This window comes from Musca autumnalis, unplaced genomic scaffold (assembly GCF_047663935.1).
Source record: "Musca autumnalis isolate F117 unplaced genomic scaffold, ASM4766393v1 scaffold_4, whole genome shotgun sequence".
Lineage (NCBI taxonomy): Eukaryota > Metazoa > Arthropoda > Insecta > Diptera > Muscidae > Musca > Musca autumnalis.
In genome coordinates this window covers 250,026,039-250,170,217 of record NW_027411977.1, presented here as the reverse complement: position 1 = coordinate 250,170,217, position 144,179 = coordinate 250,026,039, and the positions used below count along the sequence as shown (strand labels likewise).

At 35.6% G+C, this 144,179-nt stretch overlaps 1 protein-coding gene and 1 long non-coding RNA gene across 2 annotated transcripts; one reads left to right on the top strand and one right to left on the bottom strand.

Moving 5' to 3' along the window:
- Positions 1-69,554: 69,554 nt before the first annotated feature.
- On the bottom strand, positions 69,555-72,845 carry LOC141401674 (uncharacterized). Its single transcript, XM_073982011.1, has 7 exons — positions 72,718-72,845; positions 72,470-72,643; positions 71,846-72,413; positions 71,542-71,786; positions 70,306-70,477; positions 69,846-70,246; positions 69,555-69,787 (listed from the first exon to the last, which is right to left on the bottom strand). The coding sequence occupies exons 1-7, from the start codon at positions 72,784-72,786 to the stop codon at positions 69,668-69,670; spliced, it is 1,749 nt and encodes a 582-aa protein (XP_073838112.1). The 5' UTR covers positions 72,787-72,845; the 3' UTR covers positions 69,555-69,667.
- Positions 72,846-72,954: 109 nt separating this feature from the next.
- LOC141404330 (uncharacterized) lies at positions 72,955-134,105 on the top strand. The gene is made up of 3 exons (XR_012412992.1): positions 72,955-73,119; positions 73,257-73,363; positions 133,683-134,105. It is a non-coding gene; the product is annotated as an uncharacterized lncRNA (long non-coding RNA).
- The last annotated feature ends 10,074 nt before the right edge of the window (positions 134,106-144,179 follow it).

The following is a 144,179-nucleotide window of genomic DNA, read 5'->3' as shown; positions in this document are numbered from 1 at the left end:
TTCCTCAGATAAAAGAGAGAAATGGAAAAATAGTAGTGTGAACAAATCGAGCTGTACATGAGCCAAAATGAAGTCCGAAAATTGTAGCAAAGTGTGAAACATCCAACTCATGTTTTTGGTACAGACACATCCTACTGTAGAGACGAATCTGGTTTTATCTGTAACCAGTTTCTTTGATAGATTGCTCGAAATATGGAAAGAGTATTTTTCCAAACTATCCTATGGTATCCAATACTAGCAAAGACAATTAAGATATACCACAGATACAATCCCAGAAGATAATATTGAGTACATAACACCCGGCTGAAGAATAATAAGGCCGTATTAACCGATGGCTTATCAGCCGATCTCTTCAAGACTAGAGACGACACGGCGATAAGGTGTATGCATCTGCTAGTTAGCACCATCTGGCAGAAGGAACGCGAACGCGATGATTTGAACGTGATCATCCTATATCCCATCCACAAGAAAAGAGATAGGATTATGTGCTCAAAGTAAAGGATCAAAAGTCTGCTCCCTTTTGCATATAAGATATTGTCTGGGATATTGTGTGAACGACTAAAGTCTATGTCGATTATAAAACAGTTTTCGACAGCCCTATACGTATTCCAAGCGATGTCTGTCTCTCCAAACAGTTAAGTACCAAAAGAGGTTTCAGACAAGGAAACACCACACCTTTCATGTGATATCTGCTGGAAAAGGTTATACGAGATTCAAATGCTAACAGAAATGACACAATATGCACAAATAGTCGCAATATACATAGGCTGACGACATGAAATCAGGGATAGATTAGTTAAAGAAATAAATTATACCTTTAAAAAATCGAAAATAATCTACTAAAGCTATATATATTTACATTAGGCCGGGGCGATTTGATAACCTTAATGGGCCCTTCGCGTTTCTGATTCCTGGGATTGAACTGAGTAAAAAAGTCTACTGGACCATATATCTACGATGAAAATCGAGCCTCCCGATTTTGACTTTAAGTTTTTTATCTACGTTATTTTGACTTCTTGGCATATAACAGCCAAACATTGAGATTTTCGAGCCAACACAAAGACAAAAATTGTAGCCAAGACAGTAATTAACAACTCTCTAATACATCGCAAAAGCATTGGAACGCTTTTTCAGGCAGTTTTGGTCTTGAGAAGGTGCAAACTTTTCGGAAAGTGTCGATAAATGACACTGTGCTACAAAAGTTGACCAGAAAAATATTCAAGCTTTCTGATGCAAAATTCCATCGTGTTGGGATCTATGGAGAACGAAAATGCCTTTAGTTCGTTTGGGTCGCTTCGTTTTATTTTTTTATAACGGTAAAAGTAGTGAAAATCTGGGTTTCTTATATTTTCAAATTAAAACGGGCATATCTTATTTTTTCCACAACGGATTTATTTCCTTCTTCCTTTTAAAGGGGTGAATAATATCTTTTGAATAAGCTATTATTGTTTTAAATCGGTTAACAAATGGCTAAGTTATAGTGGTTTAAGTCTGAAAAAGCCCAAAAAAAACCTATAACTGAATTTCTCACACTTTTCAAAATAAATAATGAACAAAACAAAAAAACATTATATTTTTGAAAAATTTTGACCCAAACGAACTAATGGCATTTTCGTTTTCCATGGATCCCAACACGATGGAATTTTGCATCAGAACGCTTGAATATTTTTCTGGTCAACTTTTGTAGCACAGTGCCATTTATCGACATTTTCCGAAAAGTTTGCACCTTCTCAAGACCTAAACTGCCTGAAAAAGCGTTCCAATGCTTTTGCGATGTATTACAGAGTTCTTAATTACTGTCTTGGCTACAATTTTTGTATGTGTATTGGCTCGAAAATCTCAATGGTTTGGCTGTTATATGCCAAGATGTCAAAAAAAACGTAGATAAAAAACTTAAAGTCAAAATCGGGAGGCTCGATTTTCATCGTAGATATATGGTCCAGTAGACTTTTTTGCTCAGTTTAATCCCAGGAATCAGAAACGCGAAGGGCCCATCAAGGTTTTCAAATCGCCCCGGACTAATATTTACATATGGCCTGTTCCCGTACTTTATAAAGTGTTAAAAGTCGTAAAAGGTGTAAAAGTCGTAAACGATTCTCATATAAATTTTGTGTACGGGAACGCAAAATGTGTAAAAGTTGTAAAAATTTTAAAAATTTTTTAGTTCTGGAACAGAGCTATATTTATTCCTTTAAACTCCTATAAGGAGCATAGGGCCAAAATCGACTTGCAATGCGTTCACTAAACTCGAATCAGCTACAATTTTGAGGTAGTTAACTACAATTTTGAGGTAGTTAAAGATTTCGACATCATCATAAACACAACCAAGTACATCACTTTTGAAATAAGAAAAGGATTCGTATTGGCCAGCAGATGCTACTTTGGGCTAAGTAAGCAATTTAAGAATAAAGCCACATCTCGTCAAAAAAACTAACACTCTACAAAACACTGATACTACCCGTGCTAATGTATGGTTCCGAAGCATTTTGTATTTGCGCATGCAGATAAGGCAGTGCTTTGTGTGTTTGAGAGGAAAATTCTTCGAAAGATCTATGGCCCAATCTACCACGAGCAGTATCGCCTATACAACGACATCGAATTTTAACGATTGCGTTGGCTAGGCCATGTCTTGAGAATGAGCGATGATGACCCCACTAAAAACGCGCATAAATACGAGTCGCATGGCACTACACGCAGAACTGAATGTCAGACTTTAGTCTCTGTTTAACCAAGACGGATTCTGATGCTACTTTGAGCTAAGTAAGCAATTTAAGAATAAAGCCACATCTCGTCAAACAAAACTAACACTCTACAAAACACTGATATTTCCCGTGCTAATGTATGGTTCCGAAGCATTTTGTAATTGAGCAAGCATTAAAAGGCAGTGCTTTGTGTGTTTGAGAGGAAATTTCTTCGAAAGATCTATGGCCCAATCTACCACGAGCTGTATCGCCTATGCAACGACATCAAATTGTTACGATTGCGTTAGCTAGGCTACGTCTTGAGAATGAGCGATGATGACCATACTAAAAATGCGCATAAATACGGGTTTGTTTCCTGACTCCTCAAACCTACTGTTTCCAGTCACGTGTGCGCTAAACTTTGCTAATATTCGTGCAATTTTTTCGGTTTTGTTACGCTTGTGCGCCAATTGTTTCGCACACCTATCTATAAATCTTAAGGTTTGAGAAATCTGGCTTGTGATAGACACATGACTGGAAATACACTCTGACATTTAATGTCGCTCAAGCTAGCTGGAGCTCAATAAAATTTTTTGTAGATCATAAATGTATCTTTCATTATCATATTATTTTGGGAATTTATACTTCCCTACCTTCCTCTTTTGCAATTTGAATTAATGTACTCTAGTTTCATAATATTATGCAGAATATATTAATTTATATTGCGTACTACCAGCACACCCACACACATACAGATGTTTCATCCATTTACATAATAACAATTCTAATGAATATTCTAATCAATTAAAAATAAACTCTCATTTCTTTGGGGCTGGGCCAAAGCAGACATTGTTTAGTGAGTAAATATTTGTTTACAGCGTTGTTAACAAAATCGAAAATTTCCTCCCAAAATATTGCATTTTTTCACATTGTCTTGTTTAGGTATTCAATGTCCATATTGGGGTCTGTGAAATATTTCAAAAATTATAAAATTTCTTCTAAAATATGAAGTAATGGGTGTGGGTGAGTGTGCCGCACAGTACTTGTACGGCAAATTGCTTTACATGTTGCTGTAGTCGTTCCTGTACTTGATGCCGTTTATGTAGAACAGCAATAACATTATTTTGCCTATTCACAAAGAACATGGTTGTTTTCCAATTTCGACATGCATACATTTGCATTTTAGTGATGCCGTTCTTACCTTACTTTCAACCAAAGAGAGTTTCAAGTTGAAAGTGTTAGTGTGTTAGTTCCACTTTTGAAATACAACGCAGTGAAATGATGATGATGCCATGTAACGCTTCTAGCAACACTCAACAAAATCGACAATATCTTTCGTTAACTGATCTATACCTTTAGCTGTTTAACCTCTGATACCTCAAAACGATTGATATGAAGAGTTGTAGGCCATCTTATCGGGAAAAAGTGGTCCATTCTTACTTCCTCCTCGTAGACACATACATATAAACGTACTTTCTACATTCATTTGGTCAATATCGGTCATCGTGTACAAATCATTATCAGCATCATCATCACAAACCATGTTAGATGGGTTGTTGTGACCCTGTGTCCGTGTATATGTGCAGGTTTGTTGTTTCGGTTTGTTTAGGCAAAACGTTGTGATGTTGCGGTATTGCATGTTCCGTGGTTGATGCTTGTGGCAAGGCCACTGCATGCATCCTGCAGGCTAGGGTCATTTGTTCATCCTCATCTTTGTTGTTACTGTTGTTGTTTCCATTTCAGTTTTTCAATCAAAAAATGATGCTCACATCTCACATGTATGAGCTACAGTGCTCGAAACTCAGTGTGTGTTTGGTTAACCCTTGTCAAATGAAAATTTGCATAAAATTTTGCATAGGCCTCTGCTGTCATAGTTGAACTTTCTCCTACATTAGGGTGTTCCAAAATATTTTCAGGTGACCATATATGCTCCATAAGTTTTGGTATCCACAATCTATTTTGAAAAATGGTTCCATTCTGCAACATGGGAGTGTAGAAAGTAGATTTTTTTGTACCTTGGACCAAGTCGATGATGGGAATAATGACAGTTCCCATCATCGATTAGAATCCACCTTAAGAAATATACCTGTTTTGCATTATTGCAGCATTTGACTCTAGTTGTTAGCTATTTTGCCCTGTGTGCGACAGCGTGAAGGCCTATGTGTCGACGTTGTATGTGTAAATAAAGTGACTGTAATGCCTGCTGCATCCATGCATTCATTCATTAAAACCCCACCCACACTTTCCTGATGTGTTTTGACTGATCGACTTGTATTTTTAGCAAAATATTTCGACAGAAAATTCTCTTTTAATTTTATGCCCCTACAACTCTCATTGCATCACATGTCTCTCCATGGGGTGTCTAACCAAGCTATCCGCATACTGACATACCCAAACTCAGAGCTCAAAGCATGTGCAACACGGAGGCAAGCAGACATACATACATAATATGTATGTATGGTAATTTTATGCAAGTATTGTAAGTGTGGAATCATCGTCCAGTTAGTTTAACAGCAGGCATGGATGATGGCAAATTGTTCCTAACTTGTTTGTGTTGTGTTTACATTGCTGTTTTTGAAAATGTTTACAAAAGTTGTGGCAATATTTTGTTCTTTTTTTTTGGTACACAGTCTCGTACAGCATTGAATATGAAAATAACATTGATTATGAAGTAAAATTGAGGGAGGTTTATAATGCGGTCTAAGGTAGTCAAAAACTTACCGCATAAATGAACGTTGGGACTGGAATGGGCAGATTGGTTAGTTTCAAATTCTACCCTCTCCAGCAAGTAGAGACATGCAATTGATTAACAAATTTCTATATGGCCAAGTGTAAAATCAACAGCAACAGATTGTTTAGCAGTACTTGTTTTGCTATTCACATAAAATTTTGTAGGACTATTGTTAAGCTGTTGGCACCAAAGTGAAACCCCCATGCCTTCATGTCTGCTCACTCGCCCCCATTCAATAGTAAGGCAGCAACAGAAATAGTTTGTTTACTAGGTTTGTGGCATGTTGTTGACATATAACAACAAACCAAGCAACCAATCGACCGACCGACAACAGCAGCAGCAACATTTAACCACCAGAATTCAGAACATCCACATGTACAAGCTGTACTTACATGAACGCATGTTGTCATGTGTGTATTTATATTGGTTTGTGTGTACACAAAATTGCATGTGTATTTGTAAATACATTTCTTTTAGCCAACTCTACCAATAACAACAAGGAAGATAACAATGTTTTTTCTGGTCAATAGTAACACGAGCAGCAGCAACTGTAATTTCCATCAACAACAACAAGAATTTCCTCATTCTGGATATTTGTAGTGTTGCTGTTGTCCCCACCTTCGTACCCCCTTGTCTGGTTCATATTCGACATTTTCGTTTCTCTTAACAATTGATTTTATCACAGACACACCACACTTTTAACACAGTGGTATTTTAATTGAACGGACATAACGGCCAAAGAGTCACTTCTGCTTAATTGAAAGCAATTAAGTGTAAAATTGCAAACTTTGATTGCAGCTGTTGCAAGTTGCAATTCAGAAATGACCGCCATGTGACGAAGCTCTTCTCATATCACCAATTTTTTTTCTTTTTCAGAGAGTCTGCTACCGATTTTGTAATAGTGACATTATAAACGATAACTGAATGGCTAGGTGGGAGATTTAATTGTTCCATTGCATTTGACTTTGAACGAACGAACGTAGCCAGCGTCTGAAGAATCAATCAGTGTCCGTAGATGTAATTTATTTGAAAGAAAAAATATTATTGGAATAGTATAGAAATGATATTAATTGTATGGGAAGCCTAATATACCAACTATGGATTTCAATTTCAACAATTTGAGAATAAAACTGAGGTCTGTCTATTACCTTAAAAATTTGAGCAGACGTTGCGAAAACAACCAGAAGTGCGATTCTGTAACTTGTTAACGACAGAATTACCGACAATCGTCGGTAAGTGGAAATATTTAAATGTCAATAACTTATAATATTACCGTCAGCAACAGTGATGTCAACTTTTATTTATAATTTTCGTTCATAATTAAACGATTGTTGTCGTTAACTAAAAAATGAGTTACAGAATCACACTAGTCGATGGTCAGACTAGCAAGGTTTCTTGAAACCAATTTCGTTAAAGTTTCTTTTCAAGTTTCGTTAGTGTCCACACACGTTAACGTGAAATTTAAGATTTTTTCGTGTCTCTTTATTTTACTATTCGCATTTGTTGTGTTTCTCATACCAAAAAACAAACCAAACATATATAAATAAACTAAACAACAACACAAAATAATTAACATTAATAATTAAATTAATAGTAATAGCTAAATCTTGTCTATTTCATTAATAAAATGTTTTTGTTAAATCTTTTTATGCTTGTTTCGTTGTTAACGTTGGCTTGAGAAAATCACAATGAAAGAAAATGGAAGAAAAAATCTTGCAACGAACAACAAGAAGAGGCAACACAACAAACACAGAAAACCGTGTACATGGGTTTCACTACTTCATACCCCTCGTCTATAAACTTGACGTCGCCATGTTGAAATCGTGCTAGTCTGACCATCGACCTACAGAACTGTTTCCCATGAACAACCAAGGAGTGTTCGTTCATATCAGAATGAGAAGAGTTTTTGTTGTAATTCGAATTAGAACTTCTGTGTTAAATGAATATCAGCCAAAGTTAATTCCACAACCATTCTTATTACAAATTGTATATCACAACCAATTAAAGGGTGTCTCATAATTCTGTGATCTTTTTTTAGTATGATAATCACTGCGAAATGATTACGCAAGGGCTGCTAGTCACTGAGAAAGAAACACGTGGCAAACTGGTTCACAACCTCAATAGGTAACTAAGGACGCCATCTAGGAGCAATTAAACAAATTTATTTTCCAATAGGATTAATAAGAGTAATTGAGATATCGTTTAGCTAACATTGATAGCTCGGGTGAACTAGGCTTTAGGAAATAATGTTACAACACTAATTCTATAAAACATACATACTACAATAATGTTACAACATTAATTTTATAAAACATACATATGTAAATATGGTCATAGCCATATGTACATATATGGCCAAGATAATATGTAGTTTTTGTTTGATGTAGTGCTTCGCCATCAGATTTTTCTCGAAAAAGATGTGAACTACGTTACATTTCTAAACTTCTATTTGTAATCAATAATGCAACAAGCAAAAAAAAAAAACAAAAAAATGGTTAAATTTTTTCTGTGTCATTTTTGTCTAAAAGTCCTAAATTTTACTGTCCAAATAAATATGTACATTTTTGACTTTTATTATTTACCTATAATCGAGTAAATTTTAATATAGATTGGTTAGTAATTTAACTGTGTTAATAATTTAAAATAAAAATAACATAAAAAATAATTGATGGGTCGAAATAAGCACTATTACCCTGAAGGGAGGAGATTGGCGTCAAAATTAAGAAATGAGGGGGGGAAATCTTTGATAATAGCCTATTAAATTCAACTTTGCAAGTGAAGTTGCTCGAGTTTAGGTAGTGCCAAAGAAATTCTCGATCAGAGTGTTTCTTTGCACACGTACATAACTATTTGAGCGGGCAATTGACACTAGGGTATAAAAAGTTTCTTGTTGAAAAACAAGAAACAAGGAAACTGATGAAGATATGTGGCGAGATCTGAAATTATAGTCTTCCCTGCTTTACCCCTTGGTAAACATCGCCAATTTTTTTCCACTAATAAATTAAAGTTGTTTTAATAAAATATTAAAACAACGACTATGGGATTAAGCCTGACTATTTTGAAAAACATAATAGATTTTCTTTATGTTTTTTAATAGGGTTTCGAAAAGATTTTCTTTATGTTTTTTTAATAGGGTCAGATCAAGGATGTAATTTTATGTAACAAACACTAAATTACTAATTCTAATGTACACTATTTAAGTACTTGGGTGCATTCATTGAGAATAACAAAACAGAAAAACGGAAATTGACGCTAGAGTATGATTTCGCTCATCCCTGGCGGAGAGGAAAGATTCCCTCTATAGTCTTTCCTCCCCGTTCTCACCCAAACTACCGCAAACTTTGGGCGTGTGACTACTGACCAATAGAGAAAATGACAATTTCGTTGGTTGTGTCGTTAAATTTGAAGTAACGGTACATACAAAAATTTTACCTGATATATTCAAATTCGGTTGATTTTAAATTTAAAACAAAATTAATTTAAATATAACGTTTTCTACGAGTAAGACATATCCTTGCCAAAAATGTCCGTATAGGTCACGTTTTCATATTTCATAGCTCTATCACTGGAAATACGTTTTGAGATAAAGATTTTTGACACAAAAACCCATTTTGCCACCGCGATCATCTATCATATTCATTCCATTCTACAATCCAATGTTGGCATACAAATCACCTAGAATAAATTTACTGTCAACATTGGGTCATTTGTCGTAATCTCATTCTAGGCGCTCGTAAAATATATCTTTGCATGGGTGCAGATAAGACCAATGTAGAAGAATTTAGCTTTTGCCAATAGTTTTCAAACCACAAACTAGCATCTGAAGAAACTATGTCTGCGCATTCTTTGCTAACAACAACATGCCATGCTTCACCCAGAGGTCGGAAATTCAAGATCGAATAGAATAATTCCCTTTATCAAACAGCGAAAAATATTCTCAGACAGTCCAATAGAAATCGGACTGAATGATGTCAGAAGTGTTTTAACAATCAATATTTTAGTTCTTTGAAATCTGTTTGTAAATATAACTAAAATTCAATATTTAAAATATATTTTTGTTTTAAGTGGTACATTAGAAATATTTCCCTGCCGAATTGTTTTTGTTTTCACGCATATGTATTGGGGATGAGTTGTTCTCAAAGAGTGCTTTGTGAAATTCCAACAATTCACCAGTGAATAAGAACAATTATACGCTCAATATAATAGCTTCTAATTGAAAATATTTACAATGAATGTTTTTTAAAAAACGTGAAAACCTATACACAAAAAAAACTAAATTAAAAAATTCACTGTATATTGTAGCTCTTAGTCGTTGGTCTGCCCTGCTTTTGACTTTCCGTGCAATCAGCCATTTATTTGCGTCGAAACCATTAGTGAGGGATTACATTATAAAGTGCAATGGAAAACCAAAAATTAAACAAACAATACCTCAGCCAGCATTCACAAATAGCATGCAATAAAAATGAAAGCAAAACAAGTCACCCATGGTCAAGTACAAATGGCGTATACAAATATTATAACAAGTGCCGAACTTCGAACAATAGCATTAAAGATCTACCAAAAACAAAAAATAAAACGAGTTAATGCAAAAATGTTAAAGCCTATTTTTTTCCTTTTTTGGCACCCACAAAAGGAAATGTGATAAAACGTTGGTATTTATTTCGAAAATATAAAAGGCTGTGTTTTTGTGTTACACACACAGTCCATCCATTGCTCTTTGGCCACAAACAAATATAGGGGGTATTGTTGGAATTAAGTAAATATTGGTTGGCAAGCAGGCGTATGCATACATATGTTCGTGGGCTGATTGGTAACAAAAGTAAATAAGTTCACATTTAGCCCCTTCATTAAATGGGGTTTAATAGACGCATAAATTACCCGTTGAATTTAAATGCACGTCCTCCATCCAATATGTTTTATGCTCATGTTTCAATAGCTGGGGGTCTCCAAATAAATATGCATGTGTGGGTAATGGAACATTTCACTGTTTATTAATTTATTTCTGTGCATAAATTCAATACCATTACACTAACACCAACAACGCCAGCAAAAATAATGGAAGCCATCGTCCATTATCGCAGTTCCATGGCTAGTAACTACAGCACAGTCCTGTAAATGTATGCACTTTAATATTCGTTCAAATATTCCCTTTATATGTACATATTTGGTATAACTTTGAATTTAAATGTATTTATAAAATTTATTTAATTTTAGAAATACTTTTTTATATAAACTGAGATTTCATATTATGTAAAAAATAGTTTCCAATTCTACAACATTTAGCAAAATAAACATATTTTAGTTTGGTTAGTACACGGTATATGTGCAACATGATGAACTGTTGTGCGAGATATACTTTGTGTCGTATAACTAATCTATAGTATCGCGATATTTCATATCCTGAAATCTTTGGGTATATATTTAAAAAGTGGAAAAATTGAACTCTGTATTTGTTCTACTAATAATGCATTGACATCATGCAAATCAGTACAATGGTCCCACTGACTTGTCGAAAAATTACAAGACTGCATTTTTGAAAGCTAATAGATGCACTCATAGAATTAAAAATTATTTTGAAATTTAAAATTAATATTGATAAATACTCATACACTACAATTTTATGAAATTGATGTAGTGGGGAACTCGATCTAAGTCCCGGTCCACACAAACAGTAATTTCATTGAAATTTTGACATGAAAGTAAAAGAAAATGTAAAACAAAACCTAATGTTGTTTCATACGAATATTGCAACAAAGCAAAAATGACGAGCTTCTTGAAATTATAAGTTTTTTTCCCAAAAAACGCAAAATTTCATGTAAAAATTTCATTGAAATTATTCTAGTGTGAACCGGGACTAAGAACGCCTAATTTCATCAAAGTATTTCACTGAAATCACTCTAGTGTTGACCAGGACATACTAACCCGACATTTCCAAGAGAATAGTTTGACATTCGTTCACTGGGCAACACATATGTAAATAAACATTCTGTAAATTTGCACACCCGGTTATCATGCTCGTTCATCCCTAAAATATGCTTCATGCTGGCCTTTGGCCTTCTTGTTATATCCATAAGTATTTTTATGTCGTAATCTTATTGGACCAAATATCAATATGTCGTTCATCCTAAAAGTATGCCGAATAGTTTGGTGTAACAGCAGTCTTTGTCACTAGATAGCGCACGACGCATTAGTGGATTTTGAAACCAATATTTCAACGGTTGTGAACCGAAATATATTTGTGTTTCAGTTTCGCGTTAATAGATGGCGTTATTATAAAAGTCCATATATAATTGTTCCACAAACAACCCAGATGGGACAATGGAGACTGCGATGCTTAGATGAGAGAAGTCTCCCCTATAAAAAGTCGTTATTTGGATATAAATAAGGAATTCGGGTTTACAACAGTCCCGCTCCAATACACCAATAATTTTTCTACTTTGTTGTATATCGGCCACTGTATGGTTAAACATATTTTCTTCAAGTGCATTTTCAGTATTTCTACCCCATGCTCTCTCGTTTTCGTTTTGGAAACCATTGTTTTAGACTATAGCTGAGCTCGTGTGTGTTCTAGCACACATGCAAATTGTGAAAACGAAAAAAAAGTGAGCATAAATTTCAGTGCATTATTTACACTCACTTGTTCTCAGTAAGCGCACACTGCTGGGCAGTGATGCCAGATTTGCCGATTTATCGGCATTTTGCCGATTTTTAGTCCAAAAAAGTAGAAATGCCGATTTGCCGATTTTTACCCCTAAAATGCCGATTTTAAGTTAAGGCAACTTGTTCACATAAAATTTCCGTTTTGTATGAAAATTGTGGTTGCTAGAACTAATTTGGTACAATAACAAAGACAACTATATCGTCAAGAGTAGTTTGATTAATGATAATAACATTTTTTTAATATTATAAAAACAGTTTGAATTTTCTTGATTACCAAAACATGTACTTCAGTATATACGCCAAGGAAATTGTTCAAAAAACGAAATTGTCGAAAAGTGGGTTAGTGGAAATAATTAAAAACTGCACAAACTTTTACATTGAACTTTGTTGTCAGATTTTGAAGCGGTTTAATTTAGAAAATAAATTTAAGTGCCTAGCTTCAATACATCAAAGTTTTATAATAAATGGCACAGAAGATTCATTTTTCGACATTATAAAGGAATACGAATGCTTTATAAACATAAACGAAAAGCAAGAATCACGCGAACTTTCACGTTTAAATTTCAGAAATTTGTTTAAAGATAAAAACGTACAGTTGCTAGAATTTTGGAAAACAGTGTGTGAATTAATATGTGCAAATTCTGAACCATTATTTCCTATTTTGTCCAAATTTATTAAACATATTTTAGTCTTGCCACATTCTTCACCAAATGTGGAAAGAGTTTCTAGCCAAGTAAAATTAAATAAAAACAAGTGCCGAAATCGATTAGTTAGTGACTGGATGGATGGAATTCTCTTTACTAAAGACTACTTAAAATTAAATAAGTCTAACTGTTATAATGTTGTGATTAAAAATGATTTTTTACAAATATTTATTACAAAATATTTATTACAGAAATTGAATTTAATTGTAACCCAACAAGGACAGATTGAATGTTTTTAAGGTTTTTTTCAGAATTTTGCGGCCATTTTTAGACATTTGAACTTGCCGAAAAATTTGGATTAAAATTTAAATTCAAAAGTGTTGTGGAGGTGGTACTTAAAGGAATGGACCGACATGAGAGTTATATCTTTTCGATAGATATCGCGCCCACTAGTCATTTCAGTGGGTCATCGTATAACTTTTGAATTGGTTGATCAGTTCGAGAATTATCGTGTTCTACAGCCACTACATTTGGTGCCATAGGGGTTGTTACACCTCTCGGGCTATATTCTCAAGAGGTATGGAAAAAGGTTTTACCGTCATAATGGAGGAGATTCGAGAGCAGGCCCCAAACTGAACTTATCCGAAATTTTGTGTGGAAGGTTCCCGAAGGAGTGGACCGATTGAGTGCGAATTGGAACCTCATCTAAGTCTGGTAGACATTTCACGATGTGCAAAGTATGGACCAAATAGGTTACTGTCTTCAAGAGTTATCGTACGCAAAAAATTTCCGAACTTTTGTGGGAGAGGTACCTAAAGGAGTGGACCGATATTGCCTATCTTCGAACTTAAACTAAGTTTGGACAAAATATTACGAAAGCCAAACTTTGGAAAAAATCGGCTCATCAGTTCGAGAGTTATCGTGCGCACCAGTCAGCTAGACAGACAGACGGGAGACTCCAAATTGTCTGAAACACATTTCGTCCAAACATACTTGGGGTCTAAAACCATTATTTCGATGAGGCACATTTTGCCCGTATGAAAGTTTATATACCCTCGTTAGCATAAATGCTGAGGGTATAAAAACAATCACCTTATTAATTAACCTCTTAAGACAATATTTGTATACGTTTTGTTTAGCTTGACTGAATTGAAAATATATTGATCTCATATATACACGTACTTATAAATATGTAGTATATATTATAACCATGCCATAACCATAACCTACATAACTATTTATTTTCATACATATTTTGAATTATTGCCTTGGTTTATGAATTTTGGTTTTTGAATTTTGAATTATTGCCTTGTTTTATGAATTGTTAATTGTTTTGTTGTACTTAAAATGTTATTTTTTAAACGTATGCTTCTTAAATAAAGCGATAATTTGAACTGAAATAAATGTTTTTTAATTTGCCGATTTTTTGCCGATTTTGAAAAATTTTTGCCGATTTTGCCGATTTTGGCACCCGAAAAGTGCCGATTTTCGACCAAACTTATCTGGCATCCCTGCTGCTGGGCTCTGGAGCAAATATTTGCCTAATGCCATCTTACCTTTAGCTTTTGTAAACCAAAAGCAATTCAATATTTATACAATTTTTTATTTATATTTTAAGTCATTTGCATTGTGAACTTTTAGACAACATTAATGTTTAAGGGGTGACCCCCAGTATTTTTTCATATAAAGGAGCACATCTTAATCTACTTTTTGAATTTTTCTTGTTGAAAAATATTACATAGATTTGTGGCAAATGTCCGTCTACCAAAAACTGTTTTTATTAAAACGTTTTGCAGTGCCAACTCTAGTTCACTAATGAACAGATCGTCATATATTTTAGTACTAGCAAAGTGCCCGCCACTTCGTATGCGGAAAGGAAATAAAAAAAACAACAATCAATATTTAATACCGAAATTGTGATCACTGACAATTTTGTTGCACCACTACCTATTTTAATTGATATGTAATTTCATTTAAGTACTGTTTGTAACATCAACCAACCGTTGTTTTCATTGCCAGTTCTATATGTTCCTCCCATCACATGTTAACCCAACACACCAATAGTGGCTCTAACTATAGAATTCGAGCTCTGCCTCTACACCAATATACCAACACTACACACCAACACTCACCTTGACTCCAAATAAAAATTGAGTACAATTCGGTACAATTGAGTACACTCGTTAATCCGGACAACGCGGTAATCCGGACACTAGAATTTTTTACATTGTAGACTCTCCGTGGTGTCACCTGGGGAACTGCCTTTAACACCCGTTAAAGGTAGTGAGCTAACATGTGCCGCGCGTTCACCCATAAGAACGTTAAAAACTTGGGTTTGGGCGTCGGGTTAGTAACCCTCCCCTAGAAAAAACCGCCTACTATGAAAAAACGAAAGAAAAGAAAAACAAACCCCTCTAAAGTTGACGAACCCCGCAAACGTTTTAAGGACCATGATCTGCGAATCTGCACCTGGAATGTTCGCACTCTTTATAGAGAAGGCGCAGTCTTCGCATTGGCAGACGTACTTGAAAAGTACAAGGCCGATATTACTGCCATACAGGAAATACGATGGATTGGGAAAGGCGTGCGTCACAACAACACCTAAAGGTGACGCACTGTATTATAGCTTCCATGACGTAAAGCATGAGTTTGGTTGCGGATTCGTAGTTAGTCGGAGACTAAAACATCTGGTATCCAGCTTCACCCCAGTGAATGAAAGACTTGCTGCAATTCGAATAAAAGCTAAATTCTTCAACATCAGCTTTATTTGCGCTCATGCTCCCACTGAAGAAAAGGACGAAGAGACCAAAGATATATTTTACGAGCGCTTAGAAGAAACATATGACCGTTGCCCTGCCCATAACATTAAAATCATTCTAGGCGATTTTAATGCCAAAATTGGAAAGGAGAATATCTTTGGCCCAACAGTCGGGAAATTCAGTATCCACAGTGAAACATCTGACAATGGTATGAGGCTGATAGACCTTGCAGCTGCAAAAAACATGGTAGTTAGCAGTACCAGATATAGTCATCTCGATATTCATAGGGGCACCTGGCTGTCTCCAGATCAGAAAACAAGAAATCAAATTGATCATGTTGTGATAGATGGAAGACATTCATCGAGCGTGTTGGATGTACGATCGTTCCGAGGCGCAAACATTGATTCGGACCACTACCTTGTTGCAGCAAAGGTACGTACCCGTCTAAACGTTGCAAATAAAGCACGAACAGACACAACGCGGAAGTTGGACATCGATAGGCTGCAAACACAACAGATAGCCACAGCATATTCCACTCAACTAGCCCAATTGCTTAACGCGAGCACTCCTTGTCCCGATAACATAACAACACAATGGCAAAATATTGCCCACTCCATGCAAACAGCCGCAAAATCCATACTTGGATACCAGAGACCTCCACCAAGGAATCCATGGTATGATCAGGAGTGTCGTGCTGCCACCGAAGAGAAAAATGCGGCATACAGGGCTACTTTACAATCCGTAGCAACGCGTAGCGCACGAGAGAGATACAGGGAGAAAAGGAGAGAGGAGAAACGTCTTTTCCGCAGGAAAAAGAGAGAGATAAAAAAGCGGGAGTGTGAAAAAATCGAGATGTACAGGAGCCAGAATGAAGTCCGAAAATTCTACCAAAGAGTCAAGCATCAAACTGATGGCTTTGGGACAGGCACATCCTCCTGTAGAGACCAGCAAGGTAATTTGGTAACTGATACAGATAGTGTACTCAGGATATGGAAAGAAGATTTTTCAAAACTGTTCGTATCCAATAGCAGCGAAGACGACGAAGATACCACAGTCCCAATCCCAGAAGATGGTATTGAATGTATACCGCCCAGCCAAGATGAGGTAAAGACAGCAATAAATTCGCTGAAGAATAATAAGGCAGCAGGAGCCGATGGTTTACCACCCGAGCTGTTCAAAACCGGAGGCGACACGCTGATAAGGTGTATTCATCAGCTAGTTAGCACCATCTGGCAGGAAGAACGAGTACCCGACGATTGGAACCTGATTATCCTGTGCCCCGTCCACAAGAAGGGAGATAAGACTGTATGCTCTAACTATAGGAGCATAAGTCTACTCCCTATTGCCTACAAGATCGTGACAGGGATATTGTGCGAACGACTAAAGCCTATGATCAACGAGATAATTGGACCATACCAATGCGGCTTTAGACCTGGCAAGTCCACCATTGACCAGATATTTACCCTGCGGCAAATCCTGGAGAAGACCCAAGATATGCAGATCGACACCTACCACCTTTTTGTCGATTATAAAGCAGCCTTCGACAGCCCGCTGCGTTCAAAGGTATTCAAAGCCAGGTCTGAATTTCCGTAAACACAACAAACGACATCAGTTGTGATATAAAAAGAAGAATTGTATTGGCCAACAGATGCTACTTTGGTTTAAGTAAGCAGTTTAAAAACAAAGCCACATCTCGTCAAACAAAAATAACGCTCTACAAAACACTGATACTACCCGTGCTGATGTATGGCTCCGAAGCCTGGGTACTTGAGCAAGCAGACATGGCAGTGTTTGGTGTGTTTGAGAGACAAATTCTTCGAAAGTTCTACGGGTCAATCTGCGTTGACGGTGAATATCGACGTCGCATGAACCACGAGTTGTATCTGCTATACAACGACATCAATATTGTTAAACGCATCGAGATGCAGCGATTGTGTTGGCTAGGCCATATCATAAGAATGAGCGATGATGAACCCACTAAAAAGGCGTATAAATACGGACCGCTTGGCGGTGCACGCAGAATTTGCAGGCCAAGGAATAGATGGCGCAAACAAATGGATGATGAGATAAAAAGGCGAGGTATTCCAGAGTGCGAAGCAACAAATAGAGAGAAATGGAGATCTTTTCTTAGTTCGGACTATGGAACAAATGTTCTGTAATGGGCCAGCTAAGTAAGTAAGTAAGTAAGTAAGTAAGTAAGTAGATTAAACCGTACACACAAATCTAAATTGTACCAAGTTTAGTAACATTTAGTACTTTTCGAACCAATTAGCACGAATTTCCAAAACTACCTCAATGCTATGTTCCAACAGCAATTTTAATTCCAAATTTCAAGTTTTCAGCTCTATCAGTTCACTCTAATCCAAATTTAACCAAATTTAGTACTTTTTGTACCCATGAGTACAAATTTTCAAAAATATTTCCATTCTCCACTCCAACAGTAACCTTAATTCAAAATTTCAAGATTCCATCTCTATCCGTTAGCCCAAATCCAAATTGTACCAAATTTAGTATAATTTAGTACTTTTCGTCCACATGTGTACACCTTTCCAAAACCACCCCCTTATGTCAACCCTAATTTTTAACATTTCTTTTTCTCATTTCAACCGTTAAGCTTTATCTTTTCACAAAACACGAATTTAGTACATTTTAGTACTTTTCGTACACTTATATTTCGAATATCCAAAAACCCTTTGGTACATCTATTCTGCACTCTATCAGTGATCATTCCAAATTCCAGAACTCTAGCTCTACCAGTTCGCCAAATACAAATGGTACCATATTTAGTACTTTTCGTACCGTTTCAGTTCGAATTTCCAAAAACCCAGCCTAACTGACACCTTCGGACCAAGGGTGACCATCACCCAAAATTTGAAGATTCTAGCTCTAGCTCAATCAGTCAGTCAGCGAGTCATCATTACTCAACTCTTTTATAAGTATAGATGATGATTTAGAACATAAAGATCTTGTCCCTCATCAATTGGTTTTTTTTAATATTAGGTTTAACGAAAATGGTAGAACCACATTTCAATTTTTGGATTAAAAAACTGAAGTTTTTTGTTCAAAAAACTGACAAAAAATTTAATATAATCGATCGATGAAGGACTAGTTTTCGATGTCCTTGATAAGCCTTCAAAATCGGTTATTACTTTTTAAGCTAGAGTTGGCACCGTTTTCAAAATGTCATTTCGAAAAAAACACGTTTTAAGTTTCTATGCTACATACAAATCACTATGATTTTTCCCTTCCAACACTCATATCTCAGTCAATTTTGTTCCGATCGACTTTAAAGTTTTTTCTTTTTAATTCAAATTTATTTATTTATTCTTTCTATATACCCCCCATACCATTGCTATCGCAAACGATCCGTTTTCGAATGTTTTTCGATAGTTTTGCGGATATTTTGTTCGAAAACGACACTCGAGAACGAATTAAAAACGATTCATTCGTCGCTCAGTTTGTGGCAGGAAAACCTTCGAATTTGAATGTCGTTAATAATATTATTAGCGAATGAAAGATGATAGTTTTTACGATAGTGCCGAAAAAGCATTTTTGGCAGAGTTTCGATTTTATGACATGTTTAACTTTATCTGACGTCTCTTGATTTTCCTGTTATGTACCTTTTCTTCTTTGTAATGTTTGCGATTCAATGCGTGTAACTGTTTATAAACATTGTTGTCTTGCATTTGTAACCAAGCTATGTATATGTTGTGTTTATCATCACTTCTTGTTAATATTATACGTAGCATTTATATCGAAAATATTTGAAAAAAGCAAATGGGAATTTTTCACGAACTACATAAAATTATTTTTTAAAACGTAAAAAAATTACGAAGTAAAAAAATGTTTCTCAAAACAATTTTTCTTATGAAGAAAAAACATTCGCAAAATGTTCGAAAATGATATAGTTTTTAAACTTTTGACGAACAAAAGAACAACGTGCTTGTGTACACCCGAAAAACATTTGCGAATCCCTCGATAGTGATATCGTTTTCGAAAGTTGCGCCGGACATTCGAATAATATCCGCACTTGGTATGGGGGGTATCAATGGCCTCTGCGCCATTAAGGCATTTTAGAGGCAACTTGGCAAAATGTATGAAACTATAATATGAATAAAGTACAGATTAAGTTTTCGTAATGTACATAATATAAAGAAATTTAAATTTAAGACTTATAACAGACTTATAACAGGAGCTCTTCAACATCACCTAATAAATAATTCTTTATTTCGGATTTATACTGTGAATATCAACCCTTGGACATCGTAATATTTCTGAGGGATGTTCGAGAAAAACTTTAATCTTTTAAACTTTATTTTAAAATTTTTCTAACTAAATTTGTTTGAATTGATTGTTATCTATGTTCTGGCTAGAAACATAAAAATAACATTACCACCATAATTCTGCTGCTTATTTTCTATTTCTATATAAATATTATCAACAAAATAATTAATTTATTTAAATAATAAAATAGTTATTCTAATTACTATTTAAATGACTGAAAATTATCTAATATTCACTAAAATCTACCTCCGGCTTATATATAATTTCAAAAAATTCACCAAAAGAAAGCCATTGACGTAGATGGGTCTCTTTGGGGACAGCTAAATCATATATATTTTAGACCACCGTAAATCAACAGATTACACTGCGAATTTTTTTGGTTTGTGTTATATGTACCCGTAGAAATGTTGTAGTCACCCTCAGGATAATACACAATTTACGATAATGCACCAACAACACACATCGTCCATCTGCCAGGCCTTTCTTTGATTTAGCTGGCATCAATTTCAAATTCAATAATTCTGGCAAATATTTATACTGCTGTCTGTCACTACACTCATTGATATGAGAGAAGTCTCCCTTGTCCCTATGGGATGTTGTGGAACAATTATTATATTATTGTCTGTCACTACCGCCATTGTTTGCGTAATTAAAAAGCGTAATTTTATAATTTTCTGATGTTGATTTTAAAACGATCAAATGATACTTGTATATTTAAATTGAATTAAAAATCAATGAATAAATACATACATCGCATTTGGAAATACATAATTCAGGCAACAAACAAATAAACAAACAAAAGTGATGCCAGGCAGGCGGGTAAACACATCTACCATTTTACAATCATTTCCAGTGTTGCAGTTTGATTGGTTTGGTCGGTTTATTTCTGTTTTTGGACATTTTTTCATAATGTGTTTGAATCCAAAAAGAGAGAACTTTTGGAAGGGTTAACTTTTGATATTTAAATAATTTTTAGTTTCTGGGCAATATAATTTAAGCCAAATGAAGATTCTATGTTCGAAAGCTAATAGTATTTGTCATTTTCCATAAATTTCAATCACCAAGGTCCTCGTATTTGTGCTCCTTCTGTTTAAGTGTCATTTTGTAATGGCAACACTCTCCACCCACACACCCCCTCAAAGTGAGAACAACAAATAGTATTGCGTTAAACCATTTACACATAGTTTTCTGAATCATTCATTGATTCATTTATCCATACTTTCAACACAAATAATTACGTTTTATTTTGTTTTTTTTTTTTTCAAATGATGATTTCGTATTGATTGTTATTGTTGGTGTTGTGGTATTGTATTGTTGCTGAACTGCTGTGGCACCCGTATCTCTAAAGTAAATATTATCACTACGTCTATGAATATTGTTAAATTGTACAATTTAAACTCATTACCTAAATAGATAATGATACTGATGAAGCTGACTGCCCGTCTGGATGGGCGGCAGCGTGGCTGACTAACTGACAGCCTAAATGGCGATGAGAAATAAAATCAATCGGAAGTGCTGCGGGACGAATAGTGAGGTGTGTTGAGAACGTGTCCATTATTGTGACTCGTATTTCAGTTTGTTTCTTTTTATTCGCGTTTGAGACATAATTTATGGCAATTTTTCAATTTCCCAGCATATAATTTAAAATCTATGGAGAGAACAAAACATAAATATATAAATTGCCAATCAATGACACACAACCACCCACCCAACCAACAGCGTTGCTGTCCCACAGCAGTGACCGTGTGGGAAGAAGGAATATGCGTTTGAGAGAGAAAGATATTGAATAAATGAATGGCGGCGGAATGGAATGGAAACGAGCAAACATCCAAACGAATGTCCTTTTCAAACGGAAATTGGTGATTCAATCACAGGAAGTGTCAACGGTTATGGCGGTTGTAAATGATGTTCATTCGAGTTCAGTACACAAATAGTAGCGAATGAGAGTTGTAGGTTTGTACTTGACTGTGGATGTGTGTCCATCTCTTGTTCCCTTCCGATTGTCATGTCCTTTCCGAGTGCACGGATGGGTGGGTGCGAATGTTTGTGTGATAAACAGATTTAACAGAGACACTTTTTAACGATAAATTATGCATAGAGATTGGCAATGGCGATGGCAATGACTATGCCGATGGAATTGACGATATCAGTGCGCTGATGTCGATGTTATTGATGCCAATACTGTTGATGATTAAATGATACACTTTCATCGAAAAAGAAGAAAAAACAAAATAAATAAAAAATGAATAAAAACGAAACATCCGTATAATTTAAATTGGAAAATTAAATGAATTTTTAACGAACTAAAGTTCTCACTGCCCTCGATCATCCGGTCTGAACTTAAGAACTTTCAGTTTTAAATTAAATGTTATGGACAATCAATTAATTATCGTTTTTAAGCGTGTGACTGATAACGCTGACAGACAAACAAACACACGTACCAGTGGCCGGCCCTTCTGGCTACTCCCTCTGTTTGTGTTGGCATATGACGTTGAAGTGACAACTGCTCCATTTCGAAAAGCAAAATAATGACTAAAGCGCGTGAATCTTATCACTCAATGAGTTTAATTAAACAAACACTTGAAGAGGCGCTTTGCTTCATTCATTGCTCCAGACATTGGGATTGCATTGCCAAGGCATGAACGACAACTGTGCATGCAGTGTATCAGCGACTTAAAGCTTCAAATTGAAGAAGCTTCATCCAGACAAGCTGGGCATGAGTGTCACATAAATTGGGAACTTTATGAAATTTACAACAATCTTCAAATTATTAAATAAAAATGCTTATTTATTTCGTTTAATCTTAAAACTATGTGCGGTACATGAACCGCAAACAGGAAGAGATGAGATGTTGTGTAAAATTTAGTGAATTTTGTTCTCTGTTTTAGAATTTCATTTCTACTGCAACAGACTGTGTCAAGCAATTCATTTTTTTTCTAAATGAACATTCCTTGCCGTAATATGGATATAAAACTGCACGAGTTAGCAATTGATGTGCGTATAAAATTGATTATTTTATGTGAGTTGATATAGAAGCAAGTCGAAACAAAGGAATATAAGGAGGCAACTATGTACACCAGGACAAACGGCAAACTCCGATTTGGTGCTCCATACCGTTTTTATTCATCGCACCATTGATCCATCCATCCATCTATCCATCCACACTTCATTGCAAAATAATATAATAATAAAGCCAATGAAGCGTGGTGCTCAGTCATAAAAATCTGAAATTTTATTGAAATGCAAAACATTGCAGAACGAGAATCAGAGAAACACAAGGCCCACCCGACTGGATGATGGGTGAGTTTTGAATACAAATATTTTCAAAATGTATTTGTATTTACAACAAATTATCCTCAAAACGAGCAAATTTATTGATAAGCAGCAGTGCAGAGCAATGAAATAAAATGTTTTGCTTGCTTTGTTTTTCTCAATGAGGGGTTAAGTTGGCAATAATACAGTAAAAAAATAAAATTATTACAATTCAGTGCCAATTTTCGGGTAATATCAAGAATTGCTTGTTAAAAATATAATTTAAAACGTGTCAAAACACTTTAAAATTTATAAACATCAAGGTAATTGTTGGGAGAATTCGGAAGTAAGTTGTAATTCTGCAGTTATAAACCCGATAAATTGGATACTTGATGTCTTTTGATAAATTTGTTGTTAAGGACTCAGTTCTAGGACCACCGAAATAGCCAAACCTCACCTTCTCACTAACTAAAAAGGGTTTTATATCAGAAACCAATTGGAATTTGCATTGCATTCTTCAGCATAATTGTAGTTCGAAAATAAAAGAAAACAAATGAAGAAAAAATCGATATTTAGTGTCCTAAAGTTGAAAGCACCGAAAATAATGTATAACACTGTGCGACAACCAACAAATTAAAATTAAAACTGAGTAGATATGAAAGTAGAGTTAAAAATATGTGACACGTGTATTGGCGTCATTTCATTTTTTACAAAATATTCTATTTTTACAAAATATTCAAGTTTTTACAAAATATTCTATTTAAGATATCTTGGAATCCTTGCATTTTACTGAGGAAAATGCGGGGAATATTTTTGTTAAAAGTTTTAAACCTCATGCGGTGCAACAAAGGGATCTTTTTAGTCCTTTTTTCGAAAATCGTTCAAAAACTCCATTAAAATGTGATCACATCAAATCCAAATACTCTACAAAATTGTATGTCAGAATACAGAAAATCTGTAAATCTTATCTAATCACCTACTTACTTACTTAGCTGGCCCATTACAGAACATTTGTTCTATAGGCCGAACTAAGAAGAGATCTCCATTCCTCTCTATTTGTTGCTTTGCACTCTGGAATACCGCGCCTTTTCATCTCATCATCCACTTGTTTGCGCCATCTATTCCTTGGCCTGCCAATTCTGCGTGCACCGCCATGTGGCATGTACTCATACGCCTTTTTAGCGGGTTCATCATCGCTCATTCTTATGATATGGCCTAGCCAACGCAATCGCTGCATCTCGATACGTTTAACAATATTGATGTCGTTGTATAGCAGATACAGCTCGTCGTTCATGCGACGTCGATATTCACCGTCAACGCAGATTGGTCCGTAGATCTTTCGAAGAATTTTTCTCTCAAACACACCAAGCACTGCCATGTCTGCTTGCGCAAGTACCCAGGCTTCGGAGCCATACATCAGCACGGGTAGTATCAGTGTTTTGTAGAGCGTTATTTTTGTTTGACGAGATGTGGCTTTGTTTTTAAACTGCTTACTTAATCCAAAGTAGCATCTGTTGGCCAATACAATTCTTCTTTTTATTTCACAACTGATGTCGTTTGTTGTGTTGACGGAGGTGCCGAGGTAGACGAAGTCTTTTACTACCTCAATATTATAGGAACCAACTTCCACAGTCGGTCCGAGCTCAATGGACGCATTGCGCGTCGACACCATCAACTTGGTCTTCTCACCGTTTACCGCCAGACCCACTTTAGCAGATTCTCCTTCGACCTTTATAAAGGTATCAGTTACTTCTTTTACTGATCGACCCATGATGTCTATATCATCAGCATAAGCAAGTAACATGTGACTATTGGTGTAGATTGTGCCACTTCTTTTGACGTTTGCCTCTCGTATAACCTTTTCTAGCAGGATGTTGAAGAGGTCACACGAAAGGCTGTCTCCTTGTCTGAAACCTCTTTTGGTACCAAACTCTTCGGAGAGGTTCTTTCCTATTTTAACTGAGGACCTCGTGTCAGTTAAAGTCATTTTACAAAGCCGGATGAGCTTTGCGGGAATACCAAATTCAGACATGGCTTGGAATACCTTTGAGCGCAGCGGACTGTCGAAGGCTGCTTTATAATCGACAAAAAGGTGGTAGGTGTCGATCTGCATCTCTTGGGTCTTCTCCAGGATTTGCCGCAGGGTAAATATCTGGTCAATGGTGGACTTGCCAGGTCTAAAGCCGCATTGGTATGGTCCAATAATCTCGTTGACCATTGGCTTTAGTCGTTCGCACAATATCCCTGACACGATCTTGTAGGCAATAGGGAGTAGACTTATGCCCCTATAGTTAGAGCATACAGTCTTATCTCCCTTCTTGTGGACGGGGCACAGGATACTCAGGTTCCAATCGTCGGGTACTCGTTCTTCCTGCCAGATGGTGCTAACTAGCTGATGAATACACCTTATCAGCGTGTCGCCTCCGGTTTTGAACAGCTCGGCTGGTAAGCCATCGGCCCCTGCTGCCTTATTATTCTTCAGCCGATTTATTGCTGTCTTTACCTCATCTTGGCTGGGCGGTATACATTCAATACCATCTTCTGGGATTGGGACTGTGGTATCTTCGTCGTCTTCGCTGCTATTGGATACCAACAGATTTGAAAAATGTTCTTTCCATATCCTGAGTACACTATCTGTATCAGTTACCAAATTACCTTGCTGGTCTCTACAGGAGGATGTGCCTGTACCAAAGCCATCAGTTTGATGCTTGACTCTTTGGTAGAATTTTCGGACTTCATTCTGGCTCCTGTACATCTCGATTTTTTCACACTCCCGCTTTTCCATCTCTCTCTTTTTCCTGCGAAAAAGACGTTTCTCCTCTCTCCTTTTCTCCCTGTATCTCTCTCGTGCGCTACGCGTTGCTACGGATTGTAAAGTAGCCTTATATGCCGCATTTTTCTCTTCGGTGGCAGCACGACACTCCTCATCATACCATGGATTCCTTGGTGGAGGTCTCTGGTATCCAAGTATGGATTTTGCGGCTGTTTGGATGGAGTGGGCAATGCTTTGCCATTGCGCTGATATGTTATCGGGATGAGGAGGGCTTTGATTAAGCAATTGGGCTAGTTGAGTGGAATATGCTGTGGCTATCTGTTGTGATTGCAGCTTACCGATGTCTAACTTTCGTGTTGTGTCTGTTCGTACTTTGTTTGCTACGTTTAAGCGGGTGCGTACCTTTGCTGCAACAAGGTAGTGGTCCGAATCAATGTTTGCGCCTCGGAACGATCGTACATCCAACACGCTCGATGAATGTCTTCCATCTATCACAACATGATCAATTTGGTTTATTGTTTTCTGATCTGGAGACAGCCAGGTGCCCTTATGAATATCGAGATGATTAAATCTGGTACTGCTAACTACCATGTTTTTTGCAGCTGCAAAGTCTATCAGTCTCATACCATTGTCAGATGTTTCACTGTGGAGACTGAATTTCCCGACTGTTGGGCCAAAGATATTCTCCTTTCCAATTTTGGCATTAAAATCGCCTAGAATGATTTTAATGTCATGGGCAGGGCAACGGTCATATGTTTCTTCTAAGCGCTCGTAAAATATATCTTTGGTCTGTTCGTCCTTTTCTTCAGTGGGAGCATGAGCGCAAATAAAGCTGATGTTGAAGAATTTAGCTTTTATTCGAATTGCAGCAAGTCTTTCATTCACTGGAGTGAAGCTGGATACAAGATGTTTTAGTCTCCGACTAACTACGAATCCACAACCAAACTCATGCTTTACGTCATGGCAGCTATAATACAGTGCGTCACCTTTAGGTGTTGTTGTGACGCCTTTCCCAATCCATCGTATTTCCTGTATGGCAGTAATATCGGTCTTGTACTTTTCAAGTACGTCTGCCAATGCGAAGACTGCACCTTCTCTATAAAGAGTGCGAACATTCCAGGTGCAGATTCGCAGATCATGGTCCTTAAAACGTTTGCGGGGTTCGTCAACTTTAGAGGGGTTTGTTTTTCTTTTCTTTCGTTTTTTCATAGTAGGCTGTTTTTTCTAGGGGAGGGTTACCAACCCGACGCCCAAACCCAAGTTTTTAACGTTCTTATGGGTGAACGCGCGGCACATGTTAGCTCACTACCTTTAACGGATGTTAAAGGCAGTTCCCCAGGTGACACCACGGGGAGGTCAGTGTCCACTTGGGATGAAAGAGGGACCAAGATAAATCCTGGGCTTTGCCATGTTAAAACCGGTCAGGACCGTTCCTTGGTATCTTCCATCCCCTACGTCACCCCTTATCTAATCACCAGGAATCTAAAAAAAAAAAACGCATTTTAGGGTTAAAGTCGGACCTTATCTGAGTTTATTCAAAACTGTCCCATAAAACATGAGACAAGAATATTCTTCGTCGAATTTCACTATAGGTTACCAAAGAAATGAAATGTCTATGTGCATTATATATTATGAAAATATCAATATCAATTTTGCTGAAAAAAAACATGAAAATATTTCTCAATTTTTTTGATGAAAATTGTTTCCTTCTTTTTTTGAGTTTATACATGAAAGTAATATGAAACTTGGTTATTGGTGGAAAGTGTCAAAAGAAGTACAATTCTACACAAAATTTCACTATGAGTTTCAGAATAAACCATATATCTACATATACTATTTCCTCAAAAAAATTTGATTACAAATGTGTATATTTTAGGTTGAAATTATTTGCTTTCATTTTGAACTGTTAATTTTACATAATTCCATGCTGGATCAAAATCTAACTAAATCCTTCACTTTTTGGGGATATTGTTAAAAAAGAAATGTTCCAAATCAAATTTCACTATGAGTCTCTGAATAAAAGAAATCTGTAACCATAACATATAACATTCTTATAAGCTCTTATTTATAACATAGGGTTTAGGGCCTTATTTTACATTTTTTATCCAGATTGTGGTTGTGATTGGACACTATAAGTATCTTTTTGATGGTTTTTCGTTATGAATTCATTCAGAATATGTTGTGCGCTCCATTTAAAAAGTTTTTTAAATATTTGTGGTGAATATATATTAGAAAAATTTAGAAAACCAGATCGGACTTTATAAAATTATGTATTTTTAGTACTTTTAACATGAATTATTGTATGTGAAAATATGTGAGAGGTATACGGCTATAGTCCAGTAAAAATATATATATGTAATCCTGGCGATTAGACAGATTACAGATTTGGTGTATTATGACGAAAATTTTTGTAGAATAATTGGATTTGGTATGATCACATTTTAATGGAGATTTTGAAAGATTTTCGAAAAAAAAAACAAAAAGACCCCTTTGATGCAACAAGTTTTCATAAGATCATAATGCTCTAGAATGTTTTCTTCGTGTTATTTCTGTATTAAACGTTGGACAACACTCTTGTCGACTCGTGCAATTTTAGTTTTCTCATATAATTTTCATAATTTATATACAATAGGGTGGGAGGATTTGAACACCTTATTGGGCCCTTAGCGTTTCTGATTACTGGGATTGTACTGAGAAAAAAAGTCCCCAACAAAAATTATTGAAACTTTTGTATATGTAAACGGGTTTCAAATTAGTGTAGACGGTGTCATTTCCGCTATAGACTTGTGTTTCAAAATGTTTTTTGTTTTCAATTTTGAATACCCCCAAGAAGCTAAAAACTTTTGGATTTTTATTGAAAATTTTTTTTTATAAATTACGTATTTCTAAAGTGAATACAAAAATATCTACTTTATGTTATGAACTGATAAACTAAATGAAAGGTTAGAACATTTAAAATTGTTCAACCACATAATCTGACCTGAATTATTCCTTTTTAAGTTTTTAAAACTATTAAACAAATTACTTTCTTATGAAGTGAACTAAATTTGTATCAACAAAAGATTCCTTTTTATTTTAAGGTATTTTTATTTATGTGATTTTAACCACAACATATTGATGTGACCTGAAATATTTTTTAGTTTTAATATGTTTAAAACAATTACAAATATGTACTCTTTATTAATTGAACTGAATTTGCATCAACAAATGATTTATTTTTCATTTTTATAAAATGGTTTTAATTATCTGTATTTCTAATATACATCATAAATTTCAATAGAAATTTACATTAATTTAAACTTTTTAATCACAATAAACATTACATTTTAAAAATCATTGTTTTATTTATTTTAATTTATTACATGGGTCGCAAAACTAATTTTTGCATAACATGTACACTTTTCACAAATAAAGGGAACCCGTTTTTGAAATTAATGGACAAAATTAATTTTATAGAAAAAATAACTTCATAAACAATACAAACAATGTTTTGAATATAAGTAATTTTTTCTTGCTATAAAAAAGGGGCGTTTTGAAATGAATGAATAGGTTCATATTTTGCAAAATCGAATAGACATGTATCCCATGAATATATTTCATTCAAAAAAGAAACCAGTATTTATTGCTTTATGAAGTAGGTTCATAAAATGCAAAAATCTGAACATTGGAAACACTTTATGAACACTATTCATACATTGTACGAATTTTTTTTTCTGTGTAGATCCCATGTCTACAATCCCAGGAATCAGAAACGCGAAGGGCTCAAAAAGGTGTTTTTTCCTTCCAAACAAATCGCCCCGGCATAATATATAATATATTTTTTTTTTAATTTTTCAAGCGCGCTCCTCACGTATAGATGAGAATTTGCTCAAAGAGCATAAAATGTTGCATAGTGTAATACTGAATTTACACCTCATGATTTCTTTGCAGCACACAGGGCATCTATAATATTGTTATATCCTGTTTTGTTATGACATGATTGTTCGAACCCAGGTTCCACTGTGGTACAATTGTTTGGATGCCAGTTTTAACCGTTTTGCAAACAAAAATAGTGAGCTCAAATCGCTGAATTACTACATATGCGCACCGTAGAGAACGACCGTCTATATTTTTAGCCGATATGATTTCACTTGGTCTTTGTAACGAATGTTTAATGTTTATCAAATGGTTTTGTTTTAACCCAATGTAGATACAGTCTATATTTAAAATGCCCATATTTACGACCAACCCATGTCTTATAGAAATAAAAAATGTTCTTCCTCCTCATCGATTCACGTTTTGGAACAGTACCTATTAAATCATACTTTTAAATTTGAAGATATTTCATCTCTCGTTCATATTTTATAATAAAACTAGCTGAACCCGGTGCGCTTCGCAACCCTGATTAAACTTTTTATATAAATTTTCTTATTGGGTATATTACAATGATGACGAATTTTAAGAATTCGAAACAAATTTGATTCAGTTTTGAGTCAAAAATAATGAATTTGATATCTTGGTCCTTTCTTTCCCTGAATCTTCAAATTTCTCAAACTTATATTGAGTCAGAAGTAAAATCATATTTAGTATTTGTATCTATTAGGGCAACTTCCCTATGTGAAAACCCGCTTACTCTGACTGGTAGGGACATTATAGGCTATTGTATGAATATTTTTAATCCGAAGATTTTTAATTCGATAATAAAGCATACCTCAACTTTTGATGCTATATCTCCGCATCTCCGTGGAATTAAACGGCAAGCGTTTTATTTGAGAGATTCCATCATGAAAAAATATTTTCTAGTTTTTAATGCATTTATAAATACAACACTGTAACTTGTTATACCCTACACCACTATGTGGGGAGGGTATTATAAGTTGGTTTGTTACGCATCGAAATAGACCCATACTTATATATACCAAAATGAATGTCTCGACGAGCTGAGTCGATCTGGCTATGTTTAATATTCAGGAGTCGGAATAAGCAAAAAGCTTATGTGGAGAAAAGTCAACGTTTTTTTCTTATGCGAATATCTCTGCTTCTAGTAAAGATCTCCTTTATATTGATGCAAAGTAAGTTGGTGTAAGTGGGCAAACAACCGAGATATCCCAAAAATCAGTTATATATCCAATTTTTTTATTTTTTGATCGGATAGTCACGAAATTTTGGGAGTTGATGGGCCCCACAGAGGAAGAAGCCTATTGATATTGGTGATAGTCGTATAATATTTAGGGGTCGGAACGGGGAAAAACTCATGTGGAGGCAAATTCAAAGTTTTATTCTTTGTGAATATATCGGTTTCTAGTAGGGGTATTTCAACGGCAAAGCCTGTTAATGGAAGAAGAAAATATCACCTTTAGATTGGTGTAAAGTAGGTTGGCTAAGGTGGTCAAACAAGGGAGATACCACAATAGTCGTTAATGTATCCAATTCTTCAATTTTTTCGGATTATATTCCCTAAAAGAAAAGTTTTACCATTGAAAAGCTTATGCACAGGGGTAGTGGAGTAGGGTATCACATGGTCGGCCCCGTCCCGAATATAGCCTTTGCTCACTTGTTTTTTTTTTAAATTATTTTTTATATATATATAGATTGCTAAGGGGTGGGCAGAAAACCTGCACTATATGAGAAAACTTTTTAGTATAGGTGTGCCTTCCGGATGACTTCACAGCTTTTTCTTCTCTAGACTGTAATTTTGCGACTCTTTTCACTGTGTAGAAAATATCCTTAAAGATTCGTGTCCAATGTTAATATTTCCCACATAAGGTACCCCTTGTTTAAGCGATTTTGCAACAATTTGATTGTTTCCAAACCCCTTTGGAATAAAAGAATATACCTGTGTTCTTTTACACAAGAGAAGTCTCTGCTTGTACATTCAGGGAGGTTCTAGGAGATATTTTTTCTTTCCTGATTGCTTGAATCCAAATATTTTTGATACAGTCAAGACTGATCTATAATCCATTTCTTCTTTTTTATTTTTCTTGGTATTTGTATATTCTACAAAATTTGGAGGACGAAAACACTGATTAAAGTTTTCATAAACTTAACAGACTTTTACACCTTCCACCATTAAATTTTCTTTGATAAGAATGTCGAATGTTACACAAACCTAGAAAAACAAAGCCATGAAACGCATTCCCACCCCAACAGAAAACCTTTTTGTTCATCCAGAATTCTCTTTAGTCATGCCTCATGGGAATTTTCTCGAAAACATAAAGTACATTTACTGTCATTTACTTTTCACAACAACAATACCCTTCTTCAATGTAAACATTGCACAATTACAACAACACACACATATTCTTTATATCATCAAATTTGCCAATGTTTTTATCCATACATATAAAATATTTTTAGCTTTCCATTGCCTTCGTCTAGCTAGCAGCATCATCGTCATTCAACATCATCAATTTAATGGTTTACCAATATTTACTTTGGTCAAAGTGTCGATTACCGTTCTTCGTTGGTCGGTCGGTAACTGTCGATCAATGAAATTTCCTTTTTGATCTGAACGCGGCTGTGCAGATGACAGACTCTAGACTCGCCACTGGAGGATGCTGTTCATGTAAAACGTGAACATGATGGAGTGTGCTAGCTGCAAAATGTTTTGGACTTACTTTTGCACTATGTTTGTCTAGCTGTCTGCTTTCTGTCTGCACTTCATGGTTAATGAATAACAAATAAACTCTCGGATGAGTACAAAAAATGTTCAGCCGTTAATTAAATTAATTTTAAATGAGTATCTTTTGCAGTGCACACTCAACAAAACATACAAATATATGTATATGAGTACGAGTATGTATGTAGGAATATTCACACGGCTGAATACACATTGATATTTCGACCATAATTGGTTGTTGTTTCCAGCATCATCCGGCATTTACCCATAACGAGGTGTATGGGGAAACCAAATCTGAGTATTGGCATGGAAAAGGGGTATGGGAGCGCTGAATAACAATAATAATCGCACAATCAATTGAATTGATTTCATCACCGTATCAGGCAAGGAGGCAGGCTGATAAGCAGACTGACTGGCTGGTTGGCAGAAGGGGAAGCTGGCCCGATTCGAGTGGTGGCAGTGCGTGAGATGTTTGCATTCGATATTTAATAAATGCTTAAACGATTGCTTATCTGCCACTTACGCACATCATGATGACAACGATGATGATGCCGATGCTACTGATGACGACGATGATAATTATGCTGGTGCGTAAGCTTATTCGTGTGCCTGCCTGCAAATGCGAATCAAAATCCAAATGTAGTAAAGTTCGAATTCGTTTGTTGCGACTGTCGATAATGGGTGCACAAAGTAGCATGTTTGTTTTGTATACGCTATGCCTGTCGCACTGTCATTCAGCGGCGTCATATCGTCGAGCATGAAAGGAATTGCGGCGGTGGCATCAATTGATTCGATACAGATGGCTCTTGACAATCAATACACTTTAAATTAAATGGTATTAATGGCATTTTAATATTTTGTTTCTTTCAAATTTTAAGCGCCAATCAATTGAGCGAGTATGTGTTTAATTAGCACTTAAGTGAGCTTTTTCACTGTGTGACGCAATCACGCTCGGAATGCTTGACAAAGGGCCAAATGAGACGAAAACATTTCACATTACTGTCGGAGTGTGTTATGGGCCTTTGAAAGCCTAGTTGAGAATGTTCTTTACATTTTTGTGTTTATGCTCGTCGTATGAGTGCTCTTCAAATAATTGTGAAAATTGTTTGATCTTAATGTGGGCAAAAATAAATACTCGTACACCGATGATGGAAGGCAAAACACCATCGTGTTCTGTCTGCTTGCCTCTATGTCAGCCTTGTTTGCTTCAATACTCGAGAGTGAACCCTTTAATTGTGCTTATAATTACTTCTCATGGCCCCTAGATTGGCTTCTGAAGCGACCATGACGCATATTTCACATTATAGTTTGTACATATACATATGGACATACAATGTATGTGTGTGTAACGTAATGCCTGTGACATTCATGATCCATAAAGCTTCTAGCGAATGTCATATTAAACATACGCCTTATTTTCAGTAAAATACACATATACCACAGCAGTGTATCCCCTTGTCCCACTACAGACTGCAACTGAGATGACTGGGAAACCATCAACCCCAACACTTTTACTTTTATCATGATGTCGAACATGTATATTAGATTGGGTCTAATATATGTATGCTGTTATTAATTTAGGAATAAACTTGAAGAAAATATCGTGGAAATGGATGCAATTTAAATGTGAGAAATGGATGACAACCGGTAGATCGTATCCTAATGCGATTAAAATTTATGGAATTGGAGTGCCTTTTTCACGACTGTTAAAATGTGAGAAAAGGATGTCATTCATTGGATCGCATCCGAATGCGGTTAAAATGTATGGAATTAAGTGCCTTTTTCACGACTTCATTTAAACTACATCAAAATATGCCGTGAATGAACTGGTCTACATTGCACTGCTTCCAATTTATTTTGCAGGGAATGTACATCAAAATTTTGTCTTTAAACGGGGGGATTCTTTCTAAACATTTTTTGATCCATTTTTTAGATCGAAATCTTGACTTTGGAAATCAAACAACCCTTTTTATACCATCAGCATTTATGCTAACGAGGGTATATACAATTCATACGGGCAAAATGTGCCTCATCGAAATAATGGTTTTAGACCCCAAGTATGTTTGGACGAAATGTGTTTCAGACAATTTGGAGTGATTGAGCAATGTCCGTCCGTCTGTCTGGCTGGCTGGAGCGCACGATAACTCTCGAGCGGATAAACAGATTCGGTTCAAATTTTGGCTTTCGTAATATTTTACCCAAACTTAGTTTAAGTTCGAAGATGGTCTATATCGGTCCACTCCTTCTGGTACCTCCCCCACAAAAGTTCGAAAATGTTCGGAAAATTTGTGCGCACGATAACTCTTGAAGGAAGTAACCGATTTGGTCCATACTTTGCCCATCGTAAGGTTTTAGTACGGACTCAATCGGTCCACTCCTTCGGGTACCTCCCACACAAAATTTCGGAAAAGTTCATTTTAGAGCCATCTCTCGAATAGCTTTGATTTTTGTTTTAGCAACTTGTATTCACTACCTTCCATACTACGGTACAAGTTTCATCAGGGGCAAGTCCATACTTCCTGAGAAAACAGCCTGAAAGTTGCAAAAAACCCCTATGACACCGTGTGAGGTGGTTGGAGCGCAAGATAACTCTCGACGGATCTGCCGATTCGGTCAAAAATTTGGCCTTAGTAATACTTTGTCCAAACATAGTTTAAGTGTGAAGATAAGCCATATCGGTCCACTCTTTCAGGTACCTCCCCCACAAAAGTTCAAAAATGTTCGGAAAAATTGTTCGTACGGTAATCCTTGAAGGGAGTGGCCGAAATGGTATATACTTTACACATCCTAACTATATACTATATATTTGTCCACTCCATCCGGTACCTCCCACACAAAATTTCGGATAAGTTCACTTTAAGATCTGATATCGAATCACTTTGATTTTTTTGAAGCTACTTGCATTCGCTGCCTCAATTACGATGGTAAAAGTTTTTTAGGGACAAGTCCATACTTCTTGAGCAAACAGCCCGAAGAGTGTAAAAACCCCCTATGGCACCATATGTTGTGGCTGGAGGTCCACTTCAATAACGGGTAATGTCGATCCATCCCTATTAGTATCTCCTCCGCAAAACTTTTGATCTTTAATCCTAATCAACATTTTTGTCGGTATTTTGAGAAAAAATCGTTTCAATACACACAGGCTGAGGGTATATCTCTGTCGGCAAAGCCGACTGATACTTTTTATACCCTCCACCATAGTACGGAGGGTATATTAAGTTTGTTTTTCCGTTTGTATGGCATTGAAATACTCATTTGCGACCCTATAAAGTATATATATTCTTGATCAGGGTAAAATTCTGAGTCGATCTGTGCATGTCCGTCCGTCTGTGGTAATCACTCTAGCAACCACAAAAATGGAGATAGGACGCTGACATTTTGGGAAAATGCGTCTTTTGTTTGCAGGCAGGTCAAATTCTATGATGGGCTATATCGGTCCACGTTTTGGTATAGCCCCCATATAACCGTACCCCCGATTTACGGTATTTTGACGTTTTTAGCTACATTTTCACACCGATTTAGCTATAATTTGACATTTAGGGTTTTCAAGTGTCAATAAACTTATATAACAAAACTTGTGGGCATAGGTCCACGTTTTGGTATAGCCCCCATATAACGGTACCCTCCGATTTACTGTATTTTGACGTTTTTAGCTACATTTTCAGACCGATTTAGCTATAATTTGACATTTAGGGTTCTTAAGTGTCAATAAACTTATCTAATAAAACTTGTGGACATAGGCCCACGTTTTGGTATAGCCCCCATATAACGGCACCCCCGATTTACGGTATTTTGACGTTTTTAGCTACATTTTCAGACCGATTTAGCTATAATTTTACATTTAGGGTTCTCAAGTGTCAATAAACATATATAACAAAACTAGTGGACATAGGTCCATATTTTGGTATAGCCCCCATATAACGTTACTGCCCGATTTCAGGTATTATGACGTTTTAAGTCACATTTCTAGACCGAATTAGCTATAATTTGATATATAGGGTTCTTAGTGACCAAAAAACTTATATTCGAAAAAAATATCAACATAGGTCCATGTTTTGGTATAGCCCTATATAACGGTACCCCCCGATTTTCGGTATTTTGAGAATTTTAACTACAAGTTTTAACCGAATTAGCTGTAATTTGAACATTTGACATTTGAAGTTCTTAGTGGTCACCACACCTCTCCACCAAAAATAGTCAAGAAAGGTCAATGTATGGATAAAGCCCCCATATAAAGCCCCCATATATACCTCCCGATTTTCAGTAATTTGATGATTTTAGCTACAATTTTTAACCGAACTAACTGTAATTTGACATTTGAGGTTTTTGGTAGTCACAACACCTCTCTATCAAAAATTGTCAACATAGGTCCATGTTTGGATATAGCTCCCATATAACGGTACCTCCCGATTTTCAGTAATTTGGCAATTTTAGCTACAATTTTTAACTGTAATTTGACATTTGAAGGTTGTAGTGGTCACCACACATCTGCATCAACAATTTTCAACATATCCTCAATATAACGATACCTCCCGATTTTCGGTACTTTCAGGATTTTACTTAAAATGTTTAACCGAACGTAGGTCCATGTTTTGGTATAGCCACAAAACAAACCTCCCGATTTCCGTACCTTAGCTTTATTTTTTGGACGAACTTTCTGTAATTAAGTTCATATTTTCGTACAGCCCACATATAGGGGTACCTCCGAACTAGCTGTTAATGACATTTGAAGTTCCCGCGTTATGTACCGATTTTCGGTATTTTGAGGATTTTAGCTAAAATTTTGAACCGAATTTGGAGTTATTTGACATTAAAGCTCCCATCAAAAACTGTCATCCCTATATAAAGGTACCTCCCCATTTCTATCGCACCAAAAATTGCCAACATACATAGTTAGATATAGGCACCATAAAAAAGGGCCTCCCGAATGAAGCATTTTATGTACATTATCTGACATTTTAACGTAGCCACTTAAAGTTGGGGACAGGAATAAAATCTAATTACTCCATTTTAGTTCAGAATATTTTATGGTGGATGGTATGAAAAGTTCGGCCCGGCCGAACTTAAGGCGAGAACACAATGGATTTTTGTTGCTTATTTTTTCCGCCTTGCTTCAAAGTGCAAAAGTAAAATTGTACTGTTTTCAATAGGACAGACCACAACGAAGCGAGGCTTCAGGCCACAAAGTAGAAAATTGTTTAACTTTTGAATTCTTTGCCTGGATTCATTTTTGACATTTCGTTTCGACATTCAACTTGATATAAACACGTGTTCAATCTGAGAAATTGAATATGGCTGTAATTTTTATGTTCGGTACTAGTTATTTACGAACAATTCATATTAAAAAATTGAATATTATTTAATAAATTGAAATAATTTTGTTTATAGTGCCCATGAATTTTACGCTTCGATATGTGATACCAAAAAATAAGCGGCCTGGTGAAGAAATAAGCTAAGCAGAAAAATTAAGCGAAGAGCTGACTGTGTTCTCACCTTTAACGCTTTTTTACTTGTTTACCTGTTTAAATGGATATTTTTATTAACAAGATTATTAGAAACTCAATAAGCCCACAAACATATATCGGTCCAATCGTGTTTGAGTTAGGCGGCCCACTATGTAATATTATTCGAACAAAAAATGACCGAAATTAGCTCAAGATGTGCCCTTTGAGATGAAAAAGATCCACAAATCTAGATTAGTAGTTTTCTGGAAAATCCTTTAATACCTTAAAAGGTTCAAAAGTTGTAGTGATTGTGATATACAGTTGGCTCTCTATTGATTGATAGTTCTTTATGGGTTCCTAATGAAAGTATACTGATATCCTGATACAGATTTCTATCTTCCGTAGTATTGAATATATATTAAGCCTGTTATTCTATTATAACGCCTTTAAAGCATTTACTTGTGTTATCAGCATAACATTTTAGTCGTAGAAGCACTTCAACCTCTCGATTATGAATTTTGAAGGTTGTTAAACTTTTCTACCAAATTGGCTGTAATTGAGACACACAATCCCCTTGCAAAAATTTTAAACATAGACCTAACTGATGGCATATTTCCATATGAAGGTACCTCTCAACTTCTACTTTTTAAGAAGATTTAGCTATATGTCTACACTACAGATCGAATATTAAATTGGCAAACAGTACTTCCCATTAAACGCATTTATCAATTTTTTTAATACTTATCTTGTTGGATCCCATCTAATACATTGTGAGAAGAAAGTAAAACAATTTTAAAAAAATCTACAATATGGTTTTTGTTATTGCATTGTTGCGTTGTACATGCGGCATGTCTGAGATAAATTCAAAGGATTTCTTGTCGAATTTGTCAAGCATGAAATACGTATGAGAAAAGAAACTTTTTGTTATCGTACTTTTATTTATTAAACATGACTTTCAAGACAAACATAATACCCAACAAAGTTTATATTAATCCTCATGGTGAGAGGGTACCCCCCAATAAAACTGATTTCGAAATTTTTATTATACCCTAAAACACTATATGGAGAGGGTGTTATGAGTTGGTTTTGATCCAAAAGTTTGTAACACATTGAAGTAGTAGTCGGAGATCTACACCAAAATGAATGTTTCGACGAGCTGAGTCGAGTTATGGGTAGTGCTGTAGGGTATCACAGCGTTGTCCTCGTCCCGACTTGTTTTTTATGCAATTTTATAATGTTAATTCCTTTGAAATAGATAGATTTAAGACTATCAATTATCAGTTATATAAAATTGTCATCCTTTATCGTTTCGCACAGCATCCAAATTATTTGCTGGGAATTGTTGTTAATATTCCCCAATTAAAGTCGGTGAAGGCACTCATTTGTCGTTTTAAGAATGCGTTTATTATTAAAAAATGTGAGGCGTGCATGAGTTTGGGTGTGCACCGAAAATAGTTCTTTTACGCGTTCTTGATTGTTGTTCGAAAAGTTGTGTCTTTCGAAAGAATGTGTTAATGTGATGCCGCTTTTATTTCATTGAAATTTACTCATTCAGTCACTAAAACTTGAGCATGCCGGCAGATTTGTGTTTCTCCCTTTCATTTGCCACTTGATTTATATACAAAATTGTCATCATGCACTCTAACATATGTTGATGTGAATAATGTATGTTCCTTCATGTATGCTATTCACTTTTATGCTCAAGGGTACAACGTCTAGCTTTCAAATAATTGAAAACAAATGACAAAAACTAAATAAATTCTTGCTTGTTCGTCATGCATGCCGTCGAAATTTAGTCAAGATTCATTATTGTCATTGCAATGATTCTCATTGCATAGTAATTGTCTATAGAGTGCAGCATTTACACAGCTTTACTTACGCTACTATTTTGCTCCACTGTTGGCAGTTTTCATCTAATTGGCCTTACAAAGGCAATATGAAAAAGTTTTAACTTTGCTCATTACTGTTCAAAATTTATAAGGCGACAAGTTTATTTTCTGTCTTTTCCTTATGTTCGGCAGAATCCAATTCCGCCAATACTTATTGAAATAACATTATATTCACATGCATACCACAAAATGTCACAATGATGTTCATAGAAATTCGTTACTAGTGCCAGAAAATTTATGATGAACATTTCATTGACTATTCCAACTCCAGTTTGTTGCCAATCTAAGACTGTTTCACATTTCTCCCCCCAATGCAGTGAGAAAGATGAAGGCATTTAAGGGCTAAATTTTGTGGCAACAACACGTGTAGCGTTAGTGTTTCCTTCTGCACATAGATTCCCTCTGCTTTGGTGCTGGTGATGTATGTCTTGCTCCACAAATATCTATTGCCTTTGATGATTATAATAAGTTTACTCAGATTGGGATGCCCTGGTATCATACACCCACCCACCCCGCTTAAACTTACACATTCACAGAAGAAAAACAAACATGAAAAGGGGATAATTTAAAAGTGAAGTGAAACATTTGTAATGCAGAACAGCATTTTACCGCCACATCACATTACGACAAACACTTTGTCACTGTTGCGCGGCATAATGTTTGGATACATCCCCAAAATACCGACAATCAAATCCCCCTCTAGTATTACTCTTTCTTCTGCTCCCCCCTTCGCATCTTCTCCCTGGCCCAACAAAGACATCGTCATTGACATCGAATTCGAATGCAGTTGCCATTTGCCAGCGTAGATGATTATTTATTTCTCAAGTTGTGTCACTGGAAATGGTAAAAATAGGAAAATTTATGCCGGATGTTTTCGGTTTGAAATTGGAGCTCATTAGTGGATGTTAAGTATATTTTCTCGGTGGAATGTCAGGAGATGTGTTGTTGTCGTCTTCATAACCGAATCGGGGCGAAATTAATGGTAAACAAATTGTTAAGCATGGCTGGCATTGAATTGGATTTAACATAATTCTCCTGTTTTTTATATTTCTATTCTGTTCATCTGTTGTTTAACTTGTCACTGGAGTTCTTTGTTGTTATTGTCGCTGCTGCTGTCGTTGTAAGGAATTTCGGGAGACACTATTTTGAAAACAAATTTGTTTAACATCCATTATAAATTACAAAAATAAAAAAGACAACAAATGAATATAACAAAATAAATCAATCAAATACCGAATTAAACTGGATTGGAGTGATTTCGAGAAGACAAACCAAAAAAAAACAACATTTATTTGAGGGGAGATTTTAGTATTTGTTTTATTTAGTATGTTTTATACATATATTAAGGTAATCATAGAAGAGTAACCGACAAATGGGAAATTATCTGTGAGAATGGTTTACAATGGTTGATCCTCTGCTATTTCGGTCCAAACATCGCTGTTTGCCGTATTGTCGTTTGTAAATGTTTTACCGAAAAATTTTTCATTTCCATCTTGTAATCTGAAATAACCAAAAGATTTTACAACCCAAGATTTTAGAATAAAATAGGCTTAACTATTATAGCATAAAAATATTAACACACTGTTGTAAATTTAGTCACACAATGCAAAACATACATACATATGGTCAATTCATTTGCGCCCGCGCAAATACTTTAAGGGCTATTGCACAAAGGTGCTACCTTCTTTCAATCACAGTTTGCCGGCAACACCTTTCACAAAAGATCATCTGTATAAATTCGTAGTGAATTGTCTTCGGTAATTTATGGGTAGAAATTCTCATTAAGATCCAGTAAAGTAAGGGCGTATGAAGCACGGCTGCATCTTTTGCCACCATACAGCAGTCACCAACTGTAATGGTCTGAGTGATATTCAGACACTGCCATGTTTTTCAAACGGGTTAAGACTTTTTAAAAGCAATTTTCATTTCTTATTTTTACTGTCGTTTCTTTCGTTTTGGTACACTCTGGCTGGTTGGTGGCTGGCCGTTTGGCAGGCCATTGTAGATCTGTTGTGTAGTGTTGTGGTTGGATATGGTCATTTACTTATTAAATGTCACATGTGCTAAATATGCAGCCAGCCGGCTAAGCAAAAGGTTGTGTAAATTTTATTAATCGCAATTTATGGTCCCATAAATATTCGGGCAAAAGTAAAAAATTTTACTTTTCATACAATGCTGGCTGGCTGGTCCCGACATTTATGGTGGTAGTGATATTTGTTGTTGCTGTTTTTTTTTTTTTTTTTAGGAAAGAGCAAATAAAGGCGATCTTTTGCACTGGAACGACGATGGACGACCCCCTATTGTGTCAAATTAACACAAATCACTAAATGAGCCTCTGAGATGTCTGGCGGGTCATAAAACTGGCAAAGCTACACAATATTTTCATATATTGTAAATGTGAATCTGAATGCGAATTTGAATTTTATAATCATAAAGACATGGTCCGACCAAGTCTTTGCAAACGTGTTGTATAAAATGAGGTGGAGGAGGATATTATGCCCACTTAACGGCGTTGGTCCCATTTCATCATTAAAATGAAAACGAATGTGATTATTTCTTACCGAAATCTCTTCAGGCTTCCTTAAACTTCAATGGATCTATTAAGATTAAAAAGTGTTGCAACTTAATAAAATAATTTAAATTAAAAGAAACTATAATTTTCCATACAGAAATCCGTGGATTTTAAAATACCAATAAGAATGTTCCCCCACCTAATACAAACTAGAAAATGCTTATATTTCAACAAAATCGTACACCAGACCAACAAACTTTTTAAATTAAAAAAATGGAAAAGAATAAAATATTTTTTTTATTCAGCAAACCACTTCTGTCCTGCGTGGATTTCGTTTCTCCACAAACCTGCGAATATGTGTTCCTTGAGTGCAGCTTCAGTAACATGTTGTTGTAGACCATAGGCAGCATAAACTTAGCAAGGCAAACAAGTAAAACGTTTGCACATGCGACCATAGCCAATTGTAAAACAAATTTATTTTATATTCATTCGAATGGTAGTTTGATTTCAAAGAATAGAAAACAATTTCCATTCAGCGCTTTTTTTTCTTTCCTTGGCAATAAAATACAAAGGAAAATTGGTTTGGCACATTCACAATATGATCGTACGATCGTAAAAATCAAAAATCGCTCCTTTCTCTCTCTTCCCATGCATGTCGTTTCAGTGGGCTTTTGTTAGCGAGGGCGTTAATGGCAGGAGAACGTATTGTGGACCGTGCTGGAGTGTTAGCATCTATGGTAGGTAGCTATTTTGATTTAATGGAAAGAATCTTTTTGTGGTTAGACAAAAGCTAAAAGAGCTGTCAAATGTTATTGAAATTGGAAAATGGATTTGTTATTTATAGAAGTGAAATTGCATTGCATGACGACAATGTGTGGACTTGGAGGAAATAAAAACAAAACAATCACGAGAAAGAAATTAAATTAAAATTCCACAACTTTAGTATTTATAGAAATTGGTTAACAAGACAATATTAATACTTTAAATTGAATTTCTAGAATATCACCACGCACGCAGTAAAGCGTGTTTGTTTAATTGGTGCAAATTGTAACATTCCTTTTCAGAAAAAAGAAATATTCAATTTCAGAAATTTGTAAGGATTTTATACCATCCTCATAATATGTCACAAGCTGCACTTAAGTTATCTGTAAATGGTAAAATTGGGGATTGTTAATTATACCTTAATACAACATAGCTTTAAAAGAAAATAACTCTACACTAACGGTCGTTCTCTTAGGTTTCATAGAGGAATCAGAGGCATTGAACAAATATTGTTTCAACCTTAAATGAATTTTCGTCTACTGTGTAATCTTCTATGATGAAGTTTATTTTATCGGATAAGGTGCATGCTTCTACTAAATTAGGGTCAGTAGGAGATGATCATTCGGAAATTTTCTCTCTAAAAATTTGAAATTTTGTTTTTTGGGTCACCCTAATATACATATTCTTTCGTGTGTAGTGTTTATACCCTCAGCCTTTAGGCTAAAGAGGGTATTTACACTTTGATACGACCAAAAATGTGCCTCATTGAAATAATGGTTTTAGACCCCAAGTATGTTTGTACGATATCCGTTTCAGACAATTTTGAGTAGATCTAGCAATGTCCGTCCGTCTGTCTGTCTGTCCGTCTGTCTGTCTGGCTGGCTGGTGCGCACGATAACTCTCGAACGGATCAATCGATTCGGTTCAAATTTTGGGTATCGAAATATTTTGTCCAGATTCGATTTAAGTTCGAAGATGGGCCATATAGGTCCACTCCTTCAGGTACCTCCCCCACAAATGTTCAAAAATTGTCGCAAAACTTGTGGGCACGATAACTCTAGTAGGGAATAACCGATTTGGTCCATACTTTGCACATCGTGTAATTTCTACCAAACTTAGATGAGGTTCCAATATGGACTCAATCAGTCCACTCCTTCGGGTACCTCCCACACAAAATTTCGGAAAACTTCAGTTTAGGACCTGGTCTCGAATCGCTTTGATTTTTGTTTACGCAAGTTGTATTCGCTGTCCTCTATACGACGCTGTAAGTTTCATTAGGGGCAAGTCCATACTTCCTGAGAAAATAGCCTGAAAGTTACAAAAAACCCTATGACACCGTGTGTAGTGGTTGGAGCGCAAGATAACTCTCGAACGGATCTGCCGATTCGGTCCAAAATTTGGCTTTCGTAATATTTTGTCCAAATTTAGTTCAAATTCAAAGATGGATTATATTGGTCCACTGCTTCCGGTACCTGCCCCACAAAAGTTCGAAAATGTTCGGAAAATTTATGCGTTCGATAACTCTTGAAGGAAGTAACCGATTTGGTCCATACTTTGCACATTATGAAATTTCTACCAGACTTAGATGAGGTTCCAATATGGACTCAATCGTTAAACTCCTTCGAGTACCTCCCACACAAAATTTCGGAAAAGTTCAGTTTAGGACCTGCTCTCGAATCACCTTGGTTTTTGTTGTAACATCTTGTATTCACTGTCCCCTATACGAAGGTACAAGTTTCCTCAGGGGCAAGTCCATACTTCCTGAAAAAATAGCCTGAAAGTTAAAAAAAAAACAAACCCTAGGACACCATGTTTATGGGTGGAAGTGCAAGATAATTCTCGAACGGAAATGGCGATTCCGGCCAAAATTTGACCTTCGTAATATTGTTTCCAAACTTAGTTTAAGTTCGTTAATAAGCCATATCGGTCCACTCCTTCAGGTACCCACCCCACAAAAGTTCAAAAATATTCGGAAAAATTGTGCGCACGATTACTCTTGATGGAAGTGACCGATTTGGTCCATACTTTACACATTCTCATAATATCTACCAGATATATATCTGGTTCGAATGTGGACTATATTTTTCCACTCCTTCCCGTACCTCCCACACAAAATTTTGGATAAGTTCACTTTAAGACCTGCTATTGAATCACTTTGATTTTTGTTGAAGCAACTTACATTCGCTGCCTCAGTTACGATGGTAAAAGTTGTTTTAGGGGCAAGTCCATACTTCTTGAGAAAACAGCCCGAAGGGTGTAAAAACCCCCTATGGCACCCCCATGGTCTATGTCGGTCCATTCCTTTAAGTACCTTTTCCGCAAAACTTTTGAACTTTAATCCTAATCAACAATTTTGTCGGTTCATACGACCAAAATTTTGAAACCCCCTAAATACATAAGTTTTTTGTGAAAAAAAGTGTTTCAATTTGCACAGGCTGAGGGTATATCTCTGTCGGCAAAACCGACTGATACTTTTTTACTTGTTTTTGAATCAGTTCTGTGGTGAAACATAGCTTTTAGCTTTTTGCGTACACATTGCTATATTCACAGACAATTTTTATACCCTCAGCATTTATGCTAACGAGGGTGTTGGCGTGATACCACTGACCGTCGATAGCTCAGGGATGAAAAGAGAAGAAATAAAAGACAAACACGTGTGTATCAGTTTCTAATATATTTTCGGTTTATTGTTGGTATAGGGTTTCTGCGAATGAGAAACATTACCTTTGGTATGTGAAGCTACGAACGATTGCAATAGGAGTGTGACTCCTTCGAAAGTTAAATAGCAAGTGTAGTTGCCAAGAGGGCGAAATAGCGATCAAAGGCCGTGACATCAACTACGACTGCAGCATTGGAAAGCGACCCTCTGCATCCGAACTATGCGAATAAGGCTTCCAGGAGAGGTAGTAGAAAAGAGCGAACTCTCTCCTACAATCCGAACTAGGCGAATAAGGCTCCTGGAAGAAGTGCAGAGAAGATATCCCCATAGGGCTCGTGAGAGCGGCCAATTAGCGTGAGTAATTGGAATGCTGCAGAAGGGGAAACGAAGTATCGAACGTATACATTGGCGTTACCAATGTATCGAACTTATACAGAGGGTATATGGTAATATTCAAAAATGTTTTACAATCGTTGAAGTTGAGGTTCACCATTTAATAAGTCGCGAACTGTTAATATATTTTATAAAATATGAATGAATTTATATTAACTGAAGTGTTTTAGCCACGATCTCATAATATGGACCATAACAAATAATTTTCGTGGAAGCTGCGTTGGTGGTAATATAAAAAATGGGTAAAAATGTGTTGAAGTTAGCAACCTTTTTTGTGTTTTTTTCTTGAATTCTGGTCAAACCAGGGAAAATTCAGACCTGAGCTCAAAGAAAGAATTGAAGAATACCCCTTGGGCAACATGATTCTAATGTGTGACTTCTCGATATATACAGTGCATCACCCTTAAATCGATGCTGACATTTTGAAGTTTTGATATCGGGGTTTTTTGAATTTTTCTTATAATTGGAGGGCGCAACCAGATAATGACCTAATCTATTTATTGGATTGTAGAACTCGTGATTCCACGTCGTTTGATGTATATCTCATGAGTGTGCTCCGCACAGCTCCCTAGTAATAGGAGTCCAAAGTCGAATTTTTGGTGCGTAATTTTTCTTTAAAAACCTATTTTTTGGCTTCAAAATTTACAACTGTGACTCAGGTACCCTTGAACCCCGCGTGATTTTAGTTTTTTTCCGCGCCGGATTCAATGAGACCTACCGCAAACGAATCCATCCACTAAAACCGCTGATATAGATACCCTGAAAATAGGAAAATAAGCAAAATTTTATTTTGACTAATCCGCATACTTAACCGCGATTGCCCTTAAATTTTTTTACATAAATGGAATCCTTTATACACGATTATAATATTTGTCAAAAAGGTGTGTCATGAATTTCAGAGATTCGGGAGTAGTATTCGTATTTATCCAAAAATAGAATCAGGTAGCACATCCGCGGTTCTTGACGAATCTGTATAAAATGTGTCTTATTGACGTATTTTTAACAGGGGGTCACTGAAATCGGATGCGCCTTATAATCATATGAACATCGCGTTATTTTTACCCACATGAAGCATTTTGGTGTAGTAAGATGCAACTGATGGCACACTTTTGCGGTTAAATGAAACATGGAACAATGCAAACATATTGACAGAGATGCACTCGCTCTATGCGAAAAGCACATGCGCCTCAACTGATTTTAACTATTTCGCGCGTTATACGGTTTGTAACTTTTATGTTTTTTCTTTGATTGTAATATCAATATCACTCTTTATTTCCTAATTCTATTGCTTATCACACTATGCAAATATACTTTCACGATGATAAACTATTTTCCTTGAAGAGGTTTTAGCAAAATAATTCAGGTTTTGTTAGGAAATTTAGCGAAATAGTAGAATAACTCCAAAAAATGTTTTCTTAAATTTTTCGTATTAAACCAAAAAATATATTCTTGAAATAATGTTCCAACAACAAACTTTTCTCTTCTGTTGTAGCTGCAATATGCAATTTAAAATCCTAATCAATAAAATTTTGGTCTCACATTTTTCTGGACATTGTCTAGATTTTGTACGTATTTTTAATTTATTTTTAAGAGATTTTTATGGACTCTGAGTAAGAATAAATAAAATTTACACCAAGATTCCTTCATTATTTTTTGATTTTCCGCGAAAATGAAAATAAATTTAGCTAATATTTAGGCGTCTACGAATAGATATTAAATGTTGTTACCGATTTATATATACATTTTGGTATTACAACACAAAGGGAATTTTTAAATATTTTTTCTTTATAAGGGAATAAAACCCCCCATAACTTTTAGGCGCAGCATCCAATTTTGTGAACGCGAACATATTTGAAACCATGATTTTTTTCTTAACCCATGTAACAAAAATCGTGAATGTGCTTGTCAAAATTTTTTTAAATTTTTTCTCGATGGAATTGTAAAGGAAATTTGAATTTTACCATATACACTTTCATACGGGCAAAATGTGCCTCATCCAAATAATGGTTTTAGACCCCAAGTATGTTTGGACTAAATGTGTTTCATACAATTTGGAGTCGATGTAGCCATGTCCGTCACGATAACTCTAGAACGGATGAACCGATTCGGTTCAAATTTTGGCTTTCGTAATATTTTGACCAAACTTAGTTTAAGTTCGAAGATGGGCTATATTGGTCCACTCCTTCCGGTACCTCCCCCACAAAAGTTCGAAAAATGTGTATTTATTAAGAAATTCGAAAGGTCGATAAAATCAAGAAACATTTAATTTGTGGGCACGATAACTCTTGAAGGGGGTAACCGATTTGGTTCATACTTTGCCCATCGTGAAATATGTACCAGACTTAGATGAGGTTTCAATATGGACTCAATAGGTCTACTCCTTCGGGTACCTCCCACACAAAATTTCGGATAAGTTCAGTTTAGGACCTGCTCTCGAATCGCTTTGATTTTTGTTTTAGCAACATGTATTCACTGCCCCCCCATACGACGGTACAAGTTTCATCAGGGGCATGTCCAAACTTCCTGAAAAAATAGCCTGAAAGTTTCACAAAACCCCTATGACACCGTAATCATGTTTTATTAACCATATTGTGACTCCAAGAGAGAACACATGTCTCGCCGTTTATTCCAATCTCATCAACTTTCGCGGTTATAGGCATCCAAAGGTTTGAGGCTTTGATGTAAAAACGGGTCATTTTGTCAGGACTATATCTTCCAAACTGATAGGAAATTTGAATTTATTTCAAAAGCACGGTTGTAGCTCTTGTCTCATAGAACAAAAATTGTTAACACATAAAATACGTCAAAAAAATTTTACACTTTTTTCTCCGATTCTGGTCCACAGATACCGAATCGCCCAAAAATTAAGGATACCGTCAAATGTACCTAAGATTCCAATAAACAACTTTCTAGAACATATGAAAATTCTGGGAATGATTCTAATGGCTGAAATTCACGAACAATTTAATTATTTTTAACATCCCCCCTGTTCAGGTTTGGAAATAACAAACTGTTAAAAGCTCAAGGAAATTTGAAAGGAAAGAATGATCTAAAATAATCGATTTTTGAGCTTGAAGAATCGTTCCTAGAATCTTTATATGTTTTAGAAACTTGTTTATTGAAATCTAAGGTACATTTTTGTAGTTGACGGTATCCTTAATTTTTGAGCGATTCGGTATCTGTGGACCAGAATCGGAGAAAAAAGTGTAAAAATAGAATATTTTAATTTTTTTTTTTGCTTTTTCACATTTAATAACCGTTCAAAGACATTTCGCATGTTCCAAAAAGTTGTTTATTGATGTCTTTCCTAAATTATTGTAGTTGGTTGTTTTCTTGAATATTGAACGGTTTAGTATCTGTGGACCAGAACCAGAGGAAACATGATAAAAATCCCATTTGCATTGTTATTTTGACCTTTATATAAATATGTCAAACGGTGTGGGAAATACGCATACACCATCATGCAAAATTGCCCAGAGGCAACGGTGGTCCACAAAGGGTTAATAAGCAATTTGATACCGAGCCAAAAAAAGGGCATGCATTGACAAGCAAATATGTTCTATGTGTCCAGGCAGGTCCGTGTTTTGGCAGTCAAGAACTTTTCTCACATAGAGCATGATTTTAAGAGTTTTGCCAGCTTTTAACATTAACACATGTACATTTAAAAAGTATCGATAAACATTTTGTTTAATCGGAAAAAAATTGGCCGGATAGAAGGTTAAAACATATATTCCCATAATTTTCCTCTGGAAACCGTCAACTTAATGTTTAATACACACGGTATCATATTAAGGTGAGAACAATATAAATATTGACATTACTTTATTAATACTCAAAAATAAATGTTTTACATTTAAAATCTGAAACGTGTTAGTCTTGATAAGCATTTGCACTAGCATATGCAGTATATAGCACAGACATACTAATGATGGCCTGCAGTTCTTCGTTACTTTTCAGTTTCAACTCAAATGCCACGAATTTTAATTACTCACGCACTACAGACATAATGCCAAACAAGGCAAGAACTAATATAAGATGTCGGAGAACAGAAATTTCATAAAACAACTTCAGTTGCGTTTTAATTATTTTGTTCAAGTTCAGCTGAACTTTAGTAGCTGAACAGTAGTTTGTCATTATCCAATATTCTGTCTAGAATTTGTACATCCTTCAGGCTACTGATAATAATGACCCAAGAATATGTTACTCTACGTAAACATTAACTAACCCCAAGCACATAGACACACACACACGCACACACACACACACACAGAAAAGAAAGCACAATAACACATACAAAGACACATTTCATACAACGGCTATGAAAATGGAAGATGCATCATTTTATAGCTAGTAATTTGAAAGCTTTGCTCATAGTGCTAATTAACTTTAGCTCCATTTGTTATATACATATGTATGTATTTTTGGTGGACAAGTAATTGGAACTGTTGTTGTTGCTGTTATTGGTCAGTCATGTTATAGCTGTTATCCTGTTTGTTCGAAAGCCCTGGTATTTAGTCACGTTTTCAAGCTTAAGGTAAACGCGCAATTTTTAAATTACCACAAAATGCTGACAGTTCCATCGCTCCAACATTTGATTTTTGCTGCTGAAGCAATGACAATGTCATACACGTTTTCTACTCTGATGCTAGTAAAGGACTCATAAAAAAGCAACGTGTCCTTTTAGTTGGTTGTAATTCGAATCGACAGCATTGTACCTGGTCTATGTTTTAGTTTTGCTGAATATTTTGTTTTGGTTGTTATTTTCACGAAATTTGTAATTAAAATGTAATTAAAGTTTAATACGAAACGTGTTATAACGATGGACTTTGCTGGCAAAATGGACTGTTTTTATACATGTAATAGGGATATTTTATGTGTTATCTCTCTCTCCAAATCAATAGCATTGGCTATTGGCCATTGAATGGTTGTTTACTAAATATTTGTCGAAGGAATTTTTTTTATTACATGTCATTATCTTGTATGTAACACAAACGTTGTTATACAACGTTGAAAAATGTTTGATGTTGCTTGGCCGGGGAATCGAACCCCCGACCTTCTGCGTGCAAGGCGGGCGTGCATACCATTGCACCACGGTGGCACTAAGCCTAAATATCAAATTATAGCTAATTCGGTCTAGAAATGTGAATTTAAACGTCAAAATACCTGAAATCAGGCGGCAACGGTATATGTGGGCTATTCCAAAACATGGACCTATGTCCACTAGTTATATAAGTTTATTTACACTTAAGAACCCTAAATGTCAAATTATAGCTTAATCGACCTAAAAATGTAGCTTAAAACGTCAAAATACCGTAAATCGGGGGTACCGTTATATGGGGGCTATACCAAAACGTGGACCTGTGTCCACAACTTTTGTTATATAAGTTTATTGACATTTAATAACCCTAAATGTCACATTGTAGATAAATCGGTCTGAAAATGTAGCTAAAATCGTCAAAATACCGTAAATCGGGGGGTACCGTTATATGGGAGCTACACCAAAACGTGGACCTATGTCCACAACTTTTGTTATATAAGTTTAGTGACACTTAAGAACCCTAAATGTCAAATTATAGCTTAATCGACCTAAAAATGTAGCTTAAAACGTCAAAATACCGTAAATCGGGGGGCACCGTTATATGGGGTCTATACCAAAACGTGGACCTATGTCCACAAGTTTTGTTATATAAGTTTTTTTACACTTAAGAATATTAAATGCCAATTTATAGCTAAATCGGTCTGAAAATGTAGCTAAAAACGTCAAAATACTGTAAATCGGGGGTACCGTTATATGGGGGCTATACCAAAACGTGGACCTATGTCCACAAGTTTTCTTTTATAAGTTTATTGGCACTAAAGAACCCTAAATGTCAAATTATAGCTAAATCGGTCTGAAAATGTAGCTAAAAACGTCAAAATACCGTAAATCGGGGGGTACCGTTATATGGGGCTATACCAAAACGTTGACCTATGTCCACAACTTTTGTTATATAAATTTACTGACACTTAAGAACCCTTAATGTCAAATTATAGCTACATCGGTCTGAAAATGTAGCTAAAAACGTCAAAATATCGTTAATCGGGGGGTACCGTTATATGGGGGCTATACCAAAACGTGGACCGATATAGCCCATCATCGAACTTGACCTGCCTGCAAACAAAAGACGCATTTTCCCAAAATTTCAGCGTTCTATCTCCATTTTTTTGGATGCTAGAGTGATTACCACAGACGGACGGACGGACGGACGGACGGACGGACGTGCACAGATCGACTCAGAATTTCACCCTGATCAAGAATATATATACTTTATACGGTCGCAAATGAGTATTTCAATGCGTTACAAACGGAAAAACAAACTTAATATACCCTCCATACTATGGTGGAGGGTATAAAAAATATAAGAAAGGGTTACAGTCGGGCGAGACGCATATACCGCTGTTCATATCTCGACAAGATAATGCTATCATCTTGTCGAGATATGAACAGCGGTACACCGAGGACTTGGTGTTACATGAATTTTTGACAAAACAACTGTAGGGTATAACTACGGTGACCAACCGTACTCTATTATAGAGGACAGTACTCTATTTTAGGTGTCCGTACTCTATTTTTTCAACGTACTCTATTTGTCCTCTATTTTCATCATATGTACTCTATGTCCTCTATTTTTGATTTGTTTTACAAATACATGTGAATACAAAGGTAATACAACGAAATCCGAGAAATCTAGGCAGAAATTTAACCAAATATTGTCGCTGTTGAAATGAAATCCGTCGTTTCATACGCATCGTATAAGGCTTATACAGCGATCGTATTTTTTTGAAATTTCTTGTACCAATCGGTACGGAATCCATCGATAAGAAACATTTTTTCGACCAGGTTTTAATGCAGTATGGAATGATTCAATGTTTTCTATCACAACGGCAGTTTTAGGACTTTACTTTCTTCGCTGAGCAAGCGACCACTACGATTGAATTCATTAAATCAGTTTTTCACAGAACTATCTTAGTAGTCATACGTACAAATTTTTCGGTAAAGTAAATTGGGTTCTTGGGATAGAGCTCTACGTTTTGCACGGCCAATAAGGACGCCCCTTCCAGAATTAGCGGCAAGTGTTACAGACGTTTCTCTTGGAAGTACAAAGTTTGCCGTAAAATATATTGATTGTTTGGTAGAGAGCGGTAAGGATAGAGATCCTCTACAATCAATTTCACAAAAACTCAATTTACTTTACGGCAAACCTTTTACCTGTCTACCAACGTTTCGGTGTCGAGCTATTTTTGTTTCGACTCCGGAGACTCCGAGAATAATTTCTAATAGCACTCAATATGAATTAAATATACACAAGTTTCCAACTTTTTCCTATATGTTGGCCTTTTTCTGAGGTATTCATTGAAAAAAAAACATACACAACTACAAAACTTCTTTGTTTAAAACTTCTACGATTATAATAAAAATACAAGATCATTGAAGTTTGAAACTCTGTGTAAGAGGTTCTGAAGTGTGCAGACTTTCGCTCGGGAATATGAAACTCTAATTCGATTGTCATGGACTTTTAAGTTTGCTTTAGAGTATTAATTAGACCAAAAAAGTTCTTGAAATTCATTTTTAATAAATGTAGAAAAAAATTGTTGCCCGGAGTTGGATCCAAGTTATTTTTTCGACTCAGATTCCGACTACAGCATAATTTCTCGACTCCAACTGAGACTACGTAACGCTATTGACTACTGACTATAGGATGTTGCTTCATCGCGTAGAAAATTGTGAATAATGGTTGGGCGAAAATGCTCCCAAGTAAATTCCATATTTTTTATACAAATTAATTCTTTAAGTTCTGTAAAAAAACGCAATACTCGTACGTAGTACGTCAAACCGTATTGAGTACGTTTATGCTAGAAAAAGTTAAGCTTTTCAATGGAAATGGTAAATGGCGCCTGGCATTGTTGTCTAGCCCCGAAACTTATGTAGTAGCCCTCGTATGTGTACTCTATTTTCATCCCAAAATATTGGTCACCGTAGGTATAACTAACAAATTATATAATTTATTTCAATCTGGAAAAAACTACGTTTCTATATATTTTTCCTTTTTAAAAGTGTGACTATTTACAAATTATTTCAATCAGTTTTTCTTTTATTAAAGTGTGTTATGTATTTCTTTGGAATTTTGTATGTACCTATGTGTTTGTTGTTCTTTTGTCTTTCAATAAAAAACCACAACATTTGTGTGTATACTATAGGGGTATCCAGTGAGTTCTTACTGAGAGCAAGTGAGCACACATTTTAAAGTGTTTTACATTGAATTTTACGCTCCCTTGCTCTAAGTAAGCGCCCACTGGTGCATGTATTTGTTTTTTTTTTGTGCCTTTTGGGTTGGTATTTTTTTGCACCCAAACATATAAAATGTTTGCACCCAAACATATAAAATGTTTGCACCCAAACATAAAATTGTTTCCACCCAAACATATCTTTGTTTGCACCCAAACATAAATATCTTTGCACCCAAACACATATATGTTTGCACCCAAACATATATTTTTGTTTGCAGACCCAAACATATATTATGTTTTGGGACTGTTGCAAACATATATATGTTTGCTGCAAAATATGTTTGGGACATATGTTAGAGAGACCGTTTTTTTTGCGTGTTGGCTTCGATTACACTGTGTGTAATTTTTTGAGTCATGTTTTGTTAACCATATTCTGACACCGCAGCGTGATAGAAACCAAAAATAAGACAACACGCATCGCTTTTGCGGTAACGGCCCCCAAAGACCTGAGGGCTTGGTGCCAAAAGAGATCATTTTGTCAGGCTCATATCTTTTAAACTGCTAAGAATTGGGGTTTACTAGTGGAAGCAAATTTGTAGCTCTCGTCTTAAAGAATAATAATAAATGAGAACAAATAAAATACATTCAACCTCATCTTCAAGGTCAAATTTCCCTTATATTTTTTTCTCGAATTTTAGTCTTCAGATATCAAACCGATCAAAATAGATGCAAACAACTAACTACAAAAATGTACCTTAGATCTCAATAAACAACTTTATAGAACATTCGAACTCTGTAGAAATGTCTCTTGATGGCCAAAATAGTAAAACAAATGCGATTTGTATCCTCTTTTCTCGATTTCTGCTCCATAGATACTAAACCGTTCAAAATTTAAGAAAACGATCAACCACAATAATTTAGAAAAGATATCAGTATACAACTTTCTGGAACATACGATATGTCTATGAACGTTTCTTAAATTTGAAACAAGTGAAAAAGTATCAGACGGCTTTGCCGACAGAGATATACCCTCAGCCTATGTCAATTGAAACTTTCATCTACGTACAGATTGAATGTGTTTAGGGTATTTTCGGAATTACGTGACCATTTTTGGACATTTGAACTTGCCGACAAAAACGTGGATTAGGATTAAAATTCAAAAGTGCGGAGGAGATATCGCGCCCAGTAGTTATTTCAGTCGGTCGTAGTATGACTTTTAGACCGTGGACTTTTCCATGGAAAACATAATGTCGCTGTAAACAGGACCACAACGAACAAACAGCATTGCACAAAATATGACGAAGGCCAAATTTTGGACAGTTCGAGAGTTATCGTGCTTTCCAGCCACTACATATGGTGCCATAGGGGGGTTTTTACACCATTCGGACTGTTTTCTCAGGAAGTATGGAATTGCCCCTGAAAAAAACGTTTACCGTCGTAATTGAGGTAGCGAATGCAAGTTCTTTCAACAAAATTCGAAGTGATTCGAGAGCAGGTCTTAAAGTGAAAGAGTGGACAGATATAGTCCATATTCGAACTTGATCTATATTTGGTAGGTATATTAGGATGTATAAAGTATTGGCCAAATCGGTCATTGCCTTTAAGAGTTATCTTGCGCACAATTTTTCCGAACATTTTTGAAGTTTTGTGTGGGAGGTACCTGAAGGAGTGAGCCGATATGGCTTATTTTGGAACATGAACTAAGTTTGGACAAAATATTACGAAGGCCAAATTTTGGACCGCACAGGCAAATCCGTTCAAGAATTATCCTGCGCTCCAACCACTACACATGGTGCTATAGGGGGGTTTTAAAACTTTCGGACTATTTATCAGGAAGTGTGGACTTGCCCCTGATAAGACTTTTACCGTCGTATGGGGGGCAGTAAATACAAGTTGTTACAACAAAAATGAAAGTGATTCGAGAGCTGGTCCTAAACTGCACTTTTCCGAAATTTTGTGTGGGAGGTACCCGATGGAGTGGACCGATTGAGTCCATATTGGAACCTTATCTAAGTGTGGCAGTAATGTCACTATGTGCAAAGTATCGACCACATCGGTTACTCTCTTCAAGAGTTATCGTGCCCACAAATTTTCCGATATAACCCATCTTCGAAGTTAAACTAAGTTTGGGCAAAATATTACGAAAACCAAATTTTGGACCCAATCGGTTGATCCGTTCGAGAGTTATCGTGCGCTCCAGCCAGACAGACAGACAGGCTGACGGACATGGTTAAATAAACTCCAAATTGTCTGAAACACATTCCGTCCAAACATACTTGGGGTCTAAAACCATTATTTCGATGAAGCACATTTTGCCCATATGAAAGTGTATATACCCTAGTTAGCATAAATGCTAAGGGTATAAATAGCAAAAAAATTTAATTTAAATTTAAAGCAAAACCTATTCTGATCACGGTAATCTTTTATATCTAAAAATAGCATTGGAAAGCAATGACTACAACCATATTCAGCAGAATCGAATCAACTCCTGCACATCTCTGACAAAATAGTACTGCACGTTACGTTACATAAAACTGCATTTGTTTTTTTTTGTTACCAAAGATTACATTAATTTAACATTTTGCCCTTCATGCCTTCCTAGCAGCAGCCATAAAAATTCTTTGTGGCAAATTGTTAAGATTTTGAGCTTTTGTGAAATAAAAATTGCTGAATGTTTCTTAATTAAAAAACAGTTGGTACGAATTCAGTTATAATTCTCTGTAGTACGCAATAAATCTAAATTGTTTCTTTTTTTCTTCTTCTTCTGCATGCTTCTTGGTGTTCGTTCCTAGCATAACTTTGCTGCAGCATAGCCACAAGAGGTAGAATTTACTTTTCGGACTGTTGCACTCCTGAGTTTGTTCTCTACAACACTTCCATTCATTTGATGGTGGATAGCACCGCACCTCTACCTGGCAATGGAGCCACCAACAATACTCGCTCGCAAAAAAGGAATGCTAATAAATTTCCGTTACTAATCCTTTGGTATTGTTAGGAAAAAAGTGTATGACTGCTGTTGCACTGTGTCCGGCATGACATCAAGTATCAGCCAATGATTATGATTGCACAATTTTGTGCTCCAACCGTCTGCCTGTACGTCTGGTGGGATGGTTTGGCAGAAATATATGGGTTAAATTTATACCTCGAAAGGTTAAAAGAATAAACCGTACTCGAAAGATCACACCAATGCCACCTATACACATGGATTGTGTTATTCAAATTTGGCCACAACTACTGTGGCACTATTCAGCCGTTTGTTGGGCAATAATTGTTGGTCCTGGCCAATGACATTATACCAATACATTGCCTTTGTTAGCAGGGCCCATAACTCGGCATTGACTCAGTTGAATTATTGGCTTGGTAAAATAAATTTGTCTACAATCGTTATTTACAGCCGGTTGCATTTGGTTCCTTACATGGGAGAAAATTAAATTTAGTACATTTTTAACCTGGTTAATCCCTAATTTCGCCTTGCCCCTCCAAACACAATTCATTGAATGATTCTTTGATTTTTTTAAAGGTTTTCGTGCTATGCAGTTGTGTATGAATGGATGTGCGATTTGCTGGACGCTTTCTTCTCTCTCGCTGTTGCGTTTTTATACCCTCCACCATAGGATGGGGGTATATTAAGTTTGTCACTACGTTTGTAACTACTCGAAATAATAATTGTAGACCCCACAAACTATATATATTCTTGATCAGCGTGCAATTCTACATCGATATAGCCATGTCCGTCCGTCTGTCCGTCTGTCCGTCTGTGGAAATCACTCTAGCGTCCGAACGGATTGACGTAGGTGGATGAAATTTTGGGAAAATCTATTATTTGTACGTAGGACTTTTGGTATTGAAAGTGGGCTATGTAGGTCCACGCTTTCGTATAGCCCCCATACAAAATGACGCGTGACGCGTCGTCGTTTTAAGGAATTTTTAAGATATTTGTCCCATTTTACCACCGAATTGGTTGTAATTTGGTATTTTGTGTCTCCAGAGGCCAAAAAATATTCCTACCAAAGTTGGTTTATATAGGTCCACGTTTTGGTATAGCCCCCATATAACGCCCCATATAAAGTACGCGTCATTTTAATATATTTTGAATGTATTAGTCCCATTTGACAACAGAATCGGTTGTAACTAGGTATTTTGTGTTTTCAGAGGCTAAGAAATATTTCTACCATAAAATGTTTATATAGGTCCACGTTTTGATATAGCCCCCATAGGCCGATATCACCCGATTTTCGGTATTTTGAAGGGTTTGGCCTCATTATCACACCGAGATGGCTGAAATTTGGTATTTAGTCTTCGTTGGGGGTATATAACTTTCCCCCAGAAGTTTGTAGGTATAGGTCCACGCCATCATATAGCCCCCATAGAACGGTACCTTCCGATTCTCGGTATTTTGAAGGTTGTGGGCACATTAATCCACCGAAATGGCTGAAATTTGTGGTGGAGGGTATAAAAAGTTCGGCCCGACCGAACTTAACGCTTTTCCTACTTGTTTTATTTAATAACTGGCCGAGTTTCACATGTGTAGCTGTATAATCCGCATGCAGGATTTAATGACATTTTCTTGTGCGACAAAGGCCAAGTAAGATAAATCCGCAACATTGTTGTCCATTCGTATCACCATTTTTTTGCCTTGTTATCCCTCGACCCCATTATAAAGTTATGACTCTGTTGCGTTTTTTTTTCTTCGTATCGCATCTTTCCATGTGAATATGTTTTTGTTTACCAAAATTCGAAGCTTAAAAACCTGTATCATTGGGTAAATATAAATATTTATATTTGTACTCTGCGAATTGCATTATTTGTTGTTATGACGATTTCAAAGAATCCATTGATTAACATCACAGCCTGAATCCAAGGTGTTATCGCAAATGTAGGTGTAGATGCAAATGACCAAAAAGTGTGAATATGATTGGATGTTGTAAATACAGAAATATATTTGGGAATTATTTTCTCAGAAATGTAAATTCAATAAAAATGATATGAATTATTTTTATTTTATTATGGTGGTGAGGATTAAATGTCCAGTTATTATCTGTTAATAAAAAGAAGACGAAATAACAATAGTGTAGTAGCAGACGACCCCAATGGTCATATATACTATATACCACGACCTTAACTGTCTCTTAATATACACACATACCTAAGCATGTGGCTGTATGGATTCATGCATATCTGTTGATAGCCTATAAAAGCGTTTTATGTTAAGGCTTCTGCTCTAAGAAACCCTTAGTTCAGCTAGATGATTCGATCATTTTTAACTAATTACCCCCATCTGATACTATGGAAATATTAAATTCGAAGTCGATCCAAACATATCCACCAAATAATCAAACGTAGATCAAGTCCGAACATGGAAACTAGACCGACCAAAAAAAAATTTTTTTTGGAACTCCTACCCCTATTTTTTCCATTTGATCCAAAAACCTTATATATGAAATTTTATGGCGATCGGTTAACGTTATGCCGAGCGATCTTTGTTTCCATAGTAATTTGTATATGGCCAAAGGTGAATATTAACGAAAATTTTCTAAAAGCCGCATGTATGGTCCAATCGACGAAAATTGTTTACCAGTTCATTGTTGTGGCTTAAAAACGAATCAAAAAAAAATTGTGAAAATCTGATCGGATTTTGATATAGCTCCGATAGACAGGTTAAAGGTATTTTGGGCACAATATAGCTATATCGAAATCTGATCAGATTTTCACAGTTTTTAGTCACAACAATGAACTAATAACAAATGTTCATCGATGTGACCATAAATGCGTTTTTTTGGATCAAACAAACAATTTAGGGGGTATGAGTTAAACAAATTGGGTCAGTCTAATGGACACTACTTCGAGTAACTCCCACATACAATTTCAAAGTTCAGTTTAAGGACATATCTCTGTTGTTTTGAAATTTTTGGCCTACAGACCCCTAATACGACGATACATATTTTTTCAAGGGGCAACTCCATAATTCCTGGAATAATGTGTCAATAATTCCAGAACCCTGACCGAACTTCCTCTAACAGTTCAAGTTCAAAATTGTATCATAACTGCTGTGGTCCTTTCTAAAGCAATAATATATTTACCTGCCACAATTGCTCCCAAAATAAGATTCAATTCCACGATGGATTAAGTCGGACCATTCCTTCGGGTTCAATATACATATATGCTCTTGAATCCAGTAAGTCCACTTCTCGGATCGGGTTGAAATTTTAATAGCAACGAGTACTATTTGTGATAAATATATCTATTGCTTCTGTCTGAGAAATGGGCCCCGAAATGATGTTCCAAAATTCATACATAATTTTGAAAATTTTCAAAACAAAAACTCTTTCTATGGAAAAAGAAAACCAAAATACTAAAATTATTTGAGATAATATTACAAAAATGTTTTAAAATGCATGTGTAATAACTAGACAGCGGAATTTTATGCAACCCCTATTTTTGGTCCGATTCATGTCCAATTTTGGGACTGGGCATATTTTTGGCTTCTGATTAAATTGCAATCAAAACATATGACATATGCAAAATTATGCAAAAATCAGTAATAGGTACCAATATGTTTGTATGTAAAATCTTTCGGTTTAAAATACTTTTCAGACAAGACAATAAAATAGAGAAATTTATAACTACAGCCTCAACCATCAAAATACCGAAAATCGGAAGGTATCGTTCTATGGGAGCTATATGAAGGACTGAACCTAAACCGACAATTTTTAGATGGAAATTTTTTTACCCCAAGGAAGACTTAATACCAAATTTCAGCCATTTTGGCGGGATACTGAGGCCACAACCTTCAAAATGCCGGAAATCGGGACGTACCGCACTATTGGAGCTAAATGAAGATGTGGACCTATAACGACAAATTTCAGGTGGAAAGTTTTATACCCCCAAGGAAGACTTAATACCAAATTTCAGCCAACTACAACTTTAAACATATCGAAAATCGGGAGGTACCATTCTATGGGGGCTATATGAAGACATGGACGAATACTGACAAATTATAGGTGGAAAGTTTTATACTCCCAACGAAGACTTTATACAGCCATTTAAGTGTGATGTTGAGGCCACAACCTTCAAAATATCGGAAATCGGGAGGTACCGTTCTATGGGGGCTATATGAAGACGTGGACCCATGCGGACAAATTTCAGGTTCAAAAGTTTCATACCCCTAACGAAGACTTAATACCACCTTTCAGCCATTTCGGTGGGATTTTTAGACCACAAATCCTAGTATATAGTTTTGCATATGCTCATTTTATTCAAATATGTAAAAATATGCAAAATATGCAATAATTTCTGGGCCAAATTCGTTTTATTTTGTGATAAAACTAGTTTCTGTCTAATGAAATTTTCTCTACTACCATCCTAACCATATATGCATTTGCATAGGATTCCGCTGTCTAGTAATAACTACCCATCAAAATGTTCGATGCCAAAGATGCCATTTTATCATGGGTGCAAGTGATCTGGTATGTCATCTTTTTAGCATCCTCATCGATGAATTTTATATAAGCGTGGACCCCAAAAGATGCCATTCATTTTTGGGTCCAAAGCATGTCATTTACACTAATGCTTTGACATGCCATTTTCACCAATGCTTTGACATGTAATTTTCACAAATGCTTTGGCATGTCTTTTTCACCAACCCTTTGCAATGGCATTATCATTACGGCGAGAGTTTTAACAACGTTGGTTGTGATTTCGAGTCTACGACAACATCAAACATCAAGTAAGTGACTAATCTTGAATATTTAGAAAAATGTGTACAAATAAAAACACAAACTCTTTCACGACTTTCTTTGCATGGATTCAAATGCTGATGAAAAGATCGGATCTTTCACGACTTCCTTTGCATGGGTTCAAATGCTAATGAAAAGATGGATCTTTCACGACTTCCTTTGAATCAATGCAAAAGATGCCATGAAATCACGTCATTGCATAAAACCCCTTCCTTCAAATTTTGCTGGGTAGAAAATGATCTAAACGGGGTAACCCATGGAAAATATTTAATATGTACGTTTATTGTAGGCTTATCCTGTAGAAGTGGTATATTTTTACACAAAATGGTATGTTGGGAAACTATGGGAAATGCATTTCCCAAAAAAATGTTTGTATTTTCAAACAAACACAATTTCAAAATATGTATGTATGTATTTGTGTACACAGGCCTGCTTTAAAAAACAGCAAGCGAGGGAACAGATTTTGCATCCTTCCATTTACAATGGGTGTTTCTGATCTCGCGCCTTGTTTTCAGAAATGTTGTTTTGTCTGTTTCTCAGCCAATAATGTCTCATTAGGAAACACAGAAATCTTACTTCGAATCCTTATAAAATGTTCTTATACGAAATCATTTTTCTAACTCTAATATTTGATTGTGTAAAAAAATCTATAAATATCAAACAATTTGTTGAGAATAAGAAAATTGTTGACACCAACAAATCTAATACTTTTATATTTTATTTTATTTTTCATTGTTATTAATTCGATTTTCTTTTTATTATTTGGTTTTGCATAAAGTGTCCTGAAGGCTTCTTCTTGCTAAACTAATCCAAATCGAATCAGTATTATTTTCACAATTCAGATGCATCAATGTTTTGTTGTACGGTTGGTTCTGTAGCAAATTTTGACCATTATTGTTGCCGTTTTGTTGTTGTACTTGGTATTGTCTTCTTCGTTATTGCCGAGTGACTGAAAACCAATTAAGTCAACACGTTCAAAATGCCTGCGGTAATATTATCAGATAGATACATATGAGGACTTGTTACTGCAATAGATTCATATCTTGCATTTTTCTTTAAGTATTTGAGATGCCGTAACAGATACGAAAAGAAATACAACAACAAAAATGAAGAAATTTTCACAAACATGGTAACAAGCATGTTGTACATGTGACTGTGTGCGTGTGTGTAGATATTCACACAATGTGCCCCAAGTAACAATTGAGCAATTAAAATTCAAAACAAACGATTTCTTAAGTTTGCACCCTGTCTCTCGCACTCCCCCTGCCAGACTGCAGGGGAAGACAACTATGCAAAAATGCCACAATTTCTGAACATTTCCATTTGAGAACGCCACCCACTGTGGTGTGTCCTTTCACATCGTTTATGTGGCAATTTATGGCATCACCAGCATTTCGGCTTGTACCAAATGCAACGAGCGAGATGAGCATATGTTGGCAAAATTACTTGCCAGCGTTGACAACACTCAATGTTTCCCTGTCTACATCCTCGAACGATCACACCATATAATGATGAAGGTGATGTGAGTCAACGGACGGTTACTAACAGATGGATGTTGTTAGCTGTGGCACGAATAAGCGTTGTTGTTGTGTATTAGATGTGCTGGTGGCGGAATTTGTCCGTCCAATGTCCGCCGTTGTGCTCTCCATCAACATTGTCTGCTTGCCTGCCAGCCGGCCTGCCTCCATCATACCATTGCTTGTTGTCCAAAAGACACGATGACAATTTTCAGCACCGATCGCGCTAACGTAACATGAAATCGTACATGTAGTTTGGATGAGAAGGAAAATTTATGATCTAAATGATGCGGTTACATGATGCCACAATCACGATTCTTGTCCGACTAGCTTGTTGGGCTGGATGGATCCTTTCTTCCTTCCTTTGTTGTTTGTCCATTTGTTGATGCATCGAAACATTTGCTCAATCGATCTTTCTATCGCCAAAGTCTGCTAAAGTCACATCCATACATCAGATGTACATACCCTGTCCGGGTATACAGTGTGGATTCCCTTCAGCTTGTTTCCTGGCTGCAATATTTGTTATGTCCGTCAACAGCTCGAAGAGACACAAGATTAATAGATGCCATTGATTGCCAATAAATGAATAAAGTTATCGATGAGTTGTTAGTCATAAAAAGACCATTTGGTGCGCATTTGGGAAAAATCTGTGAATCTTGGCAATATTCAAACAGTTGTTCATCACCGCCATCTTTTATTTTTTGCTACATTCTTTGTCCTGCAATTCGCGATCAGTAATCATTGGCATCACTGGCCATCCAAAAGTGATGATATTTCCTACATCTTCACACGACCACACGTATACTGACTGGCTGGGCTGCCATTACAAGAGCTCTCGTTAAAATTGTTGTAACCGGATACCTTTGCCAGATTCGATGGCGGCAGAAATTATTCGCTCTCCGACTTCAATGTGAAACGGCATGTACGTGTGTGGTGTAGTGCAAAATACATTGGGACACTTAACGTGTTAAATTCGGATTGAATTAATTGACTTAACACGCGGTTTCATACGATGGACTCTGACGAGGATGCTGAAATGAGTGTCAGCCAGGCGTATGGACGCCAAATGACCAGTCCGATTTTTTGTGCAATATGGTTATTGTCTTTGCCGTGATCATTAAAGGAAACAAATTAAGATTCTCCTTTATGCTGTGTGTACGGCTAGACGCTAAAACAAACAAGGTATTCTAGGCGGCTAAAGAATTCACCCAGGATCCCATGGCAGAAGCCGAAGGAGGAGGAGAAGACTAAACTTGTTTTATCATATTTAACAACTACCAACGCCTATTTAGCACATAAAACATTCAACACGCTCACTCGCCAACTCTGTCACAAACAATTGCCTGCAGCTGTTTGCGCGATTCATTTACTCAATCATCGACTGTGTGGTGGCAGTAAGCACCACACAGACATGGACACTATACCCAACGAAGCAGCCAACTCAACAACGCCGCGTCATTATTGGAGTTAAGGCAAGTCTGGTTAGTCGTACGCTTTACCGTTTGTTGAGTGCAGCTTTTGCCTGTCTTTGCTCCAGTTCCCGGTCGTAGAGCCAGGAATTGATTTGAAATGATTATAAATTTTCGCCCCCTTAAATGTAAACAACGCGCAAATTTTCATAAGCTTGTCCAGTGTCACTAGTAATTCATTTGTTATGCTGCCTGACTGCATAAGTCCGCCTGGATGGATATCAAACACTGGCACACACAGACACACACACTCGTTTGTGCGACGTACATACTTTGTTGTACAATGCAGGGTGACAATGCCCCTCCTCCATCTCTAGCTTTTCTGGCTTTTAACAACATGCTTGATCACCAATGGCTTTGTCATACTCTTGGTGTGTCTTCATTGTTGCAACAGTGTGGCATGGACTTTACAGCTCTGCTAAGGCTGAGTTCAGTTCAATTTACGTTACATGTTCCTTAAAGAAGCGACGACATGCACACAATTTTCTAAGGAATTTGCTTATTTTGGTATGTGGATGGTGTTTGCTGCATCTATGGCAGCGAACGTCGTCATAGAGCATCGACCGCTTGTCCTGTGTAGCTTTTTGTGCCTTAATAAACCTGCTATGGTTCATTAATTGATTTATTACTTGCATGTTTGTCTTGTAAATTTACCTTAAAACAGCATTAATTTCTCATGCAATGTAACAAACGATCAGCCATAGTGCAAGCCAAGAAGATGACGACGACGACAACAACGGCAATACACCACCCTCTCTTCCAGTTTGCAGGAAACCGCAAGGAAAGTATGCCCATGATAAAGACAAAAGAGTGGCCAATATTTTCAGTCAATCTGCATAGTTAGATGAGGCGGCAGGCTATGGTCCTTCTATGAATGCCCGGCATTCATGCATGTCACCAAAAAATGGGAGGGGTGTCGTGTGGTCGGTCTCCTTAGCTGGTCATAGAAATAGAATGGACTAACTAATGCGTTACATCAACAATTGTAGGAGTTTGGAGTTGGGGTGGTGGAAAAACGTTGTCCACTGCTTGTGATGTTGACCATTTAAGGATATCATTGTTATATAAGCCGCACGTAAATGTAAGCTACGTAATTGTCTTTGGCTAAACACACATTGTTCCACAACTGGGCGACAACAACGACGACGAGGAGGATACACATGAAATGTTTCAATCGACCATTGTTACCGCAAGGAATTGAATGTGCAGTTCAGCCCAGGAAGACAAAAACATCATCGAACTACATAGACATCGACTACAAACTACAGATAGTGGAAAATTCCCAGACAATAACTATATAATCGTAGTATTCGGCAGTAGTTTTTGCAGCAGTGACATAATTTTCTCAGTGTAGGTGGTGGTGGCGTTGGTGCCGGATAACAATGGCTACCATGTTACGTTTGTTGGATTAACAACTCTGTTTTTGTGCTATTACAACTTACGTGCTTTCATAACACTACCTAAATGATTCTTTTTTCCAGCTTACTATGGGCACTTCTTCAGTGAGGTAAAAAGGAACGGACCATTTTTAATGGTATGTGTGTATAATTCAATGTCATGTTATTTTAATCAACATTGTTGGTGTTGTTCTTATCACCTACGCATATTATCCCAAATTATAATTATGAAAGCGGTGTCACCGTGGTGCAGTTGTATGCACACCCGCCTTGCACTCAAAATTTCTGCGGTCCGATTCCTACCCCTCAATAATGTTGGCGACATTTCCTGAGTATTTCAGGCATGTAAAATTTCTCTATAAGTGGTGTCGTAGGACACGCCGTTCGGAGTCGGCGATAAAGAGTAGGTTCCATATCTTTGAGCTAAGTTCCATATCTTTGATCGGGGGAGAACTCATTGCACTCCCTTATCTCTTCCGGGATGTATATGGAACAATTATTATTGTTATAATTATGAAAGATATATTTTTTTGTTTTTCTTTAAAATACAAATTTCATGTACATCCATATTAGGCCGGGGCGATTTGAAAACCTTAATGGGCCCTTCGCGTTTCTTATTCCTGGGATTGAACTGAGCAAAAAAGTGCACTAGACCATAAGTCTAGGGTGAAAATCGAGTCTCCTGATTTTGACTTTAAGTTTTTTTATTCACGTTTTTTGGACATTTTGACATATAACAGCCAAACCATTGAGATTTTCGATCCAACACAAGGATAAAAATTGTAGCCAAGACAGTAATTAAGAACTCTCTAATACATCGCAAAAGCATTGGAACGTTCCTTTAGGTAGCTTTTGCCTTGAGAAGGTGCAAACTTTTCGAAAAATTTCGATAAATGGCACTGTGCTACAAAAGTTGACCAGAAAAATATTCAAGCGTTCTGATGCAAAATTATATCGTGGTGGGATCCATGGACAACAACAATGCCTTTAGTTCGTTCGGGTCACTTCGTTTTATTTTTTAAAACGGTAAAAGTAGGGAAAATCTGGGTTTCTTACATTTTCAAATTTAAACTGACATATCTTCTTTTTTCACAACGGATTTCGATTGATCCTTTTTCTTTTTAAAGGGGTGAATAATATCTTTCGAACAAACTATTATTTTTATCGGTTAACAAATGGCAAAGTTATAGTGGCTTAAGTCTGGAAAACCCCACAAAAAACTATAGCTGAATTTCTCACAATTTTCAAAATAAATATTGAACAAAGCAAAAAAACATTATATTTTTGAAAAGTATGAGAAATTCAGCTCTCGTTTTTTTTGGGGTTTTTCAGACTTAAACCACTATAACTTAACCAGTTGTTAACCGATTAAAAAAAATAACTTGTTCGAAAGATATTATTCGCCCCTTTAAAAGGAAGAAGGATAAATCGAAATCCGTTGTGAAAAAAGAAGATATGTCAGTTTAAATTTAAAAATGTAAGAAACCCATATTTTCACTACTTTTACCATTATAAAAAAATAAAACGAAGTGACCCAAACGAACTAAAGGCATTGTCGTTGTCCATGGATCCCAACACGATATAATTTTGCATCAGAACGCTTGAATATTTTTAGGTCAACGTTTGTAGCACAGTGCCATTTATCGAAATTTTTCGTAAAGTTTGCACCTTCTGAAGGCCAAAACTGTCTGAAGGAGCGTTCCAATGCAATGCTTTGGCGATGTATTAGAGAGTTCTCAATGGTTTGGTTGTTATATGCCAAAATGTCAAAAAAAAAACGTGGATAAAAACTTAAAGTCAAAATCGGTAGACTCGATTTTCACCGTAGACATATGCCCTAGTGGACTTTTTTGCTCAGTTCAATCCCAGGAATCAGAAACGCGAAGTGCCCATTAAGGATTTTTTCCTCCCATACAAATCGCCCCGGCCTAATCCATATGCTTTGGTTCATACGAACATTGGCTAATCGAATTCTAGCATGTAATTATACCCTCATACGGGCAAAATATGCCTCATCGAAATAATCGTTTTAGACCCCAATTATGTTTGGACGTAATTCTTTTCAGACAATTTGGAGTTGATTTAGCCATGTCCGTCCGTCCTTCTGTCTGGCTGGCTGGAGCGCACGATAACTCTCGAACGGGTCAACCGATTCTGTCCAAATTCTGTACATACTTTACACATTCTAATATATTTACCAGATATAGATCAGGTTTGAATATGAATTATATTTGTCCACTCTTTCGGGTACCTCCAACACAAAATTTCGGATAAGTTCACTTTAAGACCTCGAATCAACTCGAATTTGCTGCCTCAATTAGGACGGTAAAGTTTTTTTTTTCAGAGGCAAGTCCATACTTCTTTAGAAAACAGCCTGATAGGGGTAAAAAACCACTATGGGATCATATGTAGTGGTTGGAGAGCACGATAACTCCCAAACCGATCAACCAATTTGGTCCAAACTTTAGAACTCCTAATATTTTGTTCAAATTTAGTTTAACTTCTAAAATAGCCCATATAGATCCTCTTCTTAGGGTACCTCTCCCACAAAAGTTCAACGTTTGTGCCTAAGTGCAGTCAAGGCTCTGTTTAAAGACCGTTTGTAAATGTGTGCCGATGGTGATAGTTGTGGTCCTGTTCATGTCCATGCTTCCCGACATACAGGTCAAAAATGTATACGATGACCCACTGAAATGACTGGTGGGCGCGATATCTATCAAAAAAATATGACTCCCTAAATAAGATCCACTTCCATAATGGACTATGTCGGTCCATTCCTTCAAGTACCTCCTCCGCAACACTTTTTTTTAATTTTAATCCTACTCAACATTTTTGTCGGCCAGTTCAATGTCCAAAAAGGGCCACAAAATTCTGAAAAGATCCCAGGAGGGTATATCACTGTCGACAAAGCCGACTGATACTTTTTTACTTGTTTTTTAAACTACTTCTCGATGCTACAAGGCGCCTGTTTGGATTCGGATTTCGTGAGCTCTTGCATATTACGGAATTATCAAAGACAGCCTTAATTTAAGTTATCAAATTTTTTAAATGCATAAATTAAATGCAATTGCCATGCGAGATTCGAGTGATAAAAACCACACGGACAAGTTCCTCATAACAAAACTGTTTCTTCCAGTTTCAGTCAATTTATTCTCTGATTGTAATTGTAATTTCAAAATCGATCACAAACAATTTAAATAATACCCTATAATAATGTTTTGGGTTTGTTTATGAAACAATTAATTGCAAATTTTGATATTATGGGTGGTTCTAATAATATCAAATACTTGTCTCAGCTCAGGAGGCACCTTAAAATTTATCAAACGAGATTCCATGCTATTAAAGTCGGCACGTTCAAGCTGAAAAAAACGCAATTCCTTTATCATTTTTATACTATTCAATATAGTTTCTAAGTACCTCATCACACGAGTCCGTACAATCATCCACAGCAAGACGCTCTGCAAAGGCCACTAAACCACACCATGTTCGAAATGTCAACTCTTTGCTAGGGTTGTCTTTAAGTTTTTCATAGTCCAGAATTTCCAGAATTCTATTGATATTTTTCTCGGTTCCATAAAATTCCAAAACATCTTCAAGAGCCTGATACAAATGCTTAAGATTCATAGAACGTTCACGATATTCGGGCAGAGGGAATTGTATTTCATTATCGCCAGACTTGATTTGTTGATCCGATTGATCTAAAGCCAAACCACCATGTGGTATAGATTTTAAGTATTTCAAAAATATTCTTTTATATATTTGTTTTCTTTGCCTTGACACCCATACATAGCGGCTGAGATACTCCCAAATACTCATATCTGAAATATTGACAGATAATTTATTTTTCTTTTGGAGCGGTCATCATGGGTGGACTTACTTTCAAGAGACTTTAAATTGATTGGAACATTGAATCTGGTGGCTGATTTTGAAAACTTCCTTGGCATTTTCTCACAAATTAAGTTCAGTTTTTCCAATTCGTGGGTAATATCATTTGGATCGGAGGGTTTTAAAGGCATATACTTATACGCTTCTCGATAGGCTCTGTTAAGCTGTAAAAAAATTAAAATTTTAGATGTTATAGTTTGTTTTCGTATTTGGTTTTTTTTTCTAATAGGCACACAGCACAGTGGATCCACCCATTGGTCAATGGGTGGATGGCCAAAAATAAAAAAAATTAATGTCAACATTTTGGTACAACATCTGACAACTCTGACAGCTATGACATGGACCTTTTTAAAAATATATTAGTTTCTGTTTCATTCGAACGCGATCTTCTTGAGAATAGCTTCAAAAGTCGGAACATTTGACTAATATTTTTTGTTGTGAGTACAACATATATTTTAAGTGCAAGTAAATATATTCAAAATATCGCGAAACTAATACGTATAGCAAAATATTATAGTGGATTTGAAGGAGGAGGTAATAGCTTAATTTTTATTTAAAAATAGTGTTTTAGCGTGTTGTGGAATTCTAGTTAGCTGCATATGTTCTTAGTGTATTTTGTAATGCCAATTCGATCATACACTTAAATTTGACCTAAGGTTTTAGTAATGACGCCTACCAGTGCCCACCTCGAGAATAATTTTCCGAAGTAGGTCATGGGTTTAAGATTATTCAGTATTAAAATCAGCTGTCACCTAGTGCCAGACTATAAATGGTGGGTCGCTGACTATCAGTGGCATCAGTGGCAAGATGAAGAAATCTTCTTCCAAATTTGTGTTGGCGGTACGTGCCTTCCAGGAAGAACGCTATAAGATCTACATTAAAAATTTTACCAATTTCCAGACAAAAATGTTGATTTTTTTAACCCGCTAAATTTTATGTTGTTTTGGACATTGTCTTGTTTCTCCAAGCCTATTTTTTAATCATAAGATAATCGGGACACTTGTTCATGTCATTTTGTATTAACAGCATAAAACAATTCTTACCGTACACCCCCTCCAGAGGGGAAAGGGGGGGGGGAGAATGTTACGCTCGTGGTTTCTTAAAACACTCTTCGCAGCTGCACAAAGCTGTAACCGGCGCATTGGCTTCAATTTTACACTCTAAATGTTTTTGGCCACTTTCTCTATACAAGTGTATCCACTGTGCACAGTAACAAATCTCTACTTACATATTTCTCAAATGTATTTTCAATAACATCAACACTCAATTTGATTTTCAGGGTTTGAAATGCTTCGTCCGTTAGAAAACTGCCTTTCAGCAAGACCTGTTCAGTTTGATTTTTATCGTGGCTGGGCAACAAGCTGACTGAATTCGGTATAAGACTTGGTCTTGTGCTGGGATTTAAAGAATCCGGACCCAAGGCTGCCACTTGCGTTTCAGGATCCTGACTTAAGTGGAAAGTGGTGGCAGTAGCTGAAAAGTAGTATCAATTAATAAAAGAGTGGATCACTTCCAAATAGAGAAACACTTACTGGCCACAGTTTTCATTTTCTTTCGTTTCTTTCCCCTGCGAATATCTTCATCACCAAAGTCTTGTTCATTGATGCAAGTCTGGGAGGCTTTTTTGGCCTCCTCTATTGGCTCCTCCTCCGGTATTGTTGTGGTGGCAGCCAATGATGATTTTGGTCTTTGTTCATCGGATTTTTGTTTTCGAGCCTTTTTGTCTTCATTAGCTCCAGCACTGCGAGTCTTGAATTCCTGATCAGTTATACCACTGGATAAGTCGGAGGCTGGTTTCCAATATAAAGTCTCCTGGGAGTGGGATTTTCTCAAATCGAGTATAATCTTTTTACGTTTTATTATATCATTTTTTCCAAGCTCTGGTGTAATGCAGCGTCTATTGTTGAGAAAAGATCCAGCACTGGTGCGTGTATGAATGCTGGTAACGGTGGGTGTGGGTGTCAATGGCCTTGAATCTGTATCAGTGTAACGGCGAAATAGATCCTCGGGTATGTTGTCGGTGGTGTGATCAATTTCTTGCGTAGGTTTATCCGGCCGTGATGAATTCTGCAGAGAATGTATATTTTTGCCTTCGATGGTCTGAAAATATGGAACTTTGTACCACTGTAATTTAAAAAACTACAATTATATGCTACCAGTGACTGTTTGCATTTGTTGATGACTTTCTTCACTTCAGCTGGAGCTGGATGATTGCACAAAACCGAACAACCTTTGGAAAAGGGATTGTAGATACCACCGAAAGGTCGCAAAGACAAAGCCATTGGTAAGGCTTCAAACTTCTTTGGCAAGTCTTCATCCTTGAAATCTTTCTGAAATACAAGGAAAATGATACTTTCGAAATAAATCAGATTCCATTAAAAACAACAGTTAAAAAATAACTCACCCTGCGGAAAATTCTGCGAGTCTTTTTTGGAGTTGGAACCAAACCCGATCTGCTGGTATTACTACTCATGATCCGACTTTGTCGTAGCGAAACTGCAATTTGAAGTCCTTTCCCGTAAATAAACAGCCTTCAATAACAGAAGCACCTTTCAATATTACCATGACAACCTTTGTTTTGTTTTGTTAAAAAACACCGGTTCGTTGATTTAGTTTTAAATGACCCCATGAGAGTTATTAGAAGGATTTTCCTTACATATTTGAAATTTATTTGCAAAAATCTTGTTATTTTCTACAATCAAAATGTTTCAATCTCTGTACTGATATTGTGATGTAATGTCCTTCGGAAATTATTTTCCACTTTAAGAGGACAAACAATAAACAACTATGACTCATTTAATAGTGGGTCAGCTTTCAATCACAGCGACTTCATCTTGTTTTCTTAATATTTTCTTTTCATATCCTGCACAAAATCAGATAATGAAAATCATAAAATGAAACAACCGAAGGATTTCTGTTTTTATTTTCATTTATCTCTTTCAGATGGACCGGGGAAAGAACAAACTATCAGATATCAAAACAACATAAATTTCATGGACAAAATATATGGCTGTGAACACAAACCAGGACACCCACCCCATCAATCCTTCGTAAGTATAAAAGAAGAAAAAACGATATCTATAAAGAATATATGGGTCTTTACATTAAAATATTTTAATTTTCTATTTGTTGAATGAGATAGCTTGACAAAGCCTTTGGTTCAGTTATGTTGTAAAAATATAACTTCATGTTTTAATTTTACTAACAAATGTACTAGGAAGTATCCCATATGTTGTATATGAGCGCTTGAATGTGTTTGGGGCATTCATATAGCTACAAATACTGTATATGTATACTTATTTATATCTCAATAGCAACAAATAACCAAACAACTACTCCATGGGAGATGTCTAAAAACTTTTATTACTTTTGTTACACAATGGTCACAAAACGAAACAAATCGTGAACAGGAGAAGGCATTCCCTTCCCCCGACGCCGTCAAACAAACGCCCAATGCTAACCATTTGGTCAAGCAAATAAAACAAATGACAACGACAACAGCAACAAACTAGTTCAAATAAATTACTACAGTCTGAACTGACTACCAGCTGGCTGTTCTTTTCCATCTACTGAAGTCGTCATCGGCGTTCTAAGAAAAAAGTTTATACTGGTCAAAACTCTGGCCTATTGTTTCCTTTAAGTGGGGGAATAACAAGTGACAAAAACAACTAGAACAAATTACTTAAAGGGGTATCTGCCTCACTCACCCCTCCGGAAAGTCCTTTTCATATACTAAAACATGGCCGGAAACATATTACTCTTTGGACTGTCAAAGACACACAAACACACACACACTCAGAGACACCAACACAATCACAGCATCGCACACAAAACCAGATATATGTTTTTGGCGACACCACTTTATTGCCCCCAAAAATATACCAACGGAACAAAATGAAACGAACTCTGCCGCTCCTAAATTGAGAGTGTATGGAGGATCTGAAATAAAAATGTTATATCGTACGTGATTTCATTAAAACAGCGTATACGGGAAAACTTGCAATCGAATGCAAAAATTTGATTTCAACCTAAACTCATTCATACACGCGCAACGACCAACCACATACATAGACACAGTGAAATACGCGCGCTGATTTTTTTTCTTTAGCCATGCTAAGGACATGAAAACAATTTGTTGTATAGATTTGACATTGTGTACGTGCAACCGCACAAACACAACTATTAAAAGTACGTCACTCGCTTTTCTCCGGCTACCCACCGGTATCCACTTGGAACTAGTCAACATTTTACCAAACATTTTCGTACACACACGTAATGGACTTTAATTGTGTGCTGGTATTTGTTTGTATATTAAGTTTTATTGTATGTACCCTGCAAACATTTGCTTTATGTTTTTTGACCAGTAAGTCACTTGAATACGATTGCATCATTCCTATCCAAAAATATCAAGCACTCGGAAAGAAGTGTTCCAAAGTGTTTTCCAATGACAAAATTTATATAAGCTTAAAAACATACGTTGATAAAATAATAATTATAATGATAGAATAAATAAAAATAAAAAATATTATATTTTATTTTTATTATTTTTTGTACTGTTATTGTTAACCTGTAGTGAAATTATGTAACTCATTTTTTGAGTTACCGACAAAAATCCGTAACATTAAAATACAAAATTATGAATGAAAAGTATCAACAAAAGTTGACAGCACTGTTGCTATCGGTAGGATTTAGCAACAGCTTTATTTAATTGATCATGTTGTGATAGATGGAAGACATTCATCGAGCGTGTTGGATGTACGATCATTCCGAGGCGCAAACATTGATTTGGACCACTACCTTGTTGCAGCGAAGGTACGCACCCGCTTAAACGTAGCAAACAAAGTACGAACAGACACAACACGAAAGTTAGACATTGGTAAGCTGCAATCACAACAGATAGCCATAGCATATTCCACACAACTAGCCCAATTGCTTAATCAAAGCACTCCTCATCCCGATAACATATCAGCGCAATGGCAAATCATTGCCCACTCTATGCAAACAGCCGCAAAATCCATACTTGGATATCAGAGACCTCCACCAAGGAATGCATGGTATGATCAGGAGTGTCGTGCTGCCACCGAAGATAAAAATGCGGCATATAGGGCTACTTTACAATCCGTAGCAACGCGTGGCGCACGAGAGAGATACAGGGAGAAAAGGAGAGAGGAGAAACGTCTTTTTCGCAGGAAAAAGAGAGAGATGGAAAAGCGGGAGTGTGATCGAGATGTACAGGAGCCAGAATGAAGTTCGAAAATTCTACCAAAGAGTCAAGCATCAAACTGATGGCTTTGGTACAGGCACATCCTCCTGTAGACACCAGCAAGGTAATTTGGTAACTGATACAGATAGTGTACTCAAGATATGGAAAGAACATTTTTCAAATCTGTTGGTTTCCAATAGCAGCGAAGACGACGAAGATACCACAGTCCCAATCCCAGAAGATGGTATTGAATGTATACCGCCCAGCCAAGATGAGGTAAAGACAGCAATAAATCGGTTGAAGAATAATAAGCCAGCAGGAGCCGATGGCTTGCCAGCCGAGCTGTTCAAAACCGAAGGCGACACGATGATAAGGTGTATTCATTAGCTAGTTAGCACTATCTGGCAGGAAGAACGAGTACCCGACGATTGGATCCTGAGTATCCTGGGGCATAAGTCTACTCCCTATTGCCTACAAGTTCGTGTCAGGGATATTGTCAACGAGATAATTGGACCATACCAATGCGGCTTTAGACCTGGCAAGTCCATCATTGACCAGATATTTACCCTGCGGCAAATCCTGGAGAAGACCCAACCGATTATAAAGCAGCCTTCGACAGCCCGCTGCGTTCAAAGGTATTCCAAGCCATATCTGAATTTGGTATCCCCGCAAAGCTCATCCGGCTTTGTAAAATGAATTTAACTGACACGATGTCCTCAGTTAAAATAGGAAAGAACCTCTCCGAAGAGTTTGGTACCAAAAGAGGTTTCAGGCAGGGAGACAGCTTTCGTGTGATCTCTTCAACATCCTGCTGGAAAAGGTTATACGAGAGGCAAACGTCAAAAGAAGTGGCACAATCTACACCAATAGTCACATGTTACTTGCTTATGCTGATGACATAGACAATATGGGCCGATCAGTAAAAGAAGTAACTGATACCTTTATGAAGGTCGAAGGAGAATCTGCTAAAGTGGGCCTGGCGGTAAACGGTGAGAAGACCAAGTTGATGGCGTCGACGTGCAATGCGTCCATCTGCACCTCCGTAAACACAACAAACGACATCAGTTGTGAAATAAAAAGAAGAATTGCATTGGCCAACAGATGCTACTTTGGTTTAAGTAAGCAAAACAAAGCCACATCCCGCCAAACAAAAAAATAACGCTCTACAAAACACTGATACTACCCGTGCAGATGTATGGCTGCCTGGGTACTTGCGCAAGCAGACATGGCAGTGCTTGGTGTGTTTGAGAGAAAAATTCTTCGAAAGATCTACGGACCAATTTGCGTTGACGGTGAATATCGACGTCGCATGAACCACGAACTGTATCTGCTATACAACGACATCAATATTGTTAAACGTATCGAGATGCTGCGATTGCGTTAGCTAGGCCATATCATAAGGATGAGCGATGATGAACCCGCTAAAAAGGGGTATAAATACGGACGGCTTGGCGGTGCACGCAGAATTGGCAGGCCAATGAATAGATGGCGCAAACATGTGGATGATGAGATGAAAAGGCGCGGTATTCCAGAGTGCGAAGCAACAAATAGAGAGAAATGGAGATCTTTTCGTAGTTCGGCCTATGGAACAAATGTTCTGTAATGGGCCAGCTAAGTAAGTAAGTTTATTTTGGTTGTTAACTTACCGAAAAATTTCGTCAAATACCGAAATTATAAGCATTTTAGTTTTACCAATATTTGTCGGTATCTCGAAAAATGAGTTACAGAACTCTACTACTGTTGTGTCGTTAATCCTTTGTTTGGGTGATTTTGACTTAAGGCATTTCTTTTTATTTAATTAATTATTTTATTGAAGTATGTTTTTAGAAATACTCAGGAATTGTCGCCTATATCAATTTTGTCATCTGAAAAAATGTGATGTCGCCTGACCTGGTAATCGAACGCCGGACATCCAGTTTGCAAAGTGAGCATGCTTACCATTGCACCACAGTCGCATATAATCCTCTATAGACAAATGTCTTATTTGTTCAATTTACTACAATTCTAAAAATAGATGTAAGCAATTTATTTTGTATCTAAATCACGTAACCAAAAAGTTCCTGCACACAAGATGAAAATTAGTTAGTCGTAATAAGGTCATAAAATTGTTATTGTTATTTGCCCTTACTTCTCTGCATTACAATTTGCAAACTATTCCCAGTGTAATATGTTTTAGTAAAACAGTAGAAGTCGTATTTTTTATCTAAATGCAAGTCCCAAAATGGTGACTGGGTTCGATGCAAATGAGATAATAATGTAATTGTTATTGTATATTAGACAATTACCGAATTTCACAGAAAAAAAGAGTCACTAAAAAGTCACTCATTGCTGGGAGAAGATAAAACTTACTTCAAAATGCTGGCAGGGTACGCTTGTTTATGAAGCTCTATGTCTGGTCGCGCATGTGTGTATATATATCAATAGAATTTACAGTTTATTATTATTGTTGTTATTGTTTCCAATCAAATGTTGTGTATTGCAAAGCAATCAAAGTTTAATTATAAGATCTATTATTGCTCGTTGAATGTGCGACCAAAATAGTGCATAAACACAGTCATCTATACACACACACATAGATAGTTTTTTTCCCTCTTGGATGGTTTACCTGCATTTTTAGTTATTTGCATATCTATTATTTATAATAACAAAAGGAAATATACACATGCATTTATGTGATTTTGTTTATAATACATTTCGTTTTTGGTATAAATAGTAATCAGTTTGAACAGTGATTGTTGTTCTAGGTTTGGTATTCATTTGTTATACGATTTTCTGAAATATTAGTGAAATGTTTTTATTTTCAGAATGACTGAGCTGAGTTTATTTAGTTTATAATTTATTTTGTTGTTGGCTTTGCTCAGGCCTGTCATTTATAGTCTATAGGTGTATACCACCTATCAAAATAAGATCAGGACAGCAACTCGTCGGATTGTCGCCAATCCAAGACGAATGCCTGGATGCTGATAAGGTGTATGCATCAGATGATTATCGAAAGCAAAAGCAATTACCCAATTTATCCACAGTTTGCAATGTTATGTGCAAACTACAGAGGCATGTGCCTCCTAACCATCGCATATAGGGTCCTGTATTGTATGAACGACTAAAACCTATAGTTAACGAAAATATTGGGCCATACCAAAGTGATCTTACATCTGCAACACAATTCATGAAAACGCATGAAATTCATGAAAATTTTCGACTATAAGACCATATTGAATAGCACGAGCCATGTCTGATTGATACGATTATGCAGGATAATATTAACTTATGCAGGATTGGCAATTCAAATAGTGGTCCGTCGAATAATCACGGACCAACAGTGGAAATTAGAACCACAACTTTGAGGTAGTTCATGACTTTATCTATCTCGCAACACCATAAACACCAACTCCAGTCACCTCTCGCCAAAAAAATTGCATTCTACAAGATACTGATCCGTGCTCATGTACGGAACCGAAGGATTGAAAATCAGGCATGTACTTGGAGAAAAAATGTAGAAATTTGACGCTATTGCAGATCTATTCTTAGTTAGGTTTATTTATTTTTATTGCCAATTCCGGCATCGAGCATAGTATGACATCCCTTGCAGAGAAGTTTTACATAGCTTACATTATCAGGAAATGCAAGTCATAATTTCGGCGAGTTCCACTACTGCTGAATGAGATACAAATACAAACATATGTTCACTGAGGTGAGAAGAGAGTTGAATGTCGTGGTCGATGGTAGCAGAATTCAGACCACAAACTGCCCCAAAATTATAGGGGTCACATTTGACAGCACGTTCTCGTCGTTCCGCAGCTATCTGCGACACGCTAAAATATAGGAAGAAGGACCTCAAGTCCTTAGCCGGTAGCGCTGGGGGCACAGATAAAGAAACCTTGTTGGCCACATATAACACGACAGGTTGATCTGTGGTAAGCTATGTGGCGTCAGTTTGGTCCGTTAATTTAATAGAGACTCGAGTGAATAAGGGTGCCTCCTCATGACTCCAGTGAACCATCTACATGAGTAGGCAAATATTCTTCCAATACAGCGACTCAATTACATGTTTTCGTACCTGCTCGGGTGTTACCCGAGATCCATCCCAATCACCATATGGTGGATAGGCCCCACCCATTCAGGCAGATCAAGGAGAGTCTTCATGATTTAGAAGAGGTTCAGCGTTACATCAAACAATTTCTAGATCAACAAGCGGGTTTGGATAGCATTCAAACGGACGCTATTGCAGATGACATAAGCAGCTATAGTTTGAATGAGATCCACGGGACACGTCCTTTATCTATCGCAGATGAGAATCGTCAGCTGCCACGATAAACCAGAGTAGTTTTGGCTCCACTACGCACGGGAAAGTGCAGCAGTCTAAATTCCTATTGGGCAAGGATCAACGGCACTGTGCAAACATCTACCCAGCATGCGGCACAGGCCCTCCCAACACCCGGCATCTTTTTCAATTGCCCCGCCAAACATACTCAACTTACTCCTTACTGGATCTGTGGTTACATCCCATCGAAGCAACCATGTTTCTGTTACTGCAGATTGACCCAGAGCCAGATGAAGCAGACGAACGAGTATACAAACATATAATATAAAAAAAAAAACTGTTACAACAACAACATAGGTGAATGAGATGTTCTACTACCTGGGACTTAAACTTAGACATTCAATGAATAAGGCGGGCTGTTTAACCATGGCACCTGCTTGAAACTTGAACTTGATCTGATACCAAATATGAAACTGCACTCAAGTGCCAAATTATGACCAAATAGGGCACTCCTTACGATAGTTATCGTGTACACCAGCAAATTTGACGCAATTTGTCTGAAATGGATATTGTACACACAGTCATACCATTATTCAATAATATAAAAAGAAACGATTTACCTACTTTCATAAAAAACTTAATTTACGAAACGCTTCATTTTTCACCTCAACTCAAAAAAAACATCAATTTAATTTTAGCTGTCCTCTCATAAATTTCGTAAAAACCTTTCTGGCAAAACATAACATTTTATATTCATTAAAATAGGATGCTAATATTATTTCATTTCTAATACTCAAAATTGGATTATTTTATTATCTCATTTATTTTATATCCAAAATCATTTATTCTAGACAATTATGTCTTACAAAGATATCAGCAAATCGAAATGCAAACACGTACCGACTGTAAATAAATTTGAATTTCATTAACATTTGTCTTAACGCCTCAGTGTCTGCCCCCGTCGTTTCCATGACTAGAAACAATTAACTATATAGCACTCGTTAAGCTGGAACTCTTGTTCTCTTTCTCGTTATCATGCTTGTTCATTCGAGCTCAAACCCAGTATTTTGATAAAGTCCCAGCATAAGACTACATAAATATAAAAAGGAACCAAGAAATAACCCTTTTTTACTCAACGAAAAATGGTCATAAATTAAAAGCGCAGGTTTCCTATGATTTTAAAACGCAAGAAAAAACCCAAACTCAAAGCGGAGTGGTGACGCACAAAAAAGGGAAGAATTGAAAACAACACTTGGCACAGGAAAACGCACAATCCTCAATAGCAGCAGCAGCAGCAACAGAAATAAATATCTGGAAGAAAAAAAAAAACAGATGAACGGACAAATTCACACACAAACACAGCTACAGAACATGGAGTTGAAAAATGAATAAAATTCCGAGTTAAAATAATTACGAAAGGGTTCAACATGCTAACGTTAAATTGTATATAAAAATGGGTTTTAATGGCTCTTTGATCTTTTGACGATTTAATTTTATTTAAGTCTTGTTATACGCACCGATGACACTTGTATAAGTTGCACCTTGTGTCGGTGTTTCATTGTATGGGTAATGTATTTCAATAATATAACAGAGTGGGTAAGGAATTTAAAAAAAGTGTAGGGGAAAAAAGAAGTAGATAGGTTTTGTTTACACGCAACGAAAGAAAATGAAATAAAGAAGGATACATATTGTGGATTGTTACAACTTCATTGTTGTACCAAAAATTATAATATAATTGCAGCAACCATATATATTACTACATGATTACCATCACATGTATTTTGTTATGGTAACTATATAGAAATATACATATATTGTTGCAGCATGATTTTTGTTACAATAATGAAGTTGTAACAATCTTTGTTTCTTTGTGTTTGGTTATGTAAAGCCTAGAGTTATGAAATGTAACTGTTAGTTCTAAATTATAGTCTGTATACAATATCCCATTATCGGAACCATTTCAAAACACACGAAAAGGACTCAAAATTTTTCATTTTATTCTAATTTTAATATAATATTAAAAAATATTTGATTATTTTTAATTTTTTTTTTCGATTTTAAAGTGATAGAGAAGGATAACTTTAACTTAGGATCGTTTGGAAGTTTATCAAAATTTCAAAAATTATCTCCTGTTGAACGAATGAATAAACCTTTGTCTGTTAATGATAAGGTTCATCCCATTTTAATATTGGGAAAGAATAAACAACTGATTTTTTTAATAATTATACATACTTACTTAGCTGGTCCATTATAGAACATTTGTTCCATAGGCCGAACTAAGAAAAGATCTCCAATTCTCTCTGTTTCGTACTTAGCTTTCTGGAATACCGCGCCTATTCATCTCTTCATCCACTTGTTTGCGCCATCTATTCTTTGGCCTGCCAATTCTGCGTGCACCGCTATGTGGCCCGAATTTATACGCCTTTTTAGCGGGTTTATCATCGCTCATTCTTATGATATGGCCTAGCCAACGCAATCGCTGCATCTCGATACGTTTAACACTATTGATGTCGTTGTATAGCAGATACAGCTCGTGGTTCATGCGACGTCGATATTCACCGTCAACACAAATTGGTCCGAAGATCTTTAGAAGAAATTTTCTCTCAAATACAACAAGCACTGCCATGTCTGCTTGCGCAAGTACCCAGGCTTCGAAGCCATACATCAGCACGGGTAGTATCAGTGTTTTGTAGAGCGTTATTTTTGTTTGACGAGATGTGGCGTTGTTTTTAAATTGCTTACTTAAACCAAAGTAGCATCTGTTGGCCAATACAATTCTTCTCTTTATTTCACAACTGATGTCGTTTGTTGTATTTACGGAGGTGCCGAGGTAGACGAAGTCTTTTACTACCTCAATATTATAGGAACCAAATTCCACAGTCGGTCCGAGCTCAATGGACGCATTGCGCGTCGACACCATCAACTTGGTGTTCTCACCGTTTGCCGCCAGACCCCCTTTAGCAGATTCTCCTTCAACCTTCATAAAGGTATCAGTTACTTCTTTTACTGATCGGCCCATGATGTCTATGTCATCAGCATAAGCAAGTAACATGCGACTATTGGTGTAGATTGTGCCACTTCTTTTGACGTTTGCCTCTCGTATAACCTTTTCTAGCAGGATGTTGAAGAGATCACACGAAAGGCTGTCTCCTTGTCTGAAACCTCTTTTGGTACCAAACTCTTCGGAGAGGTTCTTTCCTATTTTAACTGAGGACCTCGTGTCAATTAAAGTCATTTTACAAAGCCGGATGAGCTTTGTGGGGTTACCAAATTCAGACATGGCTTGGAATACCTTTGAACGCAGCGGTCTGTCGAAGGCTGCTTTATAATCGACAAAAAGGTGGTAGGTGTCGATCTGCATCTCTTTGGTCTTCTCCAGGATTTGCCGCAGGGTAAATATCTGGTCAATGGTGGACTTGCCAAGTCTAAAGCCGCATTGGTATGGTCCAATTATTTCGTTGACCATGGGCTTTAGTCGTTCGCATAATATACCTGACACTATCTTGTAGGCGATAGGGAGAAGACTTATGCCCCTATAGTTGGAGCATAAAGTCTTATCTCCTTTTTTATGGACGGGGCACAGGATACTCAGGTTCCAATCGTCGGGTACTCGTTCTTCCTGCCAGATGGTGCTAACTAGCTGATAAATACACCTTATCAGCGTGTCGCCTCCGGTTTTGAACAGCTCGGCTGATAAGCCATCTGCTCCTGCTGCCTTATTATTCTTCAGCCGATTTATTGCTGTCTTTACCTCATCTTGGTTGGGCAGTATACATTCAATACCATCTTCTGGGATTGGGACTGTGGTATCTTCGTCGTCTACGCTGCTATTGGATACTAACAGTTTTGAAAAATGTTCTTTCCATATCCTGAGTGCACTATCTGTATCAGTTACCGAATTACCTTGCTGGTCTCTACAGGAGGATGTGCCTGTACCAAAGCCATCAGTTTGATGCTTGACTCTTTGGTAGAATTTTCGGACTTCATTCTGACTCCTGTACATCTCGATTTGTTCACACTCCCCGCTTGCGACGAAAATTCCAATTGTCGCAATTTAAGTAGCCCAGAACTAGTTCTAATCAGTACTAGTACAAATTTTGGCCCCTAAGTAATGCGAAGGGAACCAATTGTCACCTTTTTATCCCCAAGTAAACGAGGAGGAGTCAGTTGCGACTTAATTAACTTAACTTAAACGACGAGTGGTATAAATAATTCACATTTACATTTTCCTCATAACTTTAATATAAATGAAGCATCCAATAACAGAAGCTAGTGTTGATGGACTAAATATCTTCGTACATATTATTCATATTGTTCTGGTATAAAAAACGAATACTAAGGAAATATGCAAATCGCCCTCTTCTTCTCTCTACCCGCTAGCAATTCCAATTATCGCAATTTCTAGAGGTAAGTGGTACTAGTTCACAATTTACCCATCAGTAATGCGAAGGGAACTAATTGACACCTATATATCCTCAAGTAAACGACGAAGCGTCAGTTGTGACTATTTCCCACCACTTTTTTATAAATAAACTGGTATATGACTGTAAACCTGGAACTAGTACAATACCACCTACAGGTAATGCATAGAGTGTCAATTGGTTACCTCCTATGACATCCCCATGTTAAAGTTTACAGTTGATTGCAGTGTGAGGGGTCAGAAGTGGAACTAGTTACTGTAACGCTGAGAATCGACGAGTTTCCGATGTCGACTAGACCATCGCGCAAGCGGGTCCCGCTTTTCCATCTCTCTCTTTTTCCTGCGGAAAAGACGTTTCTCCTCTCTCCTTTTCTCCCTGTATCTCTCTCGTGCGCTACGGATTGTAAAGTAGCCCTATATGCCGCATTTTCTCTTCGGTGGCAGCACGACACTCCTGATCATACCATGGATTCCTTGGTGGAGGTCTCTGATATCCAAGTATGGATTTTGCGGCTGTTTGCATGGAGTGGGCAATGATTATGCCCTGATATGTTATCGGGACGAAGAGTGCTTTGATTAAGATATTGGGCTAGTTGAGTGGAATATGCTGTGGCTATCTGTTGTGATTGCAGCTTACCGATGTCTACCTTTCGTGTTGTGTCTGTTCGTACTTTGTTTGATACGTTTAAGCCGGTGCATACCTTTGCTGCAGTAAGGTAGTGGTCCGAATCAATGTTTGCGCCTCGGAACGATCGTACATCCAACACACTCGATGAATGTCTTCCATCTATCACAACATGATGAGATTTTTTATCGAATCTGAAATAATCGAAATCTGAAATATGATACAGGTATAGTAAAAAGTTATTACCCTAGTATATACCTGTTTGATCAAATGACAAAACATTTTGTAATTTTGCTTATAAATAAATCCTGACTCCCTCTCTCTCTATCACTCATTTGGAGCCACGTTCTTATATCGCAAATTCTCTGCAATGTAGTTTTAATACAATCATAAAATTGATCTTAAAAATATCGTAAAAATTTTAGCAACTGATTCTGACGCCATCCGTTAAAAGTTGCCATCTGTATTTAGCTTCCATAATAGACTTTTTGGTTCTTAAGGGGTGACCCCACTAGTAAAGACCATTTTAAGCCATTTTTCATGATTTTTTTTTTCTAAAAAGCTATGAAACTTTTTTAGAAGATGTTTTTTCATATGAAAGAGCACATTTTAATCTACTTCCTGAATTTTTGTTGTTGGAAGATATTACGTATTTTTGTGGTAATTTTCTGTCTACCAAACCCTGTTTTTACTAAAGCGTTTTGCGGTGCCAACTCTAGCTCGAAAACTAATAAACCGATCGTCACATATTTGTATATGCTTATTTCCGATTTTTTAAAAATTTTAGGTTTTACGGAAATGGTGAACCGAAAAGTTATAATTTCAATTTTTGGCATAAAATCGATCGAAGGACTAGTTTTTGATGTCTTTGATAAGACCACAAAATTATATGATAATCGGTTCATTAGTTTTTGAGCTAGAGTTGGCACCGTTTTCAAAATGAAATTTCGAGGAAAACACATTTTAAAATTCTATGTTGCATACAAATCACAATCAACACTCATATTTCAGTGAATTTTTTTTCCGATCGACCATAGTTTTACCACATATTCTATGCTACTTATACTTTAAAAAATACCAATAATTTTTTTTCTATTTTCTGAAATTTACATGTGGGGTCACCTCTTAAATTTAAATGCCTGCTAATAGCTGAGTATTAGACCGATTGTGTGCATGAGGTGAACAGCTGTTTACGAGCATAGGCAAGTATGTCTACGTCTGTTTTGGTACTCATGACTGCTCTTAAGTTTTGTAGTTCCTTACTTTAGGATTTTATTTTATCTGATGATACCCACCTTAATATACATACTATGTTTTCGTATGCTTAAACATTGTTAAAATATGTCTGCACACATCTTCATATTAACATATACAGTCATATTAAAACAAATGTACATATTTTTCTGGGAGAGTATTGTACGTTTTTTGGTTATCAGTTTATTGTGAGAATTATTTGAAAACCAGCATTTTGAAAACGATAAAGGTCAGAAAGGGGTTAAAAAACAACATTATGATGTGGAGAACATATACTGCAAATGAGCCGTAGAGGGAGAGAGTGAGGAGGAGCGGTGGAAGATGAAAAATTAATTAGACTTGTAATCTGTCAGGTGCTAATGTATGCGCTTTACATTAGCATAGATACATATTAACCCTTCATTATGTTTGCTCCAGTGCTGCCCCGACAAACGAACGAACCATAACACACCGCTGCTCTATCTCTGTGAAAGTGAGAAAATGATAACTCCAAATCATAAACTCTATTGATAGACAACATTCACAAGAGCATAGCCATAGCCATACACTGACCGTGAACAGATGTAACAATGAAAAGTGGATAAGAAAATTGTGTTTTCCATTAATCATTGCATTCGAAAAGTATGGAGTGGAACGCGAGTAATGATAGTATTATCATTACGAATTTAATAATTATATTTATTCATTTTATAATTTAATTTAATAATCTATTTATTTTCCTAAAAAATTAAATAGCTAAATATCATTCCTTCTTCCCTTTATTTCCATTAGTGCAATTATAAACAGATATAACACACATTTTATTATAAATGATTAATTTATAGATTTGTTCTCTTCATAATTATAATATCAATACTTTATATAATTCTCCTATCGACATATTTGAAATAACTGTTATTTATAAATTTCATTTCCTGTAAAACATATTTTCCATATTTTGTCACTTTTCAATTTCCTTTCAAATGAATAAGTTCTTAAATAAAATAATTTTAATTTGAATTTTGAAATAATATTAATTTTCAATAAAAGATTAAAGAACGAATATAAAACGGATTTACAATTTGGATTAACCACCAAATACATTACTGGCGCAGTCGATATAGGATGAACCTTTATTTCTAGAAGCTTAAGCTTTCGTGGATAAAAGGAAATCAAGAAAATTTCAAATATTTTCAATTTCATATTTTTGGAGGGAAAACCAACGAAGCAATTAAATCGATCTAATCAATCTTATGAACCTATAATTCAAGAAGCTTTCTCAAATAAAAGGAACGTATCATTAATTCAAAAAGCCTAAGTTTTAAAGAATAATTATACAAATCATTATATTTTCAGTTTTCAATATCAATTTTGGAGGGAAAAGTCATATACAAAAGAATCAAACAATCAATATTCAATATTTTGGAGGGAATATTCATGTACCAAGAAATCAGTCAATTTCCAACTTTTTCAATTTTGAAGGGAAAATCTGTATAGCAAGGAACGAATAAATCAATTTTTAAGTATTCAATTTTTGGAGGGAAAAGAAAATATATTTAACACAAAATGGAATCATCAACGAATCAAAATGTTAATAACAACATCCAAGCATCTTTTGTGCTCTCAATAAATGATGTCCTCAAGGAAGCACAACGAATTAAAGAATTCAGAGGTGACAATAGTTACGCTCTTACGTCTTTTATAAGAGAAGTTGACACCGTTCTTTCATTGGTTGAAAGCAATGCTGAGGCAAGTAAATATATATTCAACAGAATTATTTTGAACAAAATTCAAGGAGAGGCTCTCCATGTCATGAGGTCTTTGGGGCCTAATCCAGTTTGGGATGAAACAAAGAATTTATTAATTCAGAACTTCGGAGTAAGGGAATCATACCATCAACTTTTCCATGAAGCATTTGAAGCAATAAATAATGGTATTGTAAATTATTATAAGCACTTATTATCTATTTTATGTAAGTTAAACGAAAAATTTGAGTACGATTCAGAGAAACCGATAGAGTTTAGCCCTGCAAATGCAGAAAAAATTATTTTGAGAACTTTTATTAATAATATAGATGTAAATTTGGCTTCCGTTGTTATAAACAGAAATGTATCTAAATTAAGAGATGCTTATAACTTATTGCATCAACATGGTCTAATTAGGAATAGCAATACTTATAATATTAAACGTTCATCAGAAGAATATACCAATACACAATTCATATCACAAATTAATAGTCAAATCCGTAATAATAATTTTTTAAATTCAAATTTAGGATTTAGATCCAATTATCGAAATAGAAATATGCAAGGAAACTCTCAGCAATTTTCAAGTATGAATATTCTCAATTCTAAAAACCATAGTTCTAATTTTAATAACCTGTACCGAAATCAGAATGTACCAGCAAATTCAAATGTTTTCGATGGTAATAATACAAATTACAATAACAGTAATCGACATCACATCATACAAAGTCGTAGCTCTGAAACAAATCTCCAAAATTTTTCAAATAATTATAACTACAATAATTATAACTACAACTCAACAAAAAATTTTAACAATCATAATAATTCAAAATGCCATAATAGAAATAATGGTCCAAATGTTAACAGCCAATATCTTAACCCTCAAATAAGTTCAGCAAATCTTTCAAATACGAAATCTAGTCCAAATGTTAGTAATAATAATAAAAGCGGACAATATAGCAATTCCAATAGTTCTGAAATGGAGATTGACAACTTAAATGCAGTGGTGCATTGTCCTGAGGAGGAAAATCCTTTAAATTTTCATTTAATGCCTCATATAAATTACATTGACATCAGTTCATTATATAATAATGATGATTCTTCGCCTGAAGGTAAGATAACTGAATTTCCTGACAGTATTACTTCATCTGAAGTTAAAGAGAGTGAAGTTCTTGACACTGCTTCTTTATCTAAAGATAAAGCAACGGAAATTCTTGAAACTGTTTCTTTCTCGGACGACAAAGGATCTAAACTTACGGACGATGTTTCTTCATCTGAAGATGTAAAAACTGAACTTTCTTCCCTTGAAGGCAACTGTAGTGAAACATTTGACGAGATTTCTAAAATCCCAGAAAGCGAAAACGTCTATAAAGAAAACATTATTAAGGAAAATGCTTTCATATCTAAAGAAACCGATAAAAACACTTCAACTAATGAAGAAAACAGCACAGCTGAAAAACATGTTGAAGATATTGTTGAATGTCTAGATTTTAAATCGATTTCTTACCAAGAAATTATAGAAGTAAAGGATGTGAAACAAAATGAAAAGGAACAAGAAAATAATATTACAAACACACCTTCTAATACAGGTAATGCAGATATAGAAAGATTATATAACACACATTCAGGAAAAATTAGAATATTTTATATAAAAGAAAAGCCATTAGATATTGATGATGATATGAATAAAGCAATGAAATATAATAATAGCTTTAACTCAGTTAATAAATATAAATCTTTAGCAATTGCATTCAGACAGTGTAATAAATACATCCATCAAAATATGTTTAATTATTGGAACAAATATGTAGAGAAGAAAAATTTAAATATGGAAATTTACAACGAACATGTAGATATAGAATTCATCAAGAATTATAAATCTGTTAGATATAAGGAAGGGCCAAAATGTAGGTCGTCTAGTGATTTATGAAATATTCTTAACAACAAAAAAACGTGAAGCCAAATATAAAAGAATAGTAAACACCTCTCAAAATGTTGAAATTTAATTTATGAAAAATAATATCAATATTTATGTTATATATATTTATTTAAAAATTATCTTATTGTAAATAGGTTTCTTCCTGTTGTCATATATTTTACAACTTAACTGTATATTGTACTACAAAACAAACTACAACATTATATTATTGTTTAATGGGGGAGAAGTAATGATAGTATTATCATTACGAATTTAATAATTATATTTATTCATTTTATAATTTAATTTAATAATCTATTTATTTTCCTAAAAAATTAAATAGCTAAATATCATTCCTTCTTCCCTTTATTTCCATTAGTGCAATTATAAACAGATATAACACACATTTTATTATAAATGATTAATTTATAGATTTGTTCTCTTCATAATTATAATATCAATACTTTATATAATTCTCCTATCGACATATTTGAAATAACTGTTATTTATAAATTTCATTTCCTGTAAAACATATTTTCCATATTTTGTCACTTTTCAATTTCCTTTCAAATGAATAAGTTCTTAAATAAAATAATTTTAATTTGAATTTTGAAATAATATTAATTTTCAATAAAAGATTAAAGAACGAATATAAAACGGATTTACAATTTGGATTAACCACCAAATACATTACTCGCGTGCTTCGCTTACACAATTTGATGTAAATTTAAGAGCATCTACATCAAATCTCTGGTAACAATTTATGACCAATTTTTTAGTGCTATAAAATTTGGGGTAAAATGGCATGGTCTTATTTGTGTACATATACATATGTAAGTGGAATTTTTTACATCCATAAAAACTGAACTATATACATAAACTTAATGCAGACTAAAGGATGATTTTCATTTCTCACAATTTAATGAGGTTGTCGAATGTAAATCAAAATACTATAAAATAGATTATTTGTATCACATTTGCTTTGGGAATCTTGGTATGCATGAGTATACACTTTTGATTTTTATTGATGTGGAAGGTAGAGTAGATATTATCTTCTCAGATCCAAAATTTTAATTAAACATCGTTAGATTCCTAATATAGATAAATGCTTTTAATCAGGATTGTGTGTTTTTAATGGATCCAGTTTTTTGGATTTATGTCTCTACGTAATCTCTTCCATATTACAGATAATAATTTCTGTTCTCAGATTGAATATTCGATATAACCCGGAGTTGGTCAAGAAAAATAAACATGCATAAGGGGTTGTCTAGGTTATTACATTCCGTAATAATTATTATAAATCAGTAAAATAGTTAGAGTGGATGCAACCTGGGTACAGTTCTCATCATTCCCGCCTTGTCCGCTTAATGTCTAAGAGTGATTGGCACATCAAAGCATTTTTCAGTGGTAGCAAAAACTTTATTACAAGTAGAACCAATATCCTTCTGTTTTCTTCAAAATTTCACATTTTATGTGGTACAATAGTTTTTGATTTGCAGACATGTTTTTTGCACGTAAGCCAAAAATGCTGTTATCTTAAACAAATTTGATATAAAAAAGCATATTCGTTCTACGCAAGAAAAATGAAATTGGGCAACTAACACCAAAACGCAGCCAAAACCAATGCAGCTAAGTAAAAACTACTGTACTACTGATCCAAACTAGTTCGTTGTCATAACCTGAATATTTGTATCGATAACATCGGATGTTTTGAGCAGGCTAAGACAAGTTTTCCTCCGATATTTCACACATTTTTGTAACATAAGTGTTAAAAATTGAATAATCATTTTTAAATCTTGAAAGTATGGTCAATAAAAAATCAAATAACTAAAACAAATATATTTCAAAACTCAAAATGTCCCCAAAAACGATTAAATGTGATATAATGATCTGAGTTGCAAATGTTTTGGGCAGCACTGTACATAAATATGTATATTATTGATATAACTGAAATATTTTTTATTTATTTTTAACTAATAAATATAGTTTGATAGCAAGAAAAGACCTGAATTCGCCTTTTGTTTCAAATTAAGAAGTGGGTATAATGTTGAATAACATCAATCCCCTTTCTAATTTTTTTCATCTTGTTGTGTTGCATTCTCTCCACATTAAATGCCATCTATCACTTAGTATTTAACTACATTATATAGGATTTCTTTTAGTATATTAATCATAAGTGTTCTTAACCTATGTCAAGTTAAATTTTATTTGATCTTTTGCCTTTAGGTTAAACACAGTATTCATGTCCACACACATGTGTACATTGCAATATGTTTATTTGAATTCCAATGATATGCCAAGCCATCCCTAAAATAATCACACATTTATTAACCTGATCATATTTTTCACTGGTATATGATTTTCAAATGCATATAAATCTACCTATTTTTTTGGAGGATATACATACTTTGTATGAATGTATATAAAACATACATTTATTTAACAGAAATAATAGTAATAACAATAATAATATCTAGTACGTTGAGAATGTGTGTGTTTAAATGAATATCAATGCAGTTAGGCGTCTACGTGTGTGTGTTTGTAGTTGTATAGAAGAAATTTATGATTATTGCCCTGTCAAGCATCTTCTACGTTGTGAACATACGAATCATTGTGGCACTATGTGTGGACCATTCCATTTCCCACTCACTCATACACACACCCACTGTGAATTGTTGGTCTCTTTGGCCCCCACAAAATCGAGAGAAAGAAAATTGAAATGTACACCCAGACACACCAACAAAATCAATGCGATATTTTCGACTTTTTCTTTAGCCCGCTTTTTTTAAGCAGAGTTATAAAAATTGGATTTTTGCACCGCGCAACTTAATCACATTTATTCTTACGGCGGCGGTTTCAATTTTATTGCCTTAGTGTTATTGTTGTTGGCTGGCCTCGCTCGCTGTTCACATTAAAGATGCGAATGTGTGGACGAATTGGTGTTCTAGCTGGTTTGTTCTTTGGTGGCAAAGAAGTTGGCTGCTTTGCTTGAAAATTTACGATTATATGTGGAATCTGAAATCGACGAAGACGACGAATGGACTCCACCGGCTTGGAGAGCAGTAGAGATCTTGTTTGGGTGTATGTGTGTGTGAGTATGAATAATGTGGCTCATGTGTCAGGAAGTCTTGGCGGATTTACAATAAGATTAATAGTAGATTAACTGCCAAAGGGCAAAATGGTCTCCTTTTTTGTCATTGTTGTTGTTGCTGTTGCAATCGCAGCTACTTCTTGAGCAACATCGTCTATAACACTGAATTGCAAGTGGCAATGAGAATGACACTCTGAACACATTCAATAAAACAAAAAGTGATTTCAATAAATTTAAATGCCAATCTGTATGAAATTAAAAGGATTACATTTCCAATGCAATCATGATAGAATATTCAACATACGTGGATGCGGATCAAATATGTTCGTTTAACCATAGTTTACCAGTTAAGCCTTGCTTGTTAAATTAAATGCTTATAATGGGTATTAAAAATGGAATGGAAAGGTATTCAACCCGTATATAATAGTAATGCATTCGACCACCTCATTTATGATGGTTAAATGAAATCGGTTGATAACCACACCCTCCAATTAAAATTAAATAATTTTATATCTCATTATAGGGGCAGTATACGTAAATTAACGGATACTAGGACATTGTTCTATCCTAATCTGCAGATATAAACCAAAATGTTGCTGGTGGTACTACAACAAATGGTAATAAATAAATACAATTCCGTTTTTGTTTTTGGCAATTTGGCATCACAGTACTTAGCCATACTTTAAATTTACTGAAACATCAACTGCAGATAAAAGCACACCATTTTGGTTTTGTTTTTGAATTTGATGTGAATTCACATGCAATACTCAAATGTTAACACAAAATTAAAGTGAATTTACCACTACAGTAACCAACTGATGACCAGCCATCATGAGTCCGCATCCGTTTTTAGTTTAAACTATGCGTGTATGTGTGTGTGTTTGAGTTGGTGTTTGTATACAAATGTACCTGTGACCAAATAACTAATGCAAGGATTCAAATTTGTGGAACAAAGGATTGAATTGAATGTAAATAAATGTATGTAAAATTCTGCACCAAATGACCCCGAACGAGGAGCATTTGGCCAACCAAACAACGAAGCAACGCTTATTATTATATTTTTACAGTGTTCTCCGCAGTACACGTGGTTTGTTGGTAAAAATTGTGGTAATTTATAATAAATTTTAATTTGTGCAAATTTCAATCATCATTTTTGTTGTATATTGTAATGGAGGCGTAATATCGTTTCGTAATCGGATATTCGAATTATTTAAAAATGAGAAGAGGTTTTAAAATAGTTTGTAATATTTTTTTTGTATTGAACTCAAACACTTATTTATTGGCGATCAACATAAAATAATGAACATCGATGTGATGATATTGCCTTCCAACATAACAGCTCAATTAAAGTTAGGATAAATAATGAATGCAAATATAAATTGATATTTCGAATAGCTGTTGAGAAAGGATACTTTCTACGATAATTGTAATTACCTCAATTGTCATCACTAGTCTAAATATGCATTATTACTGTTAGAATTTTTATACTTTTTGATATTAGGCTTAATTGTTTATTTTTATCGATTCGTATGTTCTATCGTTCAATTAGGTCACATATATTCTACATCACTAACAAATTTTATATAAGTTTAATCTATGGAAAGCAATTTGTTAAATAATGTGGCTTTAAGTAGTGTGTACTTAAAAAATCCACAAACGTATACACCCACATCATCCGCAGGCCACACAAACCTACGCACCTACATACATATATTCCTATACATACGAGTATTTTTCACATTGCATACAAAACCACAAATGTAAAACATGAATATGAAATTACAACGTGTTTTGTGTGTTTGGTTATTTTGCATCGGCTTGTAGCTGTTTGTTTGGTTGTTTTATATCATCCTGGTTGCATCACATATAGTTAGGAATTGTGGTAATGATGCAATTGATTTTGTTGGTCACATATTAAATTTAAACAAAATATTCGCAGTATTTGTTCACGTGCAGAGATGGGTGGAATAACACAACAAATCATCAAGAATTCCTATTCCTGTGGTAGGTATAAATAATATTTACCAGAGTGGTCCAAAAGGGTGGAATTGCATGAACCCAATATTTAATATAAGAAAATATCTTAAAGAAATAAATTGGAGTATGTATTAAAACATAATTCTCTGGGGAAGATTCTATTATATTGCACAGTATGGAAAAGAGTGCCAAAAATATTTCTAATCGAGCTACCGCCTCCAAATTTTAAACGTAGGTTTATAACAAGCCAAAAAATAGAAAACCATTTTTAGTGGATGTAAGTACATATTTGGGTATAGCTTCCATAGAAAGGTACCGCCCGATTTTTGGTATTTTGACGATTTTGGCCAAATTTACCAACCGATTTTGCATTTTGAGTTCTGAGTGAATAAAATACCTCCTTGCAAAAACATTCAATATAGGTCCACGTTTAGGTATAACCCCCATATAAAAACCTGAGGGTATTTTGATATTTTGACAATTTTAGCGAAATTTTCCAACTGATTTGGCTGTAATTTGGCATTTTGAGGTCTGAGTGTACCAAATACCTGCGTGCAAAAATATTGGTCTACGTTTAGTTATAGCCCCTATATAAACGTACATCCCGATTTTCGAAATGTTGACGATTTTACCCACATTTTCCAACCGATTTGGCTGTAATTTTGTATTTTGAGTTCTGAGCAAAATACCTCCTTGCAAAAAGTGCTCAGTATAGGTCCAAGTTTAGGTATAGCTCTCATATAAACATACCTCCTGATTTTCGGAATTTTGACAATTTTACAGACGTGGTATAAGAGGAAGAAGTGGAAGTCTCCCCTGTCCCATCTGGGATGTTTGTGGAACAATTATATGTATAAGAGAAATAACTTGAGCGTATTTTGATATTTTGACAATTTTAGAGAAATTTTCCAACTGATTTGGCTGTAATTTGGCATTTTGAGGTCTGAGTGTACCAAATACCTCCGTGCAAAAATATTGGTCTACGTTTAGTTATAGCCCCTATATAAACGTACATCCCGATTTTCGAAATGTTGACGATTTTACCCACATTTTCCAACCGATTTGGCTGTAATATTGTATTTTGAGTTCTGAGCAAAATACCTCCTTGCAAAAAATGTACCTCCTGATTTTCGGAATTTTGACGATTTTACAGACGTGGTATAGGAGGAAGAAGTTGAAGTCTCCCCTGTCCCATCTGGGATGTTTGTGGAACAATTATATGTATAAGAGAAATAACTTAGCGGGTGGCAGATGGGGCAGCTGGACTTTTTAATCGTAAAAAAGAGACTTTGCCCTGCATTTAAAAAAATCGAGACTCACAAATGCTCACAACATTAGTAAAACTCAACACAAATTAACAGTATTTATATTAAAAATATCAGAAAAAGTCATTTATAAAGAATAAATTAGAAAACGAATTATGAATTTGTTTTTACGTAAAAACATTGTCAATGCCATCACCTAAAAGTTTCATTTTGAAAATTGCACATTTACCTCTCCATTTTTTTTATAATTTTACTCATAACCTACGAATGCTTTGCGAATATTTTTTTCGTTTTTAAGGCCTCACATAGAAATCACAACTTCTTCGACTTAACTTGGCGTATACAAAAATAATGCTGGATGTTAAAAATGTGATATGTTTAGAGAATATTTATTTCAATCGCAATCAGATTTGTCGCCATACATTTTTCGATTTTTATCCACGGGCGGAACCACTGTGCATAGTTACGAATGTAACTGATAGGTTTTTCTTAAATTAGTTGAATTTCCGTTAATTTAAGAATTTGAATTGTTACGAAGATTTTTATTACTTTATTTAAATTAGTTTACAACAACAATACTTTATAAGATTTTCTCATTCCTTCAAGTTTTTTCTTTTCATGTTTATTTTGATGTTCATTTGTTTATATTTCTTTTGCTATTGTTCGTTGTACTTTGTTTAATGTTTGTTTTGGTAGTTCAAAGACGTCATTACAGTTGCTCTTTCGATTCGATGTCCGACACATCTAAACAATTTTGGAAGCAAAATCGTTCAGATTTCGTTCCGATTTCTATACGATTTTTCGTAGGGGAATTCGTTCAGATTTCGGAGAGAATGTCGAAAGTAAATTTCCATCCGAATATACCAATGTTTTTCTTCCGATTTCGGTGCGAATTCGGGGCGAAATGTCGGAAACAAATTTCCCTTCGCACAACAAAATTAAATTGAAATTGCAATCTTCCAATAAAATAGATAACAAAAAAAAAAATTGGTCAATAAAAGAAGGCGTCTGAGAAAATTTTTTTTTCATTCTATATTCCTACGACATTATACAAATTCGTTCAGAAATCTTTACGAAGATCCGATTTTCATACGAAATTATTCCGAAATCGTTCAAAAACCTGTACGAAAATTCGGAAGAAAAAATGCACTTTCCGAATTTCCCAAGGATTTTCTTCTGGTTTCGTTCCGAATTCTGACCGAAATCGATCTGATTTAGCTCCGACATTTCGTTCCGAAATTATGTCAACCACTTCATACAACTTTCGTTAAGATATCCTTACGATTTCGGATCCGACATCGATTTCGGTACAATTGGTTTGTTGGGTTCGCTCATACACATCTGTATGTGTTGTTGTATGCTTAAGGTGATTCGTGTGTTTGCTGTACTGTTGGTTTCGAGATGTTGCCAAATCTTCTAGAAACATCGACAACTAGATGGGATTGGGTATAAATACGAGAGAATTTTGAGTCAGTCAGTTGTGATTTGTAACGTGAAGTGAACGAACAGTCGGTTAAAGAATAAGAAGTAAAGGAAAAGCTGTGTGTTTAATAGAGAAGGAAAGTTGTGTGCTTAGTAATTAAATTCGGCTGTGAATGAGGGTAATAAAATAAATAAAGCATTGTAAAACAGTAATCTAAACGAACACTGTTTTATTTGCTACACATAGCATCGGGGAATAAAACAATGTCTGACATTCCGATCTGTCGTTAAGTGAACATACTACGGCATCAACTATAGGAAGAACGCACGCCCGACGATTGGATCTTGAGCATTTCATGCCCCATAAGCCTAAGGTCTACAGATACTGGCATGTAGCTTTAGACCTGGCAAATCCACCACTGACCAGATCTTCGTCTCACGGAAAATTCTGGAGAACACTCAACTATATATTTGTCCGACTGATTTCGACAGTAATCTACTTTCAAAGGTATTTCAAGCCATATCTGTATTTGGTCCCCCCAAAGCTCATACGATTTTGTAAGATTAGTTCAAATAGGAAAGAACCCTTCTGAGCAGTTCACTACGGTCTCAGTATATTTTTACAATATAGGGGAAAAATCCGACAATTTAACTGTTCACGAGTAAATGCCATTTTTGGCAAATGGATTTTTTCAAGTCACTGTAAAAAACCCAACACATGGTCGTACGTCAAATCGTGCTGAGTACGTTTAGGCCAAAAACTGTCAAACTTTTCAAAACAATGTCAAATGGCGTCCGGCAACACGTAGTGTTGGCTAGGCCAGAAACTTTGCGAGCAGCCCTCATATGGACTTGCCCCTAAAAAACTTGCCAAATCTTCTAGAAACATCGACAACTAGATGGGATTGGGTATAAATACGAGGGAATTTTGAGTCTGTCAGTTGTGATTTGTAGCGTGAAGTGAACGAACAGTCGGTTAAAGAAGAAGAAGTAAAGGAAAATCTGTGTGTTTAATAGAGAAGGAAAGTTGTGTGCTTAGTAATTAAATTCGGCTGTGAATAAGGGTAATAAAATAAATAAAGCATTGTAGAACAGTAATCTAAACGAACCCTGTTTTATTTCCTACACATAGCATCGGGGAATAAAACAATGTCTGACATTCCGATCTGTCGTTAAGTGAACGTACTACGGCATCAACTATAGGAAGAACGCACGCCCGACGATTGGATCTTGAGCAATTCATGCCCCATAAGCCTAAGGTCTACAAATACTGGCATGTAGTTTTAGACATGGCAAATCCACCACTGACCAAATCTTCGACTCACGGCAAATTCTGGAGAACACTCAACTATATATTTGTCCGACTGATTTTTACAGTAATCTACTTTCAAAGGTATTTCAAGCCATATCTGTATTTGGTCCCACCAAAGCTCATACGATTTTGTAAGATTAGTTCAAATAGGAAAGAACCCCTCTGAGCAGTTCACTACGGTCTCAGTATATTTTTACAGTATAGGGGAAAAAGATCCGACAATTTAACTGTTCACGAGAAAACGCCATTTTTGGCAAATGGATTTTTACAAGTCACTGTAAAAAACCAAACACATGGTCGTACGTCAAATCGTACTGAGTACGTTCAGGCCAAAAACTGTCAAACTTTTCAAAACAATGTAAAATGGCGTCTGACAACACGTTGTGTTGACTAGACCAGAAACTTTGCGAGCCGCCCTCATATGGACTTGCCCCTAAAAAACTTGTACCTCCGTAATAGGGACCGCGAGGAAAATCTTTTGCAAAATAAATCAGAATGATTTGAGATGTGGCCCTGAGCTGCACTCCGAAAAATTTTGTCCCTTTATCGGAGGTACCTGGAGGAGTGTACCGATATACATAGTCCATATTCGAACTTGATCTATGTCTGGTAGAAATATTACGGTGTGCAAAGTATGAACCAAATCGGTTACTCCCTTCGAGAGTTATCGTGCGCATCCTTTTAGCGAACATTTGTGGGGGAGAAGCCCGCGTGCCTGTAGTATTTGGCTCTGTTATGTTTCTTCGACCTTGTAATTGTTATTTTTGAATAAAAATAAACACAAATTGCTATGATCAAATAAATCAATTTCTATACTATTTTCATTACACCCTATTATGTACATATAATATTTGCATACACTCTTAATGTAGACACAATAAAATATCATTAAATGAAAATTTAAATAGAACGGAAAGGTTTATATTTCTACAAAACAAATGAACGACACTGACTTTGGCTACACGAATTATAAATGAAAAACACCATGTTCGCGGTATACGAATATCTATGGAACATCATATAGAAAATCATTGATGGAAACGATTCTCTTGTGCGAACATTGCATGGTTCTGGTTACGGTTTTCCGACCAATGTCATCTGGGAAAGATGGCAATTTACAATTGCTGTGTTAATTTGATTTTATCTAATTTCAAATACCTGCTGGTTTCACACAAAAAATATCGACATACACTCAAACATACAAGTTTTGCGAACACCCTCATACGAATATGCATTTTTCGCTACGAACGTATGTATGTATGTGAATGGGGTACCATCAGTAGAAAGTCTGTGTATTTTCTGCTGAGGCAACCTCATACAGATTTATAGCTTTATCGGGTAAAAGTATCAACGCCGCTGTGTGTGCGGTTGATGCTTTTGATACGGGTATTATTTGCGTGTAGAACATTCGTTTGCCACGCATGGTCGTTTTTAATTGAGCCGCTTTTGTTGCGTCAAAGGATCTAATTACAATTTTAATTTATTTTTTAAATAGACTGAAAAGCATTGACATTGCAGACTCGTGCGAATTGAAGTTGACCCTCACACACATAATTCAATGTAAAGCACCTTGCCTTTTGTCCGGTTATCCAATTGCAGTTATACAAATTTATTTAAATTGCTCAATTCGATTATGCTGCTCAGATTGAAAAACGTTTTGTCAGACCATTCAATCTTCGATAAGCTCAGGCGACAATTAATTGTAATTGCTTTGTTTCTATTAAATGCAATTTCACGCCATACAAAAGCCCTTCCCCATTGTCTGTCTGTCTGTCCGGCAGTTAAATTTCCCCCCATATAAAAATTAATTTAATTCAAAATACCGCGTCACATTATAAAAGTCTCATAAAAAATTAAATAAATTTAAGAACCCAAAGTTAGACGCAGTCACATTTAGAACTTTGAAAATGAACACCAAAGCCAGGCCACCAAGTCAACTAATTAAATTAATGTTTTTTGATCACGTGTAATATTTCTTGGCAATGACTACACACTACCTGGCTGGCTAGGTGTCCTCTCACATGCCCGTAGAAAATTCTGTATTGCAATCAAAATGCAGGTTGTTACTTTCATTAGGCGTCGTCATGCGTATTCCTCGGAGTGTGTGTATGTGTGCCACATTGTGGAATTGTTACTGTCTTTGTATTTTGAAAATGTGTGTGTGCGTTTTTTATTCCCGACACTAAATTGAGTCCCGCATAATTAAAATAGGAAAAAGTGCATTTTGGCCATTGTTAACCAGACAAAAGAAGTAATGCTCCAGAGTGGTGGGGCATTCGTTGTGTATGTTTTTATTTTTTGTGAAACTCATTAACGTTTAGATAAATTCATTTGGCCATTGTTAAGCGGCGTTTGTGGCATTCTTTAAGCTAACGTTACTGCCACGACGCTGCCCTTGATGAGGTTGTTGTTTAAATTAATTAATTTTTTACGCTTACAGAATTTAATTTGAAACGCTTGCAGCGGGGTCCAGAAAAAACGTCTAATCATTCTAAATAAACACAAAATGAGACCTCCCCCAATAAAGGAGGCGGCGGCGTCTTCAGTGAAAATCATAATTTCAAAATTATGAGAGAAATTTATCTCCCAAGTAGATCTGTTCTTGGGTAAATATGAGACATTTTTCAAATATTTGTTGGCCAACTTGACAAAAGACAGTAGTAGTATTTGGCCAATTACTTAAATTGTTTCACCAAAACCATCCTAACCAACCACCCCTGCAAACAGAGCGTCCCCCAATACCCATTCTCAGTTAATTTTCAATTATGTAGAGCTGTTATCAATTGGCTGGTCTTACCAACCAATATATCATTTGTCAACCTTCTGTTTCTTTTTTGCTTCACATACACAATAGTTCTTGTTGTTGTTACGGGTTTGTTAACTAATAAAAAGTTAGTACTACACTACAATTTGACACAAATAAATCATTGAGCCAGTCCAGAGGAACAAAACCATAATTTATGGCTAAAATTAAAGGTTGAGTTAGCAGCAGGAACATTGCCCAAATTTTTTCCACTTTTTTGATAATGAAATAAAATAAATGTCTGTTCTAGTTTTGAAATATGCAGATGTAGAGAATGTAAATTACGAGTAATTTTAACGAAGGTCGCAATTTGAAAGTGAAAAACCTGTGAAGCTAAAAATGTCAAATTTTGATTTACAAGAAATTGTCGGATGTTACGTAAACTTCACACAATGTTTTGGTGTTATTACACTATGCAACACTGAAAATGCAAACAACTTCTAGTATGCATTTTTTGAAAGTACATATTTAGACTACAAAAACCCTAATAGGGTTTTGTCCTGTCAGATCCAGTTCGGATTTTCTGGCCTAATCTAAACCGGGCTAAATCTACACTTTTGCATTTATCAGGCCTTTATCTCAGAAACGAATAGGAATTTGGCCTTGCTGTCTTTAGCAATATTATAGCCCTGAACTAGTAGAACGTATCCTTTGAGAATACCACATAAGAAAAACTCCATCTAGGTCATCAAAATGTATAAAATATAGAAAATGTTACATAATTGCGGAAATTCTGGTCAGTATCGGCTGAACTATAGGGAGTTGAACCAAGTAACCTTTTGCAAAAATCTTCCAAATAAAGTTCTCAACAATTCTTTAGAACATTTTAACACCCTAAAATGCTTACTTCATGTTGTTTCAGCGGTATTTTGCATCATATCTTTTACAACACGTATTTCAAACACAGTTCATATCAACAGTTTACTCTCGCATTTCGGATTTCTCTACACTATTGACATTTTTATTAAATCGTCGTTAAAAAATTTACTGAAAACAACGGCATAGAGGCATTTTACAACAATGACATTTTCTGAAGAGTTGTGTATTACATTCCAGGGAATATTTTTCCAAAATAAAATATTCAGAAAAAATTAACGGTTTTGGAGATACGGTGCGAAATGTATAAAAATTGTGAATTTTTGCATATATTTTGAAATTTGAGACAATAAATGTAGTTATTCGAGTTCATTATTTCTTCAAATATTTTATTCTTGTCATTATCTACAAATTTGCTTCAGATGTCAGAAGAAGATTCGCATTGGTTTTAGAGATATAGCCCCGAATTTCTTTAAAAACTCAATACTTAACCATGTTTAGATGGGGCCATAAAATCCGAGCTGGATCTGACACAACAAAACCCAACTAGGGTTTCTTGTTGTTTGGGTCTGTACTTTCAAAAAATCCTCAGTTCGAATTGTTTGCACAAGATCAACTTAAAAGTTATGCACAGTGTTACCTTCTTCTAAGGGCATTTCAAATTATTCTCTCTATGGAAAAGTTATTTTAAACAAGTTTCTCTGCAAACTCTGAAGTTGTCTATGTTATACCAGTTTTTATGCTTGCATACAACACCTAAATTTTAAATCGTCTTCGACCGTTTCAAAAATATTTTTCAATAGAAAGCTCCTCACTGCACTGTGCACCTATGGAACCTATGTTTGCTTAGAGTTTTCATAATCCAAATATTTGAATACTGAATTGGTTATGGATAATTATTATTTTAACCAAGGATATATATATATTTTTTTGTTCCACAAACATTGCAAAAGGACTTCTCTCATATCAATGAATGAGAGTGCACGCCGATTCATATTAGTCATATGGGACCTACTGTTTATCGGCTATTCTGAATGGAGTGTCTTAAGACACTATTTGTAGAGAAGTACATGACTGAAATACCGGGCATTCAGTGTGCAATATGGATGTTAATACCATTGCACAACGGTGGTATCAATAAGGATTAATATGTTTCTGAAATTTCCTATTAACATTAGCTTTGTTTCTTTACTTTTTTAATAGTAAAAGTAGCAAAAGAGAGAAGTTCTGTCTTCTCTCAGAAAACTGTGAAAATTGCTCTCACGTAACAAGCTTTGCACAAAAGTAAAGAAACGAAAAATAGTAGATCTGGCAGCAATGTCAAAAAACAAACATGGCTGCTTAAAATAATAACAAACAAAATAAAATTCACTGTTTTTTATTTTTTTTATTTCAATGGATTAAATTTGTATTATTTTATTTTTTTATTTTGCTTTGACAAAGCGCGTAGTTTTCTTTTTTCCTTTTGCCTTAATTGTCAAATAAATGTCAAATCAGCAGTTTGACAGATTTTCCACTTTTTACACAACGAAATTTGTCGAGCAGAAAGTAGTAAAAGAGAAAACCTCTTCTCTCACTCTCTTAAAAATTCCTTCCTGTTTTACTACTTTTTGGGGTTAAGGAACGCTTTCCGAGTTAAAAATGGTAAAACTGGTAAAACTTGAAGAAACTTTAACGTAAAGGAACAAAGCCATTACGTTTCTTATTTCGTCCTCCGCTGCTTCTTTATGAATTGAATTAATTTTTGTGACATCCACTGTAAATCTGAAATGTCAAATGAATTAAAGGGTAAATAAACTTGCGGATAATTTTTTAACCTTACTTGTTGGCATCATTGATGCACTTAATTATGAGTGACATGTATGCAAGCAATACAGTCGTACATAATTACAATGTATGTTTGTAGTCTTTAACGAAAAGATATTACAATCCATGCATGTATCCTGTCCCCGATAGACAACAACTTTGGCATAGACATCGTTTATAATGTCACTGATTACTTGGTCAAATATAAGCTGCTTATATATACGTATGTATGTAGTCTGGAGCTACTCTACTGTGTCATACGGTAGATTACTTTCAATGCTGCAAATCTGAAAATGAGTGGTGAGCAAATACTCAAATTATTACAAATAACTAACGAGGGTGGCACCTTTGCTGAATAATTTCAACGAAATTGTCAAGCCTAAGATTTTTTACGCAATTAGATGGCCAAACTTGCCAACATTTATAGTGGGTGATGTATTATTAGACCACTAAAAAGTGGAAGCCGCGGGTTCCAGCTGTTGTTGTGTAATGGAAATCATGTCTAGTGTTTCTTTTTTTTTTTTTTTTTGCTGTGAAAAGCCCCCCTTCTCAATAATTCACCCAAGTTGTCATTTTGATTAACGCAACAATTCGTAATTTTTGACGCATGGACGACAATCACATGCGAAAAAAGGGAACTCCAAACAAAAGCCGCCAAAAACACCAACAAAACGTCCCACCAACTAAGCCATAATCACTGCTGTTGGCCATGGTAAATGTCGAACCATGCCACCAGGGCTGGTAGTGACAGGGTGACATGACATGCCATGCCATAGTTTGACCATCATAGCTGACTAAAGTGGTGTTGTGTTCTCTATTCTTGTTAGATGGATTTTTGGCAATACCACAACGCTCCCCCTTCTTTTCCGTAGGACAAATGTTTCAACGAATGGCAACAAATCATTTCTCATCATACGTAGGAGATTTTATATACTTAACATCTGAAATAGTTGCTTATTAAAGTCCACAAGACTCACACACATCCATAGATATACCAATTCTGCAAATACATACACAGAATATCAACTGACTGGACCTACACGCATAACATATTATTTATGATTGTTATTGTGCGGCATTATGGGTGACACATGGATGTTTATAATGGTCGGTAAAATCACAACAAACACCACACAATACCATGGTGTAATAGGTAATCCATTAGCTTAGGGACTGGCCTACTGTGACGTTTATGTGTAAATATGTGTGTATGTGCAAACTAAAGTACAGTGGATAAATGAAGTTATTGTCGAAATCCCATTGAAATGTACTTTTTTTGGTACAAGGAAGGACTACGAGCAATAATGTTATGTTCCTACGTTATTAGGATTTGTCCCCAAGTGTAGGCAGTGGTTAAAAAATGCAAACCTGTACTATTTCAAAATTACAGAAAACAGGAAACCCTTGCTTTTTACGTTCGATCATGAGCGAAGTCTGGATCAAATCTTGATCATATTTTAGAAACTAATTTAAATTGCTCGACACGAAAATATTACTTAATTTTCGTTTTGAGCAATTTAAATTAGTTTCTAAAATCTTTCTAAATCTTACCACAAAAAATGATCTACAAATAAGCCAAATTATTTGGTTTGTTGTATTGCAATCTTGTGAATTGTGAATACATAAACAATTTTCTCATGAATATTCCAGAAGGGAGAATCGATGACGTCTCTCATATCAAAGAGTTCAGTCTGACGTATACGACATACCTATAATACATGAGTCGATAACGTCGTTTACCTTTGAAAAATCAATGAGTTTTTGACAAAAATAAAATAATAAAATATTACGTGGTTTCGAGCTAACGAGGATATTTTATACTGTTTGAAAGGAGTACTTTTATTACTTAGTCTAATCGAGAGAGAGAGAGAGAGATATGTAGATATGTGTTTCAAGAGAGCACCGCGACTGACGGTCTCGAAAGACGCAGAACTGGATAAACTTAAAGATTGTTGAATGAGGAAAAAATATGCCATCGATCGGCTCCACAGACAGCCCCAGGCAAACGAGGGGATGTTTGTGGTAGCGTTTATTACTACTCGAATGCATTTATAGTCAGTAGAGAGAAGACCCTTGTTCTTTCTATTTAAACGCAGTAGAAAATTCATTATATATCTTTTTACTAAGGTGTCATTTTGAAAGGGTTCTGTCGCCAGAAATTAGCAGATATCTTTGGTCGCTAAAAATTGACTAAATAAGCAGCTATTTTTTTTTAAATTTTGTCTATTAGGGCGAAGATCATTTAATATTAGTTTTATTAATTTCTCATTGTAGTCGATCTTAATGATCGAAATTTCGAACCCACAACACAACCACCATTATGTGACCTGGTTTCGCTGTTGGTAACAGCTCATCAGTCATATCGGATGTGGAATGGCTTCTCCGTAATCGAACTTTTCATATATCTTTGGATAACTACTTGTTTCTGGCGACATGCTGTTGCCTGTTAAAATAATGTATACTGCTCTTACTACTTTTTTTCTTTTGTCCATGGTCGGAATTTTTTGTTTTCACTGTGCCACCGAATGTGTGACTGTGCTTTTGGTTATTGCTGTATGTCTGAATGTTCTATTTGTATGCCATGACTGCTAAACTAAAATTCAAACATTGATTGTGTGCTAAATAAGCACAAGTCTATGTCTGGGTGGCCTGAATTGAACTGAAATAGACTGGTTTGAAGTTGTTGTCGCTTTGCTTTTGGCGGCGGTAGTGTATAGGTATAAGCTTATGGCTTCCGTTGGGACGTTGGGAGTTTTTTGTCGTATACCTCCACTGGGTGACAGACACAGTGTGAAGGTCATGTTGTGTTACCAAAATGGTCACGCATGCATGCGTTAACTAGAACGTGTCTAATGCATACCCATGCCCCTTACAGTCTCCTAATCCCTGGTCTTCTTGGACTCTGCTTCCTGCCATTTGCCTTCATAAATATGAATAGAAATTTCCTCTTTCAAATCATCATTATAACCGCAAACAACATTTGCAAGTGTTGATGATGTTGACAGAGGTTTTGGCAGTTCGAGCGTATGGGGACAAAAAGCTGTTCACAAATACAAACACTCTATGATAATGGTTTTAGGCCAAGATGTTATTAAAAATAGTCTTTTCATTCGAAACAAATAAATCTGCCCACAAAGACCAGAATACTATTTGAAGCTGCAATCCATGTACATACATATGTACATACGTACAGAGAAGACGACTGGTATGAGCCATAAATGTCAAATGAATGATTAAAAGGACTTCATTAAGAATTATGAGAGTGTTCTCAATGTCCTTTTGTTACATTGTTGGCAACGCAAACAAGGATAAAAAAACATAAGTTAGACAAAAGCTTGTATAGCAAATATTTAATATACTTTGAATGGATTTAATGTGAGATTTCATTTGAGCTTATTGCATTTTGCGCAAAATTCATGATTGCTAGTCTTTTGTGATTGTATGTATGTCCCACTCCTTATTCCTTACGGCGAATGTATGTGGATTACGTTGGGATTTGTAATTTCACACTCAACCTCATTATTTGCTTCAGGTTATTCATTTTCTAAGAGCGAATAAATATTGACGACCTATTTCTAACTTAAGAGATTTTATAGGTATTGAGATTTGTGTGAGTAATTCACTTGTGCAAACCGCCAAAGGAGGCAATACGATATTTTGCTTAGCACAAGCTTCCACGCTATTGACAGGTATTGATAAATGTATCAAAGCATCTTTTAATTGGAAGAGGTGAATGTGCGATCCACAAGAACATGTGTATGGTGCGTATTTAGGTATCGATGTCTTGGTCATATTTACAAGGGTTCAATCATCTGGATATGTTGTCAATAATATACAAACCTGGTAAAATGCAATTTTCTCGAATAAAGGGTATAATGGGGATTTTGTATATTTTAATAATAGTTAAGTAAATTGGAAATGAATTTGAATTTCTGACGTGAATGTTCTATAGGTGAAATTGGGTTAAAATCGCGGCAATGTTGACATAAACTCGACAACAAACGTTTTTCGTCCCTCGTATATTTTTTTCTTTCTAGATTATTGAACGTTACAAAAAGGGACTATGTAAACGAAAAAGAAAGACAGGAAAGTTGAACATCCACTCTTCCACCTTGAAATCGTGATTATAAAAAACTGCATCGAATAACTCTATATCTATGGGCACAATTTCCTTGAAAGTGCCACTTTAAATTGTCATATTGTTAAAATTGTTTGATTTCTATATACATATGTATTTCGCTTCAAAGATTTTCTCTTCATTCATCAATTTCCAATTACAAAATTTCCCAAAGCATATTCTTTATTTCACACGTCTGCCCGCATGTCTGGCAATGGCAATCGGTGATTCCTGTTGCACTGCAAGACATTGGGACGCCTAATTTGGATTGGAATTTAGGTACCCCTATGACTTTACCTGGCACATGTTAATCACAATGAAATTATCTCAAAGTGCTGCTATACTTCAGATAAAAGTGTAATTCATTAGAAACTTATTAATTTTGAATGCAAATGATGTTGGTGGCGTTGAAAAGAATCTTATCGCCGGCAAAGTGTGCGCTCACATACTGTGCATTCCCATAATGATGACGATGATGAGGGGATTCAAGAGAGTGAACGACTGAATAAATGTATTCATACTCTAAGATAAGGACGCCAACATTTGGAATGTGTCACAAAGGCACTCATTTCAAAACGAACAAACGAATCGAACTCCTTTATGAGAACCAAAACTGGAGTGCATTCAATTTCTTTTTTTATGCAGCACCTAGCTGTAGGTGGTCCCCTTCTGATAAGCCAAATGTAAAACAACTTCTTTCATTGTATGGCACGATAAGAACATCAGAACAGCTCTGGTTGGTTGTGTTCTTATTTTAATTGTATTCAAATAAAATCTGAACGAGTTTTAATTAAAAATATAAAAAAAGAAAACAATACACAAATGATATGAAATGAAGGCAGTTAAAAAGAAGAGAGAAACAACACAACACATTGGACATGGAATTGACATCACCACCATTATCAATGGACGTGAAATGGACAAACGGTCAAATGGTCAGACTGGATTTATGGCATAACATTCAAACAACATTCAAAAGGACATAAATGTGTTCGTTTTTTAGATTTGTTTTGTTTTCATTACAATTTCTTGTTTTGTTTTCCGGCCATAAATACCTCAAACCTCGTGAACAATATTAAAATAGAAAAGTACTTTGTAGACTCATTGGAGTCGTTGTGATTTTATTATTATTTTGTTTGCTTTAGTTGATTTTCATTACAACCAAATGACCATAAAACCCTTCCTTCTCCTACGAAACCCTGGCCACTTTAAACAACATTATTGCTATCGTTTTAAGCTAAAACAAGAGGAAGGAATGCAGATTAAAAAATCTATCACGTTTTAGGCGAATGTAAAGAAGCCGTCACAAATTTAACAATTAGGGATGGGATGACAACTGTTTTTTCTTCTTTTTAAATAGAAAGTAAAAAAACGTAATATATATTTTTTATCCAACGATTTAATAAACCGCGTGGGCGGGCAAAAGAGTTAAACCCTACCACAATTTGGCGAAATTTATACAAAAAATTGAAAGCGGCACAGAAGAAGAAAAATTCAAAGGGTTATAGTTAGACCATCTATCTAACTACTACGCGTGTTAGCTACTCCGAAATAGCTCAATTCTTCATTGGCATCTCTAATGCCCCACCACTATTTACAAAAAATCGACAATTTAACTAAATGTTTAATTAAAGATACTAACTTCATGGGAATTTTAATGATATATTGTCAATTTGAAAATGCTTTCATTTTATGGAAATTTAATGAAACCCAATTTTCCAATAAAGTTTTTTACTGTGTGCCAGGAACGACCTCAAAGAACTTCTAAGATGGCCAGTTGCGCATGCTTCACATAGTGTCCATCCAGCTGCCTATAATTTCCTTATTGTACCCCCAATTTGGTATGGTGGAACGTAGCTAGGTGCACACATCATTGTTGAATGCTTCAGTGGCTAGAAAGTCTATAGACTGGAAAATGTTAACATAAATTCAATAATTTTTGACATTTTATAGCATTTTTATATTCTGTGTGACATCATTAAATGTGTTTTTATTGTTCTTCATTTGTTCGTTCCGTTCTGTTCTGTTTCATGGTCAAAACAAAATGAACAGGGCCAAGAACAACAACATATACATACGTAAAGTGGAGCCAGCAGACTAAATGGCTAGCAGGCTGCATACCTTTTGCATTCAGTTGTTCTTTTCTTCCAGTCGGAGCATTATTAAATGGAATGTTTTGTAAATTTCAACTTTTGTTTCGCTCTTCTGCTAGATTGGCTATTATTCTACGCCCGTGTGGCGTTTTGTATTTATTTCCACTCCAGAATAGAATAGAAAACCAGAGCATTAGTTGTATTGGAAAAATAAAACAATAAGCGTGGAGAACAGAGAACTACCTTCTTCGCTATAAAGGTTTGTCATAGCAAGACAAAAGGTTGTCTGGCCCCAGATGGACTAGGACGTCAACATGGAGATGGACTAACGCCCAGCACTTGTTTTAATGGCCATGAAATTAAACAACCTAACGAACCGAACACACACGCCGTGGCAAAAGAGTTGATGTTGTCTTTGGAGTTGCCAGCGGAAAAACTTCTCATTTCCAAAAGGGTTAAAAGGTCAAGTGATTAACATAAGAACCATAAAAATAAATTAAAATTCTTTTGAAATGCATTAAAAACAACATCTATAAAATGGAAACACATTGTATTTATTGTTCGTCTTCGTATTCCCATTTTACGTTTGTTTGCTCGTGAATGCCTGACTGACTGAGTGTTTAGGTTATTTTTTATTGGAAAAATAGTTAGTATCGCATATCCTAATTAAAAATTCTAATTTTCATTTAGTTCAAGAGGCCATCTGAACATCCGTACCTGGGAGAAAAAGGGAAAAAACAACATGAGCGGCCCACTGAAAGAACCTGGTACAAGTCTCAAGTTGGATATTAAAAGTTGTTGTTTTGTGCTTGATTTAGTTTGTTTTTGGTTAGCTTTGTTTTTATTAAAAAAAACCTATAGAATTTCAGATCCATTTTAAAGAAAATTAATAGATTTTATGATAATTCAACGGCTAGTTCAGAGTCATTATTAAATACACATCAAATTTAAATAAACATTTGCATTAACAATATTTTTAATTATAAAACTTTTTGAATTCATTAAAATATTGTAAAGTTGGGAAATATTTAATTGGGAAGGTGTATAAAAAAGTCACTAGAATTCAAGAATGTGCATGTTCCGTTGTAAGACATTTAAGAAAAAATGGCAAATTAATTTTTTAACACTATTCAACACGAAAATTATTAACCCACTTCTGACACCACTGCGCACACAAAAATACTTCTAGATAACATATCGAACTGAAATTTTCATCAATGGGCCCTCGTGGCCAAAAAACACTCTAACAAAAATATTGCAGTCCTACGTCGCGTGGTCCCGATGTATTGGTCAATGATTTAGTTTACTCCCCATATGATTTATATATCGATTTATTTTGGCATATGTCAACCAAATATTCGAACCGAATAGGTTTTAATAATGAACTCAGAGTTTAGAAGACCACCTTATAAAGACATTTTATATCGGTCCACTTTTAACTAGAGCCTCCATATAGGGTTGCCATACTTTTTCGGTACTTTATAAGCTTTAATCACCTTTTTCTGCAGAATTACTTGTAATAATGTATTTTTAGTCCTCAGTGCAGAAAAAATATCCACGTTTTGGCGTGGCCCAACATTAGGGTGTCCCAAAAAAAATATATTTGTTAAAGCGAACACGCCCAAAACTTTGTCTTTTTCTTCCACGAGTTTTCAATGCGGCTCTAAGTTACCATGACAATAGAAATCTCTAATAGTACAAAAACATTATATTAAACACTAGCAAATACCTGCTACTTCGTATGCGGAAAGGGCATAAAATATATATGAACTCTGTTCTGTTGTATTAAAACCTATTTTAAATACCAACATTTAATCGATTTAATTCCAAAAAAACATATCTGCCGTATCGCACCCCTACACAGCTACCATATTTTTTATTTCGGATTTCCAAAACTACGACCTCATATCACAGACATACACCAACCGCGACTCATATTGCAAATTTCAGACTTGACTTCTGGTTTTACTCCTTCACTTACACAGCATTCCCTCCCAATACGAATTTCCAAACACTAAACTTTCTCTCACCCCTTCCAACAACAATAACGCACATTCACAATTCTTGGTTCTAGCTTCAGCGGTTTCGCCAAGAACCCGAATAGGTTCGTAAAATTTTCGAAATATATCCCCATATAACGGTACCCCACGACTTAGTGTTTTTTAAAAATAGAACAAATCTATACTGTCCAATTTTCTTTACATTTGGACCTTGAATACTCAGAGGATATAAAAGCTTTATTTAAAAAATGTCTACTTCAATCCACTTTTATTAGAAGAGGTATTTTGAAGACTTAGAGCATTTTGAAGATTTTATGCACATTTTCCAACCGAACTCCGAACTTTATCTCCAAGTTCAGAGTGATCTTCATAACAAATATTTTTCCATTTCGTATTTGTTGTCCAAATTATATGATCCAAGCTTTGTTCCTACACCCAACACCAAATTTAGTACCATTTAGTACTTTTCGTTCACCTGTACTAGGTATTTCTCAATTTAACCGTTTACACAATACCAAAATGGTTTTGGTACCAACATGTTACCAAACTTTTCGTACACATAATTAAAGGTTTCAAACCTTACTTCCTTATACTCAACATATATCCCGACCGCAATTCACTTTCCAGCTTTATATGTTCCACTGAAAGCAATTATATTACTATTTAGTACTTTTTGTATAAATAAGTAAGAATTTTCAAAACTTCATCCCTACCTCCACTCTAAACAACAATTGCTAATCTAATACCGAATTTCAAATTTAAAAATTCCACCCCTTTACAAAATCACAAATTGTACAAAATGCTGTACCATATATATAGCAAATACCAAAAAGTACCAAATTTTTTACCATTTGCCACTTATCGTACACGGCTTTCCAAAAACAACTTGCATAACTCACTTCTTTCGTTCACCTAAATCCAAATTATAGCCAATGTACTTTCATTTAGCACTTTTTCATAAGTACGAATTTCCAAAGTAACCGCAATCCTACACTCCAACAGTAATCTGTTCACGCAAATACAAATTGTATCGAATTTAGTACCATTTAGTACTGCTTCGTGCACATTAGTACGATTTTCTAAAGTTATCTCCATATCTCAATTCTAATTCTAACAGTAATCTTAATTCCAAGTTTCACTCACTACCATTTAGGACTTTTTGACCTTTGGTACACCTTTCTTACTCTTTATCAGTGACCCTTATTCCAAATTTCAGCACTATTCGTTAATTCAAATCCAAATTGTACTATATTTAGTACTTTTCGTACACTTTTAGTTCGAATTTCCAAAAACCTGTCTTTGTTACTCTCCATCAGTCACCCTTATTCAAAATTCCAAGATTACTGTCCTATCCGTTCACCCAAATCCAAATTGTACTAAATTTAGTACCATTTAGTACTTTTCGTATGCTTATAGTTCGAATTTCCAAAAACCTTTCTTTGTTACTCTCCATCAGTGACCCCTCATTCCAAATTTCAGGATTCCAGCTCTATCCGTTCACCCGAATCCAAATTGTACTAAATTTAGTACCATTTAGTACTTTTTGTTAATCTCCATCAGTGACCCCTCATTCCAAATTTCAGGATTCCAGCTCAATCCGTTCGCCCAAATCCAAATTGTACTAAATTTAGTACTTTTCGTGCACTTACAGTTCGAATTTCCAAAAACTTTTCTTTGTTGCTCTCCGCCAGTGACCCTCATTCAAAATTTCAGAATTCCAGCTCTATTCGTTCACCCGAATCCAAATTGTACTAAATTTAGTACCATTTAGCACTTTTGTTAATCTCCATCAGTGAACCCTCATTCCAAATTTCAGGAATCCAGCTCAATCCGTTCACATAAATCCAAAATGTACTAAATTTAGTACCATTTAGGTCGACTTTCCAAAAACCTTTCATTGTTACCTTTCATCAGTGACCTTCATTCCAAATTTCAGTATTCCAGCTCTATCCGTTCACCTAAATCCAAATTGTACTAAATTTAGTACTTTTCGTGCACTCACAGTTCGAATTTCCAAAAACTTTTCTTTGTTACTCTCCACCAGTGACCCTCATTCCAAATTTTATGATTCCAGCTCAATCCGTTCACTCAAAACCAATTGTACTAAATTTAGTACCATTTAGTACTTTTCGTACCCTAATAGGTAGACTTTACAAAAACCTTTGATTGTTACTTTTCATCAGTGACCTTCATTCCAAATTTCAGTATTCCAGCTCTATCCGTTCACCCAAATCCAAATTGTACTAAATTTAGTACCATTTAGTACTTTTCGTACCCTCATAGTTCGAATTTCCAAAAACCTTTCAACGTTATTCTTCATCATCGACTCTCATTTCAAATTTCAGGATTCCATCTCTATCCGTTTACCGAAATCCAAATTGTACTAAATTTAGTACTTTGCGTACCCTTATAGTTCGAATTTCCAAAAACCTTTCATCGTTATTCTTCATCAGCGACTCTCATTTCAAATTTCAAGATTCCACCTCTATCCATTCACCCAAATCCAAATTGTACTAAATTTAGTACTTTTCGTGCACATACAGTTCGAATTTCCAAAAACTTTTCTTTGTTGCTCTCCACCAGTGACCCCCATTCAAAATTTCAGGTTTCCAGCTCTATCCGTTCACCCGAATCCAAATTGTACTAAATTTAGTATCATTTAGTACTTTTGTTTATCTCCATCAGTGAACCCTCATTCCAAATTTCAGGATTCCAGCTCAATCCGTTCACTTAAATCCAAATTGTACTAAATTTAGTACCATTTAGTACTTTTGTTAATCTCCATCAGTGGGCCTCATTCAAAATTTCAGGGTTCCAGCTCAATCCGTTCACCGAAATCCAAATTGTACTAAATGTAGTAATTTTCGTACCATTTTAGTTCGAATTTCCAAAAACCTTTCATCGCTTCTCTCCATCAGTGACCCTCATTCCAAATTTCAAGATTCTAGCTCTATCCGTTCACCTAAATCCAAATAGTACTAAATTGAGTACCATTTAGTACTTTTCGTACACTAATAGGTAGAATTTCCAAAAACCTTTCTTTGTTACTCTCCATTAGTAACTCCATTTCAAATTTCAGGATTCCAGCTCTATCCGTTCACCCAAGTCCAAATTGTACTAAATTTAGTACCATTTAGTACTTTTCGTACCATTATAGTTCGAATTTCCAAAAACCTTTCACCGTTATTCTTCATCAGCGAATCTCATATCAAATTTCAGGATTCCATCTCTATCCGTTTACCGAAATCCAAATTGTACTAAATTTAGTACCATTTAGTACTTATAGTTCGAATTTCCAAAAACCTTTCATCATTACTCTTCATCAGTGACCTTCATTCCAAATTTCAGGATTCCTGCTCTATCTGTTCACCCAAGTCTCAATTGTACTAAATTTAGTACCCTTTTGTACTTTTCGTACACTTATAGTTCGAATTCCAAAAACCCTTTGGTACATCTTTCTAGCTCTCCATCAGTTACCCTCATTCCAAATTTCAGAATTCTAGCTCTTACCGTTTGCCTAATACAAAGGGTACCATATTTAGTACCTTTTAGTACTTTTCGTACATTTCTAGGTCGAATTTCCAAAAACCCAGCCTTATCTCGCCCCTACACCCCAACAGAAACCTACACCCAAAATTTCAACTTTCTAGCTTCAGCCGTTTCGTCTGGGCGCTGATGAATCAGTCAGTCAATCAGTCACTCACCTCACTACTCTTTTATATATATAGATAAATATAAGAAAGGATAATAAAAATAATTTAAAAAATGCAAAAAATATAAATTCAGCAACTAAAAAGGGAGTTAAACTTTTGGTCATAACTGCCAAAACCGCAAATTTCCGTAAAAAGTCTATACAGTTTTGAAATCTATAGGCGCTAGGCTACAATTTGGTACTAGTGGTCATTTGTGCGAATTTTTGGAAAGTAACTAAAACTTTAAGGAAATCAATACATTTACATTAAATATTTTAATTTTGACCCATATTATAACCAAAATATTTGGCAACCCTAGCAATTTAGAGGAATTTTCGTAACTAGAAAAATGAAGCTTAGACAATTTACTAAATGCTTCAACTTATAATAAGGCGTTAATAATAGTCCTTTGTTTCATAAATTCGCTTGGAATATAAATATTTTTTCTCACTTTTATACCCTCCACCATATGGAGGGTATAATTAAATTTGACGTTCCGTTTGTAACACATCGAAATATTCGTCGGAGACCCTATAAAGTATATATATTATTGATCAGCATAAAATTCTATGTCGATTTGACCATGTCCGTCAGTCCGTCCGTCCGTCTGTCTGTTGAAATCAAGATGCAGCTCGCAATTTTAAAGATAGAGAGCCACAATTTGGTACAGAAGTTTTTATTACTTGCAGGATGGTTAGTATTGAAATGGGATATTTCGGTCCACGTTTTGATATAGCCCCCATAGAACGGTACCTCCCGATTTTCGGTATTTTTAAGGTTTTAGTTTCATTATCCTACCAAATGGCTGAAATTTGGTACGTAGTCTTCTTCAGGGGTACAAATCTTTCCCCCAGAATTTTGTCGGTATCGGTCCACTCCTTCATATAGCCCCCATAGAACGTTACCTCCCGATTTTCGGTATTTTGAAGGTTTTAGCTTCATTATCACACCGAAATGGCGGAAATTTGGTACTTAGTCTACGTTGGTGGTATAAAACTTTCTCCCAGAACTTTGTCGGTATCGGTCCATGCCTTCATATAGCACCCATAGAACGGTACCTTCCGATTTTTGGTATTTTGAACCTTGTATCCTCAATATTCCACCGAAATGGCTGAAATTTGGTATTTAGACTTCGTTGGGGGTACTCAAACTTCCCTTTAAATTTGTCGGTATAGGTCTACGCCTTCGTATAGCCCCCATGGAAAGGTACCTCCCGATTTTTCGTATTTTGAAGGTTGTGTCTTCAATATTCCACCAAATGGCTGAAATTTGGTATTTAGTCTCAATGTGATGTAAAACTGTTCGCCAGAAATATGTCTGTACAGGTCCACGCTTTCATATTGCCCCATTTCTGACTAAAATTCGTCGGTATAGGTCCACGTTTCGATATAGCCCCCATAAAACGGTACCTCCCGATTTTCGTAATACTGAAGATTGTGACGTCAATATCCAACCGAAATGGCTGAAATTCGTTATTTCGTCTTCCAAGAGTTATAAAATATTCCAGAAGAGTATTATCAGTATAGGTCCATGTCTTCCTATATCCCCATAGAAGCGTACTTCTTGATTTTCGGTATTTTTTAAGTTTTAACCACATTCTCTTACCGAAATATAGGAAATTTGGTATGTAGTCTTCTTTGAGCCTAAAAACTTTCCGTCGGAAATTTGTCGGTATAGATCGACGTTTTGAAATAGCCCCCATGGAATGGTGCCTCACACTGTTTTACCGAAATTGCTGAAATTTAGTATTAAGTCTTCTTCATACACGAAAGGAAACTAATTATTCCAGTTTACTTCAATACAACTTGTGGTGGAGGGTATAACAAGTTCGGCCCGGCCGAACTTAACGCCGTTCTTACTTGTTCAATCCATTTTTTCTTCAAAATTAGTCATGTTTGTGAAGCTTTTTCTCTTTAAGAACCGCGAAAAATGGAAAAAGTGAGTTTAGTTTCGAAAAAATTGGAATGTTTTGAAACGTTTAACATCTTTAAATTTTTAAAACGATGACATGTACTTTTTGATTTTTGTCGTTGGGCGCATCCACTGTGCAGCGTGATCGAAGGCCAAAAATAAGAAGACAAGAGTCCCGGCGTTTTTCCCCATCACTTCAACTTTCGCGGTTATGGACCCACAGAGACCTGAGGCTTTGATGTATAATAATAATTTTTGGATAATTTTGTCAGGCACATATCTTTAAATCGCTTGGAATTTTGGATTACTCGTAGAAGCAAAGTTGTAGCTCTCGTCCTACACGCAGAGAAAAAATATTTTTCGCTTTTGTTGGAACAAAAATATATGTTTTGGTTCCAAAAATGTATTTGTTTTGTTCAAACATTGTAATCCAAATCCAAAAATACCATCTTTTGTTACAAACATAGAAAACAAAAACAACTTTCGAATTTCCGCAATATTGTTAAAATCGTTAACCATACCGATTGTAGGAACTATCATAATCTAATTTTGTTTACAAAAAGTATTGTCAATACAGAAAACCAGCCCAGAAATTTTTGATTTGAGTGCATATACTTCTCATATACACTTTTCGCATAACTTGGATATAAATGTCGCGTATAATATTGCAATCATTGATGAACACAATACATGGTTTGCTGCATTGGCTGACAACAAAGACAAACAAAAAGCCACAAGAACCCACCACAAAATAAGGAATAATTAAACACCATAACAAACATGGAAAGGAAAGAAGAATGAAACAAAACAGAAACAAATAAAAACAACCCAGTTGTTCAATAAATAGCAATTGTCTACTTTGACATAGGCATGTAACTATTTACTCATTGATCCTAGTTACTTTACACCCAAAAATGGCACACAAAATAGCCTATAGCCCGCTTTTGCCACTGGAAATGGGCTTCCCTGCCTATCATGTCAATTCACTAGTTACAGGTAATGCGGTGTGTAATATATTGACTATTTTATAGACTACCGATGGATAGTGTAATCGACAATATTTCTCTCCTGCCAACATTATTTATTTTTTTTAACAAAACAGAAAAAAATATTCTGTTATTTTGTTTAGACATAATTAAAAAAATTATTGATGCGTTTGTTGTGAAAAATTTATGATGAACGTGAACGTGTTACGAGCAACATCATAGAAAGGATGATATATTTAAGAAGAATATTTATAATATATATGTGGTAAGTTTTGATACATATCTTGACACAATTCATTATCGCTCCATTTCATTAAAATTCTATACATTATATTCTAGGAAGGACCCACGAGAAAAACATTCCGAGGACCAAATAAACATAAGTCGATGTATCAAGTAGTCATACACTAGTTCCAGTATCAAGGATCAAGATCTTTATGTATACAAGATTATATTATCCTTTGTAAGATATTTGCACTCCATGTAATAAAATAAATGACTTCAAATTACTAGTATTTTTGGCTATCATTTCTGAGTACCGAATTGACTGGTTACTGGTAATGCAGTGAAGGGACAATTGGGTTTCCCAAGACTATCGATTTGACTGGTTACTGGTAATGCAATGAAGAGACAATTGCCTTCACACGACTATCGAATTGGGTGGTTACTGGTAATGCAGTGAGGAGACAATAGACCCCTTCCTATGACATCCCCATGTTAAATTCACCAGTCTATAACATTGCGAGTAGATTGGATGGTAACTAGGGGTGTTTACCAGTAGCCAGCAAAATTGCTAGTTATTCTCTAGTTACCCGAACAACTGGGAAGAGTCTCACAAGTACATACACACAAAAACAAAGGTAAAGGCAGCATGTCATACAAACACACCACAACTCACCAAAATTGTTTTTTCAACACGGCATCGAATAGCGAGAGAAGAGAAACAAATTTTCGAAGAAAAGAGAGAAATATTGTTCAGTTGACACAAACTATTTTTGGATTTACAATACTACATGAGGAATCCAACAATATGTTAACAATACATATTTTGCTCTTGGAATATTGTTGAATCAAACATATTTTTTCTATGCGTGTAAAGAATAATAATGTGAACACATAAAATCCATTCGACCTCGGCTTCAAGGTCAAAATCGTCAAGGTCCAATTTCCATTATGGGTTTTTCCCGGATTTTAATCTGTAGAACTAAACCGATCAAAACTGAAGCAAACAACCAACTAGAAAAATGTTCGCTTTTTAGAACATACGAAAGTTTTTGGCTATTTTCGCATTTAAGAAGCGTTCATAGATATTTCGTATGTTCCAGAAAGTTGTTTACTGATATCTTTAATAAATTATTGTGGTTGATTGCTTTCTTGAATTTTTAACTATTTAGTATATATGGAGCGGAAACCAAGAAAAGAATATAAAATTCGCATTTGTTAAGCTATTTTGGTCATTAAGGACCGTTTCTACAGAGTTCGTATATTCCAGAAAGTTGTTTATTGAGATCTAGCGAAAATTTTTCTAGTTGGTTGTTTGCTTCAGTTTTGATCGGTTTGATATCTACAGACTAAAACCCGAGGAAAAAACCCATAATGGAAATTGGACCTTGACGATTTTGATCTTGAAGACGAGGATTTTATGTGTTCACAACTATAATTCTTTAGGACGAGAGCTACAATTATGCCTCCACGAGTAATCCAAAATTCCAAGCGATTTAGAAGATATGTTCCTGAGAAAATTATCCCTTTTGACATCAAAGCCTCAGGTCTCTGTGGGCCCATAACCTCGAAAGTTGGAGTGAGAGGGAAAAATGCCGGGACACGTGTCTTCTTATTTTTGGTCTTCTATTACGCTGTGGTTTCAGAATATGGTAATAAACCATGACTCAAAAAATGACACACAGTGTAAGTTTTATCACTGACATCGGTTCGACTGAACGGATCACAAACAAACCCCACAATAACGATTGAGTAAAAACGCTAATTTAATACTAACATCATCTAACGGATTTAAAATTTCCACCAGATTTCAGAGGATTTTATATTCATTTTTAGCCCGAATTGACGGTAACTTGGCATATAGAGTTCCCAATGGTACAGAAACTTCCCCACCAAAAATTGTGGACATATGAAAGTCCAGGTTTAGGTATAGCCCCCATATAGCGGTACCACCTGATTTCAGGTATTGTATGGATTTTATCTTCATTTTTAGACCGAATTGACGATAACTTGGTATATAGAGTTCCCAATGGTACAGAAACTTCCCCACCAAAAACTGTGGACATAGGTCATGGTTTTGCTATAGTCCCCATATAACGGAACAAACCGAATTCAGGCATTTTATAGTTTTTATCTACATTTTCGGCCTAAATTGGCTGTAATTTGGTTATTGGATTCTCAGTGGTCAAAAAATGTAGTTACTGAAAAGTTAAAAATAAAGAAAAAATAATAATAAAAAATAATTTACAGTTTTTTATTTATAAATGCACTAAAAGCTAGAAAATAATTTTTCGCTTAGCCTTTAACATTTTTAGATATATGTTAGCTTTATGCAGAAGTTAATAAATATTATAGCATGAACTATATCAACATAAACCCAATCAATGACTCAATAAAATTCAATTATGATGTCACACTAAGTTACAGTAGCATCTATCTATGGTTTTATTGAAAAACCCCGACTTTACTCTTTGTCTATAATTCTGTATCGGAAATGTTGAACAAAGTGTTGTCATTATTGGTCGTTAAAATCCAAGTCGATTGTAAAGCCATTTAAATGCCAATAAACCATAATATTCCAAGTACTTACTCAGCATCTTTTACTGTTACACATCCACGGTTGGCAGCTGGCGCAATAATATTGGCATTGCTGTTATTACTGCTGCTGTTTGGCAATTTACGAATGGATTTTTATTACTTGACTTGAAATGAAGCACAAGTCGCTTATCAGTTCGACCGACAACTGTTTGTTTGGATAGATGTTGAGCGGAGTAGTCTATAACTGTAAGTTATGACGATTGAACTTCATAAAAAAATTACTTAATTTGTTAAGTTAATAATTGAATTTAATGGTGAGGAGGCACAGACGAACCATGGACCGTAAGTTGTAGCCAAATTTTTAATAATTTCGTGGTAGGCAGAAAGCACATAATGTGTTTTCGTAACGGTTACTTTCGTTATTATGGCCACCACGAAATAAAGGAAATGTGGCCACTTCCGACATTAACAGCATCCATTCTTTTGGAACGCACGCCATAAAATGCCAACGTCATGTTTGTAAATGAGTTCACAAATGGATGCTCTGCTACGAAATCAATTTTAAAGTTGTTTTCGTAAAATCTTACCAAATTTCATTGGGGAAAACTTTAAAAGTTCTGCAATTATGGTTGAATTTTTGTTTTAAACAAATTCAAATACTTCCCGTCCGGTGTTTTGCTGCTACTGACTAAAAGACATTTCTATAATTTCATAGCAAAATGAGGAAGTGCTGGTCCACAAGAACAGTTTTTAAGATTTTACATTTAATTTTAATGGACATCTGTTGTTAATAATGTTGATAATTGTTGATAGCAAAAGAAGACAAAACTCCTAACAAATTAACAGTTGAATAGATTTGGTGCTCTAGACGTGACCACATGGTTAACATGAATTCTCTCGCCCCATCTGAAAATGTCTACAGCATTAGTTGGTGCAGCATGCTTCGTCTAGAAGACGCCATTCTTATAATTGATTAATTACTACTGCCGCCTGCCTGCTTAGTAATGCCAACCTCTTCCATGCAGACTACCATCAACACAGCAACTCGGCATACAATAAACTTTGTGTACGGAGGGCCACCTTGTTGGCTTTCTACACTTTCTTTTGGGCCGCCCAAACAATTGCCCCAGCAGTTTTGAGTTCATAAAAAACTCAATTCAATATGTGGAACAATGAAAATCACTTTATATGGAAGAGGCATTAAAACAGAAAAATGTTGCGTGTCGAAAATGTCGCGAATTCATACCGTATGTTACATATCATTTTATATTGTTGTCGATCCATTTTTCCTTATTTAGTTCTCGTTGTTGTTCTGTCGACCGGCCAAGCCAAAAGGTTGTACCCATTGATTTTGTTTGGCCCTGTTAGTATTGCTTTTGTTTGGAATTTCAATACATTGAAACGTTTTTTAGTCTTTCGTTGCAAAGACTTTAAATTTTGTACTGTTTTTTTTTTTTTTTGGATTTAGGATTATGGGTAAAACAAAAACAGTTATTGGAAATAAGAAAAGGCATTCGCGTATGCAATACATTCATTTGTTATGGGACAAACTGCAAAACTGGTGAAATCTCGTCTGCAGTCTTCACATTTGTCAAAATCACCAATTTTTTTTCTTAATCCTTTTTAGGGTTAACATGAAGTGACACTAACATGCAATAATTCTTTTCTCTTCAAGAACAAACAGGCAAACAATATATGAACTGATGATATGTTGAATCACTACTCATCAGGCAAAGCGGCGACTAACTACAGAAATTCAGTTTTCAGAGGATGCACCGACATGTATAATACAATCAAACAGGAAACCTCCTTTTCTGTAGTGGATATTTTCAGGAAACGTGTATTACTTACGGATTATGCAGTATACTTGGTATGAAGGATATGCAAAATGGATAGCCTGCGGTACACCTTCCTAGGAAAGGTCACATTTTTCAGCGATGGATAAATGCCTAATCGTAATGATTTCTACCCGCATATTTATATTCAGCCATCTAAAATTAATCTACAAGTAGTGGCCCCAATACTTGGGCTTAAAATAAAATAGGGCTTCATTGATTGATAAGAGAGAATTCACATTATGTTCTGAGATGGGACGGTACTCCTCTGTGGGGCCTATACGAAAATGTCCATAATTTTTGGTGGAGAAGTTTTTTGAAACCAGGACTATTCAAAAACGTAGGGTTATATGGCCTATTTTCCAATTTGACTTGCCTGCAAAAAATAGACTCACTGTGTGTGCAAATCGGTTGTGGAAAAAAGAAGTAATGTTTGTTTAAATTCGAAAATCCAAGAAAGCCCATTTTTCACTACATTTACCGTTATAAAATGAAAAACCGAAGTGACCCAAAGAAACCAAAGGTATTTTCGTCTTCTGTGGACTCCCACAAAACCGAATTTGTGCATCAGAAATCCTGCAAAAAAATTTTGTACACTTTTGTATCACAGTGTAATTGATGTCCGTACTTGTTAATTTTTTTCAAGATCAATTTTCACAATAAATTATGAAAATAGTTGTGAGTAAGATCGAGTTGGGCCGTGTAATTTATAATTTCATAAAAAAGGAAACATCCTGCACATATTTGCACTTTTTGTTTTTATGTGATATTTTGTCTTGCAGGTATGTACAGATTTTCTTTCATTCAGAATGTCATAATACAGGATAGGGTCACTTTTTGGCGTTTGACTATAACTTAGAGTTTTGATGTATTCTAAGACATATAGTAAAATTTTATGGCGAACAAATTTCTAGAATATTTTGATCTGATTCCATCACATTTTAAAGGCGATTTTAAAGATTTTCAGAAAAAGGGACCAAAAAGACCGCTTTTATGACTCGCACGAGGGTTAATTTTTTTAAGAAAAATATTCCTCGCATTCTTGTCAGTAAAGTTGCCAAAGACATTATACACCTAAAGTGCAAGGATTCCAAGTGATCTTAACTCAAACATTTGCAAAACTGTAGAAATGATAGAAGCTTGCAACCCTATTTTAGTTTCTTGGTATTTTGGCAAAATTGATAACTATATTTGCTTTGTATGTAATGCAAATAAAGATTTCATTTCTTTAACGACTTATAGTGAAATTTAGCGGAGAACATTTTTGTCTTTAATGCCATTCTTCTAAAAGGATGCTTTGTATGAATATTTTGCCAAAATCCATATAAATTACGTCATTAACCCTAAAATGTGTTTATAATTTTGCATATTTCTGGTGTTTAGGTAAGATATAGTTTTGGTGTATTCTAGGGCCTATAGTAGAAATTGATGGCGAACAAAACATAAAACCAAATAAAAAAAAAGGAAAACCAAAGGTTAGGTCAAAATCCATTCATTTTTAGAGTTTTGGTCAGGTTTTTCGGAAAATCGGACACTGTGCAATGTGAAACATTTGTTATTTTTCTAAAAAATTAAAAAAAAAAAAAACAAGTAAAAAAGTATCAGTCGGCTTTGCCGACAGAGATATACCCTCAGCCCGTGTATATTGAAATAATTTTTTCCCAAAATACGTATGTATTTGGGGGGTTTTAAACATTTTGGGCGATTGAACCGACAAAAATGTTGATTAGGATAAAAGATCAAAAGTTTCGCGGAGGAGATACTAAAAGGAATAGATCGACATTGACCGTTATGGAAGTGGATCTCCAGCCACAACATATGGTGCCAAAGGGGGTTTTTACACTCGTCGGGCTGTTTTCTCAAGAAGTATGGACTTGCCCCTAAAAACACTTTTACCATCGTAATTGAGGCAGCGAATGTAAGTTGCTTCAACAAAAATCAAAGTGATTCGGTATCAGGTCTTAAAGTGAACTTATCCGAAATTTTGTGAGGGAGGTACCAGATGAAGTTGACAAATATAGTCCATATTGAAACCTGCTCTATATCTGGCAGATATATTAAAATGTGTAAAGTATGGACCAATACGGCCACTCCCTTCAAGAGTTACCGTACGAACAATTTTTTCCGAACATTGTTGAACTTTTGTGGGGGAGGTACCTGAAGGAGTGGACCGATATGGCTTATCTTCACACTTAAACCATGTTTGGACAAAATATTACCAAGGCCAAATTTTGGACCGAATCGGCAGATCCTTTTGAGAGTTATCTTGCGCTCCAACCATCTCACACGGTGTCACTTTCAGGCTATTTTCTGAGGAAGTGTGGAGTTGCCCCTGATAAAATTTGTACCGTCGTATGGAGTTCAGTGAATACAAGTTGCTAAAACAAAAATCAAAGCGATTCGGGAGATGGCCCTAATCTGAACTTTTTCGTAATTTTGCGTGAGAGGTACTCGAAGGAGTGGACGGATTGAGTCCATATTGAAACCTAATCTACGTCTGGTACACATTTCACGATGGGCAAAGTATGGACCAAATCGGTTACTCCCTTCAAGAGTTATCGTGCGCACAAATTTTCCGAACATTTTCGAACTTTTGTGGGGGAGGTACCGGAAGGGGTGGACCGATATAGCCCATCTTCGAACTTAAACTAAGTTTGGGTAAAATATTACGAAAACCAAAATTTGAACCGAATCTGTTTATCCGTTCGAGAGTTATCGTGCGCTCCAGCCAGCCAGACAGACGGACGGACATTGCTCAATCGACTCCAAATTGTCTGAAACACAATTCGTCCAAACATACTTGGGGTCTAAAACCATTATTTCGATGAGGCACATTTTGCCCGTATGAAAGTGTATACGAGTATACCCTCGTTAGCATAAATGCTGATTGTATAAAAATGTTTAACATTTGTTTTGTTATTTTAATCACCGTAAAACGATGTACCAGCCGGACAATAAACTAACAAAACTGATGATCAAATAACTACAGCTCGGAAATTATATGATTGGGCATCCGAGCCGAATATTAAACTGATATTAAGAAGATGATTATTTAAATACGAATTAGGATTTGAATTCGAAATATGCAATAGTTAAACCTATCGCGGCCACAAAAAAAAACTTCATTCGATAATAACCAATAATGCTAAAATCTAGTTGCTAAAATCGCAAAATGAAGAAGTCTTTAAGATGTTTAAAATAAATTCCTAAATAAAACAAGAAAACTAATGTTAATAAATGTAACGTGTTTTTTTTTTTTGGAAATAAAATATTTTGCACAATTTTATAAACAAATTTTTAAAAAATTAGAAAAAATAGTAATTATTCGAATTCCACTACCACAAAGGACAAAATTTTTGTAATAATCGTAGTTTAATACAAAAAAAAATTCAAGAAAATCGAAGAGTGCAATCATTGATAAAAATTGATTTTAAATATTAAATGGCGAAAATTACATCTAATTACATTACATCAATTTTTTTCTATTTTTTATTAGTAGACGGCGGAATCCTATGCAAATGCATATATGTATGGTTAGGATGGTCTTAGAGAATATCTAATTAGACAGAAACTTGTTTTATCACAAAATAAAACGAATTAGGCCCAAAAATTTTTGCATATTTTGCATATCGTGCATATTTTGACATATTTTTACATATTTGCATAAAATGAGCATATGCAAAAATATATACAAGGATTTTTGGTCTAAAAATCCCACCGAAATGGCTGAAATGTGATATTAAGTCTTCGTTAGGGGTATATAACTTTACACCTGAAATTTGTCCGCATGGGTCCACGTCTTTATATAGCCCCCATAGAACGGTACCTCCCGATTTCCGAGATTTTGAAGGTTGTGGCCTCAACATCACACTTAAATGGCTGACATTTTGTATAAAGTCTTCGTTGGGAGTAAAACACTTTCCACCTGAAATTTGTCGGTATAGGTCCACGTCTTCATATAGCCCCCATAGAACGGTACCTCCGAATTTCTGGTATTTTGCAGGTTGTGGCCTCAATATCCCTCCGAAATGGCTGAAATTTGGTATTAAATCTTCCATGGAGGTATAAAACATTCCACCTGAAATTTCTCGGTATAGGTCCACGTCTTTATATAGCCCACATAGAACGGTACCTCATTTCTGGTATTTAGAAGATTGTGGCCTCAATATCCCTCTAAAATGGCTGAAATATGGTATTAAGTCTTCCTTGGGGGTATAAAGCTTTCCACCTGAAATTTGTCGGTATAGGTCCACGTCTTCATGTAGCACCCATAGTACGGTAACTCCCGATTTCCGGTATTTTGAAGGTTGTGGCCTCAATATCCCGCCAAAATGGCTGAAATTTGGTGTTAATTCTTCCTTGGGGGTAAACAGCTTTCCACCTAAAAATTGTCGGTTTAGGTCCACGTCTTCATATAGCCCCCATAGAACGATAACTCCCAATTTTCGGTATTTTGAAGTTTGAGGCTGTGGTTATACATTTCTCTATTTTATTGACCTATTATTGAAATATTTGTTGCATAAGAAAATATCTAAAATTCATAATTTTGCATATGTCGAATGTTTCGATTGCAATTTAATCAGTAGCCAAAAATATGCCCAGTCCCAAAATTTGACATGAATCGGACCAAAAATAGGGGTTGCATAAAATTTCGCTGTCTATTTATTAGATAGCTGATAAACATACAAAAAGAGTTGAGCTTAATGACCAAACTCATTACTTTCGAAGGCTACGCTAAAAAGCGTTTGTCATTGAAGCCATACAGGGTGAACGAACAAATATTCGTCACTGTAAAAACACGTTGCATTTGACAGAAGAAAGTTCGATGGCAGAGAAGCCACTCCCACAGCCGATATATCTGATGAGCTGCAAAAATAATAGCGAAAATATAGTCACATAAATTGGTGGTTGTGTGGGTTCGAATCGACGGCTTCCCTTTTTCCCTTGCAAAAATCATCGGTCGTTAAGCTCAACTCTAAACAAGAAAATTAATAAAAATGTTTGTGGTATTGTTTGGCTATAGGCTTTTCATAAATAAAAATCGTTTTTGTGATTTTTAGTATTTTATTTTTCCAATATTTCGATTGGAATCTCCAATCATCATCAGGGAATTAAAGAAAGTTGTCGTTGTCTAATAGTCAGCGAGCTTACTTCAATTAATAAAAATTAAAATAATCTTCGCCCTGACGCACAAAATTTTTTTCTAACCAATTTTAAAGAAGTTATAAGTATTCCTTTGCACTTAGTTTTTACAGAATACCACTTTTTTATGGCGCGATATCTCTGGAACCGTTAGTCAAAAAAATCTGAAAATATACTGAAATGTTTTGCTGATGCAGCATCATAACAGCAAAAAAAATAAAGGAAATCGATCATCTCATTTTAAAAAGTGTCTGATTTCACTCAGAAATCCTCACATATACTTTATAGGGCCGCATATGATTATACTAACGTGTCACAAATGGAAAAACAAACTTAATATTCCCTTTATACTATGGCGCAGAGTATAAAAACCGGACTTCTATGATTTCTTTCCAAAACTAACAAGAATTTGAACTTTTAATTTCATTGCAAACAATCCGATTCATTGAAATTGATATGTTCAATTCAGGGAAACTATTGGCATTTACATGAAATGACTTGTCTCAGATTTGTCTATTTATAACAGCTATACTCTGTTGTTCTTATTTTTCTATTATGTATATCGATTTGTAAGTCGATGGGGATGTTGTTGTCGTTGCTGTTCTGAGCCTCATCATTTGTATTTCAGCATAATCACTTTAGAATTTTCGACAAGTGTAATGACACCATACATATCATTTTTCATTCGGACATGTTAAGCCATTGTTTGCATACCAATTAGTCAGCTTGCAGAATGTAATGCTACCGATTTTATTATTGGCAGTGGTATCTATCTGCAGCTATCCATCCATCCAACCATCCATCTATCCGTCTACTACTCGTTCGTCCGTTTGTCCGTTCATCCTGCCATTTACTTTTGGCCAAAATACGTGGGCCAAAGTGAGTTAAAGTCGACATCATCGTTTATAAGCTTGTGAAATACTCGTAGCAATTTTTTACAATTCATCAATTAAATGCTAACTTTTGCTATTGAAAATGTGGAACCATAAAAACCATTACAAGTCATGTTAAGCTAGCCACTGGTCGTTTGTTGTCTCTCCCTGCTGAATGGAGGAGAATTTTGTGCAATGTTGTTTATTTCTTTTCTCTCTTTGCTTGTTTTGCTTTCGGATTCATTTCTATTTCGGTTTTCGAGCTGCAACATAACATATACCCTGCCTGACACATACAACCACAATAGACATATAGGGAGGGTATTTTCTATTTATTAAATTGTATACTTTTGTGTGTTACGGATGCACCTCACGTATCTGTGGAACTCGGTTTCAATTGCCATTTATTTTTGCGGATTCCTCTGGCCACAGTTCTCGTCCTCATACTTGCCTGGGTTAGGCTAGGCAAGAACTACTGAATCATAGTGCCACCTCATGTGGCACCACTACTACTGGGTATTGCTACTGCCACTATACATTCATACACACACACATGGCTGATGGCACTACAAGTACTTAGCCGTTTCATAGCTTATTGGTTTCTTGAATGGCCATAGATTTACTCAGGGATCCTGGGATCAGACAACAGAGGCATGAGGAGATACACAAGGAAACCCAAGTTTATTTTGCCATTTGTTTTGAGCATTTTCAAAGATTTTTGTACAATATAAAGCGTGTTTCTGCTACATGAACTTTTATAATATTTCACCTTTGAGAACGCGGTTAAAAGATTTGAAAAAGTAACAGACGTTTTGGCTCTTTTGGACGTGTTGCAAGTGCGAACATTTTCTAGCATCACATATTTTTGTTTTTATTTTTTTCTGTGATTCTTTTGGTAGTCGTCTTAGGGCATGCTGCCTAGCACTTTGACTACTTTTTGGTGGAAACCATAAAGTAAGATTTTGGTAGGAGATTCCAAAGAAATATGGTTGAGAGACTTTTATATGAAAGTCATGTATGGTGGTATATGGCAGGCTATGTATGTGTGTGTGACAGTGTGTGCATGTGTTAGTTGGGTTAAGTTCGTAGTTGGTAAATTGATTATGTTGGCTTTCTTTTTATGACTAAAAAAAGGTTGCCTTTTCGGCCAGAGCTAATAAATTTTCAATTCATGAAGATTACGGTGGGGCGTTCGTTGTAGGTTGGCCCTTTGCGAAATTTAAGAAATTCATTATAAAATTTATTTGAACAATTAAGCGATGAATTGCATTGCTAAATATCCGTGCAAATGAAACACATTTCAATTGTTTCGTTTCGTTTCAGTGGCAAATGAAATGCCAGTGAAATTTCACTTTGATTGCAAAACTTTGTGTTGTTGAGGTTCATCATAATATGGTTTTTGCACAGAGAACAGGCTGATACTGTCGGTGTGAATGGTATAAGTGCTGTCAATATTTTTTTTTTTCACGATTTTAACGTTTTATTTTAAGTGAGAAAACTTAAAATCAAAGACACTGAGAATGAGCATGACTACGAATATTTTTATAGCTAACACAAACACGGTGCGCCTTAACTAACTTTAAATGAAAGGTGCTTACACCTGGGCAGTTTTTGCGGATTCTAAAGCTACAATTTTCATAGATTAGAGAAATCGAGGAACAAAAAAAAAACGCCGGAGGGATGTTCAAATAATTCGCGGTCAAAGTTCACATTTTTAGGGCTTTTTAGGTTTTCACGATTTTGCTTGGAAACCGCAAGCCCTATCGAAATGGGATTAGAGAAAATGTTGTAGCAGTAAAAATTCTCTATAAGATGGACCTTAATGGTATTTTCGAAGGTCATGCATGGTGCTCCTTAACTAAGTTTAAGTGAAAACCGCTTACGGTGAAAATCCTCTACAATATTTTCTTAAGTCCCATTTCGATAGGACTTGCCGTTTCCAAGCAAAATCCTGAAAACATAAAATAAACCTAAAAATGTGACCTTCGACCGCGATTTATTTAAAAATCCTCCAGCGATTTTTTCTTGTTTTTGGACATTTCTCATCTATGAACATTGCTGTTTCAGAATCCGCAAAAAGTTTCCACGTGTAAGCGGTTTTCACTTAAAGTTAGTTAAGCAGCCCCCAGCTTGACATTGTTTTATCAGGAGGCGATACAGTCAGTACATTGGCCAAATTTGAACTTCTATATCTCAAAAATGTTAAAACCTTCGAAAATACCATTTAAGTCAATCTTGTAGAGATTTTTTAGTGCTACAACATTTTCTGTCTTTCGATAGGGCTTGCAGTTTCCAAGCAAAATCGTAAAAACCAAAAAGGCCTAAAAATGTGAACTTTGACCGCAATTTATTTTGTTTTTCGATTTTACACATCTATGAACATTGTAGTTTCAGAATCCGCAAAAACGTCTCAAGTCTAAGCACCTTTCATTTAAAATTCGTTAAGGAACACCGTGCAAATAGGAAATTGTGCTTCTTTCTCAGTATTTATGTGGTCAGATTCGGGTTTCTGGGATATTTTCCCATTGTATTAGGCGACTTACATAAAGCAGCAATGTCGTTTGTTGACATAAAAAATGTGAATGATATGCAATATTAAGTTGACTATTTTATAACCTTAACCATAGCAGGGAACCTCCCTGCTTTTAATATTAACTTTGATTTTCTGGGTGAATTCTGAACCGATCTAGCATCATTATAGCGTACTAGAACGAATTATTTTTGCACACGAGTGTGCGATGGACTAAAACCGTACCGCCCGACTTCACGCAATTTGAAGTTCTTATCTACATTTTCAACCCAAATTGGGTGTAATTTGAGGTTCGCAGCGGTAAAAAATCTTGTCCACCAAAATTGTTGACATAGGTCCGTTACCTCTCGATTTCAGATTCTTTGAAGTTTTTAATTCCTTTTCAGCAGAAACTGGCTTTTATTTTGCAATTGGGGTTTCCAGAGGTCAAAAAACTTTTTCACCTAAGACTGTGGACAAGAAGGGAAACTAATTATTCAATTTGAATTTAGAATATTTCTTAGTGGAGGGTATAAGATATTAGGCGCTGCCACTCTTGACGTTTTTTACTTGTTAGTTATTTTAATAGTCCGTAAAGCGTTATTTTCTCAGAGTTGTAATGAGAACATCATAAAGATCCTCTACTGAGGTTGTTTAAACACAACTTATAAAAAAGTTAATCAATGAATGTTGTTTGCAATGGATGTATTAATTTACTGTCTTTTAGTTGATGTGTTTGGTTTTCGGTTTTTACGCCTTGCTATTCCGAAAAATACATGACAGCACTCTTTTTGCGGCCATAAAATGTAACAGCCCTCAATGAAAGTGGCTGGTCGATGTTTCCTTTTTAGTGTGATGCAATCAAAAATGGTGGCAACACGTCCCTGGTCTAGGGTATTCTGTTGCCATTTAAACGTAGGATTTTGAATTTTATTAGCTTGTAATAAAGTGAGCAAAATAAAGAGTGCCAATAAAAATATACAACACTTTACCCAAAATGTACTGAAAGATACACAGCCCTCAGCTGCCAGGAAACCCGGAAAGTTTTTGATCTGTGAATCATGGCAAGGGGAGACCACAATAAAATTATCAAACCTCAAATGTGTCTCTAGTATGAGTACATGTGAAAACCGTTATGGCAGTGCCAAACCAATTTCACTAAGTAAACAGGATCAATCACAATATCCATTCCATACCAAAAAAACCTCACAAACAACAAAAAGTGAAACAAACCACTTCATACTGCAGTTATGGGAATTGACTTTGACTTCTCTCAATTGAAATTGGTAGCAGTTTCAGTACAATTTAGTAAATAGCCATTTATTAGGGCCATTAACTTTTGCCATAAAATAACGTTTTATTTGTGAAACTACCAACACTACTTAAAGATTCTATTGCTTCTTAGAAATCGTTACTTTTCTTCTTCGACTTGGTCATCGGAAAATAGTTAAGGCCCGACCGCTTAGCCGTTCTCATAATTTCCAAATGCAAACATTCACACACCCCAAACAAAGTCATTTGATTAAATACAGTTTTTCTTTCGTTTTTTTTTCAGTTTTCTTCTTTCAGCTACGCACACAAGGAGTGGATGGTGCAAATGAAGAGGCTCATAAAACGAGCGTAAATACCTTTAAATTCTGGTTAATAGATTCTTCACTTGTTGATTTTCTTGGCCCACAACTTAACGACAATAAACATTCAACTAGCCCATATTAAGTAAGGCTAAGGCAAATTGTTCCATCAACCATGATGTGATGATGGACGCCGTTGGACAGACAAATAATGGTCGCTCTGGTTGTAGCTGCTGTCAGTGGCATATTTAAATATTCATAGGTAAGTCTTGATAATCATGTTCTTGGAATACTAATTAATTTGAATGGTATTGCTGCTTAGAATCAAAACTCTTCTTGAGTGAAAAAGAAAACTTAGATACATATTTACAATGTTTACTTCGTGAATGGATTGTAAGTTGTTTATAGTGGGAATACGAGTTACTTCAATCTAAAATTGTTATGACCTTTCAAACATTATTTTCCACATTCTTTATGTTTCGATAACAATGTTGAGAATTGTATTTTTCTCTAAATTTATTTGTTAACAATTTTGTTTTGGACAATATAATTTTATTACCTAAAAATTCATTTGAATTTATATAAATTGAAACTAAAACGTCACTTAGGGTCGACTGTAATGTTCCCTACGTATCAATCGACTTAAATAATGTAATATTGAAAATTTTCAAAGAAAGTTATGGTTAAGAGACGAAAAGAGACTAGGTTTATCGCATAATACATCGGCTGGTTTGACATTTTAAAGCAATACAGGAAAGGCAGGCTTATTCAATGGTGGCTCTGGAAGTCGTTTATTTTCTTTAAATTTCAAGTCAGTCAATGACTTGTGCTAGAAAGTCCATGGCTTTATATGTGTTATTCAGTACTTAGAGTATTGATTTTTGGACTGCTATTTCGTGTGTAACAAACGAGTGTACACAATCACTATAACACCACATTGATGTAGGGTATTAACGTTACATTCGTTGAACTGTTAATTGAATCAAATCAACAAAAATTTTTACACGCTTGGCATGTAGGTAGTAAGAACCAATTCATTGCATGTCTGTTAATTGCCGTTCTTTCTCAATTACAATTCGGCTATAATTATCACTCGGTCAACTGAAATCAATACTTAAATCGGCATTTTATGTTAATTTGTTGAAGTGGATGAATGGTCATCGAAATCATTTTTTCAGCTTTTTGAAAATGTCATCGACATACGATGACAAACTTCTGACATGGGGTGCATAAATTAAAACTAATAATGTGAAGTGAACAGTTCGAAAAAATTTTTTATGTTAACTTATTTTTTTTTTGTTCGCCACCATTGCAATAAAAAAATGTTTAATGTATATGGAGAATATGATATGAACATTTAAATTTTCCATAGTTTTCTTTTGGCGAAATTCCGTATACAATTTTAAAGTAAAGGGTTTTGAGAAGTACCTACATAAAACTTAAGCGTTTTGTTGGATGGGAAAAGGTTCAGTACCATTGTACTTACTAGCGTTTTAATAGTTATGTGGCAATTGATGCTTGTAAATACCTCAACAGTTTGTAGTACGACAAAGTAATTGTCCTAGAACCACCTTATATTATACCAAAACTAACGTGTGCCCATCCCAAAGTATAAATTTTGTAATGATGTGAGGTTATTGCAGTAAGGCAGATATGTTCATTCGTGTATCGTTTCCAGTTATCCGGTTCTGGCCCCTCTGTATCTAGATTCAAAAATTCAGCAACCTGGACTTGCTGCTTCCGTGAAGACTGAGAAGACACGTGAGTGGTTTTAGCTGGGCAAGTAAGCAGATGCAGCGTATAGTCCGGTCCCAGTCCATATTCATAGCATATTTTGGGTATCGCGCTGTCAAGTCGGACACAATACGAATAGAAACGTCTACACCGTCCGTATCTTAATCGGTCTGAAAACACTCGTGTTTGCCTTGGCAGCAGGCGTTCTTCTGCTGTGATGGATAGAGGTTGGTCTGCGATTACGGCACTCACACCATACGTTTGAACTGCCAGTGGAACTGTATCAGTGTGAATGTTGATATGAAAAGCTCGTTAATCAAGAGGTTCCCGGTTGTACCTTTGAACCAAAATAACCTGTTCGTAGGATAATAAGGAAACCTGCCATAACTGACCGACCTACCTGGTTGTTTGCAGTCGTTAGGGCTGCATTTTGGCAGGTTTGATTATTTTTCCACAACGTAACGCTAAGTTTTGCATACCACACTGACGCCGAATAGCTTAACACATACGGCACAATCAGGTTTCTTTGTAACCAATCCAAAATGTGCCCCCTAGGGACTTAAGGTCCTTGTTTCGACTTCAGATCATGTCGCAAGTAACTGTCGCTTGAGCGGATGACTTAGTATAACGTCGAACGTTACACTTATTATCTTTGGACAGTTAGCGGTAGTTATCAGACACCATAGACCAATATTGCCGTCTGAGCTTTAAATTAGTAAAGATTGTTTTAGTGTGAGCGATGAAGTGCGGTATTTTCAGTTTGCTGGTATATAGAAACCCTCTATGCAAAAAGCCATCCATATAAGTCCTCGTTTTGGTATAGACTTCATATATACCCAGCAAAGCAATCGTACCGACATCGTAACAAAATTCGGACTCTGCGTCCGATGTCGGATCAGAAATCGTAACGACATCATAACGAAAGTTATATGAAGTGGTTGATATAATTTCGGAACGAAATGTAGGAGCGAAATTGGATCGATTTCGGTCAGATTTCGGAACGAAATCGGAAGAAAGTCCTTGGAAAATTCGGAAGGCGAATTTTTTTTCCGAAATTTCGTACAGATTTCTGAACGATTTCGGAATAATGTAGTACGAAAATCGGAGATACTTTCCGAATCTTCGTAAAGATTTCTAAACGATTTTGGAATAATGTCGTATGAATATCGAAGGAAAAAATTTTTCTCTGATTCCTCTTTTTATACCCTATACCACAATGTGGAAAAGGGTATTATAAGTTTGTTTTGGTAAAAATTCATGTAACACCGCGAAATATTCGTCGGAGACCCCCAATGTGGTATACCAATCTTCATATCTCGACGAGATAAAGCGATTTTGAGATGTGTGTCCGTCCGTCCGTCTGTCCATTATAAATTGTAAACACGCTCCAGGCCGCAATTATGGACCGATCGTCACGAAATTTTGTATGGATGTCGGGTTCAGATCAGAATAGATCCCTATTCGTATTGGTGATGATCGTGAAATATTTAGCCGGTGAAATGGACCAAAAACATAATATTTATCCAATTTTCTAGAGGCTTTGTAGGTCTCAATAATAGTCCGATCAACGCGCAATTTTAAATAAGGTAAGAGTATATCACAAAGGAAAAGCTTTGCAATTTGAGGTGGCGATCGGATAATATTTAGAGGGTTAAATGGACTAAAACTTTTGTGTGAAAATTGTGAAAATTGTGAAAATTTTTAATATACAGCTTATATCTTAATTCCTGGAAGTGACATTTCGGACAAGTGAGATATACTTGAAAGAGGAACGATTGATTTTGTAGCGGCTCTGTAGGTCAAAATAATAACCCGCAAAATTTTAAACAAAGTTTGAGTTTATGATGCAGATCAGATAATACTTTTGTGTGAAATTGGTAAAAATTTCAATAACGTAGCGGTTAAACAACGGAAGTAGTAGTACTACATAAGTGGGTTTCATTACATTTTAGTTTGTGTGAACTAAATTTTCCTTTCCTGCTACAAACATGTCTTTGTCATGCTAGATAACTTTTTGGTTTTGGTCATAAATATTATACATTACATCTCTGATATTTGATAATTAAATTTTCTCAATCATTGAAAAGAAGTTCCGTGAAGAGCGATTGTCCAGGGATAGTGGTATAGGGTATCCCATGTTCGGCTCCGTCCGACTATAGACTTTTCTTACTTGTTTATTGATTATGTTTCTTTGTTATTTTTTTATTGGAAGGTTGAAATTCCAAACGTTTCTAATGATTTTCACTGTAGTTATCATTTTCTAGTTATACTAGAACAATGTAAACTTTGTGTACGAATATCTTGAGTCTATCAGCACCAGCTTCAATTTTTATGTGTTGCATTTATATTTAAAAATTGAGTGTGCAAATTTTATAACTTCCGATGTTCTCTCCGGAACGAAATCTGAACGAATTCCGCTACGAAAAATCGTATAGAAATCGGAACGAAATCTGAACGATTTTGCTTCCGAAATTGTTCAGATGTAACTACAACCCACCTCTGTACCGCTGATTATATCTATTTCGTGGGTTTTATCCAAAATTTGCAAGTGACTGGGCTCTCATTTGGCATCTCCGTTTCCCAGATCACCTTTTTGCAGAACACGTTCAATGTAGGTCCATGTTGCGGAGTAGCGCCAATATAAAGGTACCACCTGATTTTACCTATTTCGATGGTCTTGGCGAGGTTTTCTAATCGATTTGGCTGAATATTTGTATTTTGGCTTCTTTGGGAGTATACAACGTTCCCGCAGATGATACTCAATATGGGTACATATTTTGGTATAGTCTCCATATAAAGGTACCTCACAAGTAAGCCATGTACTCCAAAGATCTCTATCAAATTTCAAAGTTTTATCTTTAATCTTGAGAAATATAACGCTAAATAATGGGACCCAATGGGTCCTTTGGTTAATGTTATATGTATGTATATATGGCCCTCTAAAAAAGTTAGGTCTGTGAACACAAGACCCTTTTGGGGTTTTAATCTACTAACTTAATACTTAACCCCACTTGAAATTTCCCAAACCCCATACCATGACCTGAAAATTGTTACACAGTGTAGGATATGTCATGGTCGCCCCGTCCCGACTATAGCCTTTTTGTGTAAGGGCACAATGTCCATGTCCATTACTGATCTGTAAAGGGTCTACCCACAACTTCACTTTCGTTTTAATACATTTTAAAAAATTACAAAATAAAGTATTTGGCCTCCTTTAATGTCTGGTTTTATGTCTGTTTTATTTCAAAACAATGGAATTGTCATGTGATTTGCTTGTAAAAAATTACGGATTGTTGTTCTGCTTACCACAATAGAAACCCGCTTAGGTTGTAGATGGTCGCAGCCACAAAGAAACAATAAAATCAAATATTGTTTTTGGTATTTCACAATCATAGAACAAGAAAATCATAAATTGTTATTAATACCCCAGCCACATGAGAGCCAAAGTAGACCAAAAACAGCCAAGAGCTGACCAAACAATGATGATATGCAAAGGATTTAAGGCAAAGGATGAAACGTCGCTTTCATAGGGCTTCACTGTGGACTTACCACTATTATTGCAATCATCCTCCACAACCCACACACATGACTTTAAACTATATTTACAAAAAAAAAACCGAGCCAGATGATCACAGGATGTATGGATATACTTGCTACAGCACAAAAAATCTGAAAAAGCAAAACTGCCACTAAGGACACATGCATTTGTGTGAATCGGTTTGGTTTTTTGTAGCCATCGATACAAAATGTGTACAAAAAAAGGCATACAAGTATTAATCGGATTTACTGTAAAATTTCGCTAATGGCCCTGATCTGAATGGTAGTCGTAGTGGAATCCAGTACGTGAGCTCAACACCAACAAATATGAAAAATAAATAGTTTTGGCTTTAACGCGCTGCATAACATCATATTTATCCAATTGAAATTTGAATCCAATTCTCAATTTTCGCCATTGAATGCCATCGAACATACATATTTATAAAGGGAAAAACCAACAAGCCAACAGCGATCAAAGCAACAAAAAACAGAAACTAGAACGTAAAACAGCCAGTCGTAATTGTTCAATGCTTGACTATGCAATTCCATTAGATTCGAGTGCGATATGATTTCGTTTAAAGAAATCAAATAAAAACCAAACAATTTGCCTGCGATGGTCGAATGTTGTCATGCCACCAAACATGCATTCATTCATTCGCACAGGGTCCCAGTTAAGGCAAATATTTATTTGAACATTTAGATCTAACCACTACCCTGCAAAACGCCACATAGGGGCTTTTTTGTGAAGCAAAGCTAAAACATGCAGTTGCCGCCGCCGCAGTATCTAAATTCCCCACTTTCCTTTTTCACCATATTGGTTTAAGGCTTTTATTAGCTGATGAATGCATGAACATTAAAGTCGGGTGGGCGCTGGCTGTTCTCAAAGCAAGAATCCTTTTTGTGTGCGCAGGGTGTGAGTGTGGTTGCAGCAATTGTGCTGCAAACTTTAACTTTTACTCAGTATTAGCCAAAAAATAACCATTAAAAAACCTTTTAAGTGGAAATTGCATTTGAAATGGAAACTTTATTTGCATCTACAAAAAAACGGCCTTAAAATGTTTGCGGCACCATTTAAAGCCTTAAATGTTTTAAATGTACGCTTACAATTGAAATAAAAAAGGAAATATTTCTAAATTTTCTGACAATGTTTCTTATCACTACCGTGACATTATTACATTTACAATATTATATGGTAACAACTCAACAATTTAAGGCAATGCCGTGTCTACCATATCAGTTATATATCAATCATTTGGACGTATAGTTTGCATAGAAGTAACTTATAATGTGTTATTTAAGCCTCAAAGTCCTTCATATACAAAAATATAATGTAAATCAATACCTTATTAGCACCACTCGAAGCTTTGCCGGTAAGTGGTCTGAGCAGTAATTGTCTAACTTGGCACATTAACGCAGCCATCCTCTGCGTTTCAAATGATTTTCAATTGCGTACCAGTTTTCAGTGAGAATTCCACACTTGTTTTTTCTCTGCATTGCGGAAATCTTCTTTCATGGCTTCTATAAGATCCGTTCTTTGTGATAACGTATCCAGACACTCAATAGAAATCATTAATTAATTAATGAATGATGTCTTGACAAACTCGCGCACACTTACCTTCAGAATACAAACACATATGAGAGGTTGAATTTGTAAATAGCTACACAGTGGCGGAATTGCGGGAACATCATTGGGCAACTAAATATCCTAGGTAACAACTGAATGTTTTATTTTGTTCTTATATTTCAGTCAGTAAGGCGTAGTCAACGGCAACGATATTTTAATTTTTATTAATTTTTCTCGTTGGAGTTGCGCTAATTGATCGAAGAGATTTTTTGCAAGTGAAAAATGAGAGCCGAAGATTCGAATCCACACAAACCACTAAATGTGACACAGTTGCGCTGTTGGTTTTGCAGCTCATCAGACATATCGTCTGTGGGAATGGCTTCTCTGTTATCGAACTTTGACTTTTCAAATGCAATCTGTTTTTCAGCGAGGGATATTTGCCCGTTCATCTGCATGGTTTCCATGACAAACGCTTTTTAAAGCAGCCTTTAGAAGTTATGAGTTTGAATTTAAACGCTAACACGTCGTGATAACATTTTCATATGCACGGTGCTCTTGAACCAACTTTAAATGAAAGGAGCTTACACCTGGAAACTTTTTGCGGATTCTGAAACTACAATGTTTAAGGATGAGAAAAGTAAAAAAAAGCAAAAAAAATCGCCGGAGCGCTTTTTAAATAAATCGCGATCAAAGTTCACATTTTTAGGGTTTTTTAGGTTTTCACGATTTTGCTTGGAAAACCGCAAGTCCTATCGAAATGGGATTGGAGAAAATATTGTAGCTAAACACATTCTCTACAAGATTGACCTTTGTGATATTTTCGAAGGTTTTACCATTTTTGAGATATAGAAGTTCAAACTGGGACAATGCACTGACTGTATCGCCTCCTCAAGCGCCTAAAACAATGTCATGTACGGTGCGCCTTAACTAACTTTAAATAAAAACCGCTTGCGTATTCTGAAACATAGATGAGAAAAATCCAAAAACAAGAAAAAATCGCTGGAAGGATTTTTAAATAAATCGCGTTCAACGTTTACATTTTTATGTTAATTTTAGGATTTCGCGATTTTGCTTGGAAACCGCAAGTCCTGTGGAAATGGGGCTAAGAAAAATGTTGTAGCTGTGAAAATTCTCTAGAGTCAATCCTCCGTTATGATTTGTTTCCAGGTGTTACAATTTTTGAGATATTAAAGTTCAGATCACATTTTTAGGTTTTTTTTGTTAGGTTTTTACGATTTTGCTTGAAAATTTCAAGTCTTATCGGAATGGGACTAGAGAAAATCGTATAGCTTTGAAAATTCTCTACAAGATTATCTTTCGTAATTCTTTCTTAGGTTGTACCATTTTTGAGATATATTAGCTTAAGTTGGGAGATTGCAGTCATGACATTGTTTTATAAGGAGACGATACAGTCAGTGAATTGTCCCAATTTGAACTTCTATATTTCAAAAATGGTAAAACCTACGAAAATATCATTAAGGACAATCTTGTAGAGAATTTTTACCGCTACATAATTTTTTTTAGTTCCACCTTGATAGGGCATGCGGTTTCCTAGCAAAATCGTGAAAACCTAAAAAACCCTAAGAATGTGAACGTTGTCTGGGATTCATTTAAAAAGCGATCCAGCGATTTTTTTTTTTGCTTCTTGATTTGTCTCATCTATGAACATTGTATTTTCAGAATTAGTAAAAACTTCCAAGATGTAAGCTTCTTTCATTTAAAATTGGTTCAAGAGCCCCGTGTATGTTTTTCGAGGACGTGATTTTATCTCCCAGCCGGTTTTTTATTTGAAATCTTGCCTGTTAGGGCGAAGATCATTTTAATGTTTTCTTTAATTAATTAATCATTTTAATTTGTATTAATTGTCTAATTGGAGTTGGGCTAGTTGTAATTTTGTTTTCTAGCAACATTTCTGATGCTAATTTAATTAATTTATATTTACCTCATTTTAAACATTTGTAAACCATAAAAGGCCCACTTAGCGGCCATACCTCATTCCTAATTAAATTCTAGTCATTACAAAAAATTCTGTCTTTAAACCTGCTTATTTCTTGTCTTTAAACTATTGAAGTATTATCGAGCTTTAAGAGATTTGCCTACTTTGTAGCATTATCAAAAAATCACTCGAACTGATCTCTTTTGCTGTAGTCAAAGGATGAGGCGGTTGGGAGAGCAGAGTTTAGGGTTGCCGTTATTCTTAATAAGAGAAAAAACTTGTTGTACAACGTAAGAACACCCATTCACGACACGATTTTATTTCTTAATGAATATTTCAGTTTCGGTCTGTGCTTAGTTCCTTTAGTTTTATGGCATATTCAAGATTTCATCATAGATTGTTTTAGACATCAGGAAAATTGTCTGTGTCTGGTAAAGTGGGAAAGCACGCAAGGAGTTACTGTTCAATAGTAACACGCACACCGGGTGGCCCAAGTCTAATATTGAGGTGCAAGAGGCACACATCCATTCAGCCAGCTATCCAGGCAGACAACCTGCAACAACTACAACAACAATTTGCTCCACTAAAGTTATGCAACCACACGCAGGGTACCGAAAGAACCACAAAGAGGACACCGATGCTGAGAGTCGTCTGAGCGACAAAACTCTAACTTCCAAACACCAACTACTTACACTAGGCCAAGTGGAGTGGAGTTAGTTGGTCGCGAACGAAAAAAAATCACTACCGGCAAGTTGAGTTGCACAGCATGTCGACGCTATAATTTGCACCAACGATATCACTTGACAATTTATTGCCCACACGAGACAAACAAAGATTGCCGTTCATTTTCGGGCTTTAATTGAGAATTATAAAATTGTTGAGAGACAAAAGGTGAAGGAAGCGAAGAAGAGCTTGAGGTCTGTAAACATATTTTTGTCACTTGCCGTTCGTTGTACGAGTATGTAATGAGATTTAGTGGCACCTGTGTCATAAATGTTGTCAATATTTTCTGAAAACTACCACAAAGGCACATACTCTTAGTCAGAGACATTGATCACTTTGCTAGAGAGTTATTGTCACCCAGTTACAGCAGCAGCAGCTTGATTCATTCATGACCAACAACGATCAATGTTGACGTTTCTCCTGCTAATTTTCTCTACCACCAATTCCATTCGGAGCGACGCTGTTTCATAGCAAACAGAAATGCTGTTGAGAGTTAAAATCTCACACTTGTTTAAGATTTATTGGTCTGTTTTGTATTTTTAATTCCATTTTAGACACCAATAAAATTCATTTCATTTACGGCTGCAACATCAGCTTCATCACAGCCGTCATCATCGTCAGCGACATTGCATCGACATCCTCGCCGCAGTTTCATTTGAGTTGTGTGAAAAAAGGTTTTTAGTTCATTGGACAAACATGATGGTCAGTCAGTCTATGCCTTCACCTCTCCGCAGAATCACAACAGCTGCTACTTTGGATCTTCTACTCGAACTGGCTCGAACGGCAGCAACTGCAGTAATTGTCGTTCACACTTTTGTCGCTTATCTTAACTGTTGCTGGAATATTAATTTCCAGCCTGCTACGTCTGTGTTTGGAAGTGTGTGAGCCCTGTAAATTACTGTGCAGCGATCCCGCTTCATTCGACTCATTCGGTTAACGTTAAAATTCAGTTTCTTCTTCCATGGATATTTTTCTGTTTGTTTTGCT

Excerpts from the sequence above, each read along its gene's own strand:
- LOC141401674 (XM_073982011.1), bottom strand. The coding sequence starts at position 72,786 with ATGAGTAGTAATACCAGCAGATCGGGTTTGGTTCCAACTCCAAAAAAG. Across the intron at positions 70,478-71,541 it reads AAAATACATTTGAGAAATAT|CTTAACAGAGCCTATCGAGA; the intron begins GTAAGTAGAGAT and ends ATTTTTTTACAG. Across the intron at positions 70,247-70,305 it reads CAATTTAAAGTCTCTTGAAA|ATATGAGTATTTGGGAGTAT; the intron begins GTAAGTCCACCC and ends TCAATATTTCAG.